Source organism: Vipera berus (assembly GCF_964194415.1).
Source record: "Vipera berus genome assembly, chromosome: 1".
Taxonomy (NCBI): domain Eukaryota; kingdom Metazoa; phylum Chordata; class Lepidosauria; order Squamata; family Viperidae; genus Vipera; species Vipera berus.
The window spans coordinates 219,229,743-219,373,921 of NC_138202.1; the positions used below are offsets into that span (position 1 = coordinate 219,229,743).

The window sequence follows — 144,179 nt, forward strand, 5'->3', positions numbered from 1 at the left end:
GTCACCAGGAATCAAAAACTGACTCAATTATGCATACACTCTTTCCTGGATCTGGTTGTCTCCAGAAGTTGAACTTCAGATGAGTTATGTTACTGTTGGACAAAACTATCATTACAGTGTTTTGACTCAAGAAATAAATTCTTATGACATGTCTGTTAATTTTACTGATGCTTATGTAGAGGCAATTGACATACTATAGTCCAGAGGTCCCCAACCTTTTGAGCACCAGGGACTGGTTCCATGGAGAGGTTTTTCTGTGGACCGGAGGGGGTGAGTGTGGTTTCATGTACTGCCTGCAACCCACAGAGGGGTTTTTGCTTGTTTGTACAGATTGATTTCTGGCATGCTGCGGTCTGGTGCCAGTCCATGGACGGGGGGGGGGGGGGTTGGTGACCCCTGCTATAGACTATGGTTGTCTAACCTTTTGGCTTGCTTGGGCCACGTTAAGTGAAAAGGAATTGTCTTGGGCCGTATATAATATATATAATTTACAGTAGTTAATGTGGGCCATGAGCTGGACACATCTGTTGTCTATGCTACATCAGGTGATTTAGCAGAATATTGATCTCAGCAACTGGACTATCCCAGCAGTTATTCCAGAAGAGGATGTCAAGCGATATGAAGGTCAGCTGGAGCCAATGATGTTCACTGAGGCAAGGCTACTGTGTGGAAAAGCAGCATGGAAACTTATCTAAAAGTTGCATTTGGAGCAGTACCTATCTTGAACCACCAGGACAGCTGAAGGCAAGTTAGCAAGGTAATTAATTCTTCAAAGTTTGAACTGAGTGTACATAGGACTTCAGCCTTATACAGTATATGATTCTTGGGACAAAGGAACATCTTGTACTCTAGCTGAGTTCTCAGCTCACATTCCTGTAATCATCATTCGCAAACTACCAATCACATTTTTGTCCAGCGCATTATGAAAAACCAGTAGTGCAGTTAATGATTTCAAAAAAAGTTTCCAATTACATGGAAAAGCACGTTAGGTAAGCCTGAGCAGTACTGGACTACCAAATTCTTTGTATCCTGCTGAATCTTTTAACAGCATGCATTTAAACCTAAGCCTTCTACACATTGTTGAAAATCTGCACGCTGATATTTAAAACATGTCAGTGGAGATTCTCAATCATCCAGGTCCTGATTGTCCCGAAAGGCAACTGGCCTTTCTTGGTGTTTTCTTTGAAAACGTTTCGCTTCTCGAAACGTTTTCAAAGAAAACACCAAGAACGGCCAGTTCTCATAGATTTGAAACAGATGTTATTTCTGGCATTTCCAACTTTGTTTCGACTCCAGGGTTTACAATGTGGTCCGTGTCTGTGCATCTGTTCGTAGCTATAAATATCATCCGCAAGGAGAAACGCCTCAGTGCTGAGTAGGATTTTAAACATCTGCCAGCTGCCCTCGAAGCTTAGGACTGCCCCCAACCTCCGTTCATTCCGCCGGGACCTGAAGACCTGGCTCTTCGAGCTCTCTGGCCCAGGCTGAGGATTTTTTAATTTTAATTTTAATTGGGTTTTTACTGTTCTCAGGGTTTTATTTAATCTTTTTTAATTTGTTTTAACGTTTGTATTGACTCTCTTTTAAATGCCCTGTAAACCGCCCTGAGTCCTTCGGGAAAGGGCGGTATATAAATCTAAATAAATAAATAAATAAATAAATAAATCTGTCTTTTTCCCCCCCTCCCCTCCCCCCCGCTGCGAGACTTCGCTGCCACCGTTGGACCGTCAATTAACGGTGGGAACTCATTAGCCAATTGGCTCGGGCGGAGCCATTCGAACCCCGCCTTTTTCTTTTTCTTTTTTTTAGCGTTCGGCTACCGTCGCGGTCTCGAGCGCAGCGTCTAATAGCGAAAGGGTCGGGCGGAATCCAGCTCGGCGCGCGCTCCGGAATCTTTGCCTCCTTCGAGGGCGGGCGGGCGGGCGGGCGGGGGAGCAAGACGGGCACGCGTGCGCGCGCGCGCCCCCCTCACGTGACCTGGCCGGCCCTAGGCGAAGATGGCCACCGTCTCTCTGGGCTGAAGGATACGGAGCGCTCCCCATCCTCCTTTCCACCACGGCAAGAGGAAAAGCAACCGCGCCCTCCTCCTCCTCCTCCTCCTCCTCCTCCTCCAACGCTCGTCCCCGACCGCTCCTTTTCTCTGGTAAAGGCCTGCAAGCGAAGTAAAGAGCGGGAAGAGGAGTGGGGGTTGGGGAGGGCGGTGGTCTCGGGCCGTCAGACAAAGGGAGCCGCCTTCATTCCCGAGCTTCTCCCTCCCTGGCCTCGGGGGTGGCTTAGCCTAACGCAGGTGGCGGTGAACTGGATGGGGATTGGAGTGCAGAGAGAGCGGGTGAAGCTGCTGCCCAGTGACCTATGAACAGGTGATCGATTGATTGCCTTTCTTCCGAACCTTTCCCCTGCATCCCCGCAAGGTTTGAATGGGTGGATGCTTTGGGTGTGGGGGTCTGGGGTGGCTGAGGAATCTTAATTTTGCTGGTGGTGTGTGAGTCGTACAGGGAAAAAAAAAAGAAAGAAAGCAAGAAAATGCCTGTCCCTGGCCGTTATCTGAAATTCCGCCGGTTCTTCTGCGTGCTGGCTGCTGGAGGACAGCGTTCAGTTAGTTTTCTCTTGAGGCAAGAACACCGAAAGAGCTCGGGAAATGTCTCGGTTTGAGGCACAAGGGGACAGACTGAGCGTAATGCTTAATGTTAAATCGGTTTGGTATTTTGGCAGTTGAAAACAGGCATAAAAGAGACAGCCAGTTTAATCTAGGGGTTATTAAGGTTATAACCAGGAAACCCTTGAGTTTTAAGTCCCTTCTTTAGGCATGAAAACTGACTTAAGTGACTTTGGGCCAGTCACTCGCTCTCAGCTCAAGGCACCTCCACAGGGTGATGATTGTTGGGGGAAAATAGGAAGAGGAACGAGTCTTGGATGGTGTATAAAAATTGTTGGGGGAAAATAGGAAGAGGAACGAGTCTTGGATGGTGTATAAAAATAAAAAGGAATAAAAATAAAATACAACATATTTGTGTTTGCTCAGAATTGTTTTGATGTTTAATCCAACATTCTGAAGCAGCACTTTAGATGGGATTGTTATTTATGAATCATTATATGCTGTGTTTCACTATTTGGCCTAGGCTTCTTCATTTCTATTGATTTCGCAATTTGTAAAATTCAATTTTCATTAAACTTTGCAATTCTTTTGCAATGTAATAAGCAATAAAACTATATGTCAGTATTTTCATTAGCATCTGATAGTTATATAGGCCAGCATAATTTCTTGCCTTGCAAAGCACTTAGTGATAAATGCAGGCTCGCCACATTAGGATGACATGCTACATATGAAACCTCCTGGCAAGAATATACGTGGCTCCCTTTTATTTTGCAGCATGCCACCCAAGGTGGCAGAGTTGGGATATTTGAAAGCATTTGAGATGGCATACCTTTTAATAATTTAATAATTTAATTTAATAATTTAATTTGTATACCGCCCTTCTCCCGAAGGACTCAGGGCGGTGAACAGGGCAATACATAATAAAAAACAGAATACAAAAATTAAAAAGTGATTAAACAACTATGCCTGTAGTAATTGATACATATTAAAAATTAAAACTAATTATAAAAAACCCAACCCCATCCCGTCAGACCAGGCCAGCTTGTTCAAAAAAGAAGGTTTTGAGATCGCGCCGGAAGGAGCGAAGGTCGGGGGCTATCCGGAGCTCGACCGGTAAGCGGTTCCATAGGTCTGGCGCGCCCACAGAGAACGCTCTCCCCCTGGGGGCCACCAATCGGCATTCTTTGATCGGAGGCACCCTGAGGAGGCTCTCTCTGGGAGCGCACTGGACGGAGGGAAGTTAACGCCGGCCGCAGGTGTTGCCGTAGGTAATCCGGACCCATGCCATGAAGGGCTTTGTAAGTCATCACTAACACCTTGAACCTCACCCGGAGAGCAACCGGTAGCCAATGCAGCTCGCGGAGCAGAGGTGTAACATGGGAGTATCGGGAAACCCCCAAGACAACTCGCGCGGCTGCATTCTGCACCAGTTGAAGTCTTCGGGTGGACCTTTTGAGTTCAATGGAGCAAAGAAGTTGAAACAATGAGTAAATTGAAGCGCTTGGTTAGTTAATATTTGTGCACTCGCTATCCAAACATATTTTCTTAAAATTATTTTTGACATTTTTTACAAATTGTTTGGAAGGGTTAGAATTTACAACTAGAAAAGGGGAGCCTTAGAGCTGCTTGTCAGATGAAGTCTTTCGATATTTACCAATCTGGGGCCCTTCAGATGTGGGCAAGTTTGGAGTCAACTTACCTGGATTTAGTGATGTTTACAGGACACATTTGAACCACAACTACATTTTAGTCTAATATCTGTGAACTCAATGGTATTGTTTATGGCTCACTGTGTCTTGTAAACCAAACAGAAATCTATTAATTAAGGAAACATTGAATGAATATGTTGTGTAAACATTCAGACTGAGTAGATATTTTTCTAGCCTACTTTGTGGTTCTGTGTGATTAAACTAATGTTAATTATTGACCTTGCCTAAATGGTAAACAGTGTGTTGTTTTAAGTGTGCTAAAATTCCATATTTTGATAAGAGCGTCTTTCCACTTGTTTTCAGAAATGTCAAGGATTGGTAATAGTGTAATGAGGGAGATATTTTTGAAATGGTATCTGTATTGCTGGATAACATTGGCTTCCTACAGCATTTATCTGTAAAAAATTAAAATGAGTACAGAAGGTGAATGTTTCTCTTATATAAATTATTTTATGAGAATATTAAAAAACAAGTTGAGCCCAAAATCTGATCTAATAGACTTGAACAAAATTAATTCTGAATATTAAAAATTAAAGAAATTAGAGGATAAAAACTTTACTATTGAATAATAAAGAGTGCAGATTGCTTTTTAAACAATTGTTTAAACTGAATGAAAGAGTTCTGGTTAGCTGCAGTAGGACAACACTGTCTATGTTGTCAGGGCCATTGCTTATCTTGGGCTGTATGGATAGAGTTGCTCTAATCTTAAGCGTTCTTATTTAAAACTGCTGTGTTACTGAATTTGTCTACATAGGAATACATTAAATTTCTCTGTGGAAGCTTTACCCCACATTTCCTGAAGGTAGGTAATACTAATAATACATTGTAGAAAAAATAATAACACCTTGAAAAGTGACAACTACTAAAATTCAGGAGTGAATTATTTGTGTACTGTTCTAAAATACAGCCCATATATGTAGTCTATTCTATGGACTTTTTCTTATTTAACATTCTGCAGGCTTAAAGTCTCCTTACTAGGTAGTAAACTTTGTCATATAAAAGCATCTTTACCTCTTGATTATATAAATTAACAGTTTATGCAAAGACACTCTTTATTGTTTAAATAATAATGTTAAAGAAGTAACTGGACAGGTTTTGTGTGCAAGCTTTTACATTGTTACATTCATACTGGAAATGGTAGTATGGAAAGGTTGATATTTGGGTGCAGCTGATTAATGCTTCATATATGAAAAAGATGAAATTGAGAAGCAATGATAGGAAAATCATGAGCTTTGTCTTGGCCAGAAATTGAACTCCTAAGAATAGCACTTTAAGTGTGCACATCTAGCAAGTCCTAAAAAGTACAGAATTCACTTTATGACTCCTAAATAAATGTTTGATCCTGTTGTAGATTTTCACTGAGGTTAAAGTAGAGATGGACTGTATCTTTTTTCTCAAGGTCACATGCTTTCAAATAGTTCACAGACTGCACTGATCAACAACAGAACCGAATACTGGTAGGGACACACACATCCCTTTTATTGTTATCTGCCGTTTTCCTAATGTTTTTCTCAGGAATGGGAAGGCGTTTCTTTCTAGAAACTTGAACTAAACGTATGTTGTCAGCTTTTGAATATAGAATGAAAGCTACAGTTTGTTCAACACTTGTCCTAAAACAGTTCAGTAACCTGTGCTTTAATATTTCTAGGGATTTTTAAGAATTCATTTTCCTTGTATATCCTCTATTTTTGTCCTGCCTGACAGGTAAATCAGTAAAATAATGCTATAGCATATGTAGCTTTTGTTTTTGACTGTCAAACTCCAGGATGTGGGATCCATAGAGTGTTACAGAGGGGTATGACTACATGATACAGCTTGCTCCCAAACTATAAAAAAAATTATGCATTTTTCTTAATTGTAAGTTGGGTCAGAAGAACCTTCTTGCAAAACAACAAGACTTAAGCTGTTACTTGCAGTATGTTAAAAAAGTAAAAAGAGTTCTTTTTATAAAAAAATATAAAAGATGTCATATGTGCTTTGTTGTTTGCTTATAATTTTACTTATCTTTGATTTTTTAGTAGGCTTAGGTTTAGTAGCTTTTTGTAAATCTTTATGATACCTAGATGTGCATTGTTGCCAGTGATCCAGGCTATTTTCTATATAATACTTCTCTGGTGTCCCCAGCTTCAGAGAAAGGAAGAATCTGAAAGTTATGATTTGTGCAGTTTAAAATGATGTACATTATAGAGATTTAAAATAAAAGACATAAACGAAGAAAAGAATTAAAATAAGGCCCATGTAGCATATAAAATTAATCCAATCTTTGTCTATATTCCATTTCCATTTAAAGTTACCACTAAAAGTCATACAGAAACACTGTATACTGTTCCATTTCCTCAGTTTTAGAATATATAAATATTTCAAAAATGGATAAAATAAGCTTTTTTCTAGGGAGTCTAGAAAATTGCTATTAACCCCTTTCAACTTTAGTAGCAGTGAAATTACAAGAGTTGTGGATTCAGTCTGTTGTGTTTATTGCAATATGACTCTTCTAGAAAAGATTAGAAATTATTTTTTGTTTGTGTTGACTTTTTAATAAAGAATTATTATCCTTTTCATTCAGGAGCTCAAGGCAGTGTATATAGTATTCCTTCTTGTATTGTGAGATGGATTAGACTGAAACCATACCTGGTCTTAAGATACCCCATGAACTTCCTCCATTAAGGGTGGACTGGAATCTGAGTGTCAGTCCCAAGACATTAACCACTACCTTACATTGACACAGTATTTTTTTAAAAAATAAAGAATCATTTCAATTGAGTTAATTTTCTGGGGACTTCATGAACATATCTGTGTAGCATCATTGAGGAAGTACTTACTGTATAGGAATTATTTCAATTAATATGATTAACAAAGGAATGTATTTTTCCCCAGCTTCATTAATTTGCCATATCTGCAGATTTGATAGTCATCCATGTTTTTAGGAAGTACTGTCTGCTGACCTGCAGGAAATATTTTATTCAGTTCCTTCTTTTTTATTATTTTGAACTTCTTACTTAGAACTGATTTTTCAGAGTTACATTAGCATTCATTACATTAAAATTAAATGGAGATCTAACCACTCACTTCTGTGTACATACTGTGAGATTGTCTTACTGCAAGTAATCTGTATAATAAGAGGACCAGAATTCATTTGCTTCCTCACAGTATGCAAATCTGGAGAATTTCTATGTCGACAAGATCCTGGAGCACTGGAGAACTACCAGAGGACCGGAAAAGAGTTGATGTAGTTCCCATCTTCGAAGAAGGGGAAAAAATGGATCCAGGAAACCACAGACCTATCATCCTGACCTAACCGTACTCAGTGTGTGGTCCTCAATGGAACTGCATCTACATGGAGGGAAGTGTGTAGTGGGGGAGCCCAGGGCTCTGTTCTGGACCCAGCACTCTTCAACATCTTCATCAATAATTTGGTTGAGGGGGATAGATGGGGAACTCATCAAATTTGCAGATAACACCAAGCTGGCAGGAGTAGCCAACACTCCAAAAGATAGGCTTAAGATGCAGAAGGATCTTGACTGGAACATTGGACGCTATCTTAACAAAATGAAATTCATTGGTGAAAAAAGTAAGGTTCTACATTTAGGCAAGAAAATGCACAGTATAGGTGGTACTTTGTTCAATAGTAGTAACTGTGAGAGGGATCTTGGAGTCCTAGTGGACAGTCTCTTAAATATGTGCTTTAGCTGCCAAAAAATGCCAACACAGTTCTAGGCTGCTTTAACAGAGATAGAATCAAGATCACGTGGAAGTGTTAGTACCACTTTACAATGCCTTGGTAAGGCCACACTTGGAATACTGCATCCAGTTTTGGTCACCACGATGTTAAAAAGATGTTGAGACTCTAGAAAGAGTACACAGAAGAGCAAGAAAGATGATTAGGGGATGAGGCTAAAACATATAAAGAACAGTTGCTGGAATTGAGTATGTCTAGTTCAGGGGTGTCAAACTCAATTTCATTGAGGGCCGCATCAGCATTGCGGTTGCCCTCAAGGGGCCAGGTGGGTGTGGCCTGGGTGGGCGTGGCCTACTGGGTGGGCCTGGCTAGAGTGCGTGTGGCCTACTGGGTGGGCGTGGGCAGCTCTACATCGTTCTCATCAAGGGTGCCTATGGGGGCCTGGGCAGGAGTGGGACAGTTCTGAGGGTCTCTGGCAGAAGGAGGGTCTCTGGGCCAGGGCCAAGGCAGTGGGGGCCATTCCCTCACTGTTTCCAGGCTGGCTTCGCGGGCCACATGAAACCACTTCGCGGGCCGGATCCGGCCCCCGGGCCTTGTGTTTGACATGTCTGGTCTAGTTTAATGCCACAAAGAAGAGGGAGTCAAGCTATTCTCCAAAGCACCTGAAGGCAGGACATGAAGCAATGGATGGAAACTAATCAAAGAGAGAAGCAACCTAGTATTGAGGAGAAATTTCCTGACAGAACAATTAATCAGTGGAACAACCTGCCTCCAGAAGTTGTGAATGCTCCAACACTGGAAGCTGTTGAGAAGAGACTGGACAGCCATTTGTCTGAAAGGGTTTCCCTTCCAATGTTTTTTAAAAAATTATTATTATTAATATTATTGTTATTCATTGCACAGTCAGCCAGATGTTCAGATTGGATTTGGCACTTTTGGCATTTTTGTTTTGGATTTGGCAGATATGGATGTGGTATTACAGATATCGTCGCAGGATGGAAGCAGTTCCTAGTAAGGCCACCTTTTGCAGTTGACTAATGGCAAATTTGTCAATGCCAGTGGTGTTCAAGTAGTACTCCAGTTGTTTTGGGATTGCACCCAAGGCGCCTATTACTATTGGTACTATCCTTGCTTGCCTTTGCCACTGTCATTCTATTTCTATTTGTAGGTCTTTGTATTTTGTTATGTTCTCCAGTTCTTTTTCTTTTATATTATTATTACTATTATTATTATTATTATTATTATTATTATTATTATTATTATTATTATTATTATTATTATTATTATTATATTAGTGGCAACAATGTTAAAACAACATTGTAAAGTGTGGAATGCATTTTAGTCAAGAAGGAATGACAAGTTATGAAAGGTAACATGAAGGGAATATTGCTTTTTCATATGCACCTTTTTCTCTGGTTTTTACAAAGGCTATCAGCATATCTTTATGCTATAGAAATTTTATCTCGTTTCAAGATGAATAATATTAAGGTTTATTGAATTGGAATATAGGAGAGAATTCCATTTTCTGTTTTATCTATAACAGTACTTGTTTTCTTATTTAAATAAATACATGGTAATACATTTGCACAATCATCAGCAAAGTTTGATTACTAATGATCATTTGTTTAATCTAATTGCAAGCTGTAAATTCAACAGGATAAATACAATATGTTACCTAAGCAATTTTGTATGCCAGTGGGAAAGTTGTGGTAATAATTATATTTACACATACCACTTTGCATGAAATATAGCCTCAGCACCTGAACTTTCTGTATTTGTATGCCTTTATTATTTTTTCCTGCATTGCCTTATGTATCTTTTATCACTTTTTCCTGTGTGCTTTTATTTTAACATGTATTCTTTCAGACAATTAAAGTATCTCAAATTGATTTTCTAAGGAAACTAAGATAGTTATGACAAATTACAAAAGTATACATATGAATTTTTGCTTAGGTGTGGTTGTGGTCTTCATATTGTTTGTGCAAACTTGGGTAGATAAAGGAATAATTTGATCTCTTAGCCCTTATCTGTCCCATTGCTGGAAGTAAAAAGTTGGAAACCCACCCCTGCATTTCTGCTAGAGAGACTAGAGGCAAACTCTTAAAAGCATGAGGGGATTGCACAACAGTTGTGGTATCCATAGGTTTATTTGTTATTTCAAATAGTAACAGAAGACCTCTGTTGTAACTTGTCATATTTTGAGAAAGGCCTTAGTTGAACTTTTTTTTTTGAAATACATATTATTTCTAAGTGTTCTCTTCTGGTGTATATTTTTGAGCTATGACAATCCAAAACACTGCAGTGCTGGTAAAATATTTATATATTTGGCATCAGATGCAAAATAAAGCTGTGGCATAAAGTAAGACATTTTAAAGAGAATTTGCTATTGTTGTATCAAACTAAATTACCAAATAAAAGTTTGAAATGTGCAGCACATTTTGTTTGTAATTCATTTCTTTTAATTATTTTTTTATTATGACACTAAAAAACTGAGTACCTTGAACATTATCTGTATACGGATATAACTGACATAAATTTTTCTAGTGATAGGCATGAAGTCATTTTGTTGTCTGCCCCTTTCAGTAACTGACACATTAAAATGATTCCTTTGTAGATAACTGGCATTGTGGAACCTAACTGCTAAGGATGGCTAATCTGGTGTCTCAGAGTTTGGTGACTTACGTGGAAGAAGAAAATGTTCCAGCTGTGAAAGCATTTCTTGAAAAGTGCAAAGATGTGGATGAGAGGGACGAGGTATGATAAACTGTGAAGTAAACACTTTGAAAACTATCCAGAACAAATACTTCAGAACTTGTGGGAGCATGGCGTCTCTCTGATGTTCATTCTGTTTGCCATTTTAGAGCAATTAATTTCTGATCTTTAAATGTGGGATGTTGACATGGTCAGATTACTTTTTTGCTAGTCTGTAGCTTATCCCCTTTGCCAGTCTCTGCAGAGGCAGGGAATCTTAGGTGCCTTATTAAAGATAATTCTACCACAAGACTAGCCTGGAATCTCCAAGCAGTCCCTTTGTGTTAGTTAATCCTGGTCTCTTGCTTGGTTTACTGAGGAGTCAATAGATGAAAAAGAGACTTAGAGTGCTGGTAACTCACATTTGCTGTTACTTGGACTTCATTTGGGAAGATTTACGTAAGATAGTTGGGATAACTTCCTGCAGTGAAATCAGGTTTATGTTTCAGCTTGTATACTCTAAGAATATATGCAGGATTCTCAGTACTATGAATACTGGTAGTCTTCGACTTTCAACCACAATTCTGATCAGGACATCTGTTAAGTGAGGTAGTCACTAAATGAGTCATACTCAACTTTACAACCTTTTCGCTGTGGTTAATGAATCACCACAGTCAATAAGGGAGTCATGTATTTGTTAAGTGAATTTGGCTTTCCCCACCGACTTTGCTAATGTGTTTGCTGATGTACAAGAGCCATCTTAGCAGAATTATACCAATGACACTGCCTTGATGCCCGCTTGCTTCTAGGTCCAATTCAGAGTGTTAGGTATGACCTATAAAACCCTACATGGTCTGGGTCAAAGTTACCTTTGATTATCTGATCTATATACAGTAATATCTGCCCTGTGTAATTGGCCAAGGAAGGGGTAATTTATACCTCTGCCTTCAAAAATATGAAGAGGATGGGATGGGAGTGAGGAAGAAGCCACTCTTGTGTTATGGAACAAGTGTGACTGGTTCCCTCTCACCTATGAGCTTCAGAAAGAGACCAAGCTGTGTCATTGCTTCCTTGGGTTTGAATGCTTCTGTTGGCTTTCTTTCAGTTTTTGTTACTTTAATTCATGTTATAATTTTAATTTAATAAGTTGTTTTTGTTTGCTTGTACACTACTGTAAGCTGTCTGGAGTCTCTTGATATGATGGGTTAGAAATTATATATTTATGTTTTTAAGGCTTTAATGTAAAGGGATTAATGTTTAAATTATGAAACATTTAACAAGGATTTTTTACAACCAACAAATAGTTGCTGCCCTGTTCTATAAGATGAAATAGAATTTCAAAACAGGATCCTAGGATTCACTGATATGACCTTTTTACAAGATGTTGTTTTGTCTAAACTTGTTTCTGTTAATGCTTTTATTGAACTCAGATAACAGACAGTCCTCACTTAATAACCACTTATTTGGCAAATATTTGAAGTCACAGTGGCTCTGGAAAAATGATTTATGTCCAGTCTTCATACTTATTAACTGTTGTGATGTCCCTGCAGTCATATAATCACAATTTAGGCGCTTAGCAATCATTGTGCAACATCGTGTGGTCATATGTTCACCATTTGTGACCTTCCCAGCCGGCCTCCGACAAGCAAAGTCAGTGATGAATCCAGCAGGAGGTTGTAAGTCACGATCACCTGATCTCTCGCTTAACAGCCACAACCAGGCCTGCTGGATCTGCCATTGTAAGTGAGTGCAGTCATCAGATGTTTGGCTTAACTTTGCTTAGTGACAAAGTTGCTGGTTCCAATTGCGGTTATTAAATGAGGAATACCTCATTTGTGGTTTTTTGAGTACTGTTTTAGGAGATATGCTCCAATGTCTAATACTACATGGCATTCTGCTATAAGAATTATTACATATCCTCTTAATTAGCTTAAGTATGGCTTTTTTTGTATGATTGCAGAATGGTCAGACTCCTTTAATGCTAGCTGCAGAGCAGGGCAATTTAGAAATTGTCCAAGAACTGATAAAGAAAGGCGCCAATTGTAACTTGGAAGATTCAGTAAGTACTAAGAAGCTTATCTTGCCTCATACTTTATTTCTCCTCCAGCACATTTAATTTGCTATCAGTCTGTTTGTATCTTGAAATCAGACCTGTGAACACACAATATACAGATAAAACTGTGCCATTCTATCTTACTAAGTATGATATCACGTCTGCGAATTGTTCCTTGTTAAAGCTTAATAGTTTAAGGGAATTAATTCAGCTAGAACAATCTTGATTGGTGGCTTCTGCCTGTCCTGGGTCCCCTCAGTGAAGCAATGTCATCTGATGGGTCCTCAGAAGTGTGCCTTCTCTGTCATGGGCTTGGCCTTATGGAACAGCCTTGTCTTGGAGATATGGATGATTGCAACCCTGTTGCCCTTCAGAAAAAAACTTTTTTTCCTCAGGCATTGTGGCCAAGTTGTTAATGGAGCTGGCAGGCAGATGAATGCAAGTTTTACCTTTTTTTAGTCTTTATTTTTTATTGATTTTATAGTACTTTCTTTGATTGTTGTGAGCTGTCCAGAGTCATTGACAGGCAGAATACAAATTTAGTAATTATTATTAAGGCCTCAACATTACTTTTTTTTTTAAAGAAAAGCTGTATTGTGTTTTTATTTTGTTTACAGCTAGCTGAAAGTTCTTTCTAGTACATGAGCAGCTATATAAATTTAATAAATTAAACAAATATAAAAACCTGTTCTTAAGTACTTATAAAACTATGACATTTCCCTTCTTTGCCTTATTTTAGGATAACTGGACAGCTCTTATCTCTGCAGCTAAAGAGGGGCATACTGTTATTGTATCAGAACTCCTCGCATGCAATGTGAATATAGAACATCGAGACATGGTAGGTACATTTTTTACTTTCGTAATCACATCAAACAGTTACTTCCCCTGTATCTTCGTTAGATTTATATCCTGCACTCATGCAAACCTGCACCAAGCCTCCTTCCAGGCCTTCCCCCAACTCATGCCCTAGCCTTCTCAGTCCCTCCCCTGGCCTCCCCAACCCTCTGTAGCATTTGTATGCTTTTTACTGGATTCCTGTTGCTTTCAACTGAATGTGCATAAGGTTACTATGACAGCTGGGATTGTCACTGCTAAGTGATGCCCTCATGACATTGCACTTTCCAACTGCTAATGATGGCAGTCCCGGTCTTGAGAATTACCTCTATGCTATTTAAGGTAGGGGTAAGGGTTCCCCCGCACATGCGTGGTAGTCATTTCCAACTCTAGGGGCTCATCTCCGTTTCAAAGCCAAAGAGGACGAGGACGTCTCCGTGGTCATGTGGCCGGCATGACTAGACGCCAAAGGCGCACGGAACGCTGTTACCTTCCCACCGTAGTAGTCCCTATTTTTCTACTTGCATTTTTATGTACTTTCGAACTGCTAGGTTGGCAGAAGCTGGGACGAGTAACAGGCGCTCATTCTGTTACGCAGCACTCGGGATTCGACCCGCCAAACTGCCGACCTTCTGATTGACAAGCTCAGCGTCCTAACCCACTGAGCCACTGCATCACTTCTGTGCTATTTAGCTCTTTTTAATTATGATGTTAGAACTGATTTTGAGTATGTTATAAATAGTGTTTGGTTATTGTCTTTCTTGGAGAGTAATGCCAGAAATTCATATAGATGTTTTACATAATAGAATGCATTAGATCGAAAAAAATAATAGAATGCAAGTCTGATATAAAAAGTGGTTTATTTAAAAATTGGGAACATTTTAAATGTATAAATGATCCTAGAAGTAGTCGCTTTTGAGTAAGGGAACTTTAAAGGAAATTTAAAAATGCACTGTCCATCAGTACCGTAACTGTTCAGTGAATAACCCCATCAAAAAGGTAATATTTACAGTACTACTTAGTGTTATAAGCTGCCTAGAATTCTATTGTGAGATGGGCAGATTTTATATAAATAACACTTATACTTTTTGCATTTCTCTTTCTTTTGCCTTATTACATGCATTTCCTTTCTCTCTTGTTTACTATGAGTGTGTGTAAAAAAAATCAGCATGTAGAAAGGGCTAAGCTTGATTGAGTGGAAGTTGTGTGTGTGTGCGTACATTTTTTTAAATCCCATTTATATCCCGCCCTTCTCTAAAGACTCAGGGCGGCTTACAGTCTAAAGCACAAATCAATGTGCTTAGCAATAGCCTTCATTCCATGTATATGTCTGTTTATTGGGGCTTTCGCCTCCCCCCCAAGTGGCATTATTACAAAGTCAGCTTATTGCTCGCAACAATCTGGGTCCTCATTTTACCTACCTCGGAAGGATGGAAGGCTGAGTCAACCTTGAGCATGTTTATATGTGGAGTTGTATTTATTATATAGATATCACAAGTGCAGGTAATGCTCTGTACTTCAGATGAAATGGATCCCAAATCTTATATGCTAAGACATTTATTAATCTTTAAGGTCCTTAGATTTTGTTTTCGTTGCAACACAACACTTTTTGTGTTCCCTTGGAAATGAATATATATTGGCGTCTTGAAGATTAATTCAGCAATTATGTAGCTTAGTTCTTTGTTTAATTGTAGGAACATTATGATTTTCTGTTATGGTTTTTAGGGAGGATGGACAGCCCTTATGTGGGCATGCTACAAAGGTTGTACTGAAGTAGCTGAACTGCTTCTTGAAAGAGGAGCAAATCCAAACATCACTGGCATAGTAAGTTTTCTTTTTCCCTTTTTGCACTCAAATATTAAGATTATATCAGTTTACATTTGTAATTATCTTAAATAATATTATTTAGATAATTATAGAATGTGAGGTTGAAATTCTGTTGGCTATTAGTCTAGCATTAGTCCTTTTTAGTAAAATTGATATTACCCTCTAAACGACTATAGGTAGTCCTTGTTTAATGACTACAACTGGGACTGGCAACTCGATCATTAAGCAAAGTGATTGCTAAGTGAAATTGCAACTGTGCTTATGATCTTGCTTCAGTTTTCCTTTGCTTTACAGGCCTGTGAAGGTTGAAAATACAAGGATTGGTCATAAAGTTCCTTTTCCTCACCATTGTAAACATGAATGATTGCTAATTGAGGCAGTTGTTAACGAGGACTATTGTAATGCTTTTAAAAATGTCTCATTGCACTTTAAAACAATAATTTTAATTTAACATTATATAACTAGTTACCTGCAGAATTAATTCAAGATAATAGAAATTACCGATAAAAGTGAATATTGGTACATGGTGGTATTTGGGTAATGAAATGTTTGTAAGAAAACAACCAAGTTTAGAAAGCACCGAAGACCCCTCATAATAGAAATTGTCAATCATATAAAAAAAGACACACTCTGCCATGTTTTGCTGCTTTCAACAACATTAAAAGGAATGTTGATTACGCAGAAGAGAACTTGCTTCCATGCTCAGGAGTTCTTGTTCCATGTAGACTGTTAACTGTATTTTGTAGCTGTGCTTGAAAAACTTGTACAAATTAAATTCTGTCAATAGAGATAGAATATTGTTATTTAATTGCTATTGTTGATGAAAATATATTTCTATACTTTTTTCTAATATCAGCTATCATGATTAGGTGAACTTTTGTTAAGAAAAAATTGCTTTATTTTTCATTTTATTTCTAATATACTGGATTGATTCATACCTGATAACTGGGGTGAGCTGATAACATTTTATTCTTACCGTTTTCAATTGTTTTTCTTTAAGCAATATAGTGTGTATCCAATAATTTGGGCAGCAGGTCGAGGCCATTCTCGTATAGTGCAACTGTTGCTGCACCACGGAGGTAAAGTCAACTGCTCTGACAAGGTAAAATGAAAGCATTTGCTTAAGGCTGGAACTTAATTTTGTTAAAAAGTGAAAATTACCGTGCATTAAATTTTTGTACCTTGAACTATCAGTTCACCTATTAATAATTAATGGTAAAGTTATATTTAAAAATGTTTACTGTGAATCGTTGAATAAAACGTCAAACACTTCATTTTTTTACCATGAACCAGTGGAGTACAGTATATTTTAAAATTTAAAATATGGAACCATTTTTAAATTCTTTACAGAACACTGTGAACTATTTGTGTCCAGACCCTAGTATATAAACATTTATTAGAGTGATATTATTTGGTTTAAGCTAATCTAAATGCCAGTGGGTTTTGTCCTTTAGGTGTATTTCATTATTTTTTTAGCCGTTTAAGAATATTTAATTAGCTGTGATATAAAGCATTTTGGCAACTTTTGAAAAATCCTAGATTCATTCTTTCTTTCTTTCTTTCTTTCTTTCTTTCTTTCTTTCTTTCTTTCTTTCTTTCTTTCTTTCTTTCTTTCTTTCTTTCTTTCTTTCTTTCTTTCTTTCTTTCTTTCTTTCTTTCTTTCTTTCTTTCTTTCTTTCTTTCTTTCTTTCTTTCTTTCTTTCTTTCTTTCTTTCTTTCTTTCTTTCTCTCTCTCTTGTATTCTGTCCCTCCACATCCATCCATCTGTCTGTCTGTCTGTCTGTCTGTCTGTCTGTCTGTCTGTCTGTCTGTCTGTCTATCTATCTATCTATCTATCTATCTATCTATCTATCTATCTATCTATCTATCTATCTATCTATCTATCTATCTAATATATAGGTATATACTATCTCTACAGTGCTAGAGTGTCAGATTTGTAGTTCTTTTAGCTTATAAACATTTTGGTACTAATGAGATTGCATGCTACATTTTTACATCATGTAAAGATTTTTAATCTTCCTCCTAAAATCCTGCTCTTAATAGCAATATCTCATCTCTGCCCGCTCACCTGTTATAATTTTTTTGATGTTTGTCATCTCTATTTGAAGCAGCTTTTAGCAATCAAACTATAGTTTTCAGAGGTATAAAATGCGTATTTTTTCTACCAGTATGGTACTACACCATTGATATGGGCAGCAAGAAAAGGACATCTGGACTGTGTAAAGTATTTGTTGCAGATGGGAGCAGATGTAGATCAGGAAGGAGCTGTGAGTATAACTTTTATTTTTAAAAAATACTAGTTAAAATATATTTCTAAACAAAAGCAATACATTTATTAATTGTATTCAATTTATAAGTTTCCTCAGTTATCCAAGGGAATCTAGACATCATGCAACACACCAGGGAAGTAAATACCAAGAACTGAGTAGTGGAGGCTTTGCTGTCCATGTCAAACACAGGCTCATAGCACTCTGCGTATAAGGAAACATGCTGTCTCAGTTCTGCTGAAAGATCAGCTGCTTTTGCTTTCTCTATGCCCAACATACAGTAAATTAGTTTTTTTCTATTTTTTCTCTTTTTTGTTTTCTGCACCTTCTATTTTCTTTTTTTCTTTTTTCTTTGCATTAGTTTTTATTATAATTTTTAATATAATTAGTAATTTTAAAAATGGAGAGGGAAAGAAGTCTAAAAAATCCCTAGGTGCTCCCAGCAATGGAAGCATTTTTAAAAAAAGACTAGCTTCTGGGGCAAGGGATGATGGAAAGGAGGGAGATGAGATGGAGAGAGGAACAAGCCCCCAGACCCTTGATCCCATTTGCTAGTTATTGATACAATAATATCTTCTCCCAGCTGGAGATTTTAAAAAATGAGAGAGAAAGAGAAAATCTTATAACACACTAGGTAAATTTTTGAAGGAGAAAGATAATCTTACTGGCAATAATACAGATGAGAAGTGTGGAATTTCTTGTTATTGCTACCTCATCAAAATGAAGCATTTGGGAAAAAAGCAGTAGGAAAATATCCAGTACATTTACATTTTGTATTGAAGAAATGAATACGTTAAAAGAAAATCTATTGATTCATGCTAGTAAGTGTATTTTATTCCCTCACAGAATTCTATGACTGCTCTTATTGTAGCAGTAAAAGGTGGCTTTACAGATTCAGTGAAAGAAATCCTGAAAAGAAATCCAAATGTGAACTTAACAGATAAAGATGGAAATACAGCTTTGATGATTGCTTCAAAGGAGGGACACATAGAAATTGTGCAGGATCTCCTAGATGCAGGAACTTATGTGAATATTCCTGATCGAGTGAGTACGCCTTTGCGTTGCATAGAAGTGTTGCCTTATTTACGTGTGCTATGACACATTGAAAGTTAATTTGGGAATATCTGTTGTATGCCAATTTCAGAGTGGAGATACCGTGCTGATTGGGGCTGTCAGAGGTGGTCACGTTGAAATTGTGAGAGCATTACTTCATAAATACGCTGATATAGACATTAGAGGTCAGGTAAGTAATTCTCTGTTTAGTTATATGCTTCTGAATGTGCCATTTGGAGAATGCAGAAGCATCCCTTGTAGATAGGAGACATATTCTCAGATAACACTGAAATTCTGGGGAAAAAATACTCATAGCAAATCCCAATGTTTGACTCTTGCAAGTATATTTCTTAAAGCTTACTGCAGATTGTTTCTACATTAGAATGTAGAACAGATAGTTTCATCATTTATCTACAGTGTACAGGGTGGTCCTCGACTTACAACCATTAATTTAGTGACCAAAACTACAATGGCACTGAAAAAAATGACTTACAGCTGGTCCTCACACTTAAACTGTCGCAGCACTTCCATGGTCACATGATCAAATTTCAGATACTTCGCAACTGGCATGTATTTATGATGGTTGTAGTGTCCCAGGGTTATATGATTACTTTTTGCTTCATTCCCAGCTGGCTTCTGACAAGCGAAGTCAATTGGGTAAGCCAGATTTGCTTAATGACCATGTGATTCACAATTGCAGTGATTCACTTAACAACTATGGTAAAAAAGGTCATACAATTAGCCACAACTAACTTAACTGCCTTGCTTAGCAACAGAAATTATGATCTCAATTGTGTCATAAATTGAGGACTACCTGCAGTTGTTTTGACACTTAGCTACTGCTGCGTGCTAAAGGTAGTCCTCGACTTATAACTGTACATTTACTGACCATTCAAAGTTACAACAGCACTGAAAAAAGTGACGTGACCATTTTTCACATTTACACCATTTTAGAATCCCTATAGTGACATGATCAATATTCAGATGCTTGGAAAATGGTTCATATTTATGACACTTGCAGTGTCCCAGGGTCATGTGATCATCTTTTGCTACCTTCTGACAAGCAAAGTCAATGGAAAAACCAGATTTTAACAACTGCAGCAAGAAAGATTGTAGAATGGGGCAAAATTCATTTAACAGATGCCTTGCTTAGCAACAAGCTAAATTGGGCTAAATTGTGGTTGTAAATTGAGGACTACCTGTATTTACATCATTCTATGTGAACAATAAGAGCATGCAATTTATTTTAATCAAGTATGGGTATACTCTGATAAACTTATTGCTTAAATATAACAAGTATATGTATAGTAATAACAATATTCTAATTTTTAGGCAGATTACTTACATATACATTTCCATCCTGAATAAAACCACTGAGTTATTTGTATTTAAACAATACACATATAAGCTGCATTTGGCTTATGAAGTTAATACAGCTGACTTTTAAAATGTTAATCATATATGTTATTCATTTATAGGATAATAAAACAGCTTTATATTGGGCTGTTGAAAAGGGAAATGCTACCATGGTAAGAGATATTTTGCAGTGTAATCCAGACACTGAAATATGTACAAAGGTAAGTATATAATTCATGGTTTCTAAGCCTGAAAAAGCTTTATAATGGATGATTTTGGTCTATAATGTTATTATTTTTGTTTTTACTAATAAATTTATTTAAACTTTATTTAATAATAAACGTGAACCTTATTTAATAACATTTCTGTTTAAATAGCAATAACCTGCACTGATTTTCTTAGAAGTGTGATATGTATTTATTAAATATATATATACCAGTAACAGTAAAATAAAATGTATTTATTCTTGTGATTGCAGGCACTTAGACTTAACTATGAAAACTATGCCAGTTCAGTGTGACTCCCACCTTGGGAGCTATTAGTCAGGTCTACTAGGGTTTGGGATAGAATGATGGATTTTATGGTTTATATGTTGTTTTGATATGATTTCTTGTCCTCTGTGATTTTTTTTATTAATTGTAGGCCTCCCAGTGTTGGCCTATAAATTAATTGGGAAGGATATAGTGATGATAGTATTTGGATAAAATGCAGTCAGTGATCCAGTAATATCAGTTAGACTTTAATATGGCAGTTTTTCTTGATTCATGAATCCACTGATGCAGAGGAAGAGGAGATTGACGAGTTTTATGGTCAAGTTCAGTTTGAAATAAACAGAACATACAAGTAAGATATGTTGCTTGTGATTGGAGAATGGTATGTCGAAAGAGAAGCTGCAAAATAGATGGGAATGGAAGAACTTGGTTATAAGTTCCAAGTCAAGTTAAAGCAAAATAAATAAATAAAAGTAATAAAAAACAGCTAAACAGATTCCACAACGTGATCCTGAGTGCATACTCAGCATTTTTAGGGAGAACAACAGAAATTGCTTTGAAGTCCAGAAATCACAGTGAATTTCATTGATGGAAAATGAAGGAAACTGGAATAAAATCACGTAATTTATTGAGGATTGTAGAGGGCAAGATTGTCTGAGCAGATTAAAAGGATCTTCTCTCTTCCTTCTTGACCCTCCCTATTGTGAGGATGGTCCAACTGCCAGTCAGACAGAAGTGTTAGGCAAAGAAAAGGAGGGAAAAGAAGATGGCTACCTGAGAGCTCTGCAGCCACATGCCTCATGAAGGCTAAATAAACAGAAACACAAAAAAAGCAAACTAAAAGCTAGGTAGCCCTGATGAGAAGAGGCACCAGGAAATGAGGCAGCAGCTGAGAAAACTGAGGAGAGAGGTGTTTATTTCCTTCCCTCAGACTGGTGAGAGATAAAAGTTCTTGGAGCCATTTTGCTCAGATAGAGCAAAGATTTGAAAGAGAAAAATAAAGAAGCCCAGCAAAGAACAAATAAGAAAAAAAAATGAAGAAAAAGAAAAGACTTTGCCAGGACAGAAATAGAAAACAGAAAATAAAAAAAGATAAAAGATAAACTGTAGAAAAAGATGGATAGTTCTATAGAGTGTGACATAGAGATATATGAGGGGATTAAGATAACAGAAATATAGAAGGTAGTAATCAAAAATTGTATTAGAGATACAGAACAGAAATGAAAATGTAGTGAAGTTGAATTTTAAAGAAAGTGTAGGCAGAGCTTATAGATAATAATAAAAATAGAAAATTTTATTATTGAGCACAGAATTTTATAGACAATGATTTTTCTTGTAATACTTTGTGGAAGCAGGATTTAAAGAGTGATATTTTTAAACTAAAAATTACAGAAAAAAATGGATCATTGAACATGTCTAGGAATGTCATTCACAGTTCAAATGACAGGATCAAATTATCATAGTTTGCATACATTAATAATAACAATAATAATAATAAGTTGGAAGGGACCTTGGAGGTCATCTAGTCCAACCCCCTGCTAAGGCAGGAAACCCTATACCATTTCAGACAAATGGCATTATGTGAAGACTAACTCATAATTCTGGGAAAGATAGAGGATAAGAGAATGATCAGAAGTAAAGTAGATGGGTTCAATTACAGTGGCATGGGTGTACTATTGGATGATTTGAAGGGGCACTTTGGGGATACTCTTAAGTGGTTACTAAGAGTTGACACCAACTTGATGACACATAATCAAATTAACCAAGAATTAATTTCAGCTGGTTTGTATACTTGCAGTGATTAAAACATACGTAGTTCAACAGTTGTTGATATAATTAAAAGCTAGTAAAATAATGTGGCTAAATTATAATACATTTCAAAACTTTTTGTTGGAAAAGGCTTTTGTCATGAAACATAATTTGGCTTTTAAAAAATATTTATGCTAAATGTTCTTTATCTGTTCTTCAACTGTTTGCTAGCTCTTTCTCTTTTAACTTTTAGGATGGTGAAACACCTCTTATAAAGGCAACCAAAATGAGAAATATTGAAATAGTTGAGCTTCTACTGGACAAAGGTGCAAAAGTTTCTGCTGTAGATAAGGTAAAGTCTAATTGCTGAGCAATGTGAAAAGTTAAAAGTAAAATAGTGGTGGAGGGCTGACCCTCAATACTTTTAATGAAGGGAAAAAAGTGATCTGTTTAAAAAATGACTTTGTAAACTTTTCTCATTTGGTAAGAATATAACAATGTGAGAAAACAAATCATTTAAAGAAAATAAGTTACATTACTTTTGTAAGGAATAAAGGAATGGGAGAAGCATAACTTGAGCTTTTGAATATGAGCTATGGAAGTAAAACTATAGAAAGAAATCCAGATTCAAGAAAAAATTATGATTGGCGTGTTCATGGACGACGCTTTTCAGGAACACTTTAACAAAATAGCTGTAGAAAAGATGCAGTTGCTATAAGATACTCTTGACAGGTATACACTGTGCTCCAAGTGGCATTTTGTCTTTAAATCTCTATAGCTCTCATATGCTTCTGCATCTATTAACTTACAACAACTCTTACAGAAAGGAGACACTCCACTTCATATTGCTATTCGTGGCAGGAGCCGTAGGCTTGCAGAATTGCTTTTACGAAATCCTAAAGATGGCAGGCTACTTTATAGGCCTAATAAAGCTGGTGAAACCCCTTACAACATTGATTGCAGCCATCAGAAAAGTATTTTAACTCAAATCTTTGGTGCTAGTAAGTATTAAGGATTTTTTAAAATATAAATATTTCTGATACTTTGAAATATATGTTTCTGGAATGCCAAAAAAACAACAACCATTTAACGATTAAATATGCAAAAATGTCAGCCCAGCAGTAGCTATTTTTTTTAGTGTAATGATAAATGCTGTTTAAAAATATATTAAAATAGTCTAGCCTCTTCCTGCTCTTGTGCATATCTTTCTTCCTATACGTGTTGGAGAATTTTAAACAGGTTTTAATCTGCTTTTTAAATTAAAAATACATGGCATGTTGCCTGGACTTAAAATTGTGTTTAATGTCTATCAGTACAGTTTATAGATACAGAAGTAGTTTGGATTTACAAAGTACTTTTCTGATTTCAATCCATACTTTGTAGATCCAAACAGTAGTTTATACATCCAAAAGTCTACAAACTCTTCCAGGCTTCTTGGATGGAGGAAGCCAAAATCATTCCTATCATGCTAAACCAATTTAAAATCAAAGAAATATTAATTTAGCTTTGTTTAGACATGCTAGCTTTTTTAGTTTGGTTTTTAAAAATCTGTGTTTGAGTGTGCTTAGACCATCTGTAATGTCATTTGTTATTATCGCATTTATATGACCACCCATCACACACAAGGCAACTCTGGGTGGTGTATGTATGACATTATGAATTTTGCTCCATGATTTAAATAGCAAGAAAGTTTTCTGTATTCTGGCACTCCAGCTTTGGAATGTCTTTCTCTTGGAAACTAGATTAGTTCCGATATTTTCTACCTTTTAGCACCAAGTAAAAACCTGACTACTAAGAGAGGATTCAGTAGCCATAGGTTGAATAGACAGGTGGACTGCTTGATGACCTCTAAATAGTTTGGGGCATATCTTTCAAATTTCTTTGCTGTTAGCCATGCTAACTGGAGGGTTGATGGGGTTTTTTCACATAATCAGCTTGCCATTTCTGGTGTAGAGTAACTGAGGATGAAAGTCAAGAAGAATTACCTCTTAGATTAATCTGTTTCTTATTCTTGATATGGGAGTGGAAAATAAACATGTGACTATTGCTTTTGTCTTTATAGAATAGCTACTTAAGCTGGCTGGCTGGCTATGATTTGGTATTAGTAAATAAAGGAACAGGGCAAAAAAAGATGATTTTACAAGTTTGTTTGTATTGCAGGGCACTTATCTCCTACTGAATCAGATGGAGATATGCTGGGTTATGATCTTTACAGCAGTGCATTAGCTGATATTCTTAGTGAACCAACAATGCAGCCGCCGATTTGTGTTGGGCTATATGCCCAGTGGGGAAGTGGCAAATCTTTCTTGCTCAAGAAACTTGAAGGTAAATATTCAATTTGAATATATTATTATTATTACTGTTACTATTATTGTTACTGTTATTATTACTATTATATTGATTTGCTGGCTATCTCAAGGTTACTTGATTTTCATTTAATTAAAAATGTATTTATTTAAACAATGTATACAGCCATCCATTTCAGATGTTGCAACTGTAGGTGGCAAACAGTGAATTAAAAAACAAAAACAAAACAATTTCAAATAATTATTTCAAAGAATAAACAATTTTAATGGTAATCCAAAACATTAAGTAACTAGGAAATTACAATTGTATCTTTCTAGATTTTGTCCTGTTCATTTGATTTAAAGTAAACAAGAACATGAAAATTGGAGAGCATCATTATATCTAACATGCCGAAACCACGCCCACCCCATGGACGGCAATGAGAAAAAAGTCACAATACATCATGACATGTCACATGACATTGCGAGTTTGACACCAAAGTTTCTTCCAACCCTATAGTTCAATGGAAAATTCACTTTGATTTCCAAAAGACCTCAACAATAACAAGTGAATCATCTTTAGTTTTAAGGGAAATTAGCATCTAGAAAATTTTATGTTGACTAAAAATTATTTCTCTCTTTTTAGATGAAATGAAAACATTTGCAGGACAGCAGATTGAACCTTTGTTCCAATTTTCCTGGCTTATTGTGTTCCTTTCACTTTCATTATGTGGTGGCCTTGGCTTGTTGCTTGCATTTACTGTAGATGAAAAACTTGGAATAGCAGTGGCGCTGAGCTTATTGGCACTGCTATATGTATTTTTCAGTAAGTTTTCTTTTAAGTGAAATTTATGTTTAACTTATTGCATTTAAAATTAAGCTAATACTTTATTTAATGCACAAATGAAGCAAAAGTCCAATCACATTATTGAAAATTAAAACATTGTCACTAGTTGAAAGGTCTGTAATCTTGTGGAAATCCTTTCTAGAAAACAGTATGTATAGAAAATATATCTATATCATCTATCCTCCACATCAAAATTGTCTATAAAATACATCGTATGATAGAAAAAAAACAGCAGGAAATTTTACTGATACATGTTTATTTCAAGCATGAGTGATATATTAAGATACGATAACTTAGTATAATTACAATAATTAGGTTTTATATATTTCATAAATTGGATTCAGGACCCCTATGATTCTTCTGTTTCTTTTATCTGTCATGATAACCATACACATTAGATATACAGCTGTAGATAAGATGGAGAAAATGCTTTCACTGTACCTAAAGCATGAAACAGAATAAAATATAGTTCAGTAACATAGTGTTGAAGAGCAAGATTTGAAACATTTGTTAATGCATTTAAGTTACAAAATTTGACAGCGTACCCCAGTTTTTCCACTGGTTCAATGTTTCACTCTTTGAATTCATTCTACAGTATGAGTCTTTCAGGGAGCGTAAAGCAATAATAGTCTGTACAGTTAGTCTTCAACTTAAAACTACATTTAGTGACCAGTTACAACGGCACTGACAAAAGTGACTTATGACCATTTTTCATACTTAGGACCTTTGTAGCATCCCCATGTTCATGTGATCAGAATTCAGATGCTTGGCTGTGTCCCAAGGTCATGTGATCATGTTTTGCCACCTTTTGACAAGCAAAATCAATGGTGAAGCCAGATTCACTTAACAACCATGTTACTAACTTATCAGGTGCAATGATTCACTTAATACCTTTGGCAAGAAAAGTTGTAAAATGGGGCAAAAATCATTTAAATGTCTCACTTGACAACAGAAATGTTGGGTTCAATTGTGATAAGCCAAGGACTACTTGTACTATGCTCAATGATTATATATTGACAGCTGTTGATTATTCAGTGCTGTTTTTCAGTGCAGTTAACGACATTGTAGATAATGATTCACTTGCACCAAAGTGTACATATCCTTATTGTGTTTGCCAAACTTCTCCGGAGTTAAAATGAGTTTTTTAAAACAGAAGTTACAAACAGGTAGTCCTCCACTTAGAATCTGCATTGTTTGAGTGAAGTAGTCATTAAGCAAGTTGCCCATGTGACAGTTTTGTTCAGTGCCTGCAAACCTGACACTCTCACTTGTGGTAGTTAAGCAGATTGTCTCTCTCAAAGAGCTGTCTACCACATGAAATCTCAGCTCTGTGTCAGGTGGCAGCAGCATGCAACCTTCCCCTCTGGCTTCCCCATTGACATTCTGGGGAAGCTGGCAGAGACATTTGCAAGTGGCATCACATGATCTTGGGGGGCTTGGCAACTGGTTGTAAGTGAACAGGTTGCCAAGTATCAAGATTGCAATCATGTGACTGTAGGGGGTGAGGGCGTGGTGCAATTTTATAATGGGCAGTGCTTTATGGGCACTAAAGCATCCTTTCCAAGTTGTTGTACCTTCGAACGGTCATTAAATGACTGCTGGGAAATCAAGGACCAGCTATAAATGCAAAAGGATATATTGGGTAGACATAGAGGAGAGAGCTATGTTAGTTTGTGGTAGCAAAAAAGTAAAATTGAAAGCTAACACATCATATTAAAAAAGCATAAACTTTGGTGAATTGGAATTCACTTCATCAGATCCATACAGTGACTAGACTGATCTAGTATTTAAATAGGTATAAACCAGGGAGGGAGGGAGGAAGAGGAAGACAGGTTGGTTGTGGACATGCAAATTATATGTAAGATAGATTGCAAGTGTCTTATTAATTAGCTATATAATATGTTAAAAACCCACCGTGCTTGTAATGTAATGTATCATAAGAAAACATTTAACAAACTGAATTCCTTCTGTTTTATCTCCTAAAAATGCTGTGGGTGGGAATGAGAATATATATATGATTGTATAGCAGTGATGCAGGCTAAGTTGTATTACATAACATCTTGCAATACTTTCTATAAATGCTATTAACATTTAAACCATCTTTTTTTTAGCTGTAATATATTTTGGGAGCCGAAGAGAAGGAGAAAATTGGAATTGGGCATGGGTGCTTAGTACAAGATTGGCAAGACATATTGGCTACATGGAATTACTTCTTAAACTCATGTTTGTGAACCCACCTGAGCTGCCAGAGCAAACTACTAAAGCCTTACCTGTCAGGTTAGAACAATTTATAATACTATTTGGCTTTTAATGGCTTTTATGTTATAAGAGCTTTATTATGGCCCAAATTTTCTAGAAATTCTGAGCTGCATTCTTTAAAAAAAGTTAGCTGATATTCCTTTAAAATGGTATTATTGTATTAGCTGTGGACCCTGATGCTTTACTTGAAATTTCATAAATGGCTGCATTATGTAGAAAATTTGTTATTTTCCATGTTACGTCTATTCATTCTGAAGTAACTTAATAAGTAATATTATTTAATAGTCCATCAACATTGGATTAATTTCTTGGGGAGCATTGTTTTATAAGAGTACTGATTATTTCAATAGTTGGATACTATGTCGTTCTGCTATTGTGTCCCTCAAGATTCTATTTTATTCCCATACATTTAATATATAATGTACTGAGGCAGCTTGCCTGGAGCTCAGTGCCACCGATAGGTTCTTTCTCACACTTTCTTTTTAAATCTAAGAAAGTGGAATTGAGTTCTAAATTTATTTCATTTATGTATTACGGTTTGTATCCCTCTCAAGTCTGAAGAGACTGAATGGTTTACTTTATTCTCTACAATGAAAAGAATAGAAAACAACCAGCAATCCACAAAAATAAAATCCCCAACCTCTGCAGAATATCATGTGTCACACACATAAAAAACCTCACCTTTATTTATGGGGCTGTTTCTGAGACTTTCTAGAATATGCACATTTTAATGTTTTCCAAAAATCTAGAGTATCTGATACCTATAATGGGCAGGATGGGGAAACAAACTATAGTTTAACCTAGGTGAGGTGGAACCTTTTGACCAGTCAGGAGGCATGTCAAAGAACAGGGATTCAACAAGAACTCAGTTTTGCAGTTTTGGCATACTCTTGAAATTATCTCTAAATTTAGATTTCAGCAGAAGCCAATACTACATATACTAACTTGCCATTGTGCTTCTTTATGGATATTTCAGATGTGAGCACAGTGATGGATACCTTATCTGTATTGAGTTTATATTATGCTCTGTAAAATGGTTTGTAAATCTTGTGATAAAAATTGCAGGTAGCCTGAATGCTACAACAAAAGTGTGATATTGATTTTTTCTCACGACATGGAATCTGTGACTCCCTGTGAACTGATGTACTGTTTCCAAGCTCTATTTATAAGACTAAATTCTCCCATACAGATAATCCTTGATTTATAACCAGTCACTTCCTGAAAAAGGTACTTATGAGCTGGATTCAAAGTTCCGATGACTCCCCCCTCTGTGGTTATATGGCCACATTTTGAGGACTCGACAGTTGATCTGCGTTTACCGCCATTTGCAGTGTCCCACAGTCATACAACCATGATTTTCAATGTTTTTGTTGGAAATCAGCATTTACTTCTGATTTCTGGCAGAAAATGCCCCATAGCTAACAATGGATTTTCTTAATGACCTCATTTGTTTTACTGCCCCGTGTTTGCATACTGATTGCCACAAAAAAGTAAAATTGGGTGTAATCATATGTGAGGACCCACTTACAACTAACTATCACAACTTACAAATGTAATTCAGGTAAATTATTTGATGTTTAATGTGATTTGTTACTAAATTACAATTAGAACTAGTAGGCAATTTTATTATTGATAAGAGTTTTAGTTTTTAGTTTCAGAGTTTTATCACTAAAAAAATTAATACATAATGAAATACAATCAAATAATGGAACATGATGAAATGTCTAATCCACATTTTATTTGTGAGACAATTTCAAAAGTTAATACTTTGTTTGAATTTTATTATTAGGTGCCTTGAAAAGTGTGCTTTGCAGGAAGGAGAAATACAAATACATTAAGATTATTAGCTCACAATAAATTATACAGAAAACTCTTTGGTATCATAGTGTCAAATCAGGCTTGTAATAAAATTATCATTTAGTTTTATTGGTAACCAATGCAGAAATGTATTCTTAAGAAGATTTCTAGCAAGTTATTTAAAAACTACCAATAACAACTGAATTTGCTATAAGGTTTCCATTCTGTACAGAATAATATGCTTATCTGACAACCTCTACAGAGATGGCATTTTGTTTAAATATGTAATCAAAATTATTTCTATATTTTGTTTTAAATATCTTGTATAGTTATGAAGAGTACTCTCAATAATTGTGTAAATAGCAGGATGGATGAATGAATTTATCATTTTTTAATAATAAAATAAAATGAAAATCATGAGATTAATAATGAAAGCTCAGTAATTTAAAAATGTCCTAATAAAAGGAAAAACTCTATTTGTAGTAACCAATAATAACCTATAATTGTTTGTTGTTTAAGGTTTCTCTTTACAGATTACAATAGATTGTCCAGCGTAGGTGGAGAAACCTCAATGGCTGAAATGATTGCCACCCTTTCAGATGCCTGTGAGAGAGAATTTGGGTTTTTAGCAACACGTCTTTTTCGAGTATTCAAAACTGAAGAAACTCAAGGTATGTGTGAAGTTGTTGATTTGAGCTTTTCTGTTTTACCGTGAGAAGCAGCATAGTTCACCCCTCCTGCCACCCTGAAATGCACTTTTCTTTATGCATTTCACATTATGCAATATGAAGTGATGGAGATGTTGGATTAGGATTGGAAAGACCTAGTCTTAAGGCTAGTCTTGGCTAGGGAAACCTACTTGGTGGCTTCGGTTCATTGGGGTGCCACCGGATTCACAGGACTGCTGCTAAAATGTTTTGTGAATTGTCTTGAGCTCTTGTAAAGAAATGCAGAATATAATCTAAGAAACAAATAATATTGATATGCAGTGTTATTTCAGGTTAAAATGCAGAACTAGGGCATATAAGTAATGGTTATTCTGCTCATACTTTGCATACAATTGCATTAAAAACAAAATGATGTTAACACTATATGAAGTAATATGCATATTTCATTACCTTTGGTACTTTTATTTATTTATTTATTTATTTATTTATTTATATCCTGCTTTACCATTTTTACAAATAACTCAAGATGGCGAACATATCCAACCCAACTTTCTCCTTCAGTTTTCTTCACAACAACCAGCCTGTGAGGTGGGTTGGTCTGAGAGAGAGAAGTGGCTCAAGGTCACCCAGCTGGCTTTCACGGCTACGATTTTGTATCGGTAGAATTGTAACGCCGTCAGCTATTTTCTGTATCTACTGACCTGCTTCCTAGAAAGCATAAAAGTGTGCACTAGAATAGCTCTTTTAGAAGGGTGTTATGTAGGCATTGAGATCACTCATCACACGCAATTACACATTTAATGTTTTATAATCTTTCTAGTCAATTAAATTTGCAATATTGTTGATACTCAAAATTATCTTAGTTTATATGATTCTGAACTTTCTTGATTTGTATTGTTCATTTTTATGGTTTCATGTCAAGTTTTATCGTAGAGACTATTCTATCTATAAAATCCTAACTGACTTAGAGGGAAGCCAAGTGGGAAACAGAGTTGCAAAATTTCCATGACTTGAAGGGGACGGGACTTTAGATCTCCTAAGCAAAAGGAATACAAAATGTTCTTGTGTAGATACTCTTTACACAGATAAGGACTCTAGAAAACTTTAAAATAAGAATCTGAGAGTAAGAACCGCAGTGTTGTCAGTATTTATCCATAGCTTTTCTTGGGCTTTTACAAGGGCTTCTAGCCATTAGCCTTCTGCAGGAAAACAATAGGTCAGTCTCCTGATCTCTAACAATTTCCATGCTGGTTTATATACAGTAATTTGGCCTAAAACAATTCATCTCCAGTTTAATAGTTGTCTATGAATACTTACCTTAAGCATGTATATCAAAATGTATTGCATTCATATATTAGAGTAAATACTTCCAGCTTTGTTTTTAGTTGAACAGTGCACTGGAGTTGTACACAGATAGACCTAATTTAATGTCCACTCAGCGATCATTTGAAGTTACAGTGGTGCTGAATAAAGGGTTACTTATGACAAGTCCTTATAGTTGCAGCCATTGCAGCATCCGTACAGTCACATAATTGCAATTTGGACACTTGGCAGTCAGCTTGCAATTATGTTCTGATAAGCAAAGTCAGTGGGGAAGCTGGCAGGAGGTCACAAATAGTGATCATGTGATTGTGGGATGCTGTAGTTGCATGAAGTTTACCAAATGATGGGACTAGGACTGCTAGAAATGCTGTCATAAATCGGTGTAGTCATGTGACATTTTGCCTTATGATCCTATCCCTTAGTGACTATCTGTATTCTCAGTCTTGTTTCCTGTCTTCCTGGGAATGGAGGATTGTCTTGTTAGGGTTGCATTCATTTAAACATGTTTTTTATATGTGAACCCGCTTAGATATAAATGGCACTTTATATTTTCACTTAAAATTATCCTAACTTTAATGAACTTCACTTATTAGGCAATCAGAAGTAGGCCTTCTCTTCTATCATATCCGACTTACAGGAATAAAATTCAACCCCTGTTCTTTCTGTTTTCAGGAAAGGGTTTAAAACTTTCTATTTAGCCACGGTTTTTAATTTGATTAACAATAATAATTGTTTTTAATTTTTAGCTAGTTAACTTGAGTGCCTAGTAAGCAAGAAGGTAGAATATAAATGATGTAAAATTTATCTATTTTACATAATATATGTGTTTATCAATTGCTGCTTTGTCTCCTAGGTAAAAAGAAATGGAAGAAAACTTGTTGTCTCCCATCTTTTGTTATCTTCCTCTTTATTCTGAGCTGCGTTGTTGCTGGGATCACTCTTCTAGCCTATTTCAAAGTGAATCATGAAAACACAACAGTGAATGCTATTCTGATTTCATTTTTATGCGTTGTGGGTTTAAGCTTTATCTTGAACTGTCGCACATGGTGGCAAGTGATGGACTCCATCTTAAATTCACAGAGAAAACGGCTTCACAGTGCTGCTTCAAAACTACACAAGCTGAAGAGTGAGGGATTTATGAAAGTAAGTATTATATAATATAGCTGTTTTGAATTGTATGAGTTTTATTTAAGTACCCGTAGTACACACAATTTAGGAATGAAATGTTCCAGAGAATGGTAGAACATTTGGTTTCCCTTTAGATCAGGGGTAGGCAGCCTTGGCTCTTTTATGACTCTTTTCAACTCCCAGAATTCCTGAGTCAGCCATGCTGAGGGGAAAGGGAGAGTTTCCAAGCTGAGCCATGCTGGCTCAGGAATTCTGGGAGTTGAAAAGAGTCATAAAAGAGCCAAGGTTGCCTATCCCTGCTTTAGATCATGCTATTATGAGAATAGTAAGGTAGTTTTCCAGAAGTAAATTCTCCAAACTGGAAGTGGTTTAAAGCATTCTGCATATATTTTTCTGAAGGAAACAGGCTCATTTCAGAGGCAGACTACTCTCAGTATACTTTGAACTACTTCTGGTTTGGAGGATTCAGTTCTGGAAACTGTGACAAGCTTTCCTGGAATGTTCTAAGGCTCTCTGGAATGTTCCTGAATTTGTTTTGCACTTTCTGAATTTAGTTAAACTTGTAATTGATTATGAGGATACATAAAAATAAAGCAGTTTATCAATAAGATCAGGGATCCCCAACCCCGGGCCACAGGCCAGTACTGGTTTGTGGCTTTTTAGGAACCAGGCTGCACAGCTGGCGGTGAGCATCAGGTTAGTGAAACCAAAAGTATCTCCCCCCCCACCCACCTACCCTCCAGATCTGTGGAAAAATTGTTTTCCATGAAACTGATCCCTGGTACAAAAAAAAAATAGGGATCGCTGAAGTAGATAACTAAACATTATGAGTAAAATGACTCAAAAGATTTTGCTACTTTAAATATTGGGAAAAAAGCTATATCTATGGCATTTCAATTAGACGTTTGTCTCTTTTAATGTGTTTGTAGGATTGACGTTAAGATTATTTTTATTTTTGTAGGTTCTTAAATGTGAAGTGGAACTGATGGCAAAAATGGCAAAAACTATAGATAGCTTTACTCAGAATCAAACCAGGCTTGTAGTAATTATTGATGGATTAGATGCATGTGAACAGGACAAAGTTTTACAGATGCTTGATACAGTAAGTGTTTAACTGATTTGCCTTTCAAATATGACCATGAGGCAAGGCATTGGAAATGTTCTGATAATTCGCTTTAATTCTTAAATCAGTGGAACAAATTATAGCTAGTTGTTTCACTGCTCTCACTAAGACTTGTAGCTCGATTCTGTGCATATTTTTGTTCTAAACTTCTCAATAGATTCAGTGGACTTACCCCTAAGTAGAAATTTATAAAATAGATTATACCTTAGGGAGCACCTGCGGCCAGCGTCAACTTCCCTCCGCCCAGTACGCTCCCACAGAGAGGGCCTCCTCAGGGTGCCACCGGTCAAAGAATGTTGACTGGTTGCCCCCAGGGGGAGGGCGTTCTCTGTGGGCGCGCCGGATTTATGGAACCATCTTCTGGTTGAGCTCCGGATGGCGCCTGACCTCCGCTCCTTCCGGCGCCATCTAAAGACTTACCTCTTCAAACAAGCTGGCCTGGCCTGATGGGATGGGGTTGGGTTTTATTAATATGTTTTAACCTATTTTTAACGTGTTTTAACTTATTGTAAGAGTTGTGGGCATTTTGTTTAATCGTTTTTAATTTTTGTATTTTGTCTTTTAACATGTACTGCCCTGTTCACCGCCCTGAGTCCTTCGGGAGAAGGGCGGTATACAAATAAAATAAAATAAAATAAAATTAAATAAATAAATAAATAAATAAATAAATAAATAAATAAATAAATAAATAATAAACATTGTTGTTGTTGTTAGCTGCGAAGTCGTGTCCGACCCATCGCGACCCTATGGACAACATTCCTCCAGGCCTTCCTGTCCTCTACCATCTTCTGGAGTCCATTTAAGCTCACGCCTACTGCTTCAGTGACTCCATCCAGCCACCTCATTCTCTGTCGTCCCCTTCTTCTATTGCCCTCGATCTTTCCCAGCATTAGGCTCTTCTCCAGTGAGTCCTTCCTTCTCATTAGGTGGCCAAAGTACTTGAGTTTTAGCTTCAGGATCTGGCCTTCTAAAGAGCAGTCAGGATTGATCTCCTCTAGGACTGACCGGTTTGATCGCCTTGCGGTCCAAGGGACTCGCAGGAGTCTTCTCCAGCACCACAGTTCAAAGGCCTCAATTCTTTGGCGCTCAGCCTTTCTTATGGTCCAACTTTCACTGCCATACGTTGCAACTGGGAAGACCATAGCCTTGACTATACGCACTTTTGTTGACAGGGTGATGTCTCTGCTTTTTAGTGTGCTGTCTAGATTTGCCATGGCTTTCCTCCCAAGGAGCAAGCGTCTTTTAATTTCTTGGCTACAGTCCCCATCTGCAGTGATCTTGGAGCCCAGGAAAATAAAATCTGTCACTACCTCCATTTCTTCCCCATCTATTTGCCAGGAATTGAGAGGGCCAGATGCCATGATCTTGGTTTTCTTAATGTTAAGTTTCAACCCAAGTTTTGCACTCTCCTTCTTCACCTGCAACAAGAGGCTCTTTAGTTCTTCTTCACTTTCTGCCATTAGAGTGGTATCATCTGCGTATCTTAGGTTGTTGATATTTCTTCCGGCAATCTTAATTCCAACTTTTGATTCATCTAGCCCTGCCTTTCTCATGATGTGCTCTGCATATAAGTTAAATAGGCAGGGCGACAGTATACAGCCTTGCCGGACTCCTTTCCCAATTTTGAACCAATCAGTGGTTCCGTGTCCAGTTCTCACTGTTGCTTCTTGACCCGCATATAGGTTTCTCAAGAGACAAATAAGATGGTCTGGTACTCCCATCTCTTTAAGAACTTGCCACAGTTTGTTATGATCCACACAATCAAAGGCTTTAGCATAGTCAATGAAGCAGAAGTAGATGTTTTTCTGGAACTCCCTAGCTTTCTCCATGATCCAGCGTATGTTGGCAATTTGATCTCTAGTTCCTCTGCCTCTTCGAAATCCTGCCTGCACTTCTGGTAGTTCTCGATCCACATACTGCTGAAGTCTAGCTTGTAGGATTTTAAGCATGACTTTACTAGCATGAGAAATGAGTGCAATGGTGCGATAGTTTGAACATTCTTTGGCACTGCCTTTCTTTGGAATTGGAATGTAAACTGATCTTTTCCAATCCTGTGGCCATTGTTGAGTTTTCCAAATTTGCTGGCAAATGGAGTGTAGCACTTTTACTGCATTGTCTTTTAAGATTTTGAATAGCTCAGCTGGAATACTGTCACTTCCACTAGCTTTGTTGTTGCTCAGCTTTTCTAAGGCCCACTTCACTTCACATTCTAGGATGTCTGGCTCGAGGTCAGTGACCACCTCATTGTGATTATCAGGGAGAATTTAAGCTCATTCTTGTATAGTTCTTCTGTGTAATTTTGCCACCTCTTCTTAATCTCTTCTGCCTCTGTTAGGTCCCTGCCATTTTGGTCCTTTATCATGCCCATTTTTGCATTAAACGTTCCCTTCATTTCTCCAATTTTCTTGAAAAGATCTCTGGTCCTCCCTATTCTATTATTTTCTTCTATTTCTTTGCACTGTTCATTTAAGAAGGCATTCTTATCTCTTCTAGCTATTCTCTGGAATTCTGCATTCAATTGGGTGTATCTTTCTTTTTCTCCCTTGCCTTTCGCTTCCCTCCTTTCCTCAGCTATTTGCAAAGCTTCCTCAGACAGCCATTTTGCTTTCTTGCATTTCTTTTTCTTTGGGATGGTTTTGGTTGCTACCTGTTGTACAATGTCGCGAACCTCTGTCCATAGTTCTTCAGGCACTCTGTCTATCAGATCTAATTCCTTAAATCTATTTGTCACCTCTACTGTATATTCAACAGGGATATGATTTAATTCATACCTGAGTGGCCTAGTGCTTTTCCCTACTTTCTTCAGTTTAAGCCTAAACTTTGCAAGGAGAAGCTCATGGTCTGAGCCACAGTCAGCTCCTGGTCTTGTTTTTACTGACTGTATAGAGCTTCTCCATCTTTGGCTGCAGAGCATATAGTCAATCTGATTTCTGTGTTGACCATCTGGTGATGTCCATGTGTAGAGCCGTCTCTTGGGTTGTTGGAAAAGAGTGTTTGCTATGACCATTGTATTCTCTTGACAGAATTCTATCAGCCTGTGCCCTGCTTCATTTTGCACTCCAAGGCCAAACTTGCCTGTTATTCCAGTTATCTTTTGGCTTCCTACTTTAGCATTCCAATCCCCCATGATGATAAGAACATCATTTTTTGGTGTTAGTTCTATAAGGTGCTGTAGTGCTTCATAGAACTGGTCAATTTCATCCTCTTCAGCACTGGTGGTTGGGGCATAGACCTGGACTACTGTGATATTGAATGGTTTGCCTTGGATTCGAACTGAGATCATTCTGTCATTTTGAGGATTGTATCCCAGTATTGCTTTTCCTACTCTTTTATTGACTATGAAGGCTACTCCATTTCTTCTGAAGGATTCTTGCCCACAGTAGTATACCTGATGGTCATCTGAATTAAATTCACCCATTCCTGTCCATTTTAGTTCGCTGATACCTAAGATGTCAATGTTCAGTCTTGTCATCTCTTGTTTGACCACGTCCAGTTTTCCTTGATTCATGGATCTTACATTCCAGGTTCCTATGGAGAAAAAATCTTTACAGCATCGGACTTTCCTTTCACCACCAGACACATCCACAGCTGAGCGTCCTTTCGGCTTTGGCCCAGTCGCTTCATTCTTTCTGGCGCTACTAGTACTAGCCCTCTGCTCTTCCCCAGTAGCATATTGGACACCTTCCGACCTGAGGGGCTCATCTTCCAGCGTCATATCGTTTTGCCTTTTGGTACTGTCCATAGGGTTTTCATGGCAAAGATACTGGAGTGGTTTGCCATTTCCTTCTCCAGTGGATCACGTTTTGTCAGAACTCTCTGCTATGACCTGACCATCTTGGGTGGCCCTGCACGGCATAGCTCATAGCTTCATTGAATTACGCAAGCCCCTTCGCCACGACAAGGCAGTAATCCATGAAGGGGATAATAAACATAAACACATGCTAATTTTAAAAAGATAGCAAATTAATGTAGTGATGATGGAGGCCTTCCTGTTTCTCACTCCACGCCACAGTGCTTTGAGCCATTTCTTAAGCCATTTCAGGAACAATATGGAGACTGCATTCAGTTCAAGAAAAGCTCCATTGTCCAGGCATTCCCTTGGGTGTAATGAAAACTGCGTTTCACATGTATTGCCTGCCAGACGTTTTATGTCTTAAGAAGTATTGAAATGTTTACAGTGCTAGGAAAAATGTGTGGTTTTTGATATACAGTATATTATACTACTTGTAAAATATGTAATCAGAAGAAAACAGCAATGGACATCTTACATCCGGAAGTACTACATAATAATTGTGCCCTGAACTAATTGTGATCCTTCCTTCCTCCTTCTCTCCCTCCCTCCCTCTCTCAGTTTTAATTAATTTTCTTTTCTTTTCACAGGTCCGAGTCCTTTTTTCTAAAGGTCCATTTATTGCCATTTTTGCTAGTGATCCCCATATCATTATCAAGGCAATTAACCAGAATCTGAACAGTGTACTAAGAGACTCAAATATAAATGGACATGATTACATGAGGAATATAGTTCATTTACCTGTATTTCTTAATAGTCGTGGACTCAGTGGTGCTAAAAAGTTTATGGTAGCTGTAACCACAAATGGAGATGTTCCATATACAGATAGTTCAGGTATGTTAGCAAAAATATGAATAGGAAATAAAATTATTAGTATTAGCTGGAGAGAGAGTATGTATTTATTTTCACAGTTTTTAATTTTTCTGTATTATATTGCTTTGAGCTTTTTATGAATAAAAAGGCAGAATTTTAAAAAAACTTCAATATGGTTTATGTTTAGGGGTGCTAATAACCTATAGTATCTTAGAATTGCATTTTAATCAGAAAATGTTTTTAGGATTTCATGAAGACATTGATCGAAGAATTTCACAGAATAGCCTGGGAGATGTGACTAAGCTTGGAAGTAAAACAGCTCTCAATAGAAGGGTAAGAAATTGGCAGTCATAGGGGGGAAAAATCATTGAATACGTTCTACCAAACAGTTGTCCAATAGATTTAAGTGGGATTTGTTGGATCTAACTTAGATGTGATGAAAACTCTCCAAGCTGAGTGTTTCTACAGATTTGGCATGGAAGTGAGGAAATGGTATCTCTTACAACTTTATTGACAACTTTTATTTCCTGCTGGGTAGGGAAAAAAGGCTTCTGTACTTAATGCAAATTACTTCTTGAAAGTGATCCTTGGGATCTTAATCTGACTCAATGCGATATTATTTAATACATTTCTATGCTGCATTGTAGGTGAATGTCTGATAAGGCAAATTCCAATCAAAGCATTCGGAATAAAGCAGAGTTTAATTATATAGAGCTCCAGTAATAAGTTCAGTAACATCTTAGAAATAATGAAAAGGTTTAAAGGGCTTCTGAGATTTGAAAAATAAAATCTCCATATGCCTGGCATATGAAAATAATATAAGTACACCATTTTTTAAAAAATTAGGATACCTACAGAAGAAGGCAAATGCAACGTACCATTACACGTCAGATGTCTTTTGATCTGACCAAGCTGTTGGTTACAGAAGACTGGTTCAGTGATATTAGCCCACAGACAATGAGGCGATTGCTTAATATTGTTTCTGTGACAGGTATGTTTATTTACCAGTGCCTAACATTTATAATCTTGGTCTTCGTGCAGAAAGCAGTATTGGAGGATGAGCATATAGTTTGTTTCTAATCTTTTGCACTCTGTAGTGAAATTAAGAAATATTAAAGATTACATGAATTAGGAACTATTCACTTCAAAAATTTAAAATTAGAAATGTGCAAATAATAACTACTTCTGTCTTACAAACCTTCCAAAATATGGTAGCATTGTGTTGGCGGAATATACTTTTGTTTAAAGAGTACTGCACAATTGATGTAATTGTTCCTTAGTTAAGAATGTCAGGCTTTTTTCTCTCTTACCAACTGAAGTCAAATGAAAACAACATAGAATTGCTGTGGATTTTTTTATTTGTTCGACAAGCAGCCTTTTAAATTATTGCGAAAATAACCTAGATAATAAATTCTCCTTTCTGTGAATGAAAGTTTATTGATGGAATAAATAAAATCTCTCTCCATTTGAAGAGAGCGGAAGATAGCTGTCACTTTCTTCTGGACTCCTTGCACACCTGCCCTTTCAGAAGGATATCAGGCTGCAGTAGAAAATTGGGGATATGTATGTGCTCAGAAGAAATAGTTTCTCCCTTTTCCATCTGCTGCTGGGAACGACTTCCCATCGCCCAGTGCACTCACACAGAGAGTGCCTCCACAGGGTGCCGTTGGCTAGACAATGTCGGCTGGCGACCCCCAGGGGGAGGGCCTTCTCTGTGGGAGCGCCAGCCCTGTGGAACCAACTCCCCCTTGAGCTCCGGATGGCCCCGGATCTCCGGTCCTTTCGCTGCGGCCTTAAAACTTTCCTTTTTCATCAGGCTGACCTGGACTGACGACAGGGTTTTTTAAAATGTTTTTTAATTTTAATTGTTTAGTTTAACTTATTTATTGGGGCTGTTTATTTAATTTCTTTTAAGTTTTGTATTGTTGTTTTTATTGTTGTTAGCCGCCCTGAGTCCTTCGGGAGATAGGGCGGCATATAAGTCCCCTGAGTCTTCGGAGAAGGGCGGGATATAAATGGAATTAAAATAAATAAAAATAAATAAATAAATAAATAAATTAGTGGAAGCATGGGTCAATGAAAAAGCATCAGGTACAAAATGCAACATTTGGAGTTTGCATTAAACTTTGGAAACAATATGCAGAAATATTTATTCCCACATTTTTGAAACATTTGGATTGTTAAACAAATCCATTAGAATTACAGTTGAAGGATATAGTTGGGATGACAAATCTCTTACGAAATTTCACTACTTAGATTGTTAGTGGTTATGCACAATGTAAAATAAAATTCCTTATTGATATTCACACAGTCATATATTTGTACTAACATCCCATGACTTTCATATATTAGAATATGGAGTTAATTCAGAAGAGCATATAATGACTTGGAAGATGAGATGTGATTCTTCTTAGGAAATTTTGTACTATGTTGATATTTTTGGGAATGTGAACCGTATTGTTAACATGTAACTTTTTCAACTCTATAGGGCGTTTATTGAGAGCTAATCAGATCACTTTCAACTGGGATAGATTGGCAAGCTGGATCAATTTGACAGAGCAGTGGCCATACAGAACATCCTGGCTTATATTGTATTTGGAAGAAACAGAAGGCGTTCCAGATCAACTAACTTTAAAAACAATCTATGAGAGGTAAATGTGGTTTTTACTATGAAATCTAGAGGTGAAGGAGGATCCCTTGCAGGGTCGTGCTGAGGAATTTAGCCAACATCTGCTGGACAAAATCGCTCGGATCCGGACCAGTCTGGATTCCAACTGGGCAGAGTCTGACGATGAGAACATGGACAGTCTTGTTGATGTTATCTGGGAAGAGTTCGATCCTGTGACTCTGGACGAGGTAGAAAGGATCATGAGGAAGCTAAGCTCCACTACATCCTTATTGGACCCGTGCCCCTCCTGGCTGGTTTATTCGGCTCGGGATGGGACACGAGGCTGGATCCATGCAGTGGTAACTGCTTCATTGAAAGAGGGCAGTTTCCCCGCAGCCTTGAAAGAAGCGGTGGTGAGACCCCTCCTCAAAAAGCCTTCCCTGGACCCAGCTGTTTTAAACAACTTTCGCCCGGTCTCCAACCTTCGCTTTCTTGCGAAGGTTGTTGAGAGCGTAGTGGCGCATCAGCTTCCTCTGTTCCTAGAAGATACTGATTATCTAGACCCGTACCAATCGGGTTTCAGGCCCGGACACAGCACGGAGACGGCATTGGTCGCTCTGATGAATGATCTCTGGCGGGCTCGGGACAGGGGTCATTCCTCTGTCCTGGTCCTATTAGACCTCTCTGCGGCTTTTGATACCATCGACCATGGTATCTTACTTCGGCGTCTCAGGAGATTGGGAGTGGGAGGCACTGTTCTTCAGTGGTTCTCCTCCTACCTTCTGGAACATTCACAGTGGGTGTTGGCGGGTGACCAGAGATCGACCCCGAGGCCTCTCATTTATGGAGTTCCTCAGGGGTCAGTCCTCTCACCTCTCCTGTTTAACATCTATATGAAGCCGCTAGGTGAGATCATCCGTGGTTTTGGAGTGGGTTATCATCAGTATGCTGATGACACCCAACTTTTCATCTCGACCCCAAACCACATCAGTGATGCCCTTGACGTGATGTCCCGTTGTCTGGAAGCGGTCCGGGAATGGATGGGGAGGAACAGGCTTCAACTCAACCCGGAGAAGACTGAATGGCTGTACATACTGGCATGTCAGGATATTCAGAGTATTCCATCCCTTAATATTGGGGGTGAGTTACTGCCCCCCGTAGATAGGGCTCGCAACCTGGGGGTCCTCCTAGATTCACAGCTCTCCTTAGAAGATCACATAGGAGCTGTGACTAGGGGGGCTTTCACTCAGGTTCGTCTGGTGCGCCAGCTACGACCCTATCTGGACCTGGATGCCTTACGTACAGTCACCGATGCACTTGTGACCTCTCGTCTTGACTACTGCAACGCTCTTTACATGGGGCTGCCCTTGAGAATCACTCGGAAGCTTCAGCTGGTACAGAGTGCAGCTGCACGGACGCTTTTGGGGGCTCCCCGATACTCCCATATTACACCTCTGCTTCGTGAGCTGCACTGGCTTCCAGTTGCCTTCCGGGTGAAATTCAAGGTGCTAGTGATGACATACAAAGCCCTACATGGCATGGGTCCGGAATACCTACGGGAGCACCTACTGCCAGCGTCAACACCCCTCCGTCCTGTGCGCTCCCACAGAGAGGGCCTCCTCAGGGTGCCACCGGTCAGAGAATGCCGGCTGGTGACCCCCAGGGGGAGAGCATTCTCGGTGGGTGCGCCAATCCTCTGGAACCGCTTACCAGCCGAAATCCAGATGGCCCCCGACCTTCGCACCTTTCGGCGAGATTTAAAAACCTATCTATTCCAGCAAGCCGGCCTGGCCTGATAGATTTGGGGTTTTATTTGTAGATCTGGGGTTTTATTTGTTTTATTGTTGGTTTATTGTATACTTACTTTGCTCTGTACACCGCCCTGAGTCCTCTGGGAGAAGGGCGGTATATAAAACGAATAAATAAATAAATAAATAAAATAAATCTGTTAGGAATACTTAGGAAGTCAGCATTTAATAACAGGTGTCTCTACTGGCTAATCCAAGTATGGAGATCCACTTTGGTTTAATAGTTAAGGTGCTGGCCTAGAAACCAGGAGACTGTGAGTTCTAGTCCCTCAGGCAATGAAGCTGGGTGGGTGACTTTTGACCATTCATTCTCTCTCAACCCAACTCACCTTGCAGGCTTGTTGTGGGGAAAATAGGAGGAGGAAGTTCCCTGCCTTGGGTTACTTATAATGTAATAAATGTGGGATTAAAATAACAAAAAAATTATATTAAATTTAAAAAATGAAGTAAAGCTAAGATTTAATCCAAATGTATAGTTTTGTCAAATGAAAGAGCAATATTTTGTTTTTTAAAAATGCTCTTGGAAAGGGGCGTTTCTCCTTGACACTGGGCCAGAAATCATGCATCCTGGAAAAAGTATCAATGGGTTTGTCCCAAAATAGGACCCGGTCTTATTTTTTTTTTGCCTCCAAAAGAGGCACCAGGTCTCATTTTGGGGGGATATCTTACCTGCCTACCTTAAGATTGCCACAGCCAGACCTCCCACGCCCTGACATTTGCCTCACCAGCCCTCTTCTTCTGCAACCGCTTGCCACTGCTCACGCACGTCATCCCCGGCCTCCGTTTTGCTATTAGGCCTTCTGGAAAGGCCTCTGCAGCTGAGAAACGAGCTCTGGATCGACATGCATGGCACCCCCTGGCTTCAATTTCGCCTTCCAAAAAGGCCTCTGCAGCTGAGAAACGAATTCCGGATTGATGCACATGGTGACCCCTAGCTTCCATTTCACCATCAGAGGCCTTCCAGAAAGGTGACGCACGTGAGCGGTGGCCGAAGAAGAGGGCCAGTGAGGCAAGGTAGATGGGGCACGGGAGGCCTGGCTGTAACTGTTCTAAGGTAAGTGAGTGCAGGGCGGGAGGCAGTTCCACTCCCCATCCCTGCCCTAGCTTGATTTTTACCTGCGCGCCTCGCCCCGCCTCATGCAACCATGTGCAATGGAGTAGGCGGGGTGTTAAGGCTTATTTTTGAGGTAGGGCTTATATTGGGCACACATGTAAAAATCAGGGTCAGTCTTATTTTCGGGGAAACACGGTATATAGTTGTTTCATGTCAAAATGTGTGCCTTAGCCTGGTAACTTTCTAAATCTTAGAATTTGCTTAACAAATGTCCAACAATTCAGATCCAGAATTATTTTTAATTTCTTTTTAAAATGTGCTACGCATTGTTGTTGTTCAGTCGCTAAGTCACATTCCATTCTTTGGGACCCCATGGACCATGGCACGCCAAGCCCCCGTCTTCCACTGTCTCCCAAGAGTTTGCCCAAATTGCATGACCATCTCATCCTCTGCCGTCCCCTTCTCCTTTTACTCTCAATCGTTCCTAACCAACGGGGTCTCGTCCAGTGATTTCTCTCTTCTCCTTTAGTGGCCAAAGAATTTGAGCTTCAGCTTCAGTACCTCTCCTTCCAAAGAGCAATCGGGGTTGATTTGCTTTAGGATCGACGGATGTGTGATGTGTTAAGAATTTAAAAAGTAGCCATGCTGAATAAAACTAAGGCTTATTTAGTCCATTTTATCAGAAGAACCTTATATTGGTACAGGAGAACCATCTAGGCTTTATTAGCTGGGAAGTTGTATTAAAAGGCATATTGCTACTGATACTAACACATAAAATCATGCTGGTAGCCACTGGTACCTGGACCCGATAAAATGTTACCCAGATTGGCAACTCTTATTAAGTCTTTTAACTATTGCTTTTTGGGGCTCTTTTTTTTCTCTCTGTTGTCATTAATCAATTGACTCAATTCTGGTATAGTAGAAAAGAAAGAATCATTTATTTACTTTCTCCATACCATGTATAATTTTATACACTTTGTGCCTTCACTTTAAATTAAAAAACACACGTTAACTTTTTTTTCAGCTAGAGAAATTGTTTTAAGTCTTTGTGTCCCTTTCTGCATTTTTTCTTACCTTCTGAGGGACACTGAGGCTTATTAAAAATAAGAAATGGTTAATTCATAGTATTAACAAAAGAAGCTGGTCATTTCCGAATTAAATGTTTAACATAATATTTAGTATGACTCAACTGGCAAAGCTTGAAAAATGCCTGTTTATACAGATTATTTCATTTAAATGTATTGATACCATTAGTTGATATTTTGTCATAGTTTATATCAAATTACAACCACACAAAGTTTTCTCAGAATTAACAGTGAAAATTGTTGTTATAGCTTCAGAAGGTAAGATAGATAGATAGATAGTCATATTTACACCAACTTTATAGAAATTGATCAGGTAATTTCTTGATTTATGTACTCAAAATTAATTTTCAGTAGGCTCAAGCAATTTATGTGTCATGAACATGAGTTTTCTACTGAAACAAACAGGATTTTCTTAATAATTTTGGTGGCTAACAGTTCTCGTTCTGCAAAAGGAGATATCTTTAGATGAAGCTTGTTTTTTCCCTCTAGCAGAGGTTAAAAAACATGTTGACAGGTTAAGACAATAATAATGTGGTTAGATGGGACAGTTACAGAGCCATTAAAACAGGCTTCCAAAATGTAACTACCGGTAATAGTATTTGCTCTTTTGTGATAGGAGTCAATTGCATTACTTTCATTTCTGGGAAACCATCATTTTAAGTAGGGCTTTTTGCAATACAGATACAGTACTGTCCAATTCATACCAGTTCAGAAGATTCCATTGAATTGAAAGAAACTTACTTTAAAATAAATATGAATAATCAGTATCCCATGTATCTTTTAAATATTGTAACTAGTGTTCTTCTTCCAGTAGATGGCAGTATTACAATTGGTTATTTTTATTAAGAAGCCTTTCATGTAATACTGTTACAAGTTTGATAGAAAGTGTGTGGTTAATTTCAGATCTGAAACTTTTTTTTAAAAAAAATTTTTTGGGAATAGTTTTTATTAATCCATTTCGAACAAAAATACATAAAATAAAAATGAACAATCACTGAAGAAGGAAAAATGGATAATACATAAACACATAAAAAGCAAAGAATCTGTAACTGCGTATCTATCCCAAGTTCACCTGATTTGTAAGTCTTTAAAATAGAAAACTAAACTTTCAATGTTCCCCAAGCCTGTGCAATTTTTCCTCCAAAGAGAGTGATAATGTGACATTTTCTTATTAATAGAAAAAGATACATTTTTTTTTTCAAAATTACTAAATCACTTATCTCTGAAATACAGTCCTTTCTATATGGAATTGTAATATTTCCCCCTCTCCAGCAAGTTAATGTATAATTCACTTCAATATGTGTATCTTTAAAAAACAGTTTACTCAACAAATATTGATGCTGACAGACATGTCTTATGCAGATTCAATGTCACAACTCAAGGAAACCACAAATTGAAAATCTTAAGGTGAAACAAGTTCATTTATAATTTGGGGAGCATTCTGGGCTGTTTCCCTATTCTGGGTTAGATTCAAACGTCCTGTGGCATTCTGTCCCACTGAGTGATTACTGAGGCCCAGTGATTACATTAGAACAGGGGTGTCAAACTCAATTTCATTGAGGGCCGCATCAACATTGCGGTTGCCCTCAGGGGGCCAGGTGGGTATGGCCTGGGTGGGCGTGGCCTACTGGGTGGGCATGGCTAGAGTGCGTATGGCCTACCGGGTGGGCATGGCCAGCTCTACATCGTTCACATCAAGGGTGCCTATGGGGGCCTGGGCAGGAGTGGGACAGATCTGAGGGTCTCTGGCAGAAGGAGGGTCTCTGGGCCAGGGCCAAGGCAGTGGGGGCCGTTCCCTCACTGTTTCCAGGATGGCTTTGCGGGCCGCATGAAACCACTTTGTGGGCTGGATCCGGCCCCCGGGCCTTGTGTTTGACATGTCTGCATTAGAAGATTCGTCAGTTTTGAGATAACTTTTGAAGCATGTGATTTAGTTAACAGATGGCTAATACATTAATTTTATGTTGCTGGATTACTATGGCTTTTGTTACCCATCATATTTCATGAACAGTTAAGGAATATATGAGACACTATTTCATTTACCAAACATTTAAATGTCATCTACATTTATCTGCGTGACATTTAAGGTTTTGAGATTCTGAGCAGTGGAAGCAGTTGGTGTTTTCATGTTTTCATTTCACAGATTTTTATTTTATTTATTTATGTTCTGCCTTTTATCCAAGAAACTGTGGTAGAATATACTCACATATTAGTGGTTAGGCTGAGAGATAAAATTTTGGCTCAGTGTCACCCAGTAAGCTTCATGGCTGACTAAGAATTTGATTGTAGCTCCACAGATCTATTTTAATGTTTATAACAATAGCACCATATTTGGAAAATAAAAATCTACAAAAATATTTTGGAATATAAAGCTTCAGGAGAGTATCAGGCTACTGGCTAACTAAAAGTTTGTATTGTATTTGCATTATTTCTGTTTGTAATAATCTGAATTTGTCCTGGAACATTCTGTTATTTTTCTCTTTATCAGTATAAGTGAAATAGTAGAAGTCCATCTTGAATTTAGGGCTAAGCCAAAATTGAGGAAGGAGCTGTTTAGGAGCCCACTCTTTGACCCTTATGAAATGAATATTTCTACGTGATTTATTTTTGTCATAAAGAGCTTGAAACTCTATGAAAATGTTCTGCCCAGCGCCAGTCATAAAGTGGCACTTGTATTTAATATGGAGCACAAAGTTGTCTTGTCGATCAGAAGGTCGGCAGTTTGGCGGGTCGAATCCCAAGTGCTGTGTAACAGAGTGAGCGCCTGTTTCTCGTCCCAGCTTCTGCCAACCTAGCAGTTTGAAAGCACGTAAAAATGCAAGTAAAAAAATAGGGACCACTACGGTGGGAAGGTAACAGCGTTCTGTGCGCCTCTGGTGTCTATTAATGCCGGGCACATGACCACGGAGACGTCCTCGGACAAGCGCTGGCTCTTTGGCTTTGAAACGGAGATGAGCACCGGCCCCTAGAGTTGGAAACGACTAGCACACATGTGCGGGGAACCTTTACCTTTACCTTTTATAACATTTCTCACATTAATTCCTACCTTGCAGATATTCTGATAACTATCTAATTTACTTAATTTTTGTGCCATATTGTATGTACTGAATTTCTAAAATTGACTTCGATATCGATAACACTTTTTTTCTGAACAGTGTAGCACAAAATGCATTTTATTTCATTTCATCATATCCTTAATCTTTCCTTTTAATCTACTGATAACTAGTTTTTTTACTTTGCAGTAACTAGCATTCTTAATTTACCCATGGCTTTAGGCCCATTCTCTTATTTTCCAATATTTGATAACTGACTACAGAGTTTCTTCAACCATTATGGAAACTCTGCAGCAGATGAATATCCTATAGCCTCAGTTAAATTTAATTCCGTGTTTCCCTACGGTGACTACCTTTGACCTGTCAAATGTATCAAGAGATTTCAAGCCTGTTTGGTAGGTTTTTGCAGGCTGTAGCGTGCATTTGATATGATGGAATATATCCATAACTGTCCAATAATTGGGGTTATAGGTGGGGCATTATCTTGGTCTTCTATTTAGACAGTTTTCAGACACTGTGTAGAAGTTCATCTTGTGTGAAGTTCATAATTTTCTTCTATTCTTATTTTTTTTTATTCTCAGAAGTTTGAGGTTGGTAAATACTTAAGTAGTTCAGTTGTATTCATTCATGAAGATTCGCCTGAAGCAACAATATCAAGTATTTGTGTTACATATAGCCATTGCTAGTGTTCCAGCTGGATCCATAGTTTTTCTCTTTTTTTCTCTCTCCATCTCATAGGATCTTGCAAGCCTCTAAAATTGCAGGGCCACAAGTATGTCATTTTTCAGGCTCCTCTGTGCTATGCTTGCGTACGACATACCTTGCCCATTCATACTTTCATTTTGTGCTTTGATGGCATCATTAAAAGTTTTGGGATGAATTTGTACTCACCTTTCCGTGATACACTTGGTTAGTTGAAATTTCACCCTTGACACTACAAGAATTCTAGGAATGCTACTTTGTGGTTGTAGTGTATATTAATAGACTCGTGAAAAGTTATTCAGGTCTGATTATGCCCCATATTATATTAAACAAAACCAAGGTAGATTTATTTTGAGTTTCTTTCTCATATTTTCTTCAAGCTCTGGACTGACTAATTTCTCCAAGTCCTCCCTAATGGTTCCTTTCCTTTCTTCCTTACAGTTTACTCATATTTTCCCAAGGTCAGCTCTAAATCCCTTTATAAGTATCTCTTGGTTGATTGTGGTACTTTTTTTTCAGAAGTGGCCTTTTTTTTAACAAAACTTGATAATTTACATTAATATCTTTTAGCAGAATAGCTTAATGTATTAAACTCAAAAGGTTAGAATAGAGTTTTTGATGTATAAACCATCCGTAGGCTATTGGCTTCTGAACAGAAGCATTGTTTGACATACACAGAACACTATTCACATTCAGTTTTAAGCAGAGCTGGCATTAAAATTCAGCTAATTTGCTTCATGTGACTTCTCAGCTGTGGTTTTTCATTTAAAGTCTTTAGCTCCTTTTCTTTTTGGACTCTAGTTTGACAAAAATCAGATGGTTGACACATTTAACTCTTTGTTCTCTGACTTAATTATATTTGTACTAATTTTAGCCATGATTGCATAGATGATGTAGAATTTTTTTTACTCTGTTTGTAGTTTCAATTTATAGATAACTTGGTTTTACATGTATAGTTGTTTATAATTTCAAATATAATTTTTAAAATATCAGGACAGGAAAACAAGAATTCTGAAATGAACGTCTTTAGTCAGATTTAAAAGACACCATATATGTAAAACATATTAGACAAGGTTTTCTAATCTGGAACTTCCTTTGCTCTCTTTAGAATTTCAAAGAATATTCCAACAACTAAAGATGTTGAACCTTTACTAGAAATTGATGGTGATATTCGAAATTTTGAAGTATTTTTGTCATCACGAACTCCAGTCCTTATAGCACGAGATGTAAAAACGTTTTTACCATGTACAGTGAATCTTGATCCCAAACTGCGAGAAATTATTGCAGGTAATATGTCACCAATTAACTACACAATAAATGATTTAATATTACCAACAAAACACTTATTCTAAGTTCCCCAAAACTTTCTGAAATATATGAGCAACTCTATATGCAATCATTATTTGCAATTATCCTTCCAATAATTAATGATGTAGGTATCTTACATTTTAGTTGTTTTCTTATCTCCTATTACCGTATATACTTGAGTATAAGCCGAATTTTTCAGCCCACTTTTTGGGCTGAAAAATTCCACTTCGGCTTATACTCCAGTCAACAAAAAAACTTACCGAGGACTTGTGCGCGGCCGAGGCTTTGGTGCTTCCGGGATCGCGCGCACCTCTCCCAAGCCACCGCCGTCCGAGACCTGCCGAAGTTTGGGGAGGTTTGGGGAGGTGCGCGCGCACCTCCCCAAACCTCCCCAAACGTCGGCAGGTCTCCGTTCCTCCGCGCCCTGCCTGCCTGCTTCTTTCCGCAGCGGAAAGAAGCAGGCAGGCAGGGCGCGGAGGAACGGAGACCTGCCGACGTTTGGGGAGGTTTGGGCGCCTCCCCAAACCTCCCCAGGTCTCCGTTCCTCCGCGCAGACGTGCCGACGTTTGGGGAGGTTTGGGTGCCTCCCCAAACCTCCCCAAACGTCGGCAGGTCTCCGTTCCTCCTGCCGACGTTTGGGGAGGTTTGGGCACCTCCCCAAACCTCCCCAGGTCTCCGTTCCTCCGCGCAGACCTGCCGACGTTTGGGGAGGTTTGGGCGCCTCCCCAAACCTCCCCAAACGTCGGCAGGTCTCCGTTCCTCCTGCCGACGTTTGGGGAGGTTTGGGCGCCTCCCCAAACCTCCCCAGGTCTCCGTTCCTCCGCGCAGACCTGCCGACGTTTGGGGAGGTTTGGGCGCCTCCCCAAACCTCCCCAAACGTTGGCAGGTCTCCGTTCCTCCTGCCGACGTTTGGGGAGGTTTGGACGCCTACCCAAACCTCCCCAGGTCTCCGTTCCTCCGCGCAGACCTGCCGACGTTTGGGGAGGTTTGGGCGCCTCCCCAAACCTCCCCAAACGTCGGCAGGTCTCCGTTCCTCCTGCCGACGTTTGGGGAGGTTTGGGCGCCTCCCCAAACCTCCCCAGGTCTCCGTTCCTCCGCGCAGACCTGCCGACATTTGGGGAGGTTTGGGCGCCTCCCCAAACCTCCCCAGGTCTCCGTTCCTCCGCGCAGACCTGCCGACGTTTGGGGAGGTTTGGGCGCCTCCCCAAACCTCCCCAAACGTCGGCAGGTCTCCGTTCCTCCTGCCGACGTTTGGGGAGGTTTGGGCGCCTACCCAAACCTCCCCAGGTCTCCGTTCCTCCGCGCAGACCTGCTGACGTTTGGGGAGGTTTGGGCGCCTCCCCAAACCTCCCCAAACGTCGGCAGGTCTCCGTTCCTCCTGCCGACGTTTGGGGAGGTTTGGGCGCCTCCCCAAACCTCCCCAGGTCTCCGTTCCTCCGCGCAGACCTGCTGACGTTTGGGGAGGTTTGGGATCCAGCCTCCGCCAGCGGCTTGCAGAGCGCGGATCCAGCCTCCGCCGGTGGCGGAGGCTTGCAGAATGGCGGATCGGCTTATACTCGAGTCAACAACTTTTCCCAGTTTTGGGGGGTGAAATTGGGGGTCTCGGCTTATACTCGAGTCGGCTTATACTCAAGTATATACGGTACTTACTATTCACTTTGGAGAGATGCATCCGTTACTTTGTGAAGTAATTGGGATCTCGTACTTGCATGTAGTTCATGTAGCCCTAGTAGTTACTATGTAAAATCTTACATACTGATAATGTAGAAAAAAAAATTGTAAAGAAATTGACTGTGGGTTTTCTCAAGTAAAGATTCCTCTTAAGAATCTCCATGGCATTAAGCAATAAAACAAAAAAGGTCATGTATCTTATTTGTACCTACAAACTGTTAACTGTAATTTTTCAGGAATTCTATAATTTTGTTTTAGTTTTATATTTTAAAAATAGAACGCGAGAAATTTGATTTCAGATTAATCCATTCTTTCACTTTGCATTTATCAGTTGATTAGTTGTAACTGTTCTGACTATTACACTGGTGCATTGAATATTTCAGATGTCCGGGCTGCAAGAGACCAAATTAATATTGCAGCAATTCCATATCCTGCAATGCCTATACAAGACACGGCTCCCAGAGCATCATCAGTATTTAGTCAGCCATCATCAGCCTGCTCTTCAACCCATTCTTTTAATGGACCTTTCAATGGAGGAGTTGTGTCGCCACAGCCCCATAGCAGCTACTACAGTGGAATGACAGGACCTCAGCATCCTTTTTATAACAGAGTAAGAAACAATAGCAGTTTAAAATTTGCACTGAGTTTTATTTAGTTTGGGTGTCATACCTGATTAGAAATCTGATATCTTAGCAGAAGAAAGGTAGTAATGATAGACATCTCCTGATTGTATTTGATAAATAGTGCCATAGTGCAAGCATGTGTAGAAATTAATATTTTCATATTATCAATAGGCAGTTAAATGAACAAAAGTTTAAGATTTGCAGATTTAATTAGCCCTGCAGAAAAGAAGCCCTCTTTATCTTAAAGTCAAGCATAGGTTAAAGTGATTATTAAACTATCCTTGTATATAATTATAGACTCATGGTACTTGTTTAAGTGTCATGAACTTTCTCAAAAACTCAGCATGTTATTTGTGTAATATATTTAACATCTTTGAAAAATGGATCGAATAAAGTTATTAGTTTAAACAATTCAGCTGCCCGATTAAAATGAACTAAACATTAATAAGCATATAACTGCCCATTGACTCTTTTCAAGGTGTAAACAGTCAGACCAAGAAGTCACTATAGCTTTTGGTTATATAACTGGCGTTCATTCTGGTTTTTAATTTCATTTTGATGAATTGTAGGACTTCCTGGGTTGATTGCCTATTCTCTGAAAAGTTGTATGCATGGACAAAATGCTTATTTGTATTTCAGCATTGAAATGCAGTGAATATATGCAAATTCATTTTTTATCAGCTTGTATTCTAATGGAATCTAATTCAACTTCTAATGCACTCTAAAATTAAACCTGCAGTCTTGTAGGACCAAACAGGACCTACTGAGAGATAATATCTAGAGTATCACACTTTTAAATTTAGGAATTTTACTATGTAAGTCCAGATTCAAATAATAATTTCCAAGATGGGTTAATTTTAAAGGTATACAAGGTAGGCAATTTTTTATCCAATAGGAAATGAGATACAGTTCTGAAATTGGTATAAAAATTAAATACAAATTACTGCATGGATTCTCACTTTATAAGATATCTTCTGGAGTGATTCCAAAATACTTAACCATGGTTTCAGTCAGATTTGCTTCTAGAAAAAATGCTACCATTGGAAAGGAACAAAAGTGATTTACATTATTATATTACTTTTTAGCAGTTCTAAACTGTATTAAAAGTTTTCTGTTGAAGCTATGAATATGTTATCATTCATTATAAAAATGTTTCATTATTTTAATGTTTGTCTGTCATTGAACCTATATGAAACTTTCCTGTTGATTTCAAATGGGGTAGGTAACTAGTTATTTCACATTTTGATCATTTCAAAATATGACTGCCTGATTACCCCAAAAAACTAAACCTTTGTTTTACATTTTTAAATTAGCATTTGTTGAATTACGTTCTTTTGATTTTTGTAATGGTCCCTTTTTGTTACATGTTTCTTTCCATAGCCATTCTTTGCCCCATATGTTTACATGCCAAGGTATTACCCTGGCAGTTCTCATCTCACCTCCCGTCCATCACTAAAACCGAATTTGTCCAGGGAGCAAAGCAATGGTCTAGTAAGTATCTTGTAAAGTAAATGAACATATTAATTTACATGATAAGATTAGTAAGTAATACAAGAATAGATATGTTTAATTGTGGCACATGTATGCCTAAACTATTTTCTTTAGAAATATTATTGGAACACTTAAAATAAAAGTTAAGACAGTACAATGTATCTTGTTCCACTTTTAAAACATTTGTATGTTAGGTTTATTTGCTATACTAAAATTGATGTATTTCTAACATAAGAAAAGAAAGGCTTACCATTAAGTTAGCAATAAGTAAATTAGTAACTGTAAAGACAAATAGTTGAGTAAATAATTGTACATTATATTTAAAATCAGATAGTGAAGTTTAATTTGTAGTTTGGTTGAAGCAGAATTCTAATTTCACGTCAGGTTAAAAATTGAGGCTTACACACATTTTCATAATTGTGCCGTACTTTGGTACATTTAAAATCTTTTAACAGCAACTTATCTCAGCAGCTTGTCCCTGGCTAGGCTCTGAAATTAAGCAAGATCAGGGCTGAATAGTACTACCTGTACTTGGATGGAAGATCACCAGGGCATCCCAGAATGTAGGCTAGATTAGAGATTAAAAGCATCCCAGAAGAAGACAGTGCCAAGTTATTCCCCCCCCTCCCCACTATTGACAAGGAAGCTACAATTCAAGGAAGTCATGAGGAGTCAACAAGACTCAGAGGAAATTTTTTCTTATCTTCACAGGAACTCATATTGAAGCAACTGTTGTTCAGAAAGAAATAAGAAATATTAGGAAAAATAATTTTAGAGTGAAATTATGCATTTATACTTTGTTTTAAAATTAATCAAAATCAGAGTTAATCACCTCAAGGCTTGAGGACCACAGGTGACACATCTTTCTTTGGGAAGAGATGTTCTTTCTAACACGGACATGACATTTTGATCACATGTCTCCCCTCTTCTTCACTTATTTATAGACAAATAGTGGCTTGTACAAAACATGGTTTTCTCCAATTCAGACAGATATAGAAAGTTGTGGTTTATTGTTAAACTAAAGCATTAAATGGAGAATTGAACATGAATATAGGAGAGAGAGAGAGAGAGAGAGAGAAGAGGAGAAAATAGAAACAAATAAAGTGACAGATATAGCTGTTCTATTTTTAACCCTGGCTTAAAAATATTCTGTGTACGGAATGATACATCCTTTGATACCTCTTCATCCATTGTTTATTTTTATTTTTTGTTTGTGTGTGTGTGTCAACATTTTGTTCAAGTCATAATGGTTTGTTGTTGTTGTTAGGATATTATCAAGGAGGATGTTGATGAGTGGCTTCCGTCACCCACAGAGCTCTCAATGGTAAAAGAGTAGTCATGTGGTGTGGAACTGTAGCATCTCATTGCTTCTTCAACAATAATGAATTTGCTTTAATTATAACTTTTGTTCACTAACTCTGCATCAGTGGCTTGATGGACAAATAGTATAGATGAAGACTAATAAGCATAGTTTGTGAATGAATTGGCTAATACCCTGCTGATAGAATATATTATTTACATTTTCCATGCTACTTTTCAGTAGTCTGTCAAGAACAGTTATTTTTAGTAATACAAAATGTGTTACAGCTTCATTAGTAAGGTTTTTTTTAGTTCATAAAACGTATTTAATATATTTAGATTTATATTGTCAAGCAATTCGTATACTGCTGAGCTTCTAACACTCTGGGCAGTTTACATTTACCATGACACACCATCATACTGTAAAATAAAATTGTGTTAGCTATTCAGTTCTGTAGAAGTGATTAGCTGATGCCTTCTCTAAATGATTTGGTCAAATAAAAATCGTGCTTTCTCAGTTATACCCAGACATGAAGTTGCTGCAGTTGACAAACAATAAAGCTGATTTTATTGGAATATACTCCTGCTGAGCTTGCACAGAAGGCTGGCTTCACATACTTATATTATTGTCACACTGGTTTACAAATGTTTCCATAGGTTATATTAAATATGAGTCTTACTTCCCATATGTCCATCAGTTCTAAAAAATATTAATTTGAAATCTGCTCTTTGTAGCTGTTCGCAACTACACCCTTGACATTACCTGCAAAAAATGGTTGACCATCCTATTATTTTTAGGCTGTGTTTTTTTAAACGTGATTTTGATTTTATAGTCCTATGTTAAATATTCCTGTTACAAAAACACAGTAGTCTTTTACTACTTTGCAAATGCTTCAGAGAAAATGATTATATCCTGCTATAATCCCCCTCTACTATGCTCTCTGCAATGCCGATTATGAGTCTCTGTTGTATTGTTAGCCAGTACGTTTCAGAGACATATCCTAGTCTCCTGGTTCGCCTACTGTTCATTCGGCAGCAGGTTTAGCCTCTTGGACTGCTGCATTACCGGGACTCTTATGAACATATAACCAAAAAAAGGGATTATTATGCTTTAGGATGGGGAAAACACTATAATGCTGCATTTTAATCGATTTGTACCTGTACAGAAGGTCATGCTACTGCATAATCAAGCATTAAGAAGATGGACATCACACACATTTTTGTGAACACTGTAGTGACATACAGTCATATTGCTATAAGTATAATGGAAGACAGTTCATTTCTGTTGAGAAGAGCTCCACCTCTTAGATGAGCTGATAGTGCTAGAAGAAGTGTGCTGTGAATTGTATTCTTTAATATTTTAAGCCAAGCGATCAACCCATTTGATACAAGCATTTTGTTCCAAATGACAATTCGACAAAATGTGAGTAAAATCATTTGCTTTGTGAAGGAGGCATGGAATTGTATTTAAACTTGTAAAGTATCATTAATGGGCTTTGAATGTATATAGGAAATAGATTTTAAATAACCTGAAATACGTGCTTGCAAGCTCTAATGGCAGCAAATCCTAGGTTCCCTTGAGGGGTCCTTGGTGCTCTCTGAGCTTGGTTGCTTTCTTGCAGATGTTTCATTACCCAAACTAGGTAACATCTTCAGTGCTACTCTAGCACGGATGACGTTACTTGGTTTGGATAATGAAACTCTTCAAGCCAACAACCATGCGCAGGGAGCATCAAGGTTTCCTCATTTCAACCCTGAGCTACAAATATTCTCCTTTATTGTTAGGTTCTTTTGTTAGTGCAAAACCATATAGCTTATCAATGTTAGTAACAGGAAACTGGAATAAATTAGGTTTATTAGATATGCTTCTCCTATATTTTTTTTCCTTAGAAAAAGGACAGTGGTATTTAAGAGGTGGAGGAGAAACAAAAATTAAGGCAGGAGTGCCTAAAAAGGTTAGCACTGGGTGAAAGTAAAGCATTTATTCTTTATTAGAAATTGAATATTTTTCAAGTAGAAGCACAATACAAAGAAGCATGGTATTATCTTTTCCGGCTTATTCTCATTGTGCATGTAACACGCACAAAACATTTTGTCGTAAGAAGTCCTGCAGCAATGATTGTCTGAAATAATAAGCTGAATCACTAGGAACCCTATTGCCTCCCTTTGCCTTCAACTAAGATGTGGTTGATGCATCAACTCTTCAAAACAATCTATTTCTGTAATGAAAAGTAATGGGAAAGGCACAGTTGCTCTGAAATATGCTACGTGAACTGCATTTCATGCTTGCAATATGAACTCAGCCATTTTAAATGTCTATATAACATGAAAAGGTTTAACATTTTTTGGAACCACGGGTTTTACCGTATTTACATGAAAATTACTAAATTTAAAATGACTTCCCTCATAAAAGGAAAAAGAAGCGGATAGATATACAAAATAAAAATTGTGTTCATTGCCCATCTTCCTACTTTGTCAACCTGAGTTTAAGCAGAAACCAATCTTGCAAATTATCTCCCATCTCACAGATGTTTGCCTATGTGTATGTACATGTACATCAGCCAGAAGCCATATTCTAAAAAAGGGCAAAAATAAAATTGAATCTATAAACTACAAATTACAATTAATTGCCTGCAAAGTACATTTTAGATAAGTCCTTTATTACAGTCAATGACCTGTCCATTAAACACATTGCCTGTAAAATAAAATATCCCATTTATAAAATTACTTGGTTCTTCATTCAAAGTGACAATAAAGTTATCATCATCATTATTTTCATATTTCAGTCATTCTCACATTACCTCTCCTTTGTTAGCATTAGGAAGGGAAGGGGAGTGAAAGTAATGCAAGAGGAAGCACCACACTGGATGCCAATGTAATGAGAAGAGGGAACCTATTTTAAAGAGGCAATACAAGTAGTCCTCAACTTATGTCCACAACTGAGCCCAACATTTCTGCTGCCAAGTGAGAAATTTTGTTAAATGAGTTTTTTTTATGACCATTTTTATGACACTTCTTGCTACTTTTGTTAAGTGGATCACTGCAGTTGTTTAGTTAGTAACATGATCGTCAGAAGGTCGCAAAAGGGGATCACGTGACCCTGGGACACTGCAGCCATCATATTATGAGTCAGTTGTCAAGCATCCAAATATAAATCACGTGACCATGGGGGTACTGCAAAGATCATAAGTGTGAAAAATGGTTGTAAGTCACTTTTTTCAGTGCCGTTGTAACTTCAAACAATCACCAAGTGAATTGTAAGTCGAGGGCTACCTGTAGTATGTGGAAATGTACTTGGGAGAGAGGAGGAAGAGACTGCAGCCATGAGAATAGAAAGATAAAATGTGTCTTAGCCTGCAGGAGGAATAAGGGTGGGGCAAGCACTTCAGAAAGAACCTTGTCTTGTTTTTTGGGCTGTAAAGGGAATGGGGGGGGATGCACTTTCAAACTTGCAAGATTCTGTTAATGTAGCCTTTCAATAAAGTAGGGTTAGCTCATCTGGTCATATTTCCTACCGGCTCTGTCTTACAAGGCTGACATCAATCTTGTACATCTGAAAATAGATTTGTTCCTCCTCCTTTCTGGGTCCCTTTTCTTGGGCTATAAAGAAGGTTCTCCCCCCCCTCCCCAAACGAGCTATCTGCCCCCTTCCTTCACACATTTCAGCAGGATAAGTTGCCTATTATCTTGGGTGCCTCTCTTCCAAGTCATTCTCACATTCCATGACATGACATTACAAAAGGGTGATAATTAGTTTAACATAGCCCCTCCCAAACCAGTGGCCAATCCTAAATTTTTAAAGCTTTGTTCGCATGTTTGATTAAATTATTAAAATCTGCCCGTTGTTTTGATTTCAACTATTCCTTCTATTCTTATTAGTAGAGAAAACGGATCTGCCGTGGTAAAACACTGAAATACTTCTCTAGTCTTATGTATAGTCTCCAATTAGACCTTTTATTCCAGCAAGCCACTATTCTATAAAAATAGTATATTAGGATATTAACTTAGGAAATATTAATTTGTAGTTGAATTATTATCTGCATAAAAGGGCTTATGACCCTGTAGTCAGATTTTACCTTATTTTGAACTGCAGAACATTAACAACAACAACAACAACAACAATAAAAGTTGGAAGGGACCTTGAAGGTCATCTAGCCCAACCCCCTGCTCAGGCAGGAAACCCTATACCATTTCGGACAAATGGCTGTCCAGTCTTTTCTTTAAAAGTGAGACAACTCTTTGAAAACCCAACAATTTTCATAGACTTGGGACCCCAAATTATCTATGAGGAGAGTCTGTGATGACCTAGTTCAGGGGTCAGCAACCTGAAACAGTGAAAGAGCCACTCGGAACCGGTTCCCTCACAAAAGGAAAAACTGGGAGCCGCAAAAAATGTGTGCGCATGTGTGTACATGCGCACATGCGCACAACAGGGTTTGACTGAAGAGTGGAGCCAAGGCGAGATATGCACCTACCCTGCATATTTGAATTGATTGGTTGAACTTTTTTAGTCCCACTTTTTTTTTTTTGGACTGCACATGGCAGAGGACTGGGAGCTGCAGGAGACGGCTGAAAGAGCCGCGTGTGGCTCCGGAGCCGCGCCCTAGTTATATAGTTCTTGGATCAGGGCATTTTAATTAGAATACATTCATTTTTAGCAGGTGCGTTTTTACCACTTCAAAGAGGAAATTTAAATAACCGTCCTAGCTTTTTTTTTTTTTTAGATACTGCCTTACTCATTGTGTTAAGTTGTGCCCTCTTTTGTTTTTGTTTTAAAGCTGTGTAAAACTGGGTTAAAAAGACAAAGACAGGTACAAGCAACTTCCTATACAATGGTCACGTGTTTTTCTGTTATCATGATGGAATGTCATGCTGGCTGTCTACACACTAATGCACTTTTGGGGGCTTGCTTTTGATGTCCTGCTTCTTAGGTTTTGCATGACAAAACTTAGCAGAATTCTGCTCTCTCAGCAATTGGAAAAACACTGTTGCTGAGAAAAGAACGTTTGTATAATTGTAACACTCATATGTTACCTCTAAGATCCACTTCTACTGCTTTTTACTGCTTTTCTTAGAAAATAAGTGTATTGGATTCCAGTGAATCTCTATCATAGTGTGAATATGCACAGAGAGAATTTGTTAAATGTAAATTTTCCAATGTTATCTTACACTGCGTGAAGAAACTATTTTTGTCAATAATTATTAGCATCAGTATTGTGTTTATATTTTGAAAGTTTTTTTCCTTTTCTTTCTTATATGATATAAATATTAGTATGATTGGAATGCAGTTAAAATCACAAAAACAGAATTCTCCATACAGTGTGCTTGAAAAATGCAGTAGATGTGTGCAAAATGTTTGAAACTTTAGTGTTTCAAGTTCAAAATTGAATGTTTTGACAATTTTGAAGTTAACATGGGTTTGAAACAGCTGCTTGCCTCTTACAGACATCTAAAATGATGGGAACAGCCTGCTTTCAACTCAAAACAACGCTTTTAGATGAGAAGCAAATTAATTTGAATTTGAAACAGTTCAAATTGGATGCATTCCTCAGCAGAGATATAATATAGACTTCATTTAATCTGGCTGTGCTAATATAGCTAACTTTATAAATGTTTTGTACAAATACTGACTTTTGTACCAAAAACCAAAAACTCTCTTCTAAAATTGCGAACTATGTAGATTGATTATACAGGCCCGTTTGATTTCTCTCCTACATATTGACTAATACATGTGGAAATCCTTCAGTCTGTACTATTTAATACATATGTAGAAGGGTTTCTTTTATTCCATTGAACTTTATAAATGTAAAGTTGCCTACTCGTTTGAAACCATATTAGGTTTAATTTTAAAGGATAGCATGTTCATTCTTTTTTTCTGCATCCGATCAGATTATCAGTGCAAATAGATTATGAAAAAGGTATGGTATTTGACAATTAAAAGAAACCCATTTGTTGCATTAATGATACCATGCATGAAATTATCAATTTAATCTTTTAAATAAATACTTATGTGGACAAGTGTAAATAATTGATACTTATTGCTCCTCATCTCTCTTTGGAATTTGAAGGGATGAATGCAACAGCTTGTAGAAATTTATTTTGGAATAGTATTCTAGAACAGAGGTCCCCAACCTTTTGGGCACCAGGGACCGGTTACGTGGAGAGAGATTTTTCCACAGACTGGAAGGGGTGTGTGGTTTTGTGTGCTGCCTGCATCCTGTGGATGGGGCTTTCCTTGTTTGGGCAGACTGTTTGCTGGCATTCCATAGACCGGTACTGATCCATGGACCGGGGCTTGGGGACCCTTGTTCTAGAACCTTGAGTATTTAAAAGCGGACCATATTAGCCAGGCATTTTTTTTATTGTCACTAGAGATATACCTTTCAGCTTCTGAGAATCTTGAATTTCATTATATGAAAGAGCAAGCATTTGGAGTAGTGCCCTTCCCTTTTGTTTTATTTCTGATTTGACTCCGACAGAATTGACCATCATTCTTCACACTTTTCCCTAGTACTTGTTTTTGGTACCACAACATTGGTTTAAGTTACTTTGGGTTTTTTTCAGTCAAATCTGCCAGCTGATCTTGAAAATCAGTTGCATATAATAGTCTCAGGAATGCATTCAGAAAAAAATATGAGGCAATTGAGAATACAGTTTTCCCAGTTACAGCTTTTTATTAACTGTATTAGCTTTTACTAGGTTTTATGGGTTCATGAAAATAGCAACTTAATTGTTAAGTCAAAGATTATTATTCAGTTTGAGGAGGTAGTCTCTAATCTTCTTTGTTAAAAAAAACTTTGTCTATTTGGAATATAGAGAGTGAATGCAGCCTGCTAGGCTTTAGTGCTAAGATTGTACATAGGCAGTGAAAAACATATTACGTGCATAATAATAAAAATACGACAAGCTCTTATACGGCATTATTGCTATATTACATGTCTACACAGAAGTGATGCTCCTTCTCCCTTTTAACTGACTTAAATGTATGCAGATTGAGCCAATATCTGATTCCAGGGCTACTTCACCTTTTGTTATAATTCTAAAACTGGCAGGCCCCTTTGAGACAAATTTATATATTTTAAACCTAGCCCAGGGGTAGGCAACCTCGTCTCTTTTATGACTCATGGACTTCAACTCCCAGAATTCCTGAGCCAGCTGAAGTCCATGAGTCATAAAAGAGACGAGGTTGCCTACCCTTGACCTAGCCCATTATTTTTCTTTTGAACAGTGTGCTCCATTAGATTCTTCTGTGAATGAAGTAGGTGCTGAAAGTGTAGAATACATTGGAGAGGTCATCAAGATTTTCCTTATTTTGTGCTAGGGGTTCTTTCTTTCAAAATTCATTTTCCATCTTACAAGAACCTTCAGGGAAAGTTCTTGCCTGTGATACTATATCACGGTGTATATACTTCAGTCAGCGAGTCCGCTGATGGTATGTCAGTATTCCCAATCCCTGATACCGTTAATAGGGACTCAAAACATGGCAGCTGTTGTTTGTGCTTGCAAAAGAATCACACTAGGCATTTAAACATACTGCATATTGCACTTCTCCTTTGCATAGGGGACAGTCCCTGGATCAGGAGCATCCCATGTACCTCTGAGCTCAATGAGTGTAGATGCTGTGTGTGAGAAACTGAAACAAATAGAAGGACTAGATCAGACTATGCTGGCTCAGTATTCTGCAACCATAAAGAAGGTATGTTTCTGCATGCATAAATGGGGCATCTTAACCCTGTTCGGTAAAAATCTGCTGGAGAATAAAAAAAAAAATTACCTTTCAGTAACTGCGAGTGGATATGGAGAGAATATATTAAACTAAACCTGTCTTACTGCCAGAATACCATTAATGACTTAAGGATAGATAAAGACTATAGAAGAGTAAATCGTATTTAAAATAAAGTATATGTGTTAAGTGGGCTTGAGGGTTTTTTTTGTTTTAAGGATGGGCGTTAGTGTATTAATATTACTGTCCCTTTGGGGAAGGGTTTCTTTTTCCTTTTTTTGTATTTGATAATAGGCAAGTCTTGGCAGTGGACCTGCCGTTCATTCTCCTAAGTGAGGAATCAGCAACTTCAATGATTGAATTTAATGTTTTTTAAAACGATTTTTATTTTATTCAAAAGTTAAAATACAAAACTCCCCCCCCCCAAAAAAGGAGAGTGGGACCCAGAAGCAAACAAACAGCAAAAAAAGCAAACAAAACATTAAAAAGGTGTATTAAAAAAACACAAGCACATGTACATATATTACCTTCCCCAGTTGAATATTGATAAATATATTACAATAGTATTAGTGTACTACTCCTTGCGAAACAAGTCCCATTTTTTTTTCCAAACTTGTAATTCTGCTTACAAATTATTAACCTGTCATCTATCTACTGCAGACATGTCAAACACAAGGCCCGGGGGGCCAGATCCGGCCCGCGAAGTGGTTTCATGTGGCCCGCGAAGCCATCCTGGAAACAGTGAGGGAACGGCCCCCACTGCCTTGGCCCTGGCCCAGAGACCCTCCTCCTGCCAGAGACCCTCAGGTCTCTCCCACTCCTGCCCAGGCCCCCATAGGCACCCTTGATGCGAACGATGTAGAGCTGGCCACGCCCACCCAGTAGGCCATACGCACTCTAGCCATGCCCACCCAGTAGGCCACGCCCACCCTGGCCATACCCACCCGGCCCCCTGAGGGCAACTGCAATGCTGATGTGGCCCTCAATGAAATTGAGCTTGACACCCCTGATACTGTATTCATGGACAAATAGTTAACAGGTAGAATAGCAAACAGACAAAAGGCAAAAGTAAAATATAAAAACCCTCTGTTAACATACTGTTGTATTCAACTTGTAGAAAATTTATTATGGCATCTTTTCTATCCCAAGTCATCCCAACAGTTAACTCTGATTAATCCTGGATCAAATATCCACAATTGTGGATAAAATCTTAATAAAAATGCTGATAGCATAATACTTAGGATAGCTTGCAAGCTAATAGCTTGCAATCTTTAGCTTGCAGGCTCATTTGTACATCACACAATTGTTTCAATCTCCCAACAAAATGGACACTGTAAGAGGAATTAAGTGCTTCTTCCTGTAGTCCTCCTCTCAGTTCCCAAATCAGTCGAAATTTGCAATTTTGAAATATTGTGTCTGAAACTTTTGTCAAATCTCTTCCTAGAAAAGACTTTAATTCAATTTGACCTTTTTAAAAAATCTGACATATTTTGGGGTATGTGTATGGGGGTGGGGGTGGGGTAATCTTCTGCAGTAGCTATGCTGTCAATTTATAACCTAGTTTTAGACAGACAATGAAGACTGGACATTACTCATAATATAAATGTATAACACAGAAACTTTCTAAAATTGATTATGATTATAATAAATACATTATATAATGTATCCTAAAGTTTATTATGATCATATTTTCCTTTGAAACATAATCCTGATTTCTATTTTGATGTATCAAATGTATATTTTTAATAGCTCTCCCTTTCTTTTATTCTGTGATTAAATTATGACTTAGTCCTTTTATTAAAAATACTCTATTGTCATTTTTTTAGTTTCAACCAAGAGTAACATAGACTATCCTTGTAATATTATAGATACACTTATACATGAATTACTTTTGAAATGATTAAAGTTTACTATTCTACTACCATTTATAAATAATACCTATGTTGTGTTTCTATATTTTTTTTAGGCTAATATAAACGGTCGTGTTTTAGCACAGTGTAACATTGATGAACTAAAACGTGAGATGAACATGAATTTTGGGGACTGGCATCTCTTCAGGAGTGCAGTAAGACTATTGTTACATAAAATATTAGCATTAATAATTAGGAATGCTGGCCAGTGGAAATTACGTTTACCTTTCTGCACATATTTACTCTGAAGCACATCACATACTTGGTTTCAGTGAAATTCAATGTCATATTTGCATGAGATTTCATTCTAAGAATGGTTTGTTTTACCTTACCCCATTTTTGTTGTTAATTTCTACACAATTTGTAGTTTCTTATTTAAAGTGGCAGGACTCTGCCTGGAAACACTGCTTTCCATCAGGTTGGAGTCTTTACATCCTTGCACAGTTGTTTGCTTCAGTGCCATCAACAGGAATACAAGAGTAGGTTTCTATAGGAGGAAGGGGATAAGAAAGGGGTGCTTGATATTTATTAAATAATTGTTATTTATGGAGTCTATGTGATGAAAATATGCATTTAAACTAGTTGGGTATATTAAATATTCAAGGTTAGGCTTTGCATAAATAATATGTGTTTTAGCTTGCCTCATTGTGAAATTTGTGTGCAAATATAAGATGACGATTCAAACAACTCCTTGCAAGTGCATCTGAATGTGCTTTAAAACAGTGTTTCCCAACTCCCAACTAGATATGTAGACTTTAATTGCCTAAATTCCCCAGTAGAGCCATTGCTGGAGTTGAAGTTTCTGAGGTTGGGAAATGCTGCTTTAGACTGAGTGAATCATGGAAAACATCAACATTGTCACAGAGAGTGTGCTTCATAGTACTTTAATAAAATAAGACCCATGTTTTTGTTGTGCTGTTATGTTCAACCTGCAGTCTAATATTATTTCTTATGTTAGGTACTTGAGATGAGAAATGCAGAAAGTCAAGTTGTCCATGAAGATTCTCGAACAGTGAATGAGCATGCCAACACAATTCCTCATAATGATCTCGCTCGACGTCCAACTCTAAACAACGAATTACCCCATACGGAACTTACTGGTCTTCCAGGTCAACCTCCTTATACTCTCAATTTTAGCTTCGAAGAGCTGAACAATATTGGCCTAGAGGAAGCCCCTCCACGTCATAGCAATCTAAGCTGGCAGGTAATTTCACTTCAGATTGGATATAATTTAGTCAATGTCTTCTGTTTTAATCATACCTATTATTCATATACAAGAGTAAAACTCCTTAAAAACAAAAAGTGCATATGTTGCACTTCAGTAATATCTATAAAAAGTTACTGCATTTATTTCTAATTCAGGTTCTGCAAGTACAATTGTAATTATTTTTATTTTATTTTTTATTTTAATTCCATTTATATCCCGCCCTTCTCCGAAGACTCAGGGCGGCTTACAAGCTTAGCAGTTATGCAGTTATATGTTCCATTCCAGTTACACAAGAGTTATATACCGGTATACACTTTTCTGGACACATTTACCTTTTCCTAATACAAAACGTGTTGTATTGGGAAAGGCTGTTGGTTTTAACAGAAAATTGATATATTTTCCCCTTTTATTCTAAATAAAATTAGGAACTTAAACTGAGAAATGTAAAACTTCCAGCTCTTCGTGGAACCATTTATATGATAAAAGAATTTCCTACCCTCATGGAACAATCTCAGCACATGCTAGTTATATGCTGTACCACTGACATAGTGCCCCTTTTTGAAACATCAAGCAGTTTTCATTCATAACTTGTTTAAGGTTTAATTTTATTCATTTGTGCCTGTTTAGATGTTAGATGTTTAGATGTTTAGAATATTTAGACAATATTTTAATATATTTTCTTTGTCTTTAAACAGTCACAAGCCCGCCGGACTCCAAGTCTTTCAAGCCTCAATTCCCAAGATTCTAGTATTGAAATTTCAAAGCTTACTGATAAGGTACAAGCAGAATATAGAGATGCATATAGAGAATATATTGCTCAAATGTCACAGTTAGAAGGAGGTGCAAGTTCTAGTACAGTGAGTGGTAGATCTTCACCACATAGTTCAGCAGCATTTTATATGGGGCAGAGCACATCCACAGGTTCTCTTCATTCCAATATGGAACAAGATAAGGGAAAGGATGCTGAACAGAAACAAGAAGATGGAAGGAAATCCTTTTTGATTAAGCGAAATGAAGTTGTAGATTACAGTACTTCGGTATCTACTAATGATGCATCTCCATTGGATCCCATTACTGAAGAAGATGAAAAATCAGATCAGTCCGTATCCAAGCTTCTTTCTGGGAAGAAATCTTCAGAAAGAACAAGCATTTTCCAAGCTGCAGATCTGAAGTTGAAAGGGGTAGCTCTACGTTATCAGAAACTTCCAAGTGATGAAGATGAGTCTGGAACAGAAGAATCTGATAATACACCTCTCCTCAAGGAAGGTAAAGACCGGAAAATAGAAGGAAAAGTAGAGAAACAGTCCAAATCTCCAGAACATGGCTCTGAGCCCATCAGAACCTTGATTAAAGCAAAGGAATATTTGACAGATGCCCTTCTAGACAAAAAGGATTCCTCTGATTCTGGAGTAAGATCCAACGAAAGCTCTCCAAATCATTCTCTCCATAATGATGGAGATGATTCACAGCTTGAAAAAGCAAATCTCATTGAGCTGGAAGATGATGGCCACAGTGGAAAAAGGGGAATTCCCCATAGCTTGAGTGGCCTTCAAGATCCAACAATCGCACGTATGTCAATTTGTTCAGAAGATAAGAAAAGTCCTTCAGACAGCAGCTTAATAGCAAGCAGTCCGGAGGAGAATTGGCCAGCATGCCAAAAAGTCTACAATTTAAATCGAACGCCTAGCACAGTCACCCTGAATAATAATAGTGCACCAACCAATAGACCCAATCAGAATTTTGAGGAGACTGATGGTATCGTAGACCCTTCTCAAATCATTCTGTGTCCTGGATCGAGTTCTAACTCAGTTGCAGTTCAGAATGATAATATTAAAGGTGTGACCCATAAGCGTAGTCAGCGTTCAAGTTATTCAAGGCTTTCAAAAGATTCTTCTGAGCTTCTTACTGTTACTGGTTCTGATGCTGCAGGCTTTGGAGAAGAGAGAGAGAGTATTCTTTGAATGTCATCCAAGTTACAACTTTGCCTCTGTCTGATTTATTTATTTTTCTTTTTATTTTATACAGCTTCCTTTTCTTAGTTCCTCATCAGGTTTACACATTTCTTTATCATTCCAGTCTACAGCTTGCTTCTCTGATCATGTTGCTATTTTCATAAAAAATTAGGGTTATAATCCAGTTCACATCTCATGGTTTAGAATAGAAAAAATACGTAATGTAATGAAAATTAGTTGAATAATGGCCAGCATAAATGAGCCGCCATTTATCGGTTAAAGATGGTGTTCAATTTTTCTAGGGCAAATGTGCGTGTTTTGGTCTGCATGTTGAAAAGTGATGCTGAAATAAAAATGAATATTGTACATCTATGTAAGAATGTACCAATTTAACTTTTTAAATTATCAAATAAAGGAAATGGCTAGAGGTCTACAAATTTGATGCCTATGATTTTATACTTTTCAGTTCTGTGACATTTTAAAAAGTATTGATGTTTAAATTGCTGAAATTGAAATATTAAAACTCAATTCTTTTGCTGGTTTTAAATGATTTTGCCTTTAGGAATGCTGTATTTGTGACTGTAAATTTGAAGACAGAATACTGCATGTTTGAAATGATAATTGTAGTTAAGATTTAAGAATAAATTGCCTGATTTTTTTGTTCACCATAGATTATAGTATAACAATAGTTCTAAAGCAATTGTGAGGAGTAAATGTGATTGTGTTCTGTAGTATTATTTTCAAGGGAGTGCTTTGATGTAATCTTTTGAAAGTATTTCTAATTTTAAACAATAGTGGCCTTTGATTAATGTGTTTTGATTGTGAAGAACAAACAGAATTGGTGGCTTTCATGGCCTTCGCAGTTAGCAAAAATGTAATGTTTGCCTTTATTTAGCAATGCAGTGTATAATTATGTCCGTTCTGTTTTTAGCATTGTGGCTAAAATATTAGTAGTTCATATGCAAATGAAATATGCATGATTTTAAATAGGATTTTGTGAATTGTATACATTCCACTACAATGGAGGTAATAATAAAATCACAGGCATGCTTCTCTTGTGTTGGATGTTTTCTTTAATTTTAATGAACATCTCCAGTTGTTTGGTAGGATTAAAAAGTGGAGTTCTTATATAAAGGGGGATTGTGGTAGAATTAATGTTATTGTGAATTCAGCACTTAGTGTTTCCATTAACTTTGGTGGGAGCTGTTAAGTGCATTGTAAATAGCATGAATTCATCTTTTGTATCTCTGAGCTAAAAATCATCTGTTGCTGTCTTCATCATGTCTGCTGTGTAAATACTTTTTTTAGTGAGAAGCTGAATCATTTATTCTTACTTACCATTTTCCTAACTGCTTAAGAACCTTATCGTGTTGCTTGAATGTTGATGTGTGATCTGTACATGCAATATGGGCTTCCCCAGTGGATGAAATTCAGATATTTTCTGTTGGAAATAGATGGAAAATAGCTGAAAATACAATAGAACCCCATCCTGTTTGCTGAAGGAAAGAAAATAGATTCCCCCCCCCCATTTTTTTAAACAGAGTGCTCTGTAGTTCTATGTACATACCAGAATTCTTGAAGTCCTGAACTGGATAGATTATTGAATCGAAATCCATGGAAAACAAGGACACTTGTTTTCACGTAAAACCTCAAAATTCCAACAAAACATTAGCATGTCTAGGGTCTTTTCATTTCAGTATATAGTTTGTATTGGGTATTTAACTCTGTAATATGAGGGATGTTTTAATGCCAAATACAAAAGTTGATGCTTTATTTTCAATGCATTTTTAAAAGAACTGGGTATATTTTTTATTGAAAATCTTTATTGGTATTTACAGGTAGAACACTTACAAAAATAGAGAGGGGAAGGATATTCCCATAATGAGAATGGGGGAAATTATAGAAGACAGTGGCTGAAGAGAGAAAGAACTACCAAAAAAAGCACAAGAGAAAAGATATCAGGTCTGACATAGCTCATAAAGGATATTTAACTTTTCTTTTTCTCCCCCTCCCCCAAGTATTAAATGATAATAATATATAAAATATTCTTCTGAAAAGGTCATTACATTTCCTAGTGATGGAACTCTTTCATACCATGAAAATCACGAAGGCCTACATGTTAGAAGCAAAGAAAGTTCTGTGGGTGTAGCAGAAGGGATTTTTTATATTGCAATTCTCAGAACAAGTGTCATTTATTCTAATTAATTAATATTGGATTATATCCTTAAACTCATCACTTATCATACTTCATGTTCAGTTTTGAAACTAGGACGAGTCCTCAGATAGAAACTAAAACCTCTAAACTAATTCCAAATTATTTATTAAAATTTTAAATACTAGCTAAGAATCTAAACCAATTATCCACTTTTATTTTGAATTGTTCTTCAAATACAGTTCATGAAATATGTAGAAGAAAAGCTTGGTTAGAAAAAGAATAAAACAAATAAGAAAATGTAAATACTTTGGTTTTATTAAGAAAATTGTACCATCTAATCTTATCATACATGAGAGGACTTGTTCGTTATTCTGAACCATGATTTGTTAAATAAATTGCAGTTGGCTGGATTTATGTAACATCCTAAGCCAAAACCAAGTAATAGATCTGGACTAGTGGTGTGCAAAATATTTTGAATTTGAAACAGCTATTCCCATCTTACCAGAAATGTTATCTCCATATGGAAAGTATTTAGAACATGGTACACTTCTGGTATGAACAGAACAATTCATTTCATGCTTGGGGAAAAGAATGTGAGAGTTTACATAATCCCTAATTGCTAATATAAAATGCTACAGATTACAAATGCTACAGATTACAAATTTGTATTTTCAAACTTGCTTGTGTAATTTTTGTACTATAAAGTAGAGCAGACATGTCAAACTCGTGACGTCACGCAATGTATCAGAGCTTTTTCTCCATTGCCGGCAATGGGGTGGGCGCGGTTTCTTGATGGTGCGTCTGGCCCACGGACTGGCAGTTTGACACCCCTGAAGTAGAGGGACTAAATTTTGAAAGACAAGTCTTTCAGATTTTTAATGCTAGGTTTAAGGATATGAACAACCTGCCTCCAGAAGTTGTGAATGCTCTAACTCTGGAAGTTTTAAAGAAGGGAGTGGGCAGCCATTTGTCTGAAATGGTATGGGGTTTCCTGCCTCAGCAGGGGGTTGGACTAGAAGACCTCCAAGGTCCCTTCCAACTCTATATCATCATCATCACAATTCAAGTTGAACTGGAACAGTTTTTAGCATATCTCTGCTAAGTATTTATTTGATAGCTTAGATCCATATATTAAGTTCTAAGAAATAGACTTCCATTCGCAGCAGTATTTGGATTAAAATAGCCTGAACAGTGAGATGTTGACAAACACTCATAACTTTTTTTTATTTTCTGCTTCCAAAAAAGCTGCAGTAAGCTTTGAATCCATGTGCTTTTATTTATTTATTTATTTATTTATTTATTTATTTATTTATTTATTTTATTACATTTATATACCGCCCTTTCCCGAAGGACTCAGGGCGGTTTACAGGGTGATTAAAAAACCAAGATACAAAAGTTAAAAACAAATTTTAAAAAAATTATATTTGTCCCTGCATAAATAAAACCCCAGTTAAAATTAAGATTAATCCTCAGCCTAGATTGTAAAGTGACAAGACTAGAACAATTACTTCCTCTTAAGCAACTGCAATTCCCTGTTATGTCTTGTAAACTACTTATTTTAGTTGATACTGGCTTGTTCCCATATGAGAACTCAAATTAATCACCTTTTTCCCCAAGTCAAATATAGCAGAACTGTAGTAAAGGGAAGTAAAAGCCTTTATTTCCCTTTTCTACCATACATTTGATGGAGATTGCATAAGAAAATTACATAGAATTTGCAAACATTAGATTTCAGTAGACCAAGTCCAGTGACCTAAACGGAAAAAGCTCAATTTTTTGAAATACGAGTGTCTCTAATTTTGTGTTACATCTGTATCACTGCTGAAACCTTTTTGATTTATTTATATGCCATCAGATTGGTTGTTGACTTTTAGCAACCTGATAGATCTCCAGGATGAGCTGGGACAGTCCATAAATTTTATAGCTGGGACAAGATTAGCTTGTTGAAGTATATATATATATGAATCTTTTTGAAGCCATGTATAGCATCTGCACTTTATTGACTATACAATATACTGAGGTTTACTCTTGAACAAAGAAATATATGAAATTACTGTACACTGACAATAAATTAATCTAAACTTTCTTGAAACATTAAGAGGACTAAGTGACATATTTGCCAATAAGGCAAGTGCTCCATTGCTCCCAGAGTTGTATTAGATAGCAATTTTTGTTTTCTGTTAAATCTGTCCAGGTTTGAATATGATCAGTTGCTTTCCCTTCTGTCTGTATCCAGAAACGTGGTCTCGGGATTTTCCTCTTTGCGATTACTCATACTAAAGAGGAACAAAAATTCTTTTGGTACTAATGTTCCTTTCTATTCTATTTTCAGCTATACGTACATTTATGGATGGCATGATTCATTATTTTGCTTCAATGAGACCCTCCCCCAATTTGGCTTGGACTGATAAGTCTGAACTAGAGAGGCAATAGATATTTCCATTTTTACCAGCTTTGAAGGCACCCATCTGCCCAAGTTGAGCACAGAATGATAGAAAATGGTTTTCTTCTATAAAACAGCTGTGACCAGTCCCCCCTTCTCATTCATCTGAAGAGAAAATTCAGGTTGAATAATCTAGTTCCTCTGCATCCAATTCATAGGCATCTGTTGTGGTGTCCATGTAGAGACACACAGGCCAACAGCCAAATGTTTGGACTTGATAGTTGTTGGTAGCAATGCAATGTTTTTTTTTGTACTGGTTACTTCTATAACAAGGATTAGACTTTTATTATGTTGTATGTCCACCACCACCCCATTACCTGAATAGACTATAGAGTTTCTGGAAACTGCTTTGATAGTAGACTTTCACAGACCTACACTTAGACTTGCATCTGACACTCAGTAAATATTTTAAAGCCTGCTGCTCGGGTCCTACTCTTTTTGGTATCAGGAAGTTCACTTAATAAAAATGTTCTTAAACTACATAGATATGTGCCTAGTTTCTGTTGCTATTGATCTGAATCTGATTCAACAGGAGAGTAGCTACTCAGACTTTTGGCTTTTTCACATTTATTCTGAATTTTTTTTTCTTGGTCAACCTGGGTATTTAGAGCGGTATTTCCACCATAACCCTACTAATTCCTGCACTTACTCAGAGGTAAGAAAAACACTCGTCACTTGCTTAAATTGGAAGTGGAACAAAGAAAAAAGACTTAGAATGAGAAGAAAACTGATGACACAGAGAAAAGCTGTCTTATTTTTTTTCCCCCATTCCTGTGAGCAGATAGCTGCATTTCTGGATGCAAAATTCTGCAAATTTTTTTTTCAAATTTATAATTAAGACATAATTTAAACGACGTATTGGGCAATTCCCTAAAGTCTAAAATCTTGTTTTTTTTTAAGAAACTTTCATTTCCTAACCTTGGTATTGTTAATGTTGCAGCTCAGAAAAAGCCTTAAAAAGAATTCTATCCTGGTGCATCTGAGAAAGCATGGCCTTCTTTTAGAGATCTCTTCTAAAATAGTGCTGTATAAACTATAGTCACATATATGAAATGGTCAAATATATTAAAGGCATCGGACTAACGGTATTTGTTTTAGGAGTTAATAAACATGAATTTATACAAGAGCATTTATTTATTAAATTAGATTCAGAAGTTTTTAACGTACATGATGAAGCACACCAAAACTGCAGGGGTTAAGTAGCGATGGGATAAATTCACCGATGTGAGCCAAATTACAAATTCTACATGAACAAATGTAGTGGCTGACTTGACTTTCAGTTTTTGAACAAAACAAATGCATACCACTGGGCTAAATAATAGAAATAGAGGAGACACTTTTCCTCCTGCCTGCATTTTTATCTCCAGTTGAAAGAAGCAGAAAAAGCACCAAGAGCACTTGCTGAAATTACATTTTTCCTTCAAGAGTGATGGGTGAATTATTCATTACAGTATATGTAGTCTTGTTCTGTGTTTTCATTTTGAGTCTTTAAGGTAGCTAATAACCAGTGCTTTTTTTGTAAAAGAAAAAGGTGCTGGAACACACATGTCATACAGCCTGCCTTGCCTGCCCTACAAGGTTCCATCCAAAAAAGGTGCCGGAACTCCGTTCGGAGCGTTCTATGACAAAAAAAGCCCTGCTAATAACTGAAACAGCACAAACTATAAACTGAGATCAATCAGAATAACACAGCAAGTAAATGTATAGCTACTGAAAGTTCAGTCAAGCACTCTTGAGCTTACTGGGATACAGAAATCTTCCCAGAGAAGCAAAAAGCAAAGTATTAAGAAAAGTGGCATTGGTGGATATCGTTGGCTTAAATGAAAGATTCTTACATTTCTTTAATGATGCTACAGTGAATTGAATAAGATCTTTTCTGAATTCAGTATTTCAAATCCCTGTTTTTATACATTATTTTAAACATCTAGATAACCATACTGAATGTTTTAATTCTAACAATGGTTCTAAGCAACAAAGATATGTATAGTTAACTATTATTTTTAAGATGATTTTAGAAGTCAGGTTTTCATTGTGAGATGTACCATCCCATCCCTCACTACTATGCCCATTCTATGTGCATTCTGTGGGTGGTTGATTTTCTCTTCCCGTCAGATCACTCCTTGTGGAAACATATCCTGTATTTATTTACTGATTTATAGTGATTATATTTCTGCCCTACTGGCTACTAAATTAAAATTTTAATTTAAAACCGATAGGAAATTAAGCACAAAAGGTGCCAAAATCAACAATTAAAAGATTTGGAAAAAGAGAGGTATCTATTTCTTAAAGTCTGAGAGGGGGTCCAAATGTAGTTTCCAAGTGAAGTAGCACCGGAGAAATTGCACAGTTGTGTTTTGCATTAAAGATGTCAATCAAATCTTTCATTACAGTCAAATATCAGCACAAGGAAGGTGGGGTACAGTAATTTATAAACATAGAAACTACATCTAAAAATATAAAAAGCTAAAGGGTATAATAAAAGTATGAATAAAAAGAATCTAAAAGGAGGGGTAGGGTTATTAGATGGGCATAGGGGGGCATAAAAATTAGTATGTAGTAGACTAAATCTGTCGTGATACAAAGCATGTTAGTATTATCAAACCAGATGCTCATTAAGTATTTTCTATATGTGTTTTTCAGTATAGGTCATAGGTTATCTGCTGGACCTAGCAATACATTTAGCAGGGTTGGTATCTGACAGCAGCAAGAACATGTAGAAACATCCTGTACAGTGTACACCCTGGATATTTATGCAGTAATGGGGAGATGAGGATATTAAAAATATCCAGTCTAGAGTAACGGGCATTTTTTCTCCAGAAGGGAATCTTCCCATATCGGCCTTCAAGCACAGCTGAGAGGAGGAGGACATGATTTATTTTATTTATTTATTTTATCACATTTGTATACCGCCCTTTCCCTGAGGACTCAGGGCGGTTTACAGGGAATTAAAAATCAAAACATACAAAAGTTAAAAACCAGTTAAAAAATATTAAATTCACCCTGTACACTTAAAAACCCCAGTTAAAATTTTCTCCTCAGCCTGGGCCCGGGAGCTCAAAGAGCCAGGTCTTCAGGCCCCGGCGGAATGATCGGAGGTCGGGGGCAGTTCTCAGCTCCACCGGCAGCTGGTTCCAGAGGGCAGGCGCTCCCACTGAGAAGGCCCTATCCCTGGGTGTCACCCGCCGGCAATCTCTCACCGGCGGAACCCTGAGCTGACCCTCCCTGTGGGAGCGCACTGGGCGAAGGGCGTTTGATGCCGGCAGCAGGTGTTCCCTCAAATAACCCGGACCCAGGCCATGTAGGGCTTTATAGGTGATAACCAGCACCTTGAATTTCACCCGGAGGGCAACCGGAAGCCAATGCAGCTCGCGGAGTAGAGGTGTTACATGGGAGTATCGGGAAACCCCCATTACAACTCGCGCGGCCGCATTCTGCACCAGTTGAAGCCTCCGAGTGGTCTTCAAGGGCAGCCCCATGTAGAGAGCGTTACAGTAGTCCAAACGGGAGGTCACAAGCGCATGAGTGACTGTGCGTAGGGCGTCTCGGTCCAGATAGGGACGCAACTGGCGCACCAGGCGAACCTGTGCAAAAGCCCCCCTGGTCACGGCTCCTATGTGATCTTCAAAATTGAGCCGTGAATCCAAGAGGACGCCCAAGTTGCGAGCCCTATCAACGGGGAGTAACACCTCACCCCCCATCGTTAGAGGTGGAATAACTTGGTTAACCCGAGACGCCGATATGCACAGCCACTCAGTCTTGGCGGGATTGAGACGAAGCCTGTTTCTCCCCATCCAGACCTGAACCGCCTCCAGGCACCGGGACATCACGGAGAGGGCATCACTGGGTTGGTTCGGGGTGGAAAGAAAAAGTTGGGTATCATCAGCGTACTGGTGATACCCCACCCCAAAACCACGAATGATCTCGCCCAGCGGCTTCATGTAGATGTTGAACAGGAGAGGCGAGAGAACCGACCCCTGAGGAACTCCACAAATGAGAGACCTCGGGGCGGATCTCTGCCCTCCTGTCAACACCGACTGCGAGCGGCCCTGGAGGTAGGAGGAGAACCACCGTAGAACGGTGCCTCCCACTCCCAACCCCCTGAGACGCCGCAGCAGGATACCATGGTCGATGATATCATGCCAGAGTAAAGGCCCTCTGGTGGTTAGAAACGTCAAGTTAAGTACATATACCGTAGTCCTCAACTTATGACCAGTCACTCGGCAAACATTCCAAGTTACTGCGGAAAAGCTACTTATGATCTGGTTTCAAAGTTACGGCCACCGCAGTATCACCAGAGTCATTCACCCCACCAAGCCCCACATCCTCCTTTCCACCCTGCCCTCCTGTGGTCCATCATGCACTTAACTTTTAAAGATCTCCAGAGCATTCCAGAGATATCCTGTTAGCGAAGCAGAGCAGTCCGCTTCCCTTTTCTGCATGTACCTGCGTTTGGGTAGGGTACACTTCTTCTACTTTGCTAACCAAAAGCTACAGTCAGCAAAAACACATACATTAATCAACATTTCTGTAGGAGGGTTATTATGTGTGTTATTCTCAGTGTTCCGAGGCTGTAAATCCTTTTTCATGGAGTAGCACCCTCAAATTTGAGTGCACGATAAAGGATTCCGTTTTAAGAGTGGTAGGTTGCTTTCCATGCTGTACGTAAATGTTGAACCTACTTTCAAACACGAATCCTTATGTAGCCCAAATGCCACGATCTATTTTCAAGTGAGAAATAGAACAACCAAAAATAGTCCCCAGGTTGTGATGGGGAGAGGAGAGGTGGTGTGATGGACTACAGTAATGCGGCAGGTTTCCAGGAAGAAATGCATGAGACAACAGGCAGACCAGTCCAGAGTTGGATCGGAGTCAGAGGAAGAGATTTAGGATGTACTCCCAGGGTACATCCATCAGGATAAGAGCCATATTGATTTAATTTGGCAAGATTCTGTCTATATGGTTTAAGCAAATAAAGAACTGAATTTTGGCAAGAATGTTATATTATTCTTGGCTAGGCCTGACATGAATAAAAATGTTAAGAAAATTAGGAACAACTTTTTTAAAAAGCCAATGAAAACTGTTTGCCTACCACCCAGTTTTTCACTATGCCAGTGTTAAAATATCATGGAGGATGGCATGGCTGACTGGAACACATAAGAACTGGAGAAGTCTGTTCTTTTAATGTCATTTTTTCTGGGCTCCTAAAGCAATTTGTAGGTGAAAAAGTGTTGGAATTTTTTTTCTTCCTTTTTGATCTTATATAGTGAACGTTCTAGGCACTTTCCAGTAATTCAAAGTAAGTCAACCTGCCATCAAAGTCCTTACTTACTAAGAATGAAGAATAAAAAAGTAAGCAAACTTGGGTACCAAATAAAAAATGTACATATTTTATAGTTCTATAATTGTACTGGGATGATGGTTTATGGACTTTGGAGAATAAGAACCATAATATATTGTGATATCTATCCTGGATATACAGCTAGATAGAAACCCATAAACCAAGCCTGCTTATATAGTGGATAAACAGTAAACAGGTTTAGTGAAGAATTTAAATTAGAAACTCTTATTTGTGCCTTGTTTGGGAAAAGGCAACAAATGTTCTGTATTCCGATATATTCTAGTTCTGAGAACTTTTATTTCATAATTCTATTTAAATGCAGGATTTCCCCTTTTTTCATTTGAAAATGGTATTATGTGTTTAAAAACATATTTGGCAATAAAGCTAATTCAAAATTGGCATGATTCTTTCAATCAATAAATGAAAATTTACTGGTAGTCTAGGACCAAACACAATTACTTTTTCAATATTGACATCATTTTAATTGACTAATTTTTCCTTTTTTTAATTTAACCCATCTTAAGACAAAAACTTTTAAAATAAAAAAGTTATTTTTAATGAATAGTTTTTTGATGGTAAATGTCTTCTATGCATAGGCCAGAAGGTGGCACTCGTCTTCCACATATGTTAATGGGATCCTAAGAGGTTGGCACGAATGGAATGTTACTCAAAAATAGGAGTATTAAATATTTGCATGTATTTTGTCAGATATGCATCAAAGGTACAGTTCTTTTATTTCAATTTTTATGTGTAGGAATCTTGCTAATGACGATTTTATGTTATCCCCCTCTGAAAGGTATTAGCAAATTCTTAACTAAAATTTTATGATTGGCTAGTCCCATCAATTTTTGTTGCAGTTTTTAATTTAGTACTCACACTCAGGTAAAATTTATGACTGGGTTATACACACTGCATTAATATTGCCTTATAAGAGCATTCTTTTCAGCTAACCTTAGCTAACATCTATCTCCGAATTATTTTCCAGATCTACTTTGTACTTGCTGTTGAATCTATGCAATTGGTACTAGTACTTGGCTACCAATCCAGAAATTGGCATACTGTTCTTCAAACATGTGTTGGCTTTCACAGCTGCTTAATAAAACTTTTAATGAATTCTTACCGCACTTTTACATTCAGAATAGGGATTATTAGGATAAATTATTAGGTAGGCTGTTTCTCATTTTTAATACATTTAAGTTAAAAAAATTGCTTAGTTTAGTGATATAATCTTTTTGATATACAACAAGATTGATCAGGGCAGCATCCCGGTTTCCTCATGCTATTATTCCCATACAACTGTAGAAATTATCTATAAATACTTTGAGTTTCGATAGGAGCCTAGCCTAACATCTCCTTGAATTTAATTCCTTTTATAAGGTAAGTTAGTGGCAATCACATCTTGTAATTACTTAGCAATACAGATTAATGTTAATACCGGTAAGTATAGGTTAAAAATACTGTGTTGATTAATAATAAGTACTTCTAGTTGTCCTGGTAATTTAAGGTAGCATACAAATAGATATATAACAATACTTGGTATTTTTTACATGGCAGTTAATGTTTTACAAGAAATTACACTTAAGGTTTCCCCAATTCCTCTATGTTCCTTTTAAGTGCAAAAGTATACAGTGCTTTTAAATTACTGTATACAATTGTTAAAACTTGTCTGCATTAAGAATGTACTCACAAATCAGTCAGAATTTTTTTTAAAAAAATTGAATACAATACAGTTCCATGAAGTTACTATCATGTAAATTATGGCTATGAAGTTATTACTCCTTACCCTCTCCTTCCCCATCCACCCTCCTGTAAGCCAATGCTTATAAATACAAGTGCATTGCTTTTATCACTTTACAATAAAAAAATACATTGTATAACCAAATGTTAAGTATGAGAATCTCAAATATTGCAAATAGGCAATAAAACTAGAGATCCTGATGTATGTCAATTGTGGTATTTTTGCATTCTTGGAAGATTTTATTATAAATTATAAATTGTTATTTTACCCTTGCAGGGTTCGGTCTCTAACTAGTTAACAGCGCAACCATTAATAAGAAAAATCAGCATAATTTATTACCTGAAATAGCAATTATGTTTTAGACTGGCATGACTAATCCAAAATAAGTAGTGAAAATCTTTGTCATCTAAAAGTTTGTTCTGCCTTTGGTAATGAGCATGCATTCAAATACAACATGAAATACAACATACTTGAGAAAAAAAAGAAACAGGCAACTTATAAATTATTGAGGCTGCTCTGGAGAAATACTTTACACAGAATAGAGAAAAGATCACTAACCTTATTGTCTCGAAGATTCTGCTTTTGAAAGTATTCATTTAGTGACCATTCAAAGCTACACCAGCACTGAAAAGTAACTTATGACCATTTTTCATTTATGACCTTTGCAGCATCCCCATGGTAGTGATTTACATTCGGATGCTTGACAACTGACTCACATTTATGATGGTTGCAGTGTCCCAGAGTCATGTGATCCCCTTTTGCAACCTTTGGACAAGCAAAGTCAGTGGGGAAGCCAGATTCACTTAATTGGTAGACGATGGTTGGGTTACACCTTCTGAAAAAAAAACCTGCATAGCAGATTGCTAGTAGCAGCTTTTCTGTTCAGAACAGGGCCAGTTCCTTCCCAGTATCTGTGCATAGATCTGATACCGAGGGGGAAAAAAAAAAGCTGCACCAAACTGCACAGCACCACCCACACACCTGTTTATTTTGGTGCAAATGTTATACAGGCCTCAGAGCTTCTGCCTTTTCCCGTAAGAGTCTCCAAAGCACGCCCAGGTGCCCAGTTTCACACTGCTTGGCAGACTTGTTAACTTTTTTCCCCAATGGATCTTGCTAGGCTGCTTCAACTGCTTTTCCTGAGCATGCCTGCAGATTGGCTGAAGTGGGAAATTAAAACCTCATTCTGAGAGCTGCAAAGGGACTGAGCACATCTCCATTATCTTACAGTAGGGCAAGTTGAGCATGATTACTACAAAGAGTATTAAGAATTTAGGGTTATAGTAGGACATGATTTAAAAAAGGAGTAAAGTTAGTTGTATGGTGATGAGAACTGACAGAAAAGCAGCAATTCTGCATATGCTTATAATTTAACTCCTGCTGAAGTCCATCTTACTCTTACAGTTGGCACTGCAATCTTAATACAGTACTAGAAAATGACATTTAATTCTTTTTAGGAGGGGTTGATGCTTAGAGGAGCCAAAGTTTAATCAATAACATGAGAGTAACTTTCATTTCTCAGATTAGTCATATATAGAGAAGCTGCTGCAACTTATTAACTAATACCCTTTCCATGAAATATTGCAGATTCACATAAACTTTTCAGTATTCATACATCATTAGCTCTTACATTAAACTTTTTTTTACATTAAACTTTTTTTTTACAAGAAGTTAACAGTTGGGGAAATTAGAAGCCCCTTGCTGTTCTTAATTTCTGCATAATCAAAAGCAAGTTCATCAGAGGTGGAGTAGCAGCTTTTAGAAGCTCACATAGCCAATCAACAGAGGGTGAAAACAGGCAAAGGAATTATTTGTGCAAAACTTAAGTTTTTGCTTCTAAAGTTCAAACTTCTCAAGGTAATGAACAACTTAAGCAGCTTCTCTTCACAAAATGCTTTGGACTTTTTTTTTTAAACAAGCAACTTTCAAACACAATTTCTCAAGAGAAAATAAAGAACTTCCAGGACAATCTACCGGTACATGTAACTGGTATGTTGCCAATTCAGCTGCTCTGCCACAAAACAGCTGGCACTTACAAAGAAGGCAAACAAGCTGTTCAATGAACACACAATTTATTTTGATTCTGTATAAAAAGGTTTACAACTAAACTTTTATAAAAAGTTCAGCATGATTAAGTACATTGTAACATTTTTTTTCCAGAAATATACATTTCTGCTACTATACAAGAAAACTCTAATTAAAGAGTTCAAAATTTCATTCCCATATTTATATATAAATATGTACACAGCATTCAGTCCTATATGCATGTCAAAAAAAAGCTAATTTTTGACCACAACTTCACAGAAAACTGAACACTCAATCTTCTAATACTCACGCTCCACCTTTTGGAGGAAAAAAAGGCAAAGTCTGCTTTAAAAGGGACAATTCCTTAAAGAGGGCTTTTTTTTAAAAAAGTTTCGTTTTGCTCCCTACTGTGGGAATAGCATATAAATGAAGCCTTTCCAGCTAGGGAAAGGGCATTTTAAAAGTCTCTTCATAAATAATTAAGATTAGTCCAAGATGAAGAATAGTGGAAGATGATATCCATTAATTTTTCTTTAAAAGGTTCATTTAACTGAATATGGATTTCACCCCCTCCAGATATAGCTGGGAAACAAGAGTTGCTGTTGGGGGGGAATGTATCTTCTTGTGCAAAAATTCAGCAAACACCTGCAAAACATTGAAGAGAAGCATATTTAGAAGAATGCTAACAGGGCAGAGATCCGGACAGACTGGCGCCAGAGAGGAAACCACAGTTTTGAGCATTTAGCCAAACACTCAAAGATTGGGCAAACCCTGGCGTCCAGATGCAGCATGTGCATGCAAATGCGTGCTCTCTCACACACACCCAACTAAATGAGCATATTCAAGAGGAGACATGATCGGAAAGTGGCTCTTCTTGCTTAAACTCTCTATTTGGAGGGGCGAGAGACCAGCAGTGTTAACAGTTACAGCAGCAATTTAATTAGAAGCTGTTCAATTGATCCCATGAGTAATCCTGGGCCATACCACAAGTTTCATTAACCTCTTAGATTGAAATATTACAGAACTTTGCCCGGATTTATGTTGAGTTCTCAGAAGATAACAAAATGCCTCAGTTGCCACAAAACAGCCCTCTCCCTTTCACATAGGTATAAAATATTTTTGAAAAAACCAGGAATTTACCACTTACCAAATATATTTAGCCACAAAGTGCTTTGCTCTCATTTGACATTAATTCTGAGGGAAATTCAGCTGCCTGCAAAGGGGGAAAAGGAGAGACAAGGGTTGGTGTTAAAACCCTAAGCATTTCAAGGAAACTTGCAAAGTACTCCGGTCTACTTCAAACGCGAATGGCGATTATTGCTATCAATAAACGTAATACCGCCAAGGAGCCCCGGGTAGCTTATAACTGACTTTTCCTTTTAAAAAAAATGCCAATCACGACCTTAAAAAAGCACCCCCGACCAAACAGATTTAGAGCAACACCGTTAACCTAATCCTGTTTACAGGAGCAAGAAGAGAAAGAGCCAGGGAATCGACCACGGGCAGGGGAGAAGCTCACCTGTAGTGACAAGATGCTGATGTCTGTGTTCAAGGTGGTCAGAGGAGTTCTGGAGGAAGGGTTCTGTCCCGGTCTCTGGTGATGGAGGGTGACGATGCTGGGGTGCGTGTCGAGAGCGATCTGCAGGTCCAGGATGTAGTCAATAACGTGTTGCAGGATTTCCATCTTGCTGACTTTCTTGTTCTGAGGAATGCTGGGCACCAGCTCTTTCAGCTTCGAGTAGCAGTCGTTCATGTTGTAGAGCAAACTCATAGGGTCATCCACCGGGGTTTTACTCCGGGATATCCCCAGATTGTGTTCCGAAAGGCTGTTTTTCCTGACGGATCGCACCGGACTAAAGGCTTTCATGCTGCAGAAGACGGAAGAGCCAGCCGGCTTTGCCTGCTTTTAAGCCCACCGCGCACTCCGGGACGGAGAATGGTGCAGCCTTCAGCCCTGCTTGCTTGCTTGCTTGCTTGCTTGCTTGCTTGCTTGCTTGCTTGCTTGCTTGCTTGCTTGCTTGCTTGCTTGCCTACCTGCTTCCTTCCCTCCTCCCTGCAGCTTCGCACTCTACAGTCGGAGCCCCCCTGCTCTGCCTTTTATAGCGCTCGTCTCTCAGCTGACAAATCCGAGTTGTATTCGCTGCTATTGGAGGACCGATACACGTCCGTCAAGAACCAAGGCGCTTCTCATTGGTAGAAATATCACCCAAGAGGTGGTCCGGACCTTCCGCGTTTGGAGCCAATCCTTGGCCAAGGAGGCGTGTCCAAAGCACAGCTGTGGCTAGTAAATATACAGTACGCTGGCGCCGGGAAGCGAGGGGTGGTGGGGGGGAAGAGAGATCTGCTGAGCCTTGATTCAACCCGAGGCGATTTCGAAAGGACTGTAAGAACGAAAGGGAGCGAAGAGAGGTCGTTTATTTACAAATATATTCATTCCCCACGCGGGAAATCCAGGTCGGAGCATTCTGCGCAACTGGCCGACATCCTTTCCAACAATAGCCAGAGTGAAGAATTAATTTAAATAATCTTGCTTTAAGATTCGAGCTGCAGGCACGGCTTCCGATGCATTGTGCGCCAGAAGGGAAAGGAGACAACAGACCAAGTATTGTCAGGACAGGAAAGAACCAGTGGCTGCTTACAATACTTTCAATCTTGTTCACTGCCATGTATGAAATGTAGGGCGCTCCGCATTTTGCAATGCCAGCTAGCACCTTCGCAGGCAGACAGAGTATGACAACTGTGGGAACTGCTCCACAATAAAAGACCCGTCCGTTCCCAGGACAAGGCAGTCATTGAATTTCACAAACGTGCTAAAGTAGCCGTGCAGTTAATTGGAGAGCGCGCACTGAATACCTATACTATATGTATATATAAGGTTGTACCAGCGCCTTGTTTCTTTCAGAGCAATTAGTTAGGCATACATACATCGCTGCGATCACCGCAGCCAGAAACATTTCAAACAAGAATCCAAATTTGTCTTTCAAGGTACACAATCCCTAAACAGAACAAATAACTAGAACACAAGAATGCAATCGTGGCATTTATTTACAAGATGACAGTTCATTAACAGTCTCCTAAATTCTAACATTAAGTTGCTTATTTGCAATATCTACAAATCGCATTCCACCGTATTGCTAGCTTTGAGAAAACTACCATGTGTATTTGGCAAGTTTATGCTACCAATCCTTCCTTTTCTTTTGCCTTCTCTGTTCTATCAAAAGGTACACATCACTTTGACACTTCTGGATTCAAGATCTGTCCAGTCACAGGAACTGAAGCATTTTCCCCCAAATGATTGCAATGTACATTAAAATATATTTTTATTGTAGTTTGACTTACACCCACCTGCCACTAATATCTTTTGTTCTTTAGTAGATGGGCATTAGTGGCACTCATCCAATGAAGATATGTTGGGGGGGGGGTTCAATTTGCTTGGCTGTTGTTATAGTTGTACAAATCCAGATGTTATGGTTTCTAACAATATTAAGTTGAATGCGTTGGCAAACTCAGCCAATTTAAAGTTTATTTAATAAAACATACCCCAAATGGAAGCTATTCAGTTTCTCTTCAACCTTGTAAATGAAAGAAGAAATCACTCACATGGGGATTTAAAGTGACTGGGACTAATTGGGGAGTGTTTTGGCTTCTGTGTTCCTGAAACCTGAAAACTTTGTTCTATCCTCTTCTTCCCCACACCTTTTTTGCAATAGTATGTTATTCTAAAAAAATATAATAAGAGAGTTGCAAGGGACCTTGTAGGTCATCTAGTCGAACCCTCCCCCAGCAGGAGACCCTATATAATTTCTGACAGGTGGCAGACCAGTCTCTTCTTGAAAGCCTCCAGTGATGAAGCATGAACAACATCTGAAGGCAGTCTGTTCTATTGGTTGATGGTTCTGTCATGAAATTTATCCTTATTTCTAGGTTGAATCTCTCATTGATCAGTTTCCATCCGTTATTCCTTGTCTGGCCTCAGGTGCTTTGGAAAATAGGTTGATCCCCTCCTCTGTGACAGCCCCTCAAATATATTGGAACACTGTTATGTCACCCTGGGTCCTTCTCTTCACTAGACTAGCCAGGCCAAGTTTCAGTGAAGGTGGATTGAATGTAGGCTTGAGAGTTAAATAAAGTCTGGAGTATTGTGATGTATACTCCATGTGCAATAAGACCAGCATATAGTGAACTCTTAGTAGGTGTTACAAAACACTTGTTCTCTTTAAAGCTCTGGAGAACTGGTAATGCAGATCACTTTCATTATCACCCAGTAATATTAAAATGGCTGTAGTAGATGAAAAATCTAGTTCATCTCATTGAGAAAATTGAAGAGTACCATTACTTGAAAAGATACACGGAGTTCTGTGTATTCACAATGTTTTATTCATCCATTTAGAGTTGCATTTTATAAAGTAGATTACTAAAATTGTTAATCTTACATATATTACAAGGAATATCCAAATAGTACAGCATGCAGCATAAGAAGCTACAACATATGGCCAAGATCCACATATGGTCCTAGGTGAGTTTATTTAGAAGTTCACTGATCTTTTCTGTATACTACTACTTTTGGATGCTTGATCAGAACCTCAGCTGAGCATTTACTGCCAAAGAATGTTCCACTGACAATATTGCTTAAATACTTACAGTAAGATTATAAACACCTAAAATCATTCCCATAGACTTGAATACATTTAAGTAGTTTACCTTGTTTGTTCATTTGCCTATTTATACACATATTTAAAAAATGCCCAAGTGCCAGCAGATCTTTAAGACTCTGAATTAGTACCCTCTCTGATCACTTATAATTTCAATGTTTTTATAATCTAGCCTACCCTGTGTGCTAATACAATATCAAATTGCAGTGATAATTATGTCCAGAGGATACGTGAGTAAATTTTAAAATCAGAATTGGACATATTCATAGATACCACGCTATCTTCCAGAGTACATTATCATTTTGTAGTAGTCGTAATGGACAGATAAAGCAGTAGGAACATTTTAAATTTTATAATTTTGACCCACGTTTACCATTTCTACTACTAGAATTGTTGGCTTTGCATTTACAATTATACTAACCCTAATAACGTGGATAGAATTGTTTATAGAATTTATTAACGCCTTCCTCTCACACACCTTGCCCAGAGCAATGCCATCTTTTTCCTCCTGGGTGTGCACTGCGGACTTGGGAAACTGACGTGGATTAACAAGTCTTTCCTTTCGGATTGCAAGGAAGTTTAAGACCTTCCTTCCTAACGCTGCATTAAGGAACACAACCGAAACCCAAGTCCTGTAAACTTTTTGAGAGGTGATAAAAAAGATACAGGCGGAGCATACCTGGGCTAACCCTTTTAACAGGAACGCCTCGTTTGTTACTACTACAGGAAGGTGGCAGGAAGGAGGTTGTCCAGGGATGCCGTACCTGGAAAGAACCGATACTTTTTCAGGTATGCTCCTATCTCCCCGCCACTTGCTTTCGCGCCTGAGAGAGGCATCCGCTCGCTCCGTCCAAGGACACGCAGGCTTCCCGGCGCAGGAAGGGAAAAAAGCGGAGTCCCCACGCCCTCACGCTCGCTGAAACATAAGCCCGCCCGCCCGCCCGTCCTCGCTCCAGCGCGCGCGCGCGCACTGGCGACCGCCTCCTGCACCTGGTTGGCGCGGACCGCGGCCTAAGAAGCTTCCCGGAATCAGCGCGAGGGCACCGGCGCCTCTTCCCTTTGCAGCTCAAGGCCGCCCCCGCCCACCAACTTCCCTCCCTTCCAGAGGCCGGGCCCGACTCCTCGGCGCCAGCGCCGTGACGTCACTCCCCCCGCTGCCTCGCTTCCCTCCCGGTTCAGGCCGGCGGCGCCTCTCAGGCGGCTGCCATGGAGACCGGGGCTCGGCCCTGGCTTGTGGGAGGCTGCTGCAGGGCTCGGCTTGGCTGCGGGAAGAGTGGCGGTGGCGGGCCTTTCTCCCGGGCCGCACCTGCAGTGGAGCCGGGCAGCTCAAGCAACGGGGCGTGCGCGGGCCAGCGAATCCAGGATTCTTCCTGGCTTGTCTTCGGTGACTGGCTTTTAAGAGCGCACCTACACGAAGGAGCGACGGACTCCGCCGCCTGTTAATTTTGGCAGGCCATTCCCATCGAAGAATCTGATGGTGAGAAAAAGCTGCAAATAGGAGATTTGGGGTGCAAACATCCGGACTACCACGAGGTGGCAGCAAAACTAATGTTCTGTGTCTCCTTCCTACCGTTTCTTGACTCCGGATTCTGCAACTCGGGAAGATTTAGTTGAGTTGACGGATATCATAGTATCTCTCTGGTCGAGGCGAAAAACGACAAGATGACACATATTAGATAATTAGATTGCATTCCCTGAAGCAACCCATACTTGCACAAACGCTCGAGAGGAAATTTACGTGAAATTTCTTGGGGTGTGTGTGCTAAAGATAGATCTATAGCCCCGTATAAATTCTATGTAATCAGTGGCCTTTGTTTCTTATGAACTAAGTTTGTCAACAATTCAGAGTGCTGTTTGGATAGATGGATATTGAAAGCAATTAAAAATAAACGTTGGAGATTGCAGTCCCGTTCATCTGGGGAGCAGTCCCGCTGACCTCCACATGATTTACCGACAGATATAATGAAAGGACAAAATGATAGCGACCAACCATTTGTTTGAAAATATATCAAAAGTTTCACCACGTCTACCTGTATATTTTGCCTCATTTAATAGAGATCGCAACAATTTTGTTTATTCAATATATCAAACGCCTCGTAGAACGTTTTGTCCAGGCACGAATTCAAACATGGAATTATTGGATGGCCGTAAATTTGTCCTCTGATCCTATGTAAAGTTATTAATAGGAAAATCCTACGCAGGTCAATTCAGAATTAAGATTCAATGGGGCTTCTTTGTAAACTAGATTGCAATATAATATGCTTCGATGCCACCAACAAATCGGCTTGCAATATGCCGTGGGAACGCTTCTCTAGTTCGCTGAATGATTTTTCAACTCCCCCTCTCCCCGAAAAAGTTATAGAAAGCTTGGGAGGGGGAATTAAACAATATATGGAAACAGTGTTACAGAAATCTGTGAAATGCACTGATCTCAAAACTTTTTTTCCCCCCTTTCCCAAATGGTTTTCCTGTTACTACTTTTGTTCCGGTCACAAAATTAGAGCAAGCTAGCGAGCGAAAGAAATTAACTAGGGAGAGATAAGGTCTGCAAAACAATCTGGAATTGCCAGTGTTGGTGGGAGCTCTACAGGGCTGGCGTCAGAAAGTCTGCGCCGCCTTCTATTACTGTTGATCCAGCTTTGTGCAGCTGCACTCCGTACAATTAGCTTGTAGAAACAATCCTGCTGTAGGCAGCCTTTCCCCTTCAAAGCGCTTGTCTGTACTGACCTCGCCCCCCTCCCTTTTCCACACACCACATCATGATGCTGGAAATCAAGTCACAAGCCGATCACTGTTTGGGCAACATCATCTGTGGGAATTCATTAACAACCCCCCCCCCCGCGCCCCATCCCAGACATGCAACAAGAGATTGTTTGTCCAAAACTAAATTTACAGCTTAATATTTCGATGTAACCCATACAGAAAAAAGAAAAAGGGAAAAAAAAGTCCGGCCCCATAACAAGAAACATATTGTGTGCGCTCTTTTCTCTTGGGAGAGGAAAAAAAATTAGAAAGCGGGTAGGGTGCCGTGGAGTGAAAAGCGGGGGTAGCTGGCTTTGAAAACTTCGCTGTCAACATGCTTTTTTAACAGGAGGCTGGGGAGGGGGGAGGGGGGGCGGTGATTCTAGGACGTCTGCTGCAGAGCCTGAAGAAGTGGCATTTCTCCTTCCAGAAAGCGGATATATTTTTATATTTTTTATTTTAATTCCATTTATATCCCGCCCTTCTCCGAAGACTCGGGGCGGCTTGCAAGCTTAGCAGTAGCCTTCATTCTATGTATAATGCCAGCTTATGAGGGCTTTCACACACACCCCCAAGCGGCATTATTACAAAGTCAGCTTAATTTCCCCCAACAATCTGGGTCCTCATTTTTACCTACCTCGGAAGGATGGAAGGCTGAGTCAACCTTATATAGGTTTGCCGCTTGCAAATTTGCGTGCGTGACCCCCCGAAGTTCAAATTAGCAATGCTTCAAACTCATTTCCTTTTTTTTTCTTTTTTGCACGGTGCACTCCTCACCTCGAGATATTTAGCGTTGATTACACCTACGGGGAGGGGTGGGGGGGGGAGAAGAGCGAAAGGAGAGAAAGCCAGACCGCGCAGAGAAACCGCTTCCCGAAGCCACCTCCGCTTCTGCTTGACTTTTGCCCGGTCCCTTGACTTCCAAATACGAGCCCGCCGCCCGTTTTCTTCCCCTCCGCGCCTTCCTGTGCGCCCGTTTCTGCAGAACGCCAGGCGCCGCTGTTGTAAACCGTCGGCCACACGCCTGTCGCGTGCTGCTGTGCGTAAACATTGCCGGTGGCTCCCAGTTGCAGGACGGGGCGGGGAGGCAGCAGGGAGGGCAGGCGTGGCTTTCCCGGGAATTGGCCAGCCCTGCCCGGTTCCCGCCAGGCGGCCAGCTGGGAGAGCCTCTCGCGGAGTGCGAAGGCCATTCGGGGACCCTTTACGGCGAAGGACAAACGCAGGCCTGACAGGCTGAAGCAGAGAGCGAGGGAGGAGGGTGGGCGGCGGCGGCGGGGTGGGGGGGGGGAAATCCCGTAGCAGCAACCTTCCTGTCAAGACCTTTGGTTACTACAGGTGGTCCTCGGCTTGCGACCACAATTGAGCCCAAAATTTATGTTGCTAAGTGAGGCATTTGTTAAGTGAGTTTTGCCCCGTTTTACGACCTTTCTTGCGGCAGTTGTTAAATGAATCGCTGCAGGGGTGAGTAACGCAGTTGCTAAGTGACTGGCTTCCCCATTGACTTGGCTTGTCAGAAGGTCGCAAAAGGGTGATCACACGATGCTGGGACACTGCATCCGTCATAAGTATGAGTCAGCTGACAACCATCTGCATTTTGATCACATGACTTTGGAGATGCTGCAATAGTAAGAAGTGAAAAGCAGTCGTAAGTCACTTGTCAATGTATTAACTTCAAATGGTCACCAAATGAACTGTTGTAAGTTGAGGACTGCCTGTACTATGGCCAAACTATTTCCTAATGAGTGTTTTTTTAAAGGGATGAATTGTAGAATATTCTTGCTAGTCAAAAACTTACAATTTTTTAAAACAAAAGTCAATGTTTGAGACTGAAGCTGAAACATATTCTTAATAGAATGTTGATATGAGACATAGCAGAATCTATTACCTAGTTATCTAGTTTACCCTAATATCAACAGCTATTAAAATCATCAATTTAAGTATTTTTGGTGATATTTTACCAAATATCACAGTGTGATTTTTAAATAGGATCTACTGAATACAAGTTATGTCCTAAATCATAATAGGGGAAAAAAAAGAGAGGCCAGTTTTTGCAGTTTTGTGTGCTACCATAGTAGAAAAATACAGGCACGAGACATGTGCCTTAAAATATATACATGGAAATTTAAAAATTTGTGGAGTTGACTTCTTAACACAGAGGGAAATCTTGGATCCAGCAAATTGTTTACATCATCATACATAAACATGGGACTTAACAGATTCTCACAATTTTCACACCAGATTGGGTCAAAGCTACCATCAATTGACAGATCACCACCAAACAATAAAAGTTCTGATAAATTTTTTGAGATTTGTGGTATGAAAAGGATCAAAATATGGTTCCTTTTGAATATTACATGCACTTTTGATGCATGTATAGATGGTAAGACATAGGAGTCCATAGACTGCAGCAAATATGTAGTGAAGAATTGCACTTAGTCATTAGGTCAAAATACAGATTCAAAATGTTTGAGGTCATAGTTGCTTCTTAAAACAGCCTTTCCATGTTAGTGCCTTCCATGAGCATAGAGCTTTTCCCTTTCAAGTATCTGAATCAAAATTCAGATTCCCATGTATTTCGAGTCCCAGGTCCATTTCAGTTCTTTCTGCAGGAAAAACTTGGATCCATGAGAGCAAAACATGAATTTTGTTGTTTTCATATAATTTGCATATGATATAACTCATCTGAAATCACCATAACATAATAGGTTGTTTCTGTCAGCATGGAGCACACCTAAGGACCACAGATTTCAGAATTTTTCGCACTGCAAGAGTATTAATGTAAGTCAAAGGATTACTTGATTTTTACATGGGAACCTCATGGAAGCACTATCAAATCCATTTCAATATCACAATTATCAGAAATGCCCCAGGACAGCAAAATCATGGATCTCAATCACAGATTTTCTTGACTTCACACATGAAGTTATCATCAAATAATAAATTGTATTTATCTAAACAGCAGAATCTGACCATTTTGGCATTCCCACGTTCCAAAAATATGATTTTAAAGATATTTTAATCCCACTTTTATTATTTTTATAAATAACTCAAGGCAACAAACATTTAATACACCTTCCTTCTGTTTTCCCCACAACACCAACCCTGTGAGTTGGTTTTTGCTGAGATAGTGACTGGCCCGAAGTCACCCAGCCTATTTTTCATGCCTAGGGCTAGAACTAGACTAGAACTCAGTGCCTTGGTTTCTAGCTGTTATAATTTTACATGAGTTTATATAACATTTGCATGGAACCATCACAAAATAGATCATATCAGTCCTGCAAATAGCAATCACAATAAGAAATCTAACAAATTTTAAAGCTGTTATGAGAAGAAACAAGAATCTAAGTCATGGATTGTCATCAGTCCACAGTTTTTACATGGGATCAATACAGAAACACCATTAAAGTATGCATTACATCCATATGCATTACAGTTGAGCAGTGCATCAGACTTGAGATCAGAAAGGTGCTTTGAAGCATGTGGGAGTGCAGATGCAGCATCAATCAATTTATTAAAGTAGCTGCATCAGCTGTGTCATCCTGAAAACAGCTGTTCCTGTCTATTTTGAAGTCTTTTTCTTTAATAGTCAGATCCAAAGCATTTTATAGCCATATCTTCATGCACTGAGCAATTATTAACCGAGCTCCAGCGTCTTTTTTTAATTCTGCTGTAGTGCAAAAGTATCCTTTTGGTTTCTCATGATATTTACAACAGAACACCACAGCATAAGAGATAATTTCTGTAAGCTTGCAATAAGCCACCACAAAGCATGAATATGAAGGTTTGGGGCACCACCATAGCATACATCCATGAATCTGACACATGGATCAGGAAGCAGATTTATCGGTTTACATGCACTGAGCCTAAACAATTATAGTACTACCTTCTTTAAAACCAAGGATTCTCTCTGTAAGTTTTAGATGTGTATGACATGTACTGTACGTTGGTGAGACATTACAATTGCAGATTCATCCATTTTTATATTGTTTTGATGCAAAAATAGGGATCTGATGCATGGATCCTAAGGGAACCATTATTTCATGGAATCTGCATGAAACTATCACATTATATTTTGCATCCATTTGGAAACAATGAGCCAACATAGTCTCATTTTGCATTCCTGTGATGGAAAAAATCCACAACATACATTAGAACCTAGTATTTTTTTATGTGAGCCAAAATTATTGTCAATATAAAGGCTACAAGTAGCCTAAAATGAATGACAGCAGTGATGATTTCCTTTAGAAATTGTTGTCTTATCACTATTGAGTGGACTAATTTATTGGAGTGAGCAGAACATGTTTCTTCAACATTCCCATAGTTCACCTAGTACTTCCTTGTTTGTACTGACTATCTTTCATATATGAAGATCTACTTTTTCTTATAGAAACATGTAAGTGGGCAACATGAAGCTTCCGGCCAGCCAAATGACAAGCAAGCAGAACCACAGGGATAATTCCATCTTGATGCTGGTTTTATGATTATCTCGTATAAAATCACATTATGCAAGAACCATGTTCCTCCTTTAGTGTCACTGTTGTATGAAAAATGAATGATTCCATTATTACGATAGTTTCCTTCTATGCAAAAGCATGTTATTCATATCATAAAGCCAACTTTTTGTATCACAACAGCATCAAAAAGTGTTGCATCTATGATTGTAATTGGTCACTGCATGTAGATAACTCTACTCTGTGGTTTGAGGGTGGTTTCATGTAGACTTGATTATAAAATCATGTGAAGCCAGAAAGCTCATATCTTAGATCCACATTTTTATAGAACGGCAATGCCAGAAACTGGTGGGCCAACACTTATTTTGTATGGGTCTACCATAAAATAATGCAAAATCAAAAGGACTGTGCTTCAGATTCATATTTTTATACCATGGCAGTACCAAAACACGTTAATTTTGTGACCCTGATGGCTACCTCTATGCACACAGATATAACTGGAGATTTGTTTATGAGATTTGTTTAGGTTCATATCACAAGTAGTCATTCTCAGGGCTGCAATGAGAAAAGAGTTGCAGAATGCTGCAAATGTCCCTCAGAAGTGATGGAGAGCAGAAACCTATTGATAATGTTAATTAGAAAATTTGACCATCTTAAATTTAGCATAATAACTGCTCACATATCAACTATCATTTAGTCTTTTCATTTCAAGGATGAACTTGGCATCTTTGAAATTTCTCATTGCTGAAAAGTGGAGTGCTGTATGTATGTGTTTTGTATGTATGTATGCTAGATGTATAGGGAAGCATTGGAATTTCACCATTCTGTGTATTTATTTAGGTCTGTAAAATGCCCTAAATCCAATATCTATATTTCAAACAAACTAAACTGAGTTTTAAGATGGTGCATTTTGGGGGATACATGACTTGAAAAGAATTATGTGTTTCTTTTAAAAGGCCCCTTCCTGTCTACTTACATACAATCTTATGTTAGATTTTGAAGACCCCAGTGAATAAGGATTCTTGAACGCAATTTTATGTGTATTGAAGGGATTTGGGGTGGTGAATAAGGAAATCAGATTAGCAGAAATATCCTGAAAATATTTTCCAGGTGCCTTCGTTTAGGTGGAGAGAGGGTTGACCTTTATTATTGCGTGTTGGGGATAGGTGATTGATGTAGAATCGGATATACTGCCATACAATTTGTGTTGTGTAGCATAACAGTTTAAAGTTTTAGGGACAGTATAAGACTCCAGATTATTGAGTTGACGAATAGAGACTTTGGAAGCTCACTGTATTGGTATTGCCTTACTTTCCCTTTTGACTTACCAGGTCAGGAATGGTGAGTAACATAAAACAGATGCTTTCAAGCAAAATGCCTACTGCTGTTACTAGTATTAAGGGAATATCTGTGGTGCTTTTACTATGTAGTAAATTTCAGATGCACTATGCATCGGGACCCACAATGAATCATATAATTATAATTTCTTCAGACCTCTTCATGACAAATGGATTTGCACAATTCAGGAATAAGCTGGTAGGAAAGTATTTTTTAAACAATATTAAAATTAAGAGTACAAATTTGAAATAATTAATGGTTTGAAGATGTGAAATATTCACAGAAATAGAACAATGCAGTTTTCAGTATTTATTTATTTGGTGTTTGGACTCTCCAGACAAGGTCAACTGAAGCTGAAATCAATTTAGTATGTAGAATGCTGACACCCGCAAAAGTTTAAATTTTCTTCTAAACTTCATGTGAAGTCATTGCAACAATTAAATATGCAGCCATTGTCAACAGTTTAATGAATACTTTAGCACAAAGAAATTATTTTTCGTAAATAAAAGGGGTTAAAAGAATTGATTTGTGCTTTCAGTGTCATCCTATTGTCATTGCTGGTTAACATGGTTCACTTTTGGGTTTCTTGGAGAGGAAGTATGTTGAGTCAAAATTCTGCAACACTTTTTGACCACAGATCAAAGTGAGACAATATATTTATAGAGTTTTGCTCTATAGCAACCACTACAATTGTCATCCAAGTAAATATATCTCAAGCAATCAGTCTATTTAGCTAAAATTATTTTAAATTGTATTAGTTTTTCAAACTAGTTAATGGGATTCTAATAAAAAGCAGAAAAGAGAAAGGATTATGACAGTTAGAAATAGACAAATGAGAAAAAAATACAGTAATGTTCCTTCGCTTCATAATAACATAAGTTATTAAATGTTAAGCTTCAATAACATTATGCCACACTACAGCAACACATGTTATTTTGATGTTGGTTCTTCACTGTGAAATCTTAGAAGTCAATAAACTACAGTATGTAGGAAAGATAGAGAATATATTTTAATTAGTTAATTGTGAAAAACATATTGCTTCAGATGAATCTACTTAATGCTAAGGCTGATTTTCAGTTGAGAATAAATCCTAAAAATGAAATAGATGACAAATGTTTTCAAATCCACTTTCAGTTAAGTCCTCATGATATGCTGAACTTTGCATATTCTTGTGATTTTTTTTCAGCTGACTGGATATAGCCATGTTGCAAATGTTGATGATATATGCAGAATAAGCTATTAAAATAATTGCATTATAAAAATTAAAATTGTTTTATATAAGCATGAATAGAGCTTTGTCAGACAAGTTAGGAAACATCAGAATGTTGGAATATTTTTAAAGACTACACAGAGACAAAATCAGTATATTGGATTTAGTTAATGAATTTATACTATGGATCCTTAATATTTGGGCAGGTGGGTATATTGGGAAATCAGTGAAAATATTTAAATATTCTTGCAAAATATATTTTGTGATTGGAAAGTTGTGCCAGTTTCATTTTTGTCTCAGGAACCGATCGATATTACTTGGAAACTGAATAGTTCACTGGTTAATACATGAATGTAACAGTATTATGTAAATACTAGTAGTACCTATTTGTATCCTCATTATGTCTGATACAGGTACGTAGGTCTTCATGTTTATGTGAAATTAACACGCATCCTTTAATTATCCCCTGTCCCCATTCCAGATTGGGAGAGCTCCACAGAATACTAGGGCTGTAGGCTACATAGGAAAGTTGAACAAATAGCCTGATTATTAATGCAACTGGATTTCATTAGGCGGTTGTATAAAAGTTAATACAACATTTTTCCAAGTTTGGGCTCCAACCACTGGTGCAGAAGAAAAGGAATTTGACAACATTTATGGACAAGTCCTATTTGAAATCAACAGAACATGAAAGTAAGATATCCTGCCTATGGTTGGAGAATGGAATCCCAAAGCTGGAAATATTAAGAAGGAAAATGTAGTTGGCCTAGGAAACCAAAATTAAATAGAATGACTTACCAGTTTCTGCTCATCCAGTGATTTCTTCATTGCTAACACAGTCTTCCAGTAACTAAACCAATGCCTATCACCAGATGAGTACATAGAAATCAAACCAACCATATTATTGGTTGTTGTTCAGTCACTAAGTTGTATCTGACTTTTCGCAACCCCATGGACCATAGAAAGTCAGGCCCCCTGTCCTCCACTGTGTCCTGGAGCTTGCCCAAATTCATGTTCATTGCATCAATGGCACTATCTAACTATCTCATCCTCTGCCATCTCCTTTTCCTTTTGCCTTCAATCTTTCCCCAAATATTATTGGTATAAGGAGATAGATGAACTCGATTACAATAACAAAAAGGTAGCCAGGAGTTGATTGTGGAACAGATCATGAATACCCATGTATAAGTTCCATGTGAGGTGAAAGCTGAAAAAGAAAGCACCAGTCTCCACAGCGTGATCTTAGGCATAAACTGTATACCCACCATTTCAAGGACAACATCAGTAATCATTTTGAGGTTCTGAACCTGGTTGATAAGAGAATCAGAACTGGAATGAAATGAAATAAAATAAATTGTTGATACTGCCAAAGATCAAGAAACTAAACAAGCTACAGGAAGACCTTAATGACCATAATTAAGCCTGGAATTTTAGTCATAGGTTATTACGGTCATTAAATGGGTCAGCATATAATAACAGTAATAATAGTATAATAGAGTCGGAAATGGACCTTGGAGATCTTCTGATCTCCTGCTCAAGCAAAAGGCCCTGTGCCATTCTGGACAAATGGCTGTGCAATCTCTTTTTAAAAACCTCTAGTAATGGAGCACCCACAAATAATTGTTCTGTCAGCAAATTTCTCCTTAGTTCTAGGTTGGATATCTCTTTGATGAGTTTCCAAACATTGCTTCTTATCTGGTCCTCATGTGCTTTGGAGGATAGTTCAACTCCCCTCCTCTCTGTAACAACCCTTTAAATATTGGAAGACTGCTATCAACTCATCCCTGGTTCTTGTTTTCATTAGACTAGACTAGACATGTCAAACTTGTGATGTCGGGCGATGTATTGGGGCTGTTTTGCCATTGCCAGCAATGGGGTGGGTGCGGCTTCTGCCTGATGCATCCGGCCTGTGGGCCGGCAGTTTGACACCCCTGGACTCGACAAACCCAGTTCCTGCAATGGTTCATTGTATGTTTTATCCTCCAGTCTCCTAATCATCTTCAACATCTTTTTTGTATTGTGGTGACCAAAACTGGATGCAGTATTCCAAGTGTGGTCTCACCAGTGCAGTATAAAGTGGTACTAACATTTCACATGATCTCGATATTATCCTTCTGTTAATGCAGCCTAGGGCTGAATTGGCTTTTTTGGGCAGCTGTAACACATTGTTACTCGTACAGTACTTTAATGGTTGTTCACTAGGACTCCTAGTTCCTTCTCACTGTTACTGCTGCTGAGTCAGGTATCACCTAATCTATACCTGTGCATTTGGTTTTTCTTGCCTAAGTGTAAAACCTTACTTTTCTCACTGCTGAATTGTATTTTGTTGGAATTGACTTGATTTTATGACCATTTTTACAATGGCTGTGAAGCAAATCACCATGGTTGTTAAGTGAAAGACATGGCTGTGAAGTAAACTACATGGTTGTTAAGTGAATCACTGGTAGTTAAGCAAACACTGTGATCGTTAAGTGAACCCATTGCTTGCTATGGGGCATTTTGCTGAAAACTGGAAGTAAATGCTGGTTTTCTCTAAAAATGTTTAAAATCATAGTCACATGACTGCAAGTCACTGCAAATTGCCATAAGTATGAGCTGGTTGCTGAGCATCCAAAATGCAGTTATGTGACTGTGGTGGTGGGGGGTGAGGTGGTGGTTGTTGGAATTTTGGAATCGATTTGTGTCATGTCACAGGGCTTGGGTTATCATTTGCCCTCCCTCCTTGAATGGATATTTCATGGTCCTTCCTGGGGCTTGATTGATTAATTGATTGAAGTTACATCTTGCGCATTATTTTGTTGTTTTAGATGTTTTGTAGTATTTGTATATTTATACCTTAGTAATTTGCTCTAGGAATGTTAATTTGGGATTGAAAAGCCAAGTGTACATTTCACAATTAAAAGATATTCAATAGAAAAATTTCAGTCTTCTGAAGAAACATAATTTATTGTAATACAGAAAGGAATGTGCCACAGCCAGCAACTCAGAGCCAACAATTCCATAAATTGTGCTAAAGAAATTTTCTATGCTAATTAATACATTTGCATAACATTTACAGACTTTGCATATTTGTTACAGTACTTATTATGTGTAGATTGTTATGGTTTTATTTGAAGTTTTGCAATCCGTTGGAGTTTTCTTTTTGATATTTCATACACGATGAGCTAGACAATTAAATTAAGATGAATAGATAAAATAGATGATATATTTCCTTCCTTCCTTCCTTCCTTCCTTCCTTCCTTCCTTCCTTCCTTCCTTCCTTCCTTCCTTCCTTCCTTCCTTCCTTCCTTCCTTCCTTCCTTCCTTGATTGTAAGATCAGTATATGAACCTTTTAACAATGATTTTTAATTTAATTGCTCCTGTCTCTGGTTTTCAAACAGAAGTGATGTTAACAAATAACCATCAGTCTCCACATCTTGTCCAAATAATGACTCTAGGATCATGGCTCTGGATCCCACTTCAGTCAACACATTTTTAGTGTTCTTTTTAACTTCATTAACATTGTATGTGGAACTGGAAATAATACAACAAAACCTTTTTGGATAGAATGTAGTTTGTCAATGTATATATCTTTCATGAACCAAAGCTGATTTTATCATGAAGTAGAATTAAGTACTTGCTTAATTGGGTGGAATTTGTTGGGATAGGGAGAAAGAGCAGCTGCAAAATTGGCCTGACTTTTGGTTGGGGGATGCATTGAAATACTGTAATGGTGAACTTACAGCATAGATTCTTTTTTTCATGCCCTCCAGCAAATGCATTGAGTTGGTTCTATATTGAATTGTGATTTAAATTTGAAAAAAAAATTCTGAGCAACATCCCACCTTCACCTTCACCAAATATCAGGAAATAAATTATTTTTGTTCTCATCCATTGGGTGCCTTCTTCTGCTTTTGTGTATTGAAATAGGTTATTGTTTCAAATGGATGGCTTTTGCGTATGCAGTTACTACTCCAACTGGCAACCGAGACTTCCACAAGCCAATCACTGGAAAATAGGGCAGTTATCGGTGTGCATTTGATTTGCACATGGTGTGTTAGAAAAAAGTGTATCGCTTACACAGGAGTTGTATTAATCAGTGCAAAGAACAGTCCTCATCCAGAGGCAAAAACCCAATTCACAAAGGTTAGAAATTATTTCAGAGGACGGGGTGGAAATGGCGTATTAATGAGTGGAATACCTATGGAGGCCTTTTCTGTGAGCAGAACCATTACTTCATTACCATGTCAATTCTGGGAAAGGCCTCTGATTTAACACAGCAGTTGGCTGAATCCATACGGAGCTGATGAACCTTTGAATGAATAGTGAATGGAAAAACTGCTGGAATCTGCTTTCAGTTTTTGTTCCCAGGATGACCAATGTAATAGACCTAAGAGCTATACAGCACAGATGGTGTAAAGAAAAAAGAAATTTACAGGCTTTAAATTTAGTTTCTTCTGCATTGTTTCTGCGCCCCCCCCCCCGCCTCTGTGTGTCTTAGCTGAAATGCCTGTTCCAGTATTCCTCTCCCCCAATTTTTGGAGGTTACAGACAATCACTTTATCTCTCTGTTTATATCCAAAGGCTACCAATGTAATGTGATTAATTAGGGTTCACCGTCTGGTATTTGGTAAGTTAAAGGCTTGATAAATGAACATCCTCACCTATCCTTGATTACAAAAAAGGGGGGATGTTTATTTATTTATTTATTATTTATTTATTAATTTTATTTGTATACCGCCCTTCTCCCGAAGGACTCAGGGCGGTGAACAGGGCAATACATATTAAAAAGCAAGATACAAAAATTAAAAACGATTAAACAAATGCCCATGAATAAGTTAACACACATTAAAATAGATTAAAACAGATTAATAAAACCCAACTCCATCCCATCAGGCCAGGCCAGCTTGTTCGAAAAGGTAGGTTTTGAGATCGCGCCGGAAGGAGTGGAGGTCAGGCGCCATCCGGAGCTCGACCGGAAGATGGTTCCATAAATCCGGCGCGCCCACAGAGAACACCCTCCCCCTGGGGGCCACCAGTTGGCATTCTTTGACCGGTGGCACCCTGAGGAGGCCCTCTCTGTGGGAGCGTACTGGGCGGAGGGAAGTTTACCTACCTTATAAATTATAAAGCCAAACTTTGATCAGCAAGTATTGATTTGTTTTATTTTTAAAACAACAGCCTCTGTATAGGAACACAGCATTATTTCAGGGGGGAAATATTTTGACTTTTAGTGGGTTGGAACAACCATGGCACAAAGAAAGAAAGGAATTCTGTACTTCCTTCCATTCTCCCTAAGCTGTGAAATGTGCAGATGTTTCCCATGTCCACCAGGGTTCCATACTTTAAGTTTGGCACATCAATGCAAGTGCCAATGGAGTAAATCAAAAGGCTATCTGGTTTCTTTTCTGGCTTGGAAATTCAAAAGAGATATCACAAGAGATGACAAAATGGGTTTTGCCCAGGAAGAGGAAATTTTCTTGCTGCTGTTCATGAAAATCTCCTCGAAATGCTAATATAGCTTGTTTGTGTGGCTCCCATGGATACAAAAGGTGGATGGAGGAGATGCAAAAGCCCTGATCCCTGAAAAAGGGAGGGGAAAGAGAGCCATTGCATTAAGGAAAAGTATTTCTTCGACAGCAAAGCCTATGAAATGATATGGAAATCTCTCTAGTAACCTGCTGTGGGTATTGAAGAAACAATGAAAATGACCAATAATTTTGATACCATGTGGCACGTACTACAGAGCAATTCTGTTGAATTAGTGAACATTGGAATTCTAGTTTACCTTCTTGCCACAATTCTTTTTATGGGATTTGGTGCAATTTCATTTCTTTTCTTTCAAAATTTAGGACGGAAAAAGCCCAAATTGAAGGAGAGGGATCTATTCTGCCTTTTAAGTCAGGATGAATGGAGCAGTAGTCTTGTTTTATTTTGTCGATGGAACCCACCGGACTTCTATTAACAAGCTCTTGTTCTGTGTGTCCGTCTTCTTAAGTTTCACAGCATGATCCTGAGAATGGATGTTTCATTGCAGATTTCAGAGTCAGCAAGCTGGATTACTTAGCTTGCTACCTTTGCTTAAGGTCCATCCATATTATTGCACATGTTTACTATGAATTAATTTGACCTGTAAATGTTTGCTGTGGTGGCAGTATTTCTAAAGCCACAAGGGAAACATGAGGGTGAGAAATAAATTAAGACTGCAACACATATTTGATTCCCCACCCCACGAATTAGCTTAATGGTACGGCAGCATAGTTCTTCTTTCTCTTTCCACCTTTGCCCCTAAAAGTTTGAATTTACCCCATAAGAATCCAAACTATATGTGCTTGGATTCTGTCTGTGGATCACATGAAAAAACTTTGCTCTTTTTAAGATTCTACAGAGTAATCCTTTCTGTGAAGTAGGAATGGCCTGGAATTTTATTTTGGCAAATCGGGGCTGTTGAATTTCCTTGATGTTACCAAGGCTAATATTCCACTGCATAAATCAAATCACTTGAGAAAGATTTTGCCCCATTTACTGAATTGGTCCACTGCCTTCATAATGTCTAGAATAGATGATGATTTCCCCTCGGGCACAAGTACGTGCTATTTGTCATAACATTCGAGGTTATGAAAAACAGTTGCAAGCTTGGCTTTACAAAACAGCTCCAGAATGTCACTTGAGAGTAAAGAACTAGAGGTCTTACAGCTCAGATGGTCTCAAGTCAAATAGAGTGCAAATGTAGTCCTCCCTCCTTCTCCTCATTCCTGCTTTTTTTTATAGATCTCTGAGGAAAAAAACCCTGTTGATTTTGGAAAAAAACAATCAGAGTGACCACCTAGCTTTGTGAAATGCATCATAAACATTATAGGATATTAATAGCTGTGTAGGACATATTTTTTTCCCAAAACATCACATGTTACACAGTGCCATGGCTTTCATTTTCAGTACTGAATGACAGGATGAGAAATATCGATGCACAGTTAGCAGTACATCAGCAGACGACAGATAACTTTTAAGATTCATATTGTGGGAATTTGAACAGCAGCCACACAGGGTTGTTTTTTCCCCTGGACCCCAAGCAGATCTCCATAGCTCATCTAATAATGGATAATTCAATAGAAGAGACTGTAGTTCAGGATTAAACTTTGGAGTCCTTGGTTTTCTCTGAGGTTGGTTGTTTTCTTGCAGACATTTCATTACCCAGCTAGGTAACATCTTCAGTGCTAGAGCATCCAGCATTAGTATTATCATGTAGCACTGAAGATGTTACCTAGTTTTATAATGAAACATCTGCGGAAAACAACCAAGCTCAGAGAGCACCAAGGACCCTACAGATGGATATTGGCTGTTGCATCACTGGTATGGAAACCACCACAATGCTTCTCATTTTTTTACTACCTAATAATGTGAGCAGCCTTATGATGAATCTCACATCCTCCAGATCTATCAGATGTGCAAAATGCCTTCCTAGATTATTTGTAGGGAGCCCAAATGAGGAAGACTATATGCTAAACCACAGGCTCAACTTGGGAGTGGAATTACAAACATAGGGAGCATCAGCTGTCCTGTGGTTTCTGCCATTCACTGAACAGTATGGAAAGGAGCCTAACCATTGCAGCAGCCATTGTTTCATCTTTAAAAGTGATGATTGCTCCCACAATTTTGGCCCTGCAGTGACTGAAGATGGTCTTGTAGTTACATAGTTACCTGATTACCATTTTATACTTTGACAGGTATGTGACAAAGATCTAAAGTATCTGTGATTAGGAGCATCAAGCCACAAAGACCTAGCACAAAGAAGGACATCCCTGGTTGAAATCTTGCTTCTGAATAGATACGTCAAAGATTTTATTGTTGGGAATTTAATGATTTTGTTTTATGTTTTCAACTGCCTGACTGGCGAGAGGAACTCTGGGTGTACGTTTCCTCTTCCCTCACAATTTTAAATAAGGGGTGCTACTTGTCCTCCTAATTATTACATTCATGATCAGGCTTAATAGCACTTTTAAGAAAGAACTTCATCGGGATAGGGAAATGGATAAAACCTGTGAGTGGATGGTGCATGATGAGCGAGGGAAATGTGTGTGTATGTATATGATGGGGAAATCAATCGGTATGTCACTGTACATGAATAAGTTGTGTAAATATGGAGGAGGAGCAAAAGGGGATATTTATCTTGTCCACCTCTAATCCTGCCCTTGTAATACTAGCCCTCTCATTTTCCTTGAGCATCAGAACCCTCAGTTATTAATCGTGCATATTCTCTGGGTTTAGGTTATTCGAGTTCTGCCATTCTCCTATGGGGGAGGGGTTTTTACAGGGGCTTGCAGTGCACATAGATTGTTTCCTCTATCTGCTTTGATGTATCCTTTATGGGGTGTGAAAGGAATGCCTCGGGGGCCATCCGCCTTATCACAGCGTGCAGGGAGGAACTGGAGAAGACCTAACAACCTTGAGAGAGGCACCTTATTGGTTGCTTTCCCACAGCTCAATGTCGCCTGTGTATTGGCCTGTTTGAGCCGACCAGATGGGCAGTTGGGGTGGGGTTATTGTTTCGCAGGTTTATCCTATTGATTTGGGTGGGAAGGCCTCAGATCCTGCCTAGCTTTCCTGCTTTCTATATCTGCCAATAAAAGGCTGAAGGCTCGCCTGAGCAGCAGCAGCTTGGACTCTGCCAGCTTGTCCGATGAGGTGGACACTCGCAAGAAACTGAGGTGGTGAATCAGAAGAGGGACAACTGGGACACGAAAGCCAGGAACATCACCCTCAAGCATGGCAGCCATCAACCCGGTTGGAAGCGCGAGATAGAGAGATCGGTAAATGTCAGCGAAGATGAGGGTGAGAGGCCAGCACGCTCCAACTGCTTCCTCAGGCAAGCTATCAGCATGCTGGTGGAGGCATTCAAAAACTTCCAGGAACAAGAGGCTGATCCCTGCTGGGCTTCGATAGCCATGGGTCGGGACGAGGAAGAAGAGGTCTGGGAGAGCGAATTCACAAACCCTGGTCCTTCCACAAGCACCTTGGAAGCTGCTGGAGCAACAGCCAAGGTCACCTCCCCAGCCCATGCCATCCTAGCTGGAGGGGATGGATGCTGAGCCAGAAGGAGGGGGACTCAACCACCTGATTGCAAGGTCCCAGCCCTGGGGGTAAAGTATGATGGATCACCCTAGCAGTTGGGCTTTTCCCTAGCCCACATCCTGAGCTACATGCACAAATACAGGCGGGACATCCCTGAGGACTGGAGGCACATCAGGATCATAACTCTGGCCCTGGAAGGTGCGGCTGCCTGGTGGATGTTGTCCCTACATAATGCTCATGGTCCCAAGCTCTGGAATTTTAACCTGTTCATGACAGCCCTGAGATGGAGGTTCAAGGACCCGCTAGCTGATTGGAAAGCCAAGGAGCGCATCAAAACCATAAAGCAGGGCAGACAACAAGCGGCCGAGTACATTAAGGAGTTTAGAGACTTGACAGGCCACCTCAACTGGCCAGAGGAAATCTTGATTGGCCTGTTCAAGGATGGGTTGAATGACAACCTCTACCAGGCTTGCATCGCCTGGGGGGATCCAGCACGCCTCCATGGTTGGTACATAATAGCGGAAGAGGCTGAAATTGACCTAGCACACAACCAATGGTGAATGGGCTGGACCTGGAGATGTCCCCCCTCATAAGGGAAAAAAGAGATGGCGAAGACCCTGACCGAAAACCCGCATTCGGCCGCCTGTTTCAGATGTTGCAAAGACGGCCATTGAGCAGCTGAGTGCCATTCAAAAGTGCCAATCTTGAGGGCAGACCATATTGTAGGGGGGAAACCTGGAAAGCTACCACCATTAACCAGGGAGACCTCCATGAGAGGCACCGAAGTCGTAGAGATCCAGCCCTCCAAACCACAGGGAGGGGGAACTCCAACTCTGCCGGAGAAACAGCCAAAAAACTCTGACAGCGATTCGGACAATAAACCTCTGGTCAGTGGACCCATTGCGCCCCTCACCAGACACATAGAACTGTTCAGCCCAGAGATGGAAGAGAAAGTAGCCCTAAAAGCATTAATAGACTCGAGTTGCACCTGCTGCCTAATCAGCCCAACCCTAGTGGGGAATTTAGAGATTCTGGTGAGGAGGCTGAAAAAACCCATTTCCTTTGGGCAATTAGATGGGTCCATCTCAGGGGGAGTTCCAGCCACCCTGGCCACCCAGCTGACTGAACTCACGATGGAGGATCATACAGAGACTATAACATTCATTGTAGCCCCTGGCATGGAATGGCCCCTGATTTTGGGGTTGACCTGGTTGAAAACGTGGAATCCGAGAGTAAATTGGAGAATGGGGGAATTGAGGTTCCAGAAAAGGAAGGCTGTGACACCGAAAAGGAGAGTGAGGAGAATGCCTGAGGTGGGGGCAGCTGCAAGTGACAGACCATTAGAAAGCATACCTAAAGAATACCGAGATCTGGCTGAAGTCTTCAGTGAGGAAAGGTCTGATGAACTACCCCCCACTAGCCCATTGTGCCATCGAAATCCTGCCGGGAGCTATACTACCTAAACCCAAGTTCTATACGATGAGTCCTAGAGAGCTTGAGAAGTTGCAGAAGTTCACTGAAAAGAATTTAGCGCTGGGGATCATTCAGCCGGTGCAGCCGAAGACGGCCCTTTCTGTGTTATTCTGGGAGAAGAAAGATGGGTCTCTACGCCTGTGTGTGGATTATAGGTCTCTAAACGCTGTTTGCGAGGATAACATCTATCCCTTGCCATTAATGAAGGACATGCTGGCCCACCTTTCCAAGGGGAAAATATTCTCCAAACTGGATTTAAGAGGAGCCTACTACCGAGTTAGGATAAAGGAAGAGGATGAGTAGAAAACGACATTTAATTGCCCCGTGGGGTGCTTCCAGTTCTGAGTTCTGCCTTTTGGATTACAAGGGGAGCCCGCAGTATTCATGAAGCTGATAAATGAGGTTCTCCAGGAGCACTTGTACAAGGGGGTTCTGGTGTGTTTGGATGACATCCTAATATTTACCGAGATGAAGGAGGAACATATCAAATTGGTCAGAACAGTTTTAAACAAACTACATGCAACATGCCTCTATGCCAAACTATCAAAGTGTGAGTTCTACAAGGAAAAAATTGATTACTTGGGTTACTGGATTTCCCACCAGGGGATAGAAACGGTCCCAGAGAAGATACGGGCAGTGTTGGAGTGGGCGCCACCTCACAGACGGAAGCAATTGCAAAGCTTCTTTGGGTTCGCGAATTTCTACAGACAGTTTATTCCCTCTTTCGTCCAAATTGCCCTCCCAATCACAAACCTACTAAAAACAAAAGGGGTGGTAAAACCGAAACCCAGTCAGCCATTATAGAGAAACGGAGGCAGGTCCTTACATTGAGAGCAAGCTGGGGGAGGCTAAAAAAAACACTTCTCCCTGTACTGCTCCTCATATCTCATACCTGATAGCCTTATCCTGTTCCAAGAGAAAATGATATGAACACAAATTCATACTAAATGCTGTCCTATTTCTACCTGGAATAGATTTGGAAAACTCTAAAATTAGCCGCTTAGCAGTCTGGTGACTACTGGAGGCCCTGAATATCCCTCTGCAGTACAGTACTGTGAACATAGAGTGTTTGGAGGAGTTATGCCCTTTGGGGTTTGAATTGCATTTTAAGGGTGTCTTGCTCAACACAAAGGGGACAGCCAACAACAAGGAAAAGGTGCAGGCAATGTATTAACATGGGCTAGCACAGAGATTTTTAGAAACTCGGCCATAGAAAAAGTGCAAAAGTAACTCTGTTTCAGGCTGACATGTTTTATTAAAAGGCATAAACTTTTATCAGATGAATGGCATCATTAAACTGAGGTAGATTTTGTGAGCCCACAGTTCATGAAAGCTTATGCCTTTTAATAAAAGGTGTTAGCCTGAATGGGTACTACTAATAATCTGATTTGGGGCTACAATATACTCACTTCCTTCTGTAATGTGCAGAATCAGTTTGGAACATACTCCCTTCTCCTTGCACCTCTCGTGGCTCCATGATAGTAACTAACAACTTTGTGGGGTCATGTTCCTCAACAAGTATGCTCGAAGCTCATGTATGCAAACCGTGGTGGCTAAACATACTGCAACTGTACAGAGAAAACTCTCCCTGCCATCAAGCACATATATAAATAAATGTTCCAGTGGCCTGCTAGATTAGATTGGCAAATTGCAGAACTGTTCTCCTGAATTGACAGTTTAAAAGAAAAAGAAAAAAGCCCAGTTTAAGAAGCTGATAGCAGCTGTGGTTAAATTTTCTAAGAAGATCTGCGGAGGTGTTTCGACAGAAGAGAAAAATGGCTTCTTGCACATTCTTTATTAGGAAGTGGTAAGTATATTTGTCTTAGTGTAAACCTATTTCTGGAAATGTTGGTTTAATACTTTTTCCTCTGGCAGCTAAAATTTTTCATTCTGAAGATGTTCTCAGTTTTATCAGATAAATTGATCTTGTTTTTTTTTAAATTAGGCTTATATTTTCTCTCCCTCTTTTTTAAAAAAATTTGCTCATTCTTTTGAACATCGAAAGAATCGAGCCATGGGTTTGGCTTGTTGACCCCTACTTGGGAGGTTTTGGTGATTACATTGTCCTTACCCAACACAAGCCTTTGCAACTGGTCCAAATATGCATTTTAATTCAGTGTTGCAAGGTCTTAATTTGACTTGCTTCTATATCTTTAAAATGATCTGTGAAATAAATTAAGCAAGTGAAATTTGTCTTGGCGCCTGACCTATCTGATAAAAAATACAACCTGCTAATTTTCTGTTTGTCAGATTGAGGTTAAAGTTATGGAAACAGTGAGCATGCCAGGAAAAAAAAGTTGATAATAATTTAAGTAATTAAGGAAATGCATATACACTTCATTTGGTCAAAAACCTGCTCAGCAAATAAAGGAACATATTTTACACTATTTCATTTTTGCAAATAAGCTTAAGCTGTGGCCACATGGCCAGAATTTTAGCTCAAAAGAGCTAAAGCAATACTCTGCTAATCCTCTGATAGCCCCTTCATAAAGAATGGTTTAATTCACTTGGCTGATGAGTAGACTATGCTAATAGCTGGATTACAAAACAGCCTCTCTTCCAGCTCTGCCAGCTTTTGTATCTGAGATCAGGTAAATCCATGCTGTACTACCTCAGGTACCTTAGAGGGCACCTTGAACTGAAAGAAGCCTAATTAAAAAACTAGTTTGACCTCTGCTTTAAATCAATATTAAAAAGTGTAATTTTTCAAATGTATCTCTACAAAATGCAGTACCAGATAGTTCTTAGCATATTTTCTCCTGACCTATGGATGTAGCTGAGCATATTAAATATTTTATTATAGGACTTTTTCAGCTTATGCTCCAACATTTTTCTTTTTGAATTTCTCATGTTTCAAGGATTAAAGCAGTTAGTTCATGGCAATATACTTTTTACACAATTGCTGACAGTGGTTCCTTCTGAATTCTATCGATTGTCCTAAAAGTAGAGACAGGAATAATTCTGGGGAAGAAGCCGGTGTAAGGCTCAAAATCAGACCAAATGAAGTCCATGGACCGCTTCTTCATATTTAAAGTGCCAATGTTAAGAAAGTCTTTTCTTCTAAAGTGTGACTAATATCATGTGTAATTTGGCTCCCAATAGTCATAAGATAAGATGACACAGTTATTTGTCTTATAATTGAGGAAGCAGAGAGGAGAAATAAAGAGAAAGAACTCACAACTGCAACAAATAAGACACTCATCCTTCCCACCCCACCTAATTTTGTCTTGCTTCTATCTTGAAGTAGCCAAATATTACATGATTCAGTAGAACCGCCAAATAGACTATAGACTGACCGGGAAGACAAAATGACCTCTCAGAAGAAGGAAGGGGAAATTGTTCGCCTAAAGAAATGCACAGATACATATGCTACACATTCAATAATCATTTAATTTGACATGTGTAATTTATGCAAATTAGTTAAATGCAATTAGCAGAATTGTTCTCCTGCCATGTGAAAAATGACAATTTAGCTTTGGTATAATTTGGGGGACTACCCAAAGGCTTGGCAAGGTGGGCAAATACATCTCTTGGCTTAAAGTTTACCTGCTTCTGTGGTAGAACTCGCTCCTGAGAAGACACCTAAGGATTGTGATGTAAAACAGGGGTCCCCAACCCCCAGTCCATGAACCAGTACTGGGCCGCAGCATGCCAGCAACCAGTCCACACAAACAAGCAAAGCCCCATCCATGGGATGCAGGCAGCACACAAAACCACGCACCCTCCAGTCCGTGGAAGAACCTCTCTCCGCAGAACCGGTCCCTGGTGCCCAAAAGGTTGGCTACCAGCTTCATAATGCTCTTTACAAATTTAGAATATGGAGAAGCTATGGATTTAGGGTTGATATGTTTTTAAAAATCCAAATATAAAAGAGATGTTCAGGACTAAGATCAGCCAGAACATCACCTCCCACTCTGAGGTATGGCCTTACTTCCTGCATCTGCCTTACTTTAAATGAACACAGTGCGGTTGATCTAGTTGCACAGAACTGATGGAGGCACTCAGCATTTCAGTTCTCTTGTAGTGGTTCAGCTGATGTGGCATCTCTCTGGAACAGTGCAATATTGGGATTAGTTGTAGGGATGCTGAAACAGATACGGTCCACTTTACTATCCTGCTTCAGTACTCTGAATTTGGTTATCAAATTAATCTATTTTCTAGGTTAGGACTGAGACTGCACAATGTACTAAGCCATAAAAGGAACTAAAGTTAAAACTAATCAAGGGTAGTGTGATGTCGATTACTTAAGCATGTTATCGAAACACAATAGCATAATCTAAATACCGTATATACTTGAGTATAAGCCGAATTTTTCAGCCCACTTTTTGGGCTGAAAAATTCCACTTCGGCTTATACTCCAGTCAACAAAAAAACTTACCGAGGACTTGTGCGCGGCCGAGGCTTTGGTGCTTCCGGGATCGCCCGCACCTCTCCCAAGCCACCGCCGTCCGAGACCTGCCGAAGTTTGGGGAGGTTTGGGGAGGTGCGCGCGCACCTCCCCAAACTCCGCGCCTTGCCTGCCTGCTTCTTTCCGCAGCGGAAAGAAGCAGGCAGGCAGGGCGCGGAGGAACGGAGACTTGCCGACGTTTGGGGAGGTTTGGGCGCCTCCCCAAACCTCCCCAAACCTCGGCAGGTCTCCGTTCCTCCTGCCGACCTTTGGGGAGGTTTGGGCGCCTCCCCAAACCTCCCCAAACCTCGGCAGGTCTCCGTTCCTCCTGCCGACCTTTGGGGAGGTTTGGGCGCCTCCCCAAACGTCCCCAAACCTCGGCAGGTCTCCGTTCCTCCTGCCGACCTTTGGGGAGGTTTGGGCGCCTCCCCAAACCTCGGCAGGTCTCCGTTCCTCCGCGCAGACCTGCCGACGTTTGGGGAGGTTTGGGCGCCTCCCCAAACCTCCCCAAACCTCGGCAGGTCTCCGTTCCTGTTTGGGGAGGTTTGGGCGCCTCCCCAAACCTCGGCAGGTCTCCGTTCCTGTTTGGGGAGGTTTGGGCGCCTCCCCAAACCTCCCCAAACCTCGGCAGGTCTCCGTTCCTCCGCGCAGACCTGCCGACCTTTGGGGAGGTTTGGGCGCCTCCCCAAACGTCCCCAAACCTCGGCAGGTCTCCGTTCCTCCTGCCGACCTTTGGGGAGGTTTGGGCGCCTCCCCAAACCTCGGCAGGTCTCCGTTCCTCCGCGCAGACCTGCCGACGTTTGGGGAGGTTTGGGCGCCTCCCCAAACCTCCCCAAACCTCGGCAGGTCTCCGTTCCTGTTTGGGGAGGTTTGGGCGCCTCCCCAAACCTCGGCAGGTCTCCGTTCTTCCTGCCGACGTTTGGGGAGGTTTGGGCGCCTCCCCAAACCTCCCCAAACCTCGGCAGGTCTCCGTTCCTGTTTGGGGAGGTTTGGGCGCCTCCCCAAACCTCCCCAAACCTCGGCAGGTCTCCGTTCCTCCGCGCAGACCTGCCGACCTTTGGGGAGGTTTGGGCGCCTCCCCAAACGTCCCCAAACCTCGGCAGGTCTCCGTTCCTGTTTGGGGAGGTTTGGGCGCCTCCCCAAACCTCCCCAAACCTCGGCAGGTCTCCGTTCCTCCGCGCAGACCTGCCGACCTTTGGGGAGGTTTGGGCGCCTCCCCAAACCTCCCCAGGTCTCCGTTCTTCCTGCCGACCTTTGGGGAGGTTTGGGCGCCTCCCCAAACCTCCCCAAACGTCGGCAGGTCTGCGCGGAGGAACGGAGACCTGCCGAGGTTTGGGGAGGTTTGGGGAGGCGCCCAAACCTCCCCAAACAGGAACGGAGACCTGCCGAGGTTTGGGGAGGTTTGGGGAGGCGCCCAAACCTCCCCAAAGGTCGGCAGGTCTGCGCGGAGGAACGGAGACCTGCCGAGGTTTGGGGAGGCGCCCAAACCTCCCCAAAGGTCGGCAGGAAGAACGGAGACCTGCCGAGGTTTGGGGAGGTTTGGGGAGGCGCCCAAACCTCCCCAAAGGTCGGCAGGAGGAACGGAGACCTGCCGAGGTTTGGGGAGGTTTGGGGAGGCGCCCAAACCTCCCCAAAGGTCGGCAGGAGGAACGGAGACCTGCCGAGGTTTGGGGAGGTTTGGGGAGGCGCCCAAACCTCCCCAAAGGTCGGCAGGTCTGCGCGGAGGAACGGAGACCTGCAGAGGTTTGGGGAGGTTTGGGGAGGCGCCCAAACCTCCCCAAAGGTCGGCAGGAGGAACGGAGACCTGCCGAGGTTTGGGGAGGTTTGGGGAGGCGCCCAAACCTCCCCAAAGGTCGGCAGGAGGAACGGAGACCTGCCGAGGTTTGGGGAGGCGCCCAAACCTCCCCAAAGGTCGGCAGGTCTGCGCGGAGGAACGGAGACCTGCCGAGGTTTGGGGAGGTTTGGGGAGGCGCCCAAACCTCCCCAAAGGTCGGCAGGAGGAACGGAGACCTGCCGAGGTTTGGGGAGGTTTGGGGAGGCGCCCAAACCTCCCCAAAGGTCGGCAGGAGGAACGGAGACCTGCCGAGGTTTGGGGAGGCGCCCAAACCTCCCCAAAGGTCGGCAGGAGGAACGGAGACCTGCCGAGGTTTGGGGAGGCGCCCAAACCTCCCCAAAGGTCGGCAGGAGGAACGGAGACCTGCCGAGGTTTGGGGAGGCGCCCAAACCTCCCCAAAGGTCGGCAGGAGGAACGGAGACCTGCCGAGGTTTGGGGAGGTTTGGGGAGGCGCCCAAACCTCCCCAAAGGTCGGCAGGAGGAACGGAGACCTGCCGAGGTTTGGGGAGGCGCCCAAACCTCCCCAAAGGTCGGCAGGAGGAACGGAGACCTGCCGAGGTTTGGGGAGGTTTGGGGAGGCGCCCAAACCTCCCCAAAGGTCGGCAGGAGGAACGGAGACCTGCCGAGGTTTGGGGAGGTTTGGGGAGGCGCCCAAACCTCCCCAAAGGTCGGCAGGAGGAACGGAGACCTGCCGACGTTTGGGGAGGTTTGGGGAGGCGCCCAAACCTCCCCAAAGGTCGGCAGGAGGAACGGAGACCTGCCGACGAGCCGCGGCCACACAGGGTATTCCTGTGTATTCAGGCTTGCAAAATGGCGGATCGAGCCTCTGCTGGCGGCAGAGGCTTGCAGAACGGCGGATCGGCTTATACTCGAGTCAATAACTTTTTCCAGTTTTTGGGGGTGAAATTGGGGGTCTCGGCTTATACTCGAGTCGGCTTATACTCAAGTATATACGGTAAATATTTTTTATCTTATCTGCACTTTTTTCAGATTTTCAAAAAATGCAAACAAAAGAAATCTGGATCTGTTTTCATTCTGAACTTTCCTTAACACATGGAATTTGGAGTAATGTACACAGCTGTTGATGTAAATACACTGCAAACATTTTTAAATATAAATTTCCCAGATGACATTCATTGGTACTTCAGTTTCCCTGCACAGAGAAGGAAAAGTCTGATCCACCCAACTCTCTGCTTTTGTGCACAGCTTTAAGAAATATACTTTTTCAGACATACCAGTCATGAGCAATTTGTTAGATTGTTGGTTGAAAAAGAAAATGAAGGTGAAATTTGTTCATAGATGTACATGTACTGTGCCGGCCAGCCCCAAATGGCAGTTTGCAAATTTATTCTCACTGAAATCTGTGCTGGATTTCTTCTAGATCAATCTTGAGATGCGGAGGAATTAAGAGGTGTGCCAGTCACAGGGATGCAGTATCATTTTCGGGTGATGTGCCAAGATGGTTCAAAGCAGAGTGTGATGGATCACAGCTGCTGTGTGGTGCCAGTCCCTTGCAGTGAATCTGGGCAGTTGAAATTGAGAGGATACACAAATAGTCATCCATAGTATCCAGTATTGAATGATGGCTATAAACTGGAGACGGGCCGCTACAGCTTCCTCAAAGAGCGGCATCTCTGCCCGTTCGCGCGGAGGTACGCGCGCACCTCTCCAAAGGTTTGGGGAGGTGCGCGCGCACCTCCGGTCGTTCGGAGAGGTGCGCGCGCACCTCTCAGAATGGGCAGGGGCGCTGCCGCGGCCCGTCTGCAAAGCTGCTGAAAGCGGCAGCTTTGCAGATGGGCCGTCGCCATCGGGCAACCGGGAACCGGTTCCATCTCACTTTTTTAAAAAAATGGCAACCGTGTGAGTCCGCACATGCGCAAAAAAAAGTTTTGCGCATGCGCAAAACTTTTTTTGCGCATGCGCGTGCATGGACACACGCACGCGGCTCCCACTTTTTTTAATTTGTGATGGAACCGGTTCCCAGTGGCTCTTTTCCTTTTTTAGGTTGCCGACCCCTGTTCTAAGCTATAAAAGACTTATCAACACTAATCAAGGTTAGTGAGTTGTGGGAATGCAGAAATATTTTAGTCTAGTTGGTATATTATGTAAATCTTGCCACCACAGCTTGTTCAATAAGTTATAGTTAAAGCAACAGCTTAATTGTGGTATGAGAATACAACCAATGATACATCCCCCTCTAAAGGAGAAAACTTTAGACATTTTTGCCCATACCAAAATGTTTATTTGATACTATTATTAAACCTTGTGTGAGCAAAATCTTGTGCACCAGTCTGAGATCCTTAAAGGAAAATTAAGATATAAAACTATTAAATGACTGCATTATATAAATTCCTTTGGGAATCCTTACAAACTGAATGGCAGGAGAAAAATAAAATAAATATTGGAGATATTAAAAGCAAGTCAAAGGATTGAAAAGATGACATTATTGATTGAGTTGTCTTTTTAATAGTTGCTTCAAATTTGTAAACTTTATAGGGCTTCTGTCTTGTTTAAAGCACAAATCCTAAGGGAGGAGGAGGAGGAGAACTTTGAATTTATATCACTTATTTCCCCACAAACTTAAAAACTTGTGTTCTTTTCTCCACGCTGCTATCAGGTAGCACTCTATGTTGCTAGGATTTCAACACCTACAATGGCCTCACAAACCCTGTGGACATGGAGGTACTAGATAACAGATTGACTTGGTAAAAATAAGTGTGTGTGTTCTCACAGAACCTGAGAAAATAGCACCTTTGTGTTGTTAACAAAAAAATCTGTTTGTGCCACTCTGGTAATCACTTCATATCTGGTGGGATAGCAGAACATATGTCTCCGAAATAGCAGAACATAGAAGTCTTCTCTACCTCTGCTCCAAAAGAAGATGAGAGAGAGAGAGAAAGAAAGAGAGAGAGACCTTTGTTGTGTGTTTTCCTTAAAATCAGTGCCAAAGAGTTTATTTTTTTTAAATTGAAATGTACCACAAAGAGCTCAAAGAAGCAAAAAGATAGTCTTCCCTGCAGTATAAAATGGATGCAATATTGAAAATGCTTACTTTAGATCTGCCCTACATGTCTCTGTTGGCCAAGAACAGTTTCTGAGACACATTCCTGGTGGGGAGGGCTTCTGTCTAGATGCTGAGATAGCACATGGAGACATTCCAAATGTGGCAGTTTCATCTCCCTTCTTGCTTCTAACCTGGGCATCAAACCAAACTTACATTCTACGGAGTCTCAGGCCTTTTTTCCAGAATGTGCGTATAGTTGTTGTGAGGAAAGACTACAATCTGGGGACTGGGTGAGTTAGCAATTAAACAAAACCCTACCGCTTTGACCAGCAGTATTCCTTTCTGGTTTTAAAATGGAAACTATCATCCAGTTGTTACTTATTTTCTCTTTTTTTAATCTGACCAAATGGACATTATTTGAGGATTGTCTGTCAGTATCTGCTTCTGGAGGTTTTTTGAAGCTCCTGCTTGTGCCATTACTCATAGCATCGAGCTACCTTGTTTTGTGTTGGCCTCTTTTTTTGATTGCAGTTGATTTTTTTTTTCCAGCATTGGGTCTTCTCCTTGCCTTTGTGTATCTGTCCAAAATATTTATGCTTTAGCTTCATCTTTGGAACTTTCAGCAAGCAGGATGGTTTCACTTCATCTACCGTAATACTGAATTGTTTGCTTTTGTCATTCAAGGTATTCACAGTCATATTTTTTTACAGTTCAAAGGCATCAGTTTTTGTGCACCTTTTCTGATGGTCCCACAATCAGAGTTAAACTGTTAAACCGGGAACATAATGGCTCTGACAATGAATTCCTTTGTTGTTCTCTATTATGCAATAGGATTGTTCCCGATGCAGATGATCCTTGATTTAGGACCATGATTAGGACTGGAACTTCAGCCATGACAGTCATAAATCAAGGCACCCATATGACCAGATAGGATTTTACCATCATTTTTATGGCAGTTGTTAACCGAATCAGACAGTTGTAAGTCAGAATCCATTCTCACACAGAATCCTACAGTTTTAAGCCTGAATCCATTCTCCCAAATGGGGGTTGTTTTTGCTGGAAATTAGCAAAAAACATTGTGAATTGCCATTGTGTGGCACTGCAACCAGTTGTAAATGTGAGCCATTTGCCAAGCACATTAAATGTGATCACGGGATGCGGGGGGGGGGAGGGGGGCAGCATGACATTTTACAATGGCCAGAAGTGCTTTACACTATAAAGCACTTTTTTGACGCAGTCAGTAGTAACTCTGAACAGTCGTTAATCAGTGGTAAGTGAGGACTGTCTGTAGAGCATTTTGAAAATACAACACAATATTGCCATCTTTTACTGTTACTCTATGATAGAAACACTACTTTTTATCATGTTTGTCTCTTCAAAATGCTCAATTATTTTGTGATACCTTAAAGATAAAACATGTTTTATTGTTACACAAATCTTTGTGAATCATAGTTCACATCAGATGCAAAGAGGACTATGATCCATTAAAACTTATGCAATAGCACGTTGTTTTGCCCTTTAAAGTGTGAGATTGTCTCTTTTAAAATCATCAGGTTACTTGGTGACTTCAACAAGTGTGATTTGGCTTGTTCTAGCAGTTCTCCAGCTGTGGCAGTGCCCTCCCCAAATGCATTTGAGTAACCAAGTGAAAACTGCTACAGGTAAATCTTGATTTACAACAGGTCATTTAATGACCATTCAAAGTTACAATGGCATGGAAAAAAGTGACTTACGACCAGTGGTGGGCTTAAAATATGTGAACAACTGGTTCTCTGTGTGGATGCCGTTTCTGGAAGTCTGTTCTGGGCTGGGCAACAAAATAATAGCTACCGGTTCTGCTGAAGTGGTGCGAACTGGATGAATCCCACCACTGCTTACAAACATTTTTTTCATACTTACAACCATTGCAGCATCCCTATGGTCATGTGATCAAAATTCAGATGCTTGGCAACTAACTCCTATTTTTGACGTTTGCAGTGTCCCAGAGTCATGTCATTGTCTTTTGCAACCTACTGACAAGCAAAGTCAATGGGGAAGCCAGATTCACTTACCAACTTTGTTACTAACTTAACAACTGCAGTGATTCACTTAACTGTGGCAAGATTCACTAAACGACAGAAATGTTGGGCTCAATGGTGGTCATAAGTTGAGAACTACCTGTAGTTCTATCAAAGCAAAAAGGTAGGCCAGTTGAAAGCTGCATTATTTACCAAATCACCTTGAAGTGGTCAACTTCAGATGGCCTTTGAACTTCATTTGTTATAATACTGCAGCTTTTCCATTTTTAAAATTTATATTTGCTTTTGTACCTTTTTTGTTTGTTTTTATGTGAATTGCTTAAATAACCATATACTGTAGAAGTAAAGAAATACAACTCAAGAATTAAACACTAACTATAGAAAGCTATGGAGCATCCACAGCTTCAGCTGTCATTAGGGAGTTCATTTTATAAAACATAACAGTCAACATCAGAAAAAGGACTCGGTGGGTAGCCTTTGTGATGACAGCAAGTGCAAAATATTTTGGTTTCTTATTATTCTAAAACTATCTTGGTGAAATGTTTACAAGAATGAGGAACACTCCTTTCACAGTAACCTTTTGGACTCTGAAGTGAAATAGTAAACATTAGGTAGCTGGGAATGTACAGAGTGATCGTAAATCAGACAATAGATAGAATATGATTGTTGACCCATATCAGGGCAGGGAGTGGTTGAGAAAAGCAAAGCTGTTAACTGGGTAAGAATAGGGGGTGAGTAAATGAATTGTAAGCAGAACCATTAAACACATAAGTACACTGGCCTTGGGTCCAGCAAGAAACTTAGCCCTTTATTTGGAGGGATGAAAGAGTGAGGGATGAAAGAGCATTTTTCTGTAGGTTTTAGAGATGAGCAGTTTCAATAACGTTGAGATAAGAGTTATCTTCAAACCACTTTGAAAATAAAGGACACAATGGGACTGGTCAGATCTTAATTCAGTTTCATAGACTGAGATATGAATTAACCTCTTCATACTTGTTCCCCTTTGTGTAAACCGCCCTGAGTCCTATGGGAATAGGGCAGTATACAAATCCAATAAAATAAAATAAATAAATAAATAAATACATAAATCATGAAAACAGGAAATCTCCCAACTGTAATTTCCCATTTTGATCTAACTGAAGCAGAATATCCTGGTTAAGTGGAGAATTCTTAACTTAACTGCATCTCATGGAAATGAAAAAGGGAAGGGGCTATCCTCATGGACAAAATAACAATTTAATTTATAAATCACAGATATGATCTATGCCAGCTCAGTGTTTTGCTATGCAGAAAGAGGCTTTTCTCTTTTTCACCCTTCCTGGCTTGAGTAGACTTAATCTGACTGGAATTAGCAGAGAATAGGCCTGCATATGATATGTGTGAACTATGAGGTGTTAGATAAGCTTCCCTTCCCTTCCCACTTATTTGTTCGAACAAGCCGGCCTGGCCTGATGGGGGATGGGTTGGGATTTTATTGTTTTTAATATATTTATTTATTGTTTTAGCTTGGGCATTGTGTTTAATTCTTTTTTAACTTTTGTATCTTTGTACTTTTATATGTTTGCCCTGTTCACCGCCCTGAGTCCTTCGGGAGAAGGGCGTTATACAAATAAAATTATTATTATTATTATTATTATTATTATTATTATTATTATTATTATTATTATTATTATTATTATTATTATTATTATTATTATTATTATTATTATTATTATTAAAACAAGGGGGATGGATTGTCAAGAAATTGGCAGGCTGCACAATATAAGGTTGGTGGGACATGCTTCCCTTAATGATTGCAGATTCTAATGCCCTGTGGTGTCACCTTTTGAGATGTAGTAGTTTCTCAGAATTCTTTGAAAATCTCTATGGAGAACATTTGGTACTGTCGCCTTGCCTATTTAACTTATATGCAGAGCACATCATGAGAAAGGCAGGGCTAGATGAATCAAAAGTTGGAATTAAGATTGCTGGAAGAAATATCAACAACCTAAGATATGCAGATGATACCACTCTAATGGCAGAAAGTGAAGAGGAACTGAAGAGTCTCTTGTTGCGAGTGAAGAAGGAGAGTGCAAAAGTTGGGTTGAAACTAAACATTAAGAAAACTAAGATCATGGCATCCGGCCCTCTTAATTCCTGGCAAATAGATGGGGAAGAAATGGAGGTAGTGACAGATTTTATTTTCCTGGGCTCCAAGATCACTGCAGATGGGGACTGTAGTCAAGAAATTAAAAGACGCTTGCTCCTAGGGAGGAAAGCCATGGCAAATCTAGACAGCACACTAAAAAGCAGAGACATCACCCTGTCAACAAAAGTGCGTATAGTCAAGGCTATGGTCTTCCCAGTTGCAATGTATGGCAGTGAAAGTTGGACCATAAGAAAGGCTGAGCGCAAAAGAATTGAGGCCTTTGAACTCTGGTGCTGGAGAAGACTCCTGCGAGTCCCTTGGACTGCAAGGCGATCAAACCGGTCAGTCCTAGAGGAGATCAACCCTGACTGCTCTTTAGAAGGCCAGATCCTGAAGCTAAAACTCAAATACTTTGGCCACCTAATGAGGAGGAAGGACTCACTGGAGAAGAGCCTAATGCTGGGAAAGATTGAGGGCAATAGAAGAAGGGGACGACAGAGAATGAGGTGGCTGGATGGAGTCACTGAAGCAGTAGGCGTGAGCTTAACTGGACTCCAGAAGATGGTAGAGGACAGGAAGGCCTGGAGGAACATTGTCCATAGGGTCGCGATGGGTCGGACACGACTTCGCAACTAACAACAACAACAATGGAGAACATTAATTTCTTTGTGCCCTCATTTAAAAGTTTGTTGGTTTTGAGGCCTACTTAACAGAGTATGGCCCAGATCTCTGTATCTCTATTCTTACCATATTGACATATTGCATTTCCATTTCCATTCTAAACAAGAGTAAAAAGAGATAAATCTGTTGACATGTATTGAAGTTGAAGTTAGGATTCGTTTTCCTTACATTACCTAGATTTTGTAAGAAATTGGGGTTAAAAGATGGCTAGCTACAGTAGTTTGTAGTTACACAAACTCTGAGGGTGCAGTTAATTTTGGGTTCAGTGTATTGTGCAAACCCTAGCAACTGAGTTTCTTCAGAAAACCACAATTCAGTTAACCATGGGTTAGCTAATTGTAACAGTTTAGTTCTAGTTTGAATTGTACCACTTTAGACTAAAGATGAGAGCTGCTCAGGATGAAGTCTTCTCTAGAAATATTTTGTTTCCTATGTCAAGAAATATTTTTCCATGGAGGAGTATTCTGAGCCTCTTCTAAAATCTGAAATGGTACAGACCATGATAGCTTTAGCACTGGCTTAAAATTGTATATGCAGATGAACATCTAATACTAATTCCAATCTGTTGTATGTAATCTAATCACTGTTAGAATGATTGAATCTATATAGATAACCCAAGACTGTCCATTCTAATAATACATGGGCAATTATTCCTGCTGAGAAGCACTTGTGAATTGTAACAATAATCCTGCTATATTCTTGGAAAATAAAATGGGAGCCTGATTTTGCATTGCTCTTTAAGGGGTGCTATGATTGAGGTATTGATTCCATGTCATAGAAGAGTTTCTGGACTGTGAAATGTTTGTATCTCTCAAATGATCTGGGTTCATTGCCAATTGTGGTAATCAGTAATGAGCTGTATAAAATCAGTGTGTCTTATTCAGTGCTTTTTTTGTAAAAGAAAAAGGTGCCGGAACTCACACATGTCATACAACCCGCCTTGCCTACCCTACAAGGTTCCATCCAAAAAAGGTGCCGGAACTCCGTTCTGAGCATTCTATGAGGAAAAAAAGCCCTGGTCTTATTGTATATAAATGGACTTCCCCAATTTTTCTTCATGGAACTTAAATTTAGTTAATCCTGATTGTATTATGTTCATTATCGATAATTTAATCTTTCAAATACTTTCTTGAAATATCACTTGTTTTTATGGTTGCTCACCTTATTGACATTAATGCAAATAATATGTAGAGACTTCTGTAAAATATTTCCGAGCGTTAAAGAATATAGCTCCACATATGATTATGATTTTATGAATATTTAACTGGGAGAAACTTGTAGATGCAAAAATTATTATGCATAAGGCACTTTTAAAACAAATATATTTCAGTCAAAAATAATTTCAAATTAAGATTGGTAGGGCTTTGGACTTACTTAGTGGTTACATTTGAGTGAATTGGAAAACAATTAAAATGCCATTGTTTTCTCTACCAGATTAATAATTCTCTGTTTTAAAAACTGTAGTTCCTTTGTTTTCCATTGTGATCCTTGCTGTGGTGCCACTGATGTCAAATATGGCGTCCTAAAGACCTTGTAAAATAATGGCTCACATGAGTTTGTGAAGCCTTCTCTCCTAACAGTGTAGAATTTAAAAGGAAGGGTAGACCATTGCTTTTAGTCTGCAGAGAAAGATGACAGAGAGGAAAGACAAGGCACTGGGAACGAGGAAGGGTAGGCTTGATTTCCTCAAGCACAATTAAGACTTTTTTTGTTGTTGCTGTTGTTCAGGTGTGGGGAAGTTTATTTATTTATGAATCATATTTAGAAACTACCCATCTCCCTCATAGAATAACTGTGGCTGTCTACAAGTAGACATAAAAACTAATAATAAAAACAGAAAAAGGAATAATTAAAATTAAAAAGGCAGGGGAGAGCCTTTAGGGCACCAACCAGCCCCATGACTTCATACTCCTCTGTGGGCAAGCCAGCAAGCAAGCCAGCAGACCCAGGTCTTCAATCATTTCCAAAAGGCCAGTAGTGTGTGTGTGTGTGTGTGTGGGGAGGGGTGCCTCACTTGTGGGGAGCAATATTCCAAAAGGTGGGAGCAATGGCTGGGAAGATTTTCTTCATGGACCCTGCCAGTCAAAATTCTTTAACTGACTGGGTCCGGAACTTGCTTTCCCTGCCTGACCAATAATGGGGCAAAGATGGCTTTATAGTAAACAGGCCGTATGCCATGTAGAGGGTTAGATGAACCCAGTGTCAGGAGGATATCACTACTTAGCACCCTCTGGCAGAAGCGAGTATTTGTAACTCAGACTTGAAACGTGGAGTCCTTGGTGCTGTCTGAACTTAGTTGTTTTCTTACAGACATTTCCTCACCCAGTTAGGTAACATCATCTCTGCTAGAAGGAAGTGGGGTTTGTCTCTTTTTATATACACATGGCTTGCCCTGATGGTGTTGGTGGGGCGTTCTTGAGTCAGGAAATCTAAGCAAGGAACCTCCGAGAACACCTTGACAGGGCAAGCCTTTAGTATATAAACAGGGAGCAAATGCCACTCCCTTCTAGCACTGACAATATATAGCCTAGCTGGGTAATAAAACATCTGCAAGAAAACAACCAAGCTCATAGAGTACCAAGTACTCCACAGTGCCCAATAAGATTATCTTGGTCCTTGTCAAGTCACAAACAAGTATGTGACTTCCTGAACCTTTTTGTTTCTCCCTATAGCTTGGCAACTATATGCCTGTTGGTCCCCCTGAAACTCTGAAATCAGCCCTCCAAATCTGAAGCAGTTCTTTAAATAAAGACAATACTAGAGGATAATGCTAGAGACATTAATGCTAATGCTAGATAATACTACAGGATAATGGGCAAAATGAAAACATCTTCAAAAATATTAAATTTAGATGGAGCATGGTATATATACCAAGGGATGCATCCACAAAATCACAAGTACCTTGTGGCCATATACTGTACTTCCTATAGCACGACCAATGCAGCATCACTCTTGGGCATTGGGAAAGCCTTCTGCCCTCCTGCCATTTCTGGGGATAATGGTTTCAGTGTGTGTGTGTGTGTGTGTGTGTGTGTGTGTGTGTGTGTGTGTGTGTGTGTGTATGGAGGAGGGAAGAGGAACCGGTGCAGGAATGAATCAGAGCACTTCTGCATACTTCTCTGAAAACCCCCTCCACCGTGGAGTAAGGCTGGGCATATGTCTTAACCTACAATTATCATGCATTTTGCTATGTTTCTAAGGTCCTTAAGACTTCCTTTAAACTAAAAGAGCATGTGTGTTACTATGTTTAAACACTAGAACTTAGATTTCTTTTAGGTTATGATGACCTTTGTTCATTCTGTTTACTTGAGTGATTAAATATATTGTCTTTTATCCATTCTTAGATAAAATCCTTACCGAATCTGAAACTGAGAAAGGATTTTAATTGTTGTTTGTCTACCTTGTAAAGCATGTGTTTTCCTTCAGAATTATGCTATCAATAACCTAAGCATGCAATGTTTTTGAAAAAAGCAGCATTGCTTGAGTTTCGAGATAAGATTCTCTCAAATTATTATTATTATTATTATTATTATTATTTTGCGGTGTTCTTTGGAATGTTAAAAAGTCCCATGATGAAAGAATACTTAACAGAATCCATTAATCAGAAAAAGTGCTAGTAGACTCAGAGTTTGAACTATGGAGAGGAAAAATAATTGTCCTTTTGTCCAAGAGCAGAAGCCTTACTTAAGTTTTATTTTACTTTGAGAAAATCAGTACAGTTCAATTTACACATTTGACAAGGCATGTGCTACCATATAAACATACCTATTTATATCCTGCCTTTATTACTTTTATAAATAATTTAAGGTTGTGAACATACCTAATATTCCTCCTCCTGTTTTCCCCACAACAATCACCCTGTGAGGTGAGATGGGCTAAGAGAGTGACTGGCTGAAAATCACCCAACCATCTTCTTGCCTAAGGCAGAACTAGAAATGCCATCTCCTGATGTCTAGCCTGGTGTCTTAAGCACTAGGTCAAAGGTCCCCAACCTTTTGTGCACCAGGGACCGGTTCTGTGGAGAGAGGTTTTTCCGCGAACTGGAGAGTGGTGTGGTTTTGTGTGCTGCCTGCATTTCATGGATGGGGCTTTGCTTGTTTGTGCGGACTGGTTGCTGGCATGCTGCGGTCCGGATTGGGGGTTGGAGACCCCTGCATTAGACCAAATCACTAGTCCAACTAGTTTCACAGTGAAGAAGGGTGTTGAATAATCCACATTAAAAAACACAAGGGAACCTGCACAATCAGGGTTGGCTCCAGTTTTGAGGTGATCTTTGCCATTCTGATCTTTGATAACCTGTCTTGAAATTAAGCTCTGGCAAGCTTATCTTGGGCCTATAATAGCCTTCTCAGGGGTGTTTTGTGGCTCAGTCTTGACACCATATTATTCATGTAATGTCTCCAAATTATGTTACATCAAGCCGTTGTTTGGAGTTAAAATGGGGCTTGAACTATATGGCTTTACTGCTTGTTGAGAGAACAGCCACCATTTCTATAGGCCCAGTTCAGATTTCCTCTGAAATGTGTGGCAGTTTCACAAAAAGCTCATAATACAGTATTGCTCTTTCAATACTAAATAAATGTTTAAACCTTGCAGGAACGAGCACCTTGCAGCGCAATAATTGCATGCAATCCTTGTGTCAGATTCCCAAATACTTATCGTTTCCCTTGCATATATCCTTTTGTACTTTTGCTTTGGGACCTGCCATTATGCTGGAGGGAGGGGGATATTCGCTTTTGCTTGGGATAACTTTTGCTTTCTACTTTTCATCTCCTGCCTCTAACCATTTGAGAAAAGAATGTGTCGCCCTTATCAGGGAGATGGTTGCAGAGAAACGAACCTGGAGAAGACCTTGAGATGTGTGCCAGCTGCCCCAGTTACCCACACATCGTGCCACCTGTGGATTGTCTGGATTTCAAATGGACATTATGACTCTGGTGGGAGGAGGAATATAGCTGGTTTAATTATACCGTTTTAGTGGGATTTTTCCCAGATCTCGCCTTGACTTCCCTGTCACTGACCCCTAATGAAAGTTTCCCTTTGAGACAATGCCTTTTTCAAGAGTTCTGCTTTCTCGGGTGCTTAGCTGAGGTGGGTCCTTACACCTTGAATCCTGTTTCTATTGTTTGATTGATCTGCTTTTTATCCCACCTTGTTACTTTACAAATAATTCAAATGGTGAACATGCCTCATGCTCCTTCCTCTTCCTATTTTCCTCACAACAACAACCCTGTGAGGAAAGCTGGGCTACGACAGAATGACTAGCCCAAAGTCACCCAGACAGCTTTCATCTTGGATCTTCCACTGGTCATTATCTCTAAAGCATCCTGGGCAGTTTGACACCACATTGATGCAGGATGCAAACTGTTGTTTAAATCTAAAAACACAGACCAGTCAGACCGACAAAAAAAGGCATATAGAATTCTCTCACAACCTACGTCCTTTTACCTGTATGATGTGGCCTCCCCTACTCTGCAACCTTGGTTCCCCCCTTGACATGGATTTTTGATGCTGATGTGGAATGAACTAAGTTGGATTCTTTTGGATGCCTTTTTCATGTTTTGTGTAATGCTCTCCGTCATTAATTTTCTTAGCAAGCTGGATCAACTCTGCAGAAAGAGAGCAGACAACTATACTGTAAAGGTATTTAAAACATCCAGAAATATCCAAGAAATTGTCTTAGATAGGAAATCAACATGGAACAGCCTAATTTTAAACACTGGAAAAAAACAAAGAGATCATTGTCATTGTCTAAGAGCCTTGGTGGAGCAGTGGGCTAATGCCTCCTTAAGTAACACCAGCTGCCTGCAATTAGTGCAGGTTCGCATCCCACCAGGCTCAAGGTTGACTCAGCCTTCCATCCTTCTGAGGTAGGTAAAATGAGGACCCAGATTGTTGGGGGCAATTAAGCTGACTTTGTAATAATGCCGCTTGGGGTGTGTGTGAAAGCCCTAATAAGCAGGCATATACATAGAATGAAGGCTACTGCTAAGCTTGTAAGCCGCCCTGAGTCTTCGGAGAAGGGCGGGATATAAATGGAATTAAAAAAAATAAAAATAATAAAAAAATAAATTTTACAAAAGGCAGGCACAGCCACACTTCTCTGTGCATTAATGATTCAAATTCCTGGGTGTGCAGTTAACAAGTAGGTTGACTTGGTCGCTCAACAGTGGGACACTGGTGAAGCAGGCACAGTAGCGCCTGCATTTTCTGCATCGCATGAGAAAAGCACATCTTCCTTCCCCTGTCCTGACCACTTTCTACAGGGGGACAATTGGGAGCATTCTGTCATATAGCATCACAGTCTGGTTTGGAAGCATCACTGCTTCAGACAGGAAGGCGGTGCAGAGAGTGGTGAGGATGGCTGAAAAGATTATTGGCAGTTCCCTCCATTCCATCCAAGACATAGGACATAAGCGTTGCTTGACCAGGGTCCACAAGATTGTCCGGGACACTACACATCTTCTTCACAACCTGTTTTCCTTGTTACCTTCTGGGAGGAGGCTCCATGGTATCTGAAGCAGAACATCCACATTCAGTCACAGTTTTGTTCCATACAGTATTAACCTTGTGAACTCTCAAGCTTCCTCCTTCCATTATGTATTCAAGATGGATAGAGATTAATATTTATATGTTACTTACATTTAAGGGTGTAGATCTGTGCATATGTTCTATATAGTATGTTTAAATGTGTGTTATGTATGTGTACACTTTGAGAGCAAGCAACTAAATTTCATTTTTAATGTGTGCCAATGTGCCCACAGTAAAAAATGACAATAAAGGTTATCTATCTATCTCTATCTCCATGAGGACTGGAACCTTGGGCCCAAATCAGTAAGTTGACATCCAGCAGAGAAGTCTAGAAGCAAGAATAACATGAGACCTTCCTGGCTTGGGAGCAATCCTCAGAAAACCTTGGTGGCTTGAAGAAAGTGAAGAAAATCCGAGATCCTAGGTTTGCATGCCTCAAAAGCTAGGGAGCATTACTAAAGCTCTTTAAAACGTTACCACTAAATTGTAATTTTAAATGTGACAGAAGCTGGAAATTATTAAATACATAGGGATATAGTAAGCATTTCAATGAAATGGAATTAAAATAAATAAATAAAATTTAATTGTTTTAAATTAAACATTAAACATTAAAATGAAAAATAAACATTAACATTAAAATCAAATTAATTTTTAAATGGAAAAATAACTTAAACCCAGCTTAGTTTATCCTGGCTTATGTATATATCTGAGCCTCATCATTAGCATTCCTTTTCAATGTTCCTTTAAAAGTTGGTGATTAGCCAAAATCTTAACATTATATTAGTTGGAACATAGTGTCTTCATTACAGGAGCTCACTGCTCCCCTTCCTTTCTCAAGAGTCTGTCTTTGGAGAACTATATCAGTTTCTAGATATTACATTTTAAGAAGGAAATTGACAAGCAGGAACAGCGCTGTAAATGAGTGAAGTTGTCTGTGCTTGGGAAAAATAGCTGCAGCCAGGCAGAAATGCTTCCCATCCTCACTTCCCTCATGCATTCATGCATTCACTCACAACTTTACTCACAAGCATCCACGACCATGTTGCAGTGGTCTGTGATAACAGGGCCACACTGTGGTGTTTTCAAGGGCATAGTGTCCAGAGCCCTTCTAGACTCTTAATTTACAAAAGCCAGTGCTAAGTCAGAATGGAAGGACAAGGGTTTGTGGGGCAGGTAAGCTGAAAGCAAATGGCCTACAGATGAGGAAGCGTAGGCCATGTCTGGAGATTGACACCTCTTAGAAGCAGGCAAGAGGACTTCCATTCAATTGCCATGACTACAAGCGATGGTAATCCCACCTGGAGCTTTGGATCTCTGCAGCAAAGCAGAAAAGAAGCAATCACACTGAATCAACAGCACTTCATTCCATCCAGTGAAAGAACCTTTGGAAAAAGGCAAAGGTTTTATGCTACTTCATGAGACTTTTTCCTTGAACTATTAAAAAAACTGAGTATAAAGGAGGGAGTATTAAGGACATGTTTATGTGGCATAATCACCTTGGAAAGTCCTAGCAGGGTGGAGTTGACCCAGAGCAATAGTCTATTGTTGGAGAAGATGTGTGCTACAATAAAGCACTGTATGTAGATTTGCTGTGCTGTGGTGTGTCCAGTCCCTGGAATGCAAACAAACAAACAACAAACAAACAAACACCACCCTTACAAGCATTTCCAAAAGAGAGTGACTGGGATGGTGAGCAAGCTGGAAAATAAGTCCCAGTAGGGAATAGTTGATGTAGCCTAGTATTCATCAATCTGAGTAATGGCTATGAGAAGCTCAGAGTTGTTTTTTGCTTTTAAAAAGGGCAAGATTAGAACCAGTGATGGACATAGAAAGGGATCAGGTTTTGACTAAATATTAGGAAAAAATTAATGGAACAGATTGTCCTGGGAGGGGCTTAGCTTTCCTTCATTGGAGGTATTTCAAACACGGGTTGGACAGCAATCTGTCAAAATACTTCCAATTAAACTTGCATAAGATTGGGTTGTTTAATTGAGAATTTGCTGCTTTTTAATTGTACACCAATATTTGCCACCTGAGACAGGTTATACACTTCACTGTGCCTAATGGTGCTGGCCTTGCAAATATAACTAATCCATTTTGTGGCAAAGGATCAATTAAAAAATAACCCTCTGTTTTCCCTTCGGTATAGTATCAGTTTATTCTGGGATCGTTGCTCAATGATTGTTTGTTGTTTTTGTTTCTGCTCTTAAAGTAAATATTGTGCATCTATTTCACTAAAACGCTCAGAATCAACACAGAGAGTTTTATTTTGTCCCAATGAGTTTCTTAGTTATATAAAGCCGTAAATCGCTTGGGTCCGGGATATCTGAAGGAACACCTTCTGCCGGCATCAAGTTCCCTTCGTCCTGTGGGCTCCCACAGGGAGGGCCTTTCAGGGTGCTGTCGGTAAAAGATTGCCGGCGGATAACACCCAGGGGGAGGGCCTTCTCTGTGGGTGCGCCTGCCCTCTGGAACCAGTTGCCCGTGGAGCTTAGGACTGCCCCTGACCTTCGTTCATTTCGCCGGGACCTGAAGACCTGGCTCTTCGAGCTTTCCGGCCCAGGCTGAGGGTTTTAATTGGGGTTTTTATATTTCTTCAGGGATTTAATTTAATCTTTTTAAATTGTTTTTAATTTTTGTATTGTTGTTTTAAGTACCCTGTAAACCGCCCTGAGTCCTACGGGAAAGGGCGGTATATAAATTCAATAAAATTCAAATTCAAATTCAAAAATATGGGTAGTCCTCAACTGGCTCCTTAGCGACCATTTGAAGTTACAACGGACATCCCAGAGCTACTTAAGATGTGGCTTTGAAGTGCTGATGGCCACCCACCTAATCACATGATTGCATTTTGGGCACTTGGCAACTGTCCTGCATGAATGGCCATTTGCGGCATCCCATAAACCAGTGGTTCTCAAACTTTTCTTCAACAAGGACCCCCTTTAAATATCTTTTGTGGCATGGACTGTGGCCATGGACCACCAAGACCAAAACTCAGGATTTAAATCATAACATTTTTTCAAGCCTTCACAGACACACTGTGACGACTTTGTAGTCCCCCCCAGGGGTCCACAGACAATGATTTATGACCTTTTTGTGGTAAACCAGCATTTATTTCTAATTTCCAACAAAAAATGCCCATTGGATCAGTGGGCTGGCTCAATGATCGTAGTATTTGCTTAAAGACATTTACTTAGGGACTGAACAACTGCCACAAAAAGGCTTGTAAAATTGGGCATGGTCAATGGTGACTCATTTAATGACTGGCACAAACTTATGACTGTAATTCCGGTCTTGATTACTGTTGTAAATTGAGGACTATCTGTACACACAGACTCCAGCAGAATAAACTCACTCATTGTCTATGGAGGTTCTCAGTCATCCAGGTATGGTTGTCCCAAAGGTGCTTTTTTCAGGACACAATTGGACTTTCTTGTGTTTCTTTTGAAGACGTTTCGCTTCTCATCCAAGAAGATTCTTCAGCTCTGACTAGATGGCGGGGAGTGGAAGGATTTATATCGCTTGCAGACAGATGGTCATTTAGAGAGTCGTTGAAACCATTTTGGAGGTTTACCTGTGTCCTCAGGGTCACCTAAGTAGTGCAAATGTGTGTGGAACCATTGGAAGGGTGAGAGAGTATGAATAGATTTCCAGAAAACATTGCAGACTACAGGAACCATTTGTGCTTCAGTTTGAGATTCAGACAGCACAGACTCATCCCCATCAACCTGTGCCTGTCTTCCAACAGTGAAGGGAGACAGGGAAGAAAACATCCTGCAGCCAAGAAGGCTCCACACACATTTGCACTACTCAGGTGACCCCAAAGACACAGGTAAACCTCCAACCGGTTCAAGGACTCTCTAAAGGAATGCAAATGACCATTTGTCTGCAAGCAGTATAAATCCTTCCCGCCATCTTCTAGTCAGAGCTGAAGAAGCTTCTTGGATGAGAAGCGAACCGTCTTCAAAAGAAACACAAGAAAGTCCAGTTGCCTCCTGGAAAAAAAGCACCTTTGGGAAATCCACTCATTCTATTGGGTTGAATGATATCCAGTTATTCCTTGAGTGACGCAGGCAAAAGAATTATCAGAGATCATTTAATTGCAAGAGCATTTATAGGGAGAGAAGGAGGTACAAAGGACAGAACCTTGGAAGTAATGGACCCTATTTCTGGAATTTTTCAATAACGATGGAGCTAGAGGAAAATTCAGTTGTGCTAGACTCTTTCTAGATTTGGCTTACCTCGTCTTAATTTAATGGAAGAAATTCTAGTTGAATCTATACTCCAACTTTACTGTGTTCACGTTTTCTGATGGACATGCATTTCTAACTCCTTTGCCAAGTAAGGGGTGAAGATCAATTGCATTTCCAGTAGTGAAAGAACATGATTTCTGTCAACAGAATTGCAGAAATCGGTCCTTTTCCATTAACTTTATACAAATCTGTTGCCTTCAACCCTCCTAAAGACTTTTGGGGGAGGAGCCGGATAAATCCTGGGATGCAGGTAGAAATATCATACTGTGTTGGATTTTATGCTGGATTTTTTTCCACTGTAGAAAGGCAGACGAGGAGTTAGGTACAGCTGTGTAATCTCAGAGTAGTTGAATGGTCTGCAATCTTGCCTGACTGTGTGTTCTTTCCTCTCCCCCCTTCTCCTCCCCCCCCCCCCCGCCCTTTACCTCTTCTTCCTTCAAAGCTACAGGTTGTTTCACAGTACCATAACAGAGCTGGGCATCTATCTGAAATACAACTTTATGCTGTTGTATTTATATGCTGCTTTTCTACCTAGATAAGCTTTCCAGGCAGCTTGTAACACTCAAGCAAAGATTTAACAGCACCCTTAAAATCAGCAAAATAAAAAATAAAAATCAATGGATGATTAAAAACGTGTCAAAAACAGTGGTATCTTTAACATTCTTCTAAATACTGAAAAAGTGGTGGTCAAATGCACCTCAGTCAGCCAGCTGCCAGGGAGAGAAACGAGGCAGCTTACTCAAGGGCCCTTCTTCTGACGTAAATACTGTACTAATAGAAGACCTACGTTCACAGTTTTATGACTTATATTTTGTATGTTATAAACCATCTGGAGTCCCTGGAAGTGAGTGGTCTATAATAAATACATTTTATGGTGACTCAAGTAGATGGAACAGATTTCAATTAGGCAATGGGGATAGCCCTTGTTGGATTGACAGTGCCGAGTTAAACACAATAGTATATGCATCACAGCACAAGTTTCATTTTTAATATCAAAATAACAGGCACAATATCTGCAGACAAGAGAATTACTTATTCATTTAGAACTTTCATCCTAAATTGTGGGACTAAAGTGTCTTCCTCTATCACCACTATTATTGAGCTATAAAGATTTCACATTAATATACTCTTCACGTGGATGAAAGCTTCCATTTGGCAGTTGGAAGATGTTCCTCTCTTGAGTCAGAAAATAATACAATGTATTACCAATGCGGAGAATCCAACCAGTTTATAGACATTAAAAGTAGTGAACTTACAAAAGGCGCCTTGAGAATATAAAATGATCGCCAGTGACCAGCCTGTCATCTTTGGGGCCTATACTTCTCTCCTATAATGTATACTTTCCAATAGTAATTAGGTCACTATTTGGATAATAATGGTAGGGTCTTCTTTAATCAGAAAGGTTTCATCCATTTCCTGTGAAAGTGTTTCATAACATACACTAATGACCTCTTTCCTTTGTTTCCAAAGTCCTTCTGAATGGTGCATTCTCTGGTTCAAAATAAGCTGACAGGTTGATCACGCTATGGTCTATTTTTCCCCCCAGCAACTAAGCATAATATAGTTGTTGCTACAAACTGAGCAGTTGTAGAAACAAGTGATCACAATAATTCATTTGTAATTTCACATACCACTTAAAAGCCAAGTGTAGTTTCACCTGGCCCACTCGATCCAGTAAAGTGAGCAGGCTTTGGCTACAACCAAAGTGGGCCTGCTCTTTAAATACTAATAGCTCCTACTCTATTGGCCTGTTGGAAGGCTGTATAGCCCTGGCTCCTCCCCCAGGCATTGGGGTTTGGACATTAGCATGGGGGGGGAGTGTTTTCCCCTTCTGGCACAAATGTATGTGATAAGTAGTTTTGTGGTTTTACTGAGACTTGATAGAAATTTCTTTTATTTTTGGTTTAATGAAGTATTTGTTTGTACCTTGTTCCCCACCCAGAGTTTTTAGGAAAGATGGGTGGCCATATAAATAAATAAAGACATGCATGTCTGAACTGGAGGTTGTTTGGCAGTAGTCTCTGTGCATTCTTTTTTGCATGGGAGATGCCACATCACCTGATGTGATGCAGTGATCACCATAGTGATGTCATCTTGTGCCAGCTGCCCTCAAACAGCTCCCAGAATTGCTAGTCCACATAGTTATTGTCAAACCCTAAGAGACTCAGGAAATTTGGATTTCTGGAAGACCTGTATTGCTTGGAGGATAAAGTAACAGAATCTTGAAAGTCTGTCAAAGCAATTCCCCAAATCAAACGATACCTTCCAAAATTAAGGTGAAGTTGTTGAGAGTCTCTTTCATGTGTTTGTCCCTCCCCTGGACTTTAGTGTCTCTTTTACAGTGGTCCTTTTTCCTCCTGTGCAGTGCCATAGTCTGTTAGACATGTCATCTCTGTTATGGACCACAGTAGTTTGAATTCTGGGTGATGTGGTTCCCATATATCTAGAGGGCATCAACTTGCCCTTCAAAAAGGTCTCTACATGGGGCTGCCCTTGAGGACCACTCGGAGGCTTCAACTGGTGCAGAATGCAGCTGCGCAAGTTGTTATGGGAGTCTCCTGATACTCCCGTGTAACACCTCTTCTCCGTGAGCTGCATTGGCTTCCGGTTGCCCTCCGGGTGAGATTCAAGGTGCTGGTAATGACCTATAAAGCTCTAAATGGCTTGGGTCCGGATTATCTAAGGGTACACCTGCTGCCGGCATCAACTTCCCATCATCCTGTGCGCTCCCACAGGGAGGGCCTTCTTAGGGTACCGCTGGTTAAGGAATGCCGGCGGGTTATTCCCAGGGGAAGGGCGTTCTCTGTGGGTGCGCCGGCCCTTTGGAACCAACTTCCCACAGAGCTTAAGACTGCCCCCGACCTTCGCTCATTTCGCAGGGACTTGAAAACCTGGTTTTTGGAGCTGTCTGGCCCAGACTGAGGGGTTTTAATTATTTAATTAATGGGGTTTTAGTTAAATTCAGGGACTTAATTTAATCTCAGTTTTAATTGATTTTAACTTTGTATGTTATGTATTTTAATTTTTCCCTGTAAACCGCCCTGAGTCCTATGGGAATAGGGCGGTATATAAATTTAAATAATAAATAAATAAATAAAAACTAGGCACATGCTCACACCAAAGGCAGCAAAATGCTTGAAAATGCTTTTCAAAGTCAGAAGGACTTTTACTTCTCTGGAGAAGTAGCTAATTAACTAACTAACTAATAAGATAGAATAGGATAGCTGGCTCTTTGATTCTTATGCTGTTAAGTGCTTATAAAAGTCGGAGAATCTTTTTCTTTTCTTTTAAACTTTTCTTTTAAATCTTTTTCTTTTCTTTCTTCCAATATTTTTAACAGAACCATGAAGAAAGAGAAAGATAGGGCAAGCCCGCAAGAAGATTTGGGTCCCTTTTTTGTTGCTTAACCTTTGCTGCAAAATTGATCTATGGGAATTTTTACGCCATGTAACATAGTATATCCAATTCCATAGTTATGACTGTAAACCCATTAGTGCCACCTGGGATTTGCATATTTGCAGTGTTGTCCAAGTGAAGACAGATTAGTTCTGTCACTTGTCACCCCAGGGAGAGTCTCCCGAAGAGCTTGACCTGGGAAGGCAGAGAATATTATTTTTTGTGACAATACAGGGCTTTATTGTTGGGGGTTGGGGGGGGGAACACAGAGATTTTAAATTAAATTAGGAAAGTCACAAGATTAAGTTTGCAGGATATATATTTTTTAAAAAAAATTGTTTTCTTGTTTTGGTTCTCACTCTTGCATTTTATTAGCATCCAGTCAGTTCTTATGCTGAGGTAGCAAGATATTGTAGAATCTGTCTATTATATTTTTCATTGGTGAAAAGGAATAAAAATAACCAGGAAATGCAATTTCCCAGTTAGCCTTTATTTATTTTTCATATAAAAGTGGATTTGATATTTAAGCTCCATAATTTTTCAAATATAACCATTAGAGGATAGGACAAGAATAGGCCCTAATCTTAAGTTACATGAGTACCATATACCAACTGTTTTCAAGGATTGCTATGGATCAATAATTCTGTCTGTCTGTCTGTCTGTCTGTCTGTCTGTCTGTCTGTCTGTCTGTCTATCTATCTATCTATCTATCTATCTATCTATCTATCTATCTATCTATCTATCTATCTATTTATCTATCTATCATTTGTCTACACACACACACACACACACATACACATTTTTTAAAAATAATTACCTATTATTTAAGAGAGAGAGATAGAGATTGGGATTTCTGTTCTGGCAGGATAGTTGAATAGGTGTTGAGGTAGAAGGACAATGTGATTCTATGACCATTGTATACATCTAGGTAGGTCATCTTTTCAATCAGAAAACGGCTCTTATGATAGGCATAGTTTGTCACAAATTACAACAACATTAACAACAACAATAATAATAGAGTTGGAAGGAGACCTTGGAGGTCTTCTAGTCCAACCCCCTGCTCAGGTAGGAAACCCTATACCATTTCAGACAAATGGCTGTCCAATCTCTTCTTAAAAACTTCCAGTATTGGAGCCTTCACAACTTCTGGAGGCAGGTTGTTCCACTCATTAATTGTTCTAACTGTCAGGAAATTTCTCCTTAGTTCTAGGTTGCTTTTCTCCTTGACTAGTTTCCATCCATTGCTTCTTGTCCTGCTTTCAGGTGCTTTGGAGAATAGCTTGACTCCCTCTTCTTTGTGGCAACCCCTGAGATATTGGAACACTGCTGTCATTATATTCCAGAAGGCAAACTACTGATGTTTCTTTTTGTCATTCTCTTTACCAGATTTTAGTCTCTACCTTCTCTTTTTTTAAATGGTTAGTTCATATCCAACTATATCAATATGTAACAGTTGCCTATTGTTTTTATTTTCTCAAAATGCCTCTAGGGTTGATAGGAGATTGGAGACATTCTTGTAAATAAAGTGATACTAGAATATTACGCATTCTGTCCTTAGTAATCTGACTTGCACTGAGGATAGCAAGGATGCGGGAGAGGATTTACAACCATGTTTGCATATATGTTCACTAGATGTTGTATGGACTATAAATTAGAAGTGTAGCTCTTCCCACAATCCATCTTCAGTTGCAACTTCTGCATCTTTTAAGGACTCAGCTCCCTGCCAGGAAGAGTAGATAGTGACCTCTTTCTTCATCAGAAATAAATCTTTTATTATCTAATAGGATAATCATATTTTTAGAATGTTGCATATAACCAAACACAGTTGTAAATGTTGTGATGCCAGGTAACACAATAGGCATAGGAACTATATATTTTAATTGAATGAAAAACAGCAACTTTGTCATCCGGCTCCTCAGTATAGTTCAGAGTATTGATGATTGGCTAGGGCATTAACTATTCCTTCCTCACTTTGTAAATAAAATTGCTTTAACTATTTGGCTGCAAACATCCATACTATCACTAGATGGCAGCCAGCAAAGAAGTTAAACTTTCTATACCTCTTTGCTGCCATCTATTGAATGGATTTTGCAACCCGGATAAGGTTGTTGTCTGATGCTGTCCCTAACAGGAGCTGTGAAGGAGGACAGCAGGCAGGATGTTTGCATATAGAGCAGGGGTCTTCAAACTTGGCAACTTTAAGACTTGTGGATTTCAACTCCCAGAATTCCTCAGCCAGCCCTGAGAAATTCTGGGAATTGAAGTTCACAAGTATTAAAGTTGCCAAGTTTGAAGACCCCTGATCTAGAGAATATACAAAACAGCCTTCTTCACTACATTGCTTGTAGTAGTGCAAATTCTGCTGTCAGGTAGGCTATGTCTTTCTCCTAATACTGTTCCTGTGCTATTCCTAATGGTTTTTTTTTGTTCTTTTAATTTATTGGATTTATATTTAACAATATAGGATGTGAGCATTTGTTTGGTAAACACTGAATTAAAATAATATTTACATATCTTTGGAAAATGACATTGGAGAAAGGAATTGTGTCGCATAGCATTGAAATTGGTCAGATGATCAAAATACATTGCTTGCAGCACACTGTCAGTTCATGTATGCTTAAAGAAAAAAGAAAGGGATTTCTTAATCTAGAAACAAATTACTGCTGTTAAGGATTAAGAATGCATCCCATAGAAGAATTGTGAACACTCCCCTCCACAGGTAAAAGTAAGAATTTCCCCAAATGGACCGTGACTGTTGGTGATTTGTATGGCAAAAGTTTTATCTGGCAGCAATACTGAACTGGTTTTCCATTGTCTTCATCTGGCATACACACTCACAATCCCCAGTTTACTTTTCAGCCAGAGATTTTCTCATGGTCTCCCAGCCATGAGCTAACCCAGGACAACCCTGCTTAGCTTTCCCCAAGATTGGCCAAATTCAGCTAAATGCTGCAACCTGAAGTTGCTGTCAATAATTGAGGGACAAGAAGAACAAAAATACATGGAAAGGACCACTGCATTTCTTTTTTTTTTTTTTTATTGAAAAGTTTTAAAAATACAGTTTTCCTTTAAAAAACCCCCTTCCCCCTCCCTACCTCCCCTCCCTCCTCCCCCCCCACCTCCCCCTAACCCCCCTCCCCCCCCCGGACTTCCCAGAGCTAAATACAAGGTATATATATATAAAAAGGCAATCATAAACAACCATATACTAACAACTATAAATTCTAAAATCCATCACTCTCTAACTTATATAGGATCAAACAAAACTTAGCATTATTAAATATATATAGAAGACAAAATAAAAAAAGAAAAAAGAAAACGAAAGAAGACTTATTCAAATGCTAGATAAAACTTCTTAACCCTATACTTATTCTGGATAAACTCAATCCATTTTCTCCATTCCATAATATAATGTTCTTGCGAGTAATCTTTCAAATAGGCCGAAATCTTCGCCATCTCTGCCAAGTCGGAAACCTTTAAAATCCACTCTTGTATAGTCGGCAGTTCCTCTTTCTTCCAATATTGACCTATCAAAAGTCTTGCTGCCGTAACTAAATTCAGCATCAACTTAGAGTCCACAACTGTAGCGTCAACAATTATTCCCAACAAAAAAAATTGCGGACAAAACTTTATCCTCCGTTTAAAAATCTTCTGCATATTCCACCAGACTTTTATCCAAAAAGCCTTGACCTTTTTACATGTCCACCATATGTGAAAATATGTTGCCTCTTCATCACCACACCTCCAACATTTAGGCTGATAATTCGGATACATACTTGCAAGCTTTTTAGGATCTAGATGCCATCTATAAAACATTTTGTAAAAGTTCTCTCTTAAACTTTGAGCTTGAGTGAATTTTACATTCCTCACCCAGATCTTTTCCCACGTGTCCATTGTAATAACTTCCTGAATGTTTTGGGCCCATTTTATCATACAATCCTTAACAAGCTCTGTTTCTGAATCGATCTCTATCAATGCAAGATATATCCGTTTAATATGTGCTGGTCCTTGATTTCTAATTTGCTTTATCAAATTTTCATCAGTCGTTGCAAATCCATTTTTTTGGTCTTCTTTCCACCTGGCCTGTAACTGAATATATTGAAACCAAGTCTGAACAACCTTCTCTTCTCGCAAGAAACTATATGATTTCAAGCACCAAATATTCCTTTCCAAACTTAAAATTTCCTTGTAAGTAGTCTCATCATGTTTGAAACCAGCGTGTATATTTTCTATTGCGTGTTTTGGGATTGCCCACAATGGTATCTTGCTGCTTAACTTATGTCTATACTTCTTCCAAACTCTCAGCAATGCCTGTCTTAAAATATGCATCCTAAACACAGTATCTACCTTCTTATCATACAACAAATATGCATGCCAGCCAAACAACAGATCATGGCCCTCAAGATTTAATAACCTCGATTGTGTCAAATTAATCCAATCACTTATTCCTACTAGTGCAGCAGCTTCATAATATAATTTAAAATTAGGCATTTTAAGGCCACCTCTCTCACGAGTATCCTGCATAATCTTAAGTTTAACTCGTGGCTTTTTCCCTGCCCACACAAATTTATTGATACCACGCTGCCATTCCTCCAAGTTAGAGTCTTTCTTAAGAATCGGTATCATTTGAAATAAGAATAAAAATTTGGGCAGGACATTCATTTTCACTGCTGCGATCCGTCCCAACAAAGACAATTGCAATTTTTCCCAACTCTCCAGTTCTTTTTGAATTTTCCCCCATAACTTTTCATAATTATTTTTATATAGCTTTGTATTAGAGGGCGACAAAATCACCCCCAAATATTTAACCCTTTTAACAATCTCAAATCCAGTTAATCCTTCTAAGAGAGCCTTCTGCGAAACTGTCATATTTCTAGCCAAAATTTTAGTTTTCTGTATATTTACTTTAAATCCAGAAACCTTCCCATATTGTGTTATTATCTCCATCAGGTCCACAACAGAGTTCTCTGGCTGGGTCACTGTAACAACCAGATCATCTGCAAATGCTCTCAATCTGTAATCCTGATCTCCAACTTGTATCCCCTTAATTTTTTCCGAATTCCGAATCTTAACCAATAGTATCTCTAATGTTAATATAAATAACAAGGGCGATAGCGGACAGCCTTGCCTTGTGCCCTTCTCAATATTACATACTGTTGTCAAACTATTGTTAACTATAATTCGGGCAGTTTGTTTTTGGTATAATGCCCTAATCGGTTGTAAAAATTTTTCCCCAAAATCCATTTTGTCTAAAACTTTCAACAAAAATTGCCAGTTCAATTGATCAAAAGCCTTTTCAGCATCTAAAAAGATTAGCGCAGCAGAGATCTGGTTGTGCCTTTCCAAAAACTCTAACACATCAACTATATGTCTCACATTGGTTTTCATTTGTCTTCCACTAATAAACCCCGTTTGGTCCCCATGAATCACCTGTTGCAGAACCCTCATCAGTCTATTAGCCAAAACCTTAGCAAATATCTTATAATCTGTATTTAAAAGCGATATCGGTCTGTAATTTTTAACTAAAGTAGCATCCTGGTCTTCCTTCGGAATCAAAGAGATAAAAGCTGTTCTCCAAGACGGGGGCACCTTTCCCCCCCTCTGGATTGTCTGGAACAGTTCCTTTAACGGTTTTATCATCTCTAATTGTAAGTTTTTATAATAGGCCGCAGTCAAGCCATCAGTGCCTGGTGCTTTATCCACCTTCAGTTCCTTAATAGCTGTAAAAATTTCTTCTTCTGTAATCAGTTGGTTAATCCCCTCTTTTTGTACTTGCGTAAGAACCGGGATGCTAGCCTTCTCCAAATACGTATCAATATCTTTTGCATTAATGTCCTCTTTAGTATATAATTTCGAATAAAAATCCACAAAGGCATCCTTAATAAGATTCTGTTGATACACAACCCTTCCTTTATGCTCAATCTTATCTATATTAGATGCCCTTTGTTTTTTCCTCAGTCTATAAGCCAACCATCTGCCTGGCTTATTAGCATTGCAAAAAGTATTATGCCTAGCAAACCGCAGATTGGTCGCCACTTGATCAGCCATTAATTTATCAAATTGTCCTCGTAACAGTCTAATAGCCTCCTTGATCTTCACCTCCTCTGGGTTCAAAATCAAAGCCTTTTCTTTTTCCTTTATTTCATTCTCCAGTTCTTTCCTTCTAGTTTCCACTGCACGTCTATGTCTATTATTCATATATATCAACACCCCTCTCATATAGGCCTTGCTAGCATCCCAAACCATATCCATAGAGGTACCCTTATTCATATTCATCTCAAAAAAATCCTTCATCCGCTGTTTGCATTCTTCCACATTTCTCTGATTTCTAAACAAATTCTCATTTACGCGCCATGAGCGTCTATCTCCTCTTTCCTTATCAATCTCCAACCACACTGGACTGTGATCAGAGATAATTCTTGCGCAGATTTTCACCTTTTTAGTTCTCAAAAGAAGATCATTAGTCAACAAAATAAAATCAATCCTCGAAAAAGATTGGTGTCTATCAGAATAAAATGTATAATCCTTCTCCCGCAAATGTCTCTCACGCCAAATATCTCGCAATTCCAGGTCATCCTTCATTTCAAAAAAAGATTTAGGCAGTCTAGCGTGACTTGGAATGCGTTTAAAGGCTCCAGCCTTATCCAACTGTACATCCATAACTCCATTCCAGTCCCCCATAAAAATAAAGGATTTATAATCCAACTGGGTAAGCTTTGTATGAAGTAAACTAAAAAAGTCAGCTTGTTGTTGATTTGGAGCATATAATCCAACTAAAAGCGTCTTTTTACCTTCAAACAACAGCTCGATCATAACATATCTTCCATGCTTATCTGCTTCAATTAGGTCCGCTGTTAAGGCACTTTTAACATAAACAACCACTCCATTTTTCTTATTCTCTGCAGAAGCAACAAATTGCGTACCCAGCCTCGAGTTCAATAAATACTTTTGATCCAAAACTCTAATATGCGTTTCTTGCAGGCATATAACATCTATCTTAAATTGTTTTAAATATTGAAAAACTTTCTTCCTCTTCTGCGGTGAGTTTAGTCCATTAACATTCCAGGTTAAAAATTTAGTTGCCATGTATATCCTCGAAAAGCTCTTGGACCACAGCTTTGATAGGACTGGTTACTTTAGGCCGTGCTCCTCCCACAGCTTGGCTATGAATGCGATGTGAAGAATCTGAAGACTTTTGCTGATCTTGTTCTTTTATTTTCTTTGCTCGTTTTAAAGCAGGACCACTGCATTTCATGTAACTTTTCTCTCATCTCCCCCGAATTCTGGTGAAATGTGTAACAAAGGAAATAGAGATCACTTCAGGAGCCTCGTTGTTCATATTTGAAATCTTCATACATGTTTTCCACTAACCATAGACAGATAGTCTGAATCCCAATGCTGATTTTGTTCATTTACTGAGAGGTAAATTGATCCACTCAGTCCCTGATTGTTGAAGGGCCTTAAAAAAATAAGAAGTAAAATACTAGGGCTAGCCATAGGAAGAGGAAACATCTGTTTAAAAGTAGCATAAAGTTGGCAAAAAATGAACAACAATCAAATTCACATGCATGAAACTGTTCTTATACATAAATAGCTGCAGGACTGGTATGATTAAAAAAAGTACAAATAGACGGACCAGCTTCAATTTAGTCTTTTTTTTTTAAAAAAGCTTTAATTTCTTTTAAAAAAATAAAGAGACAGAAGAAAAATTAATGGACGATCCCTTAGCTGAGATTGCCCTTATACATAAATAGCTGCAGGATTGGTATGATTAAAAAAAATTACAAATACAGGGACCAGCTTAAATTTAATCATTTTTTTTAATAAAAATGCTTTATTTTTATTTTTTAAAAAATAAAGAGGCAGAAGAAATATTAATGGATGATTGCTTAGTAAAACCCTAAAGACTCACAGATTGAAGAACTTACTTTGTCTTTCTGAAATTCTGAATTTGTGATTGTTAAGCCAATAAAAAAAGCACGTGTGAAAAGTATACTCTTAAAAATCACCCTCTGGGTGAGATTCAAGCTGCTGGTTCTTACCTATAAAGCCCTACATGGCTTAGGCCCGGGATATTTGCAGGACCGTCTGCTGCCAGGAACATTTTCCCATTGCCCTGTGCGCTCACACAGAGAGGGCCTCCTCAGGGTGCCGTCGGCCACACAATGTCGGCTGGCGACCCCCAGGGGGAGGGCCTTCTCTGTTGGGGCACCTGCTTGGTGGAATCAACTCCCCTGGGAGCTCCGGATGGCCCCAGACCTTCAGTCCTTTCGCCGTGACCTTAAGACACATCTTTTCCAACAGGCCGACCTGGACTGATGATAATGGGGTTTTTAATTATGATTTTAAATGTTTTTATTGGTTTTAGTGGGACTTTGACACAATTTAATTCTTTTTTAATATTTGTATTTATTTGTATTTTATTGTTGTTAGCCACCCTGAGTCCTTCAGGAGATAGGGCGGCATACAAGTCTCATTATAAATAAATAAATAAATAAAAAGAACTATTTATTAGGTGTACCAGAGACAACGTATCTAGATTTATTTTATTACAGGAATGAAAAGACTAACTACTTGTCTCTGGGATTCAGTCGGGCCAAGCTCTCACTGCTTTGCATTTGGACACCTGTGTAAAGAGACTGTAGAAGAGACAGAAATTGAATTATTTGAGCTTGCATTGTTTGAATGTCTGATATTCTAAGTGTGTGCTAATGTCTCAGAGAGAGGAAAAAATATCTCTGAATCAAGGCTCCCTTTTGCTGACTTTCTGGCAACAGGGTTCTCAAAATGGAATTAGCATAGAACAGAGGTCCCCAAACTTTTGGGCACCAAGGACCGGTTACGTGGAGAGAGTTTTTTCCGCAGATTGGAGGGTGCATAGTTTTGTGTGCTGCCTGCATCCCATGGATGGGGCTTTGCTTGTTTGTGTGGACCAGTTGCTGGCATGCCACAGCCCAGTACTGGTCCACGGACTGGGGGTTGGGGACCCCTGGGGTAGAAGGTTGTAGGTATGACACATTGTTTTGTGAAAGAACCATGATTGTCCATGAAGAAGTGTTTTGTTTAAGCCAGTGTTTCCCAACCTTAGCCCTTGAAGATGTGTAGACATGTGACTGGTTGAGGAATTCTGGGAGTTGAAGTCCACATATCTTCAGGTGACCAAGGTTAGGGAAACAAGGATGACTTAAGCCTTGGACATCTAAATTTGGCTCTGAAATCCAAATAGGGCAGGATGTTACAGAGTATTTGGATCCATTCAAGTCCAAATGTAGATTTGCTTTTGGATAAGGAGAACTTTGGTTGCTGTAGTTCGTGATCTATTTTGGGGATTGGAAATTAGTTAGACCTTCTAGTTCCACTGAGTCTTGTCCTTCAGCATCTCTGAGTGGAATTGGATTTGGAGATCAGGATGATAGAATAGTTACTTCTTTATGAAGCAGATCAGTCTCTCCAGGCAATCCTGGAATATTTAAAATATGTTAAATTTAAATATTTAAATTTAGG

General features: G+C 39.1%; 2 protein-coding genes across 3 annotated transcripts; one reads left to right on the top strand and one right to left on the bottom strand.

The window, feature by feature from the left end:
* The first annotated feature begins 1,672 nt into the window (after positions 1–1,672).
* Positions 1,673–68,882, top strand: KIDINS220 (kinase D interacting substrate 220). 2 transcript variants are annotated; one of them, XM_081346398.1, is made up of 29 exons: positions 1,673–2,143; positions 10,596–10,735; positions 12,633–12,731; positions 13,465–13,563; positions 15,285–15,383; positions 16,387–16,488; positions 17,555–17,653; positions 18,500–18,697; positions 18,798–18,896; positions 20,185–20,283; positions 22,556–22,654; positions 23,126–23,303; positions 24,463–24,627; positions 25,234–25,413; positions 27,546–27,711; positions 30,010–30,161; positions 32,335–32,624; positions 33,571–33,711; positions 38,113–38,356; positions 38,580–38,668; positions 39,182–39,326; positions 40,824–40,986; positions 49,754–49,932; positions 52,008–52,234; positions 53,628–53,738; positions 62,599–62,733; positions 64,727–64,825; positions 65,629–65,874; positions 66,573–68,882. In XM_081346398.1, the coding sequence occupies exons 2-29, from the start codon at positions 10,628–10,630 to the stop codon at positions 67,836–67,838; spliced, it is 5,277 nt and encodes a 1,758-aa protein (XP_081202524.1). In that variant the 5' UTR covers positions 1,673–2,143; positions 10,596–10,627; the 3' UTR covers positions 67,839–68,882. The 2 variants fall into 2 exon arrangements, with proteins under 2 accessions (XP_081202524.1, XP_081202525.1); XM_081346399.1 differs by lacking the exon at positions 1,673–2,143 and adding an exon at positions 2,176–2,360.
* Positions 68,883–81,558: 12,676 nt separating this feature from the next.
* Positions 81,559–83,586, bottom strand: ID2 (inhibitor of DNA binding 2). Its single transcript, XM_081320407.1, has 3 exons — positions 83,048–83,586; positions 82,676–82,741; positions 81,559–82,173 (listed from the first exon to the last, which is right to left on the bottom strand). Exons 1-2 carry the CDS (start codon positions 83,393–83,395, stop codon positions 82,685–82,687), a joined length of 405 nt encoding a protein of 134 aa, XP_081176533.1. The 5' UTR covers positions 83,396–83,586; the 3' UTR covers positions 81,559–82,173; positions 82,676–82,684.
* Positions 83,587–144,179: the final 60,593 nt, after the last annotated feature.

Coding starts and splice junctions, on each gene's coding strand:
- ID2 (XM_081320407.1), bottom strand. CDS start 83,395: ATGAAAGCCTTTAGTCCGGTGCGATCCGTCAGGAAAAACAGCCTTTCG. Junction 82,742..83,047: donor TCAGCATCTTGTCACTACAG/GTGAGCTTCTCC, acceptor CCCCCTTTGCAG/GCAGCTGAATTTCCCTCAGA.
- KIDINS220 (XM_081346398.1), top strand. CDS start 10,628: ATGGCTAATCTGGTGTCTCAGAGTTTGGTGACTTACGTGGAAGAAGAA. Junction 23,304..24,462: donor AACTCAAATCTTTGGTGCTA/GTAAGTATTAAG, acceptor TTTGTATTGCAG/GGCACTTATCTCCTACTGAA. Junction 24,628..25,233: donor CTTGCTCAAGAAACTTGAAG/GTAAATATTCAA, acceptor CTCTCTTTTTAG/ATGAAATGAAAACATTTGCA.